The sequence below is a fragment of the Pteronotus mesoamericanus genome, unplaced genomic scaffold (assembly GCF_021234165.1).
Source record: "Pteronotus mesoamericanus isolate MK-2021 breed Mesoamerican mustached bat unplaced genomic scaffold, CSHL_Meso_final contig_78, whole genome shotgun sequence".
Taxonomy (NCBI): Eukaryota; Metazoa; Chordata; class Mammalia; order Chiroptera; family Mormoopidae; genus Pteronotus; species Pteronotus mesoamericanus.
In genome coordinates this window covers 13346914-13491092 of record NW_026555258.1, presented here as the reverse complement: position 1 = coordinate 13491092, position 144179 = coordinate 13346914, and positions in this window count along the sequence as shown.

Sequence of the window (144179 nt, the reverse complement as noted above, 5' to 3'; positions counted from 1 at the left end):
TTCCAATTCCCAAAGTAGGTGATTGCATTAGACCTAGCACTGAGAGATGCTCTTGCGTATTACTTTAGATCACAAACTCTGGAACCAGGTCCCTGAGTTAAAATGCAAGCTCCGCCTCTTATGATCTGCATGGATAGGCAAGTAAATACTTTTCTTCTCAATTTCCTCATTTGTAAAATGGGAATGATAATACCTCTTGTGTAGGTGTGTTATGAAGACAGTATTAGACATTCTAATCCATCTTTCTGAAAAATATGGCCTGTTCAGCTTTTCTGAGAATCATTCCCCTCCACATCAATGAAAGAGGACTTTCCCATTAACCTCAACTACCAGTGTTTACCATTTGACCAGTACAGATACATATCAGTAGCAGGTATCGTCTGCTGCCTTGTGTACATAAAATTTCTTCTTTGAGGATGACTATATACCTAGGACCATGCTGACCAATTCAGGTGGACTTGGATCTTAAATATTGACTAACATGCCTTCATTGGCTGCATTTTGTCCTCAAATAATTAAAATAAATAAGGTTGTTTTAAAGTAGAGTAAGAGGGCAATCATGAATGATATACAAATAAGATAGGGTAATGGCCAAATATGTCTATGTCTATCTGTATCTATATCTGTTTCTGTATCTATCCATTCACCTGTTTTTCTGCCACTACAGCTTAAATTGGAACGAGTCATCAAAATCTGCTAAAAGCAATTGAAAATGCCATTATACAGGAGTGCAAGAGTTGTGTAGAGGCCCTTGTACATAATTGATTCTAAAGTGGGTCCCACTCATTCCCTTCCTTTTCAGCAGCTTGTTCTGTTGGTCCAGATCACCAGACTGGGAGGAGATACCCTGAAGATCCATTGACTGCAATCAGCCATGGAGAAAGCAGTCACCTATTAAATTTAGATTTCTTGAATCTGCCAAGAGTCTGACACAATGATAAACAGCCACCATTTCTAGTAAAGGTTGGGGAAGCTCACTCATTCACTGTTAATTGCTTTGCGGTACTGAGCCATAAAAATGGCAGCAACTCTATCCACAGCAATACCCAATCATGGAGAGATGGCCACCCATCTTGATGACATTAAGGTCATTTCATCCATTTTCACCATTGGATAATTGGCCACTACCAGTGTTAGGATACAGCGTTTTGAGTAACTGAGGGTCTGTGGGAACTTCTTGGAAAATCATTTACAAGGAGAATTTATTGTCTTCCTCACTATTGTTGGAGATCTATAGGGGGGAAGACACAAAGGTTCTTTCTTTTTCTTTCAGATTTTTTATTTTTACCCTATCTGTGCTCTTCTCAAGGAGAAGAAATACCAGTGTATTTAATCAGATGTCAAGTCACTGAATGGGCCATATTCGCTAGCGGGTATGAAGGCTAAATGCCATTAAAATCTCCCCAAATGTGTATTCTCTCTCCATCTCTGCCTTCTCCCTCTCTCTCTGTCTGTATTTCTTGTCTATGTCTTTCTCTCTGTTTCTCTCTTCTCCCTATCTCTCCAGGCCTAGAAGAGCATTGGTAAGATAAAAGATTCCAGACTGGGTTTTGGAGGGCAAAATAGAGGAACCGTAAGTGTTGGCCTGAAAACAGTGTTCAACTGTTTTCAGTGTTTCAAACATATGTTCAAATCTTGCCTATTAGAAATTGTGTGGTCAGAGAGCTGGCTAAAAATAAAGTGTTATATTGCTTACCATTTGAAAATGTTTCATACATAGATATTTTCTTAAGAACTTCATTATAAAGGATTTCTGTGGTATCAGAAAATACTGAGCTATTTGCAAGTTCTTTGGCATAAAACCATTTAATGGCACCACTGCCACCTCATATTCTCACCATTTTACTCTTATCTCTAAAACTACCCTCTTGAGAAATGCCACTAGAACACTTTACAGTGAGAGATTTTGTAATCTTCTTTGATATGAGTTTTAAAAGCTTGTGCCAGAAGAAAATATGAATGTAGTCAAATATAATTCAATAATACAATGAAAAAAAAAGCACTGAGCATCTATGTTGTGCTGGTCATTGCTCTAGAAACTAGGATAATACTAGTGAACAAAACTGGTAATCTCTCCCTTCAAAGCGCCTAAATTTTGGTCATGTAGACAGCCAAGTAAATAAAGTAAATAGCATGTTAGATGACGTTAAAGGCTATGGAGAGAAGTTAACTGGGGGAAGGGGCTAGGACCTTTGGGGTTAAGGAGGAAATTGGACATTCTGGGCAAGATTTTAAGGGAAGGCTTCAATCAGAAGATAACATTTAAATAAAGTCCTAAAGGGAGCAAAAAGAGATATCTCACGGTATCTGTGGCGGAGGTGCTGCCAAATGAAAAGGCCCTCAGGCGAGAGTGATCCTGGCCTGTCTGAGAAATTTTAAGCTGATGTGGCCAGAATGGAGAAGAGCAGAGGATGGAGTTAGAGAGAAAACAGGAGATTCAATTGTAAATGGCAGCAGAGGCGCTATCCAATTCAAATGTTTTTCAGTCAACTTTATTGAAGCCTATCTTACCTACAATGAATGCACCTCGTTTAAATTCACAGTTCTCTGGGTTTTGACACATTCCACATTCATGTGACCTCCAGCATGACGCGACATGAAACATTTCCATCATCCCCAAAGCATCTCCTCTGTACACTCTCCCAGTAGCAGGACATCTGATGTGCTTTCTCTCATAATAGTTTTGCCTTCTCTAGAATGTATCCTTCCGTATATAGTCTTTTGTGCAGGCACTTTTCACTTAGCATAAAAAGCAAGGAACACACAGCAATGTAGACAAATATCAAATGTGCCATCTTGAGTGGTTCTTTATGAGAAACTATGCCGAAATTTGTGTATCCATTCACCTTTTGGTGGACACTTGGACTGTTTCTACTTTGGGGCTATGAGGAATAAAAATGCCATGAACACTTGCATACAATTTTAGTGGAGACATAATACCAATCTTCTCTGGTAAATACCTAGAATTGGTGCTGCATAAAGTGTTATGTATGTGTTTAACTGTGTAGGAAAGTGCCACACTATTTTCCAAAATGGATATGCCATTTTGAATTCCCACTAGCAACGTATAAAAATTCCAGTTGCTCCACATCCTTAGAGATATTTGATGTTGGCAGTGTTTTATAATATAGCTATTCTAGTGAGTGTCTTTCTCATTGTGTTTTTAATGCACATTTCTATGATGACTAACAATGTTAAAACTATTTTCATATATATATGGATGTATTTATTTTTGAAGGGAATGATCAAATCCATCTTTTAAAGTTTTTAATGGGTTACATTTTTATTTTATAAAATTGTAAGAAATATATATATATTTATATATTCTGGATATTAGTCATTTGTCAATCTGTGTTCCACATTTTTATGTCCTTAATGGTGTCTTTTGAAGAAAAGAAGTTTTTCATTTTGGTGAAGTTCAATTTATCAATTTTTTTTTATGTTTTTTTTGTGCATTTTGTTTTATCTATAAGATTTTTACTACTATATGTTGGAAAGATTTTCTTCTAAAACTTCATAATATTAATGATAATATTTATGTCTAAAATCAACTTCAAGTTTTTTATTTTTGTTTTGTTTTGTTTTGCTTTGTATATGATGTGAGGTAAAAGTTAAGATTTGTTTTTTCCATAGGAACATCCACTAGTTTGAGCAGTATTTGTTACAAAAAAATATATACTCTTTTTATTTAAATACTTCAGAAATTTTTGGAAAATCACTTGACAATATACGTGTATGTCTGTTCTGTTCCAATATCTATATCTGTGGTGATGGGAATGTTACGCAATTATATTATAATTTATGTATAAATCTTAAAATCAGGTATTGTTAAGCCTTGAAGTTTTGTTCATTTTTTATTACTTTAGCTATCTTTGTATTCAATTTCTAATATAAAAAGTTAAATTAGCTTGTCAACTTCTACAAAAAGCTCTGCTAAGACTTTAATTGAGATTGCATGAAAAGTACAGATAAATTTGGGATTAACATCTTAGCAGTATTGAGTTTTTTCACCAATTAACATTGTATATCTCTATTTAAAATACTTCAGTTCTTTCAGAAATGTTTTACAGTTTTTGTTTTATGGGTCTTACACATGTTTAATTAAATGAATTCCAAATTATTAAAATTTTACATGTTATTGAAAAATGTTTTTTTTCAATTTCAAGAAATTTTCCACGAGTGTATAGAGATACTCCTGGTGTTAGAGCTGACTTAGTATCCTGCTGTTTGATCAAATCCCTTAATAGTTCTAGTAGCTTTTAAAACACACTTCTTTTATTGCATGGATTAAGACCGGTGACACAATGCTGAATGGAAGTGGTATGAACACACAGTTTATACATGTTATAAACCTCATAAAATATTATTATTTTTGCTTTAAAATTAATTATATTTAAAATTAAGTTAATACATATAATTTTTATTTAACATTTCTGTGTTTTTCTCTCCTTTTTGTAGTTATATTTTCCCATCAGAAACTACCTTTAACAATTCTTGCAGGGCGTGTTTGCTGGTAGCAAATCTTCTCAGCTTTTATTGAAAGAGTCTTTGTTTTTTCATAAGATACAGAATTCTAAGTTAATTTCTGTTTTCTTTCAGGACTTTAAAGATATCATTGTCTTTAAAGCCAACTGTCCTCTGGCTTCCATAATTTTGTAGGCATTCTTATTTTTTTCCTTCTATTAGTAATGTGTCTTTTTGACTTTGTCATTTTTAATTTTTTTCTTCATCACTGGTTTTTAACTGCTTGATGGTGATATGCCTTGGTGTGGTCCTGTTTGGTTTTTATTTCCTCCTCCCCTCATTTTTCTTGACTTACAGATTTATTCTTTTCACCAAATTTGAAATAAGTAATTATTTCTTACATCATTTTTGCTCTCCTTCCTCTTTCCTTTACATTACTGAATTTTCACTGCCATGCTTGATATTTTTCTGTGGATTACAGATGCTCTGTTTATTTATTTTTTTCTCTTTTTGCTTTTTATGCTTTGGTTTAGACAGTTTCTCTTATTCTGTCTTTTAATTCACTGATTTATCTTCTGGTATTAAGTCAAACTGATGAATATTTTATTTCGGGTAATGATTCTTTATTGTGTCTACATATTTTTTAAATTCATTGAGCGTATTTATAAAATTTGCACTAGCTAATTAAGAATTCTTGTCTTCTACTTTCATCTTACCATTCTTTGTTGTTGTTGTTGTTGACCATTTTTTTGGCTGGTCACATGTCACTTTTTCCTGATTATCTTCATATCTACTAAGTTTTAATTGCCTGCCAAACATGGTGAATTTTCTTGTTGCTGAGGGCTGAATCCTGTTGCTTTCCTTAAAGAATGTTGACTGTAGTTTGATACAGAGGTTAATTTATTTGTGAATCAACAAATTTTGAAGTTTTTAGAGTAATCATTAATCTAGAGCTAAGAGTAATCTTCTTAGGTGTCTTTGTATTCACTGAATACTCTCCACTCAACCTGGTGGGATATTGAATGATCCCTACTTTATATGAGCTTATAAAATTTTTAAGCTCACAGCTCTTAGGATCTGTCCTGGCAGTTGTTTATGTCACATGGCTTTATGGAATTTCATCCTATACCTGGGCAGGTACTATTCAATCAAGACCCCAAGAGTTTTCTAGACTGATTTTTGGAATTCTTGCTTTGTTTAGCTCTCTCCTCTCCAAATACTTTCCTGAAAATTCTTGCCATCTCAGTCTCCCTGAATTGTGACCTCCTTCTCCATAATTCACTGGATTCACTAGACTTAGTTTGCATATTGGCCTGAAAATCTCCTCCAGAAGATAGTCTGGATAATCATAGACCACACCTTATTGGCTTTCCTTCTCAGGTGTCATAATCTATAGTGCTTGTGTGTCCAGTATCTGAAAAAAAGTGTTTCATGTATTTTGTCTGGTTTTCTGGTAGTTTAGAGCGGGGGTAGGGGGTGGGAAGGAATCCTGTAGCAGTTACTTCCTCATAGGTCAGAGTAGGAATCCCTCAATCTAGTTCAGATTTTATTTCAAGGTAGTCATTTGAACCCACTAGGATTTAGCATTGACACTTGTAGAATATGATTTATGGCTTTAATGTTCCCATCCTGTCCTGACATGCTGTCTTTATAACTCCTTCCCATGGCTCAATGCACAAACAGAATAGAAACGTGATGAGTAATGTAGTAGAGTTACTATCAACTTGATTTTGGAATAGAGATATTCCACATTGTGTAGGAGTGGGGGGAGGCTGCTAGAGAAAGTGGGAGACCACAAGGCAGTTAGTTCCTGCATGTGAATAAGTAGAGGCATTGCTGAAGTTTTTGACAATTTGGAGAGGAATCCATTGTAATTCATAGGCATAAACTTAATGACATTCAAATGCTGGTTATGTTTACCAAACTCATTACCCTAAGATATCCCCCAAAATATTAAGGAAGTCCTTGGGACTATGCTTTTTTTATGCTCTATTCTCAACTGGACAGAGAACATCACTTCACGTTATACATCATCCTTGGCATATACAATAGCAATCAGAATGTGGACAGAGTATGAGGAAGAATGAAAGCTACTCTTAGTTTTGCTTAAAACTAGCTATTACTATAGACAAGCCAGTTCACTTTTTAACACTCAGTTTCTCCATCTTTGTAAAATACATAAAATTGTTTTCCTTAACTAACTTTAAATTGTTTAATTTAATAAATGGCAAGAATACATTATTCTTATAAGTTATAAAGAAATATGTAAAATGCAATTTTAGAAATATGATAATATCAGTATATGGTGCTTTAAAATCTGTATGCCTAATCTGTTAATAATTATTCCAGTTTTGAATGTTTCTCTTGGTCTCCAGGTATGTATCTACAAACTCAGGATATATAGCTGTGTTTCCTGAAAATATCATATTGAGATGTTGAGTATAAAACTTGACAGTGTAACTGGAACACAAAAGTGTACATGCATGTGCCTGTGTATATGTGTGTATTGCATGTGTGTAGTGTGTATATATGTGTGTATTTCCTGAATCAGACTAGTTTGAGTTGCCAAGGGAAAAAAACTTTATAAAAATCAGCAAATTCTAATAGTAAAATTATTAGGTAAAAAATAAAGTTAAAATATACTTATAGCTAATCTAAAAGTAGAGCTACTTGCTGAGAAAGAGACCTGTTCCAACAGAAATATCCTGGGGAAATAAGTTGATTTTGAACTATCTTGATTTCCCATGAGTTTTGTAGGGAGGAAAAAAGTGAAACTTTGACTATCAGTATTCACTTAAGATTTGGAGCACAAATGTGGCTATTTTTCCAATACACGAATATATTATAGTGGGGACAAGGGAGACTATCTCCCACCAGGGCTCTTGGTGTATGGCCACTGGATTGTGAAGAGTATGGTCAGCACATGGTGGAGGGAAAAGGTAATGCAATTGTCAGTAGAGCTGAATCAGATGCCAGTTCTGCCATTTAATCTAGTGATTGTGCTCAGGATAGCCCCTGCTTCTGGATTAATTTTGTTGTCTGGAAATTAGAAAATATGTTCTAGATGGTTCAAGCACTGATCCTGTTTAAAATTCTGCTATATCCAAGCCAAACCTTATAAGGAAGTCCTAGGAAAGCATCCAAGAATCTCCCCCAGGACACCCAGCATTCGGAGATACTGGTTTTTTGTTTGTTTGTTTGTTTGTTTGTTTTTTGTCTGGATTTAACACCAATGATTCAGGCTCCGTTGGAATGTAGATATACCAGAAATGCCCAAGCAGTGCTACTTACACCTCAGTACACATGTGTTAATCAAACCCCTTTACTTCATAAGAAAGAATACAGAATGACACAGATACAGTGGGAACTCCAGGTTATCAAAAATTTGCAATATTCTGGCTCTCTACATATAGACCCTAAAATCCTAGGTTTATATGTCACCGGAATTGCATTCACAGAGTTGGTTTTAATTGACTCGCATAAAATTCTTGAGGAGATACTCTCACTGGGGAGAATGTGATATGGACAGGAGGTGCCCTTGGCAGAGGAGCTGTCAGGAAACAGGGGGGGTCTACAGGTCAATTGTCAAGACAGAACAAGGTAAAGCTGCTTCTGGGATTGAATCAGGTAGGGCTTTGCAATGTTTAGGGAAGCACTAATCTTATGATGCTTTACTAAATGGTAAGGAAGACTCAATGTAACCTGGGTCCTGAGCAGTTATGTGTAGATATCAGTTCCATATGGTATTTCATTAAACTTATCTTATAAATTTCTTGCCATTACATAGACTCTGATTCATGTGTCTAAATCATGGTAGGTTATTAAAATAAATAAATATATAAAATATATATATATATACACACACACATATATACACATATATATAATCTGTTGAGTTAAAAAAATAGCAGGCTTGCTATTAGTCTAAAAACCATAATCCATAGGTATACCTACTTCACCTAAGAAAAGGAGAATTTCCTGCTGACGTTTACATCTTGAACACTTGGTAGTTTGTAACGTCTAGTGTAGCTGAGTGACTGAAGGAAGTCAAGCTCTCTAACTAATAACAGGTAAAAGGAAAATCTTCAAAATATATCCCAAACCTGCCTGTCTCACGTCACCCCCACAGCCACCACCCTGGTCTATGCCGTCCCTGTGGCTAGTCTGGATGATGGCGATGCACTGCTGTGGCCCCCGAGGGTCTCTCTGATCTTTGTGACAGCAGCCAGAATAATCCAATTAAAACAAAAATCAGATTATATAACACCCCTTCCCAAAGCTCCCTGAAGGCGTCCCTCTCCACTCCAAGAAAGAGCTAGCAGCCGAACAGCGGTGCATAGTCCGGCTGTCAGTTCCTCTGACCCCCCTGCCGCTTCCCTCTGCTTGCCCACTCTGTTCAGGCACGAGTGCGCCCTGCTTGCTGACCCTTAGGCATGCCAGACACACGCCGTCACTTAACCTGGCCTTACCTCTGCCCGAATGCTCTTCTCCAAATCACCTCACGTTTCATTCACCTCTGTGGGGTCCTCATTTGCCCCACCAAGGCCTCCTCTGACCACCCATTCCGAATTGCCATGTTCCCAACACTCTGGATCCCCTTTCCTGCTTAATGTTTTCCTGTAGCACTAATTGCCTTCTAAAACATATATTTTACTCAGTTTTCTAAATTGTTGCCCCCCCCCCACCCCATAGGCTGTAAACTGCATAAGAACACGATTTTTTTTTTTTTTTTTTTTGTACTTGGTGGAAGCCCTAATACTAGCAGCGTGGCTAGCCTATGAATGATACATGATGCCTATATATTGAATAAATAGATCAATGGAAGAAAAAAAGGAAGGGGCAGCAGGAGAGAGAAATGAAGAACAGCAATTGCCTGGAAGTAGCATTTTGAATTACTCTAAGAGGAGTAAGCTTTGCCTGGGAACATAAATTGAAACTCTTATTGGGCCAGCGCCCTGCGAAGGCAGAGCCAGTTCCTCAAGTCAGAGGTTAAGTACTTGCTGGAGATCGCGCCGTGATTTAGTGGGAACTGGGCCTAGAGCCAGCACGCATGCTCTTTAACCGCCGTGCCTCCCCGCGCGGCCACCCCCACTGGTACATTGGCTTAATCATGAATAATCTTTAGCCAGCTTCTGGATTTTTTTTCCCCCTTGATCCTGAGTGTGCATTTTGGAGGTAAAAAGTTATAGAAATTTAGGTTTCAGAAGCGAATGAGTAAAAATAACAGTTAAGACAAAATCTTCTATGCACACATTTAACTGTTGGTTTCTTATGACTGAAGGCGTGTTTTGATGCCCCCTGTCTATTAGTAACTGCATTCAATAGTGACTTAACAGACAATTCAGCTACGGCAGATCATGTGCTCACAACTCTAAGGCACTAAGAAGGATACAAATTGAGTCTGTGACACATTTCTTGGCCTTACTGTCTCACTGATGAGGTAAAAATAAAAAATGGAAAACTTGAAAAAAATGCCTTCATTATTTTATACCCCTCCTTGCAAAATATTCTAGCATATAATACATATTTTCTCAAAAATATTTTTAGGATGAATACTATTCTGAAGGATGGGGTGGTAAACTCCCTTTTCATGTTCTCTAGAGGGAAAGTTGGGGAAGAAAGTAAAAATAAAATAAGATCTTTTTAAAAACCATCAATTATTAACTATGAAAGGGACCATGGATACCCCCTCCTCCCACCCGCCAGCACTCCATTTTAGAAATGCAGGAACACAAACATGGAACAACAACTCATCTATTGTGACACATTCTATGAGCAAAGCGGGGCAGAAACCCAAATCATGGGAGTCTCAATTTGGAACCATTTTTTCTGTTTTGTGCTATTTTCACACACTAAGCTGCATTTATCAAAGAATCAACTTTCAATGTCCCTATTCAAATACAATCTGGAAGTGCCACAGAAAAGAGCTAAAAAAAAGTCAACTTGTAAAAGAGGGAACATTAGTCCAGAGAATATATCCAGGGTGTTTGAGTACAGGAACTCTCCTTTTCTCATTGGCCATATTGCCTCCAAACCTAGAAGTTACAATAATCACAAACAGTGATATTTCACTGGGGATAATTTGAATTAAACATCTCCATGAAGGTGAGGTTGAGTGGGTATGAAATTAAGTGGGAACATTGGTCCTTCCAAGAAGCAATACTGCATCACTGGCATTTTACCATAGGAAATTAAGCCTCACCATATTCCAGAACTACAAAGGGGTGGACCTGGGTGTGAATCCCGATATGTCTGACTCCAAAGCTCAGCCCCTACAGAGAGGATGCACTGAAGAATGGGGAAACTTCTACAAAAGCCAAGAAGGCTAGAAGCACCAAAAGCATCCTTCACCATTTGGCTGAGGTCCTACTTTATAGAGGCTTCCACAGGCTGGCAGGTAATTGGAGTACCCAGCACACACTGAATACTAAGTTCTCAATGAATGTTTTTTAAATTAAATTATAATTATGGTATAATTAACTACCATCATAATTGTTTATAACATTATAATAAATTATAATATTAAATAACTTTCACGTGATCTTAGAATATTATCTCTAGAACCTAAAATGTGCTATTAGTGTTACTTATTTGCGTAGTTATCTCTTCTACTAAACTTCAAGACTCTTGAGGGGAGACAGAAGGTCTTATTTCTTTCTAAACCTGGTACTTGTATATTCACTCATGTAGCAAACATTTCAGGGACAAATGAGCTCATATCTCCAAGAGAGATTCAGGGCAAATATTCATTTTAGAAAACCGAGACTCAGAGTATTTAGTTTTCTGCCAAGCTAGTAAGTGATGAAGCTGGTATTTGAATTGGAGTTTTCATTAATTAATATAAGCTCCTATTGTTTACATTCCATATTCCAGGGTGCCTTATATTACCTCTCTAATAGAAATGAGAGCATTTCTCTCTCTTTTTCTTACCTGGCCATTCCAACTTCAAGTCACCTGGATAATTTTTAAAATATGCCTGGACACTCTGTAGCATTTAATTCCTTTTCTGTTCTCTTTCCAAGTCTCTCAGGTCAAAGATTTCGCAAAGCCCCTATAATTGTCAGATAAGTAAAATCACATTGCTCATAATTACCAGGGACAATTCTGTGTAATTAGATGTTAACTGTAGTGTCCCCTCTCCTTTATGACTCCAAATAAATACCTGTTCCTCTCTCAGTCTGGGGGAAAAAGCTTGGTGGGAAAAGTAACTGCTTTGTTGCTCTCTATGTAATTAACTACCATTAAAAGCCACTAATTAGATCGTAAGTTTTAAATAAGTTGCCCTAATTACCTTTGGTACATGGTGCATTGAGTCGGGAGGGCAAGTCCTTCAGAGCCAAGAAAACTTGGCTCTGTCACTAAGAAAATTAACAGGGCTATTGGGTTTCTTTCTTTCTTTCCCCATTCATAAATGGAAAAATAAGAACATAGGGCATGTGATGGATAGAGGCATGGGGAAGGATTGTGGGTGAAATATGTGTGCCTGGGCAAAATCAACCAGGGAAAAGCTCATGCTGTCTCTCCAAAAACTGCTCACTTGTGTGCAAGAGGGAAAGACAACAAGCTTTGTCTTAGGGCAGATCCTGCCACATACTAGACGCTTAGGAGATATTGAATAAATGATGGGCTGAATAAATGGGTGAATGGAAAAATAGATTAGAGTCAACATGGCATGATAGTTAAGGCCCTCAGTTTTGAAATAAAAACAATGTATAGGTTGAAATTCCAGCTCAGATTATTACTAGCTTCGTTAGGGAAACTTTCCGATAGTATAATTTCCCTTTTTCAGTCGGGGCCAGTGGGATAATGATCCCTACAACCTAAGTTGTTATTAATTAGTAATAATTTCCGTATACTGAGCTCTCAGTAAATCTTAGCAGTGATGGTGATTATGATCATGATGATAAAGAGGATGAAATAAAATGTGCAGTTCAGAAGTTTTCCAGTGAGCCCCATTACTGAAGCTATTATGTGCTTCATTTTCACTTTTTCTCCCAACACACCATTAGACCTGTCCTAACACAATCACAATGTTAGCATTCATTCATTCATAAGCAGAAAAGGCCCTTGATTAGTCCTGGAGTAATTAAAGAAGAAAATGGAGTCCTTACTCTAAGAAGTGCACCATCTGAGGAAGCTATAGGTATCTAAAAATAATGCCACTTGCTCCATAACAAAAGCCTTTACAAAGTATGAGGGAGGAAGATCTTCACAGAATAGGTAACATCAATGAGCCATTCATTGAATCATTTCTATCTTAATCAAAGTATTTAATATACAGCCACGGTCACAAGGGGCTATAATAACAATAATGAGAATAGTAAGAACAATAGCTGACATTAATTGAGTGTTATTTTCCAGAATCTAAATGCTTATGTATATTAGTTGTTTAATTATTCTAACAAACCTGCAAATAGAGACAAGAAAATGGAGGTTCGAAGTGATTTTTTTCATGTCCCTTGTTTGCATATGAAAGTTGGCAAATGGCAAAGCCAACATTCAAACCTGAGATTCTCCTTACAAAACTGGAGTTCTTAAAACCTGCACAATGACTGCCATGTTAGTAAGGGAAAGAACTAGGGTTTCTTTTATTTTTTATCAGAACATCGAGTCCCATGTCCCTGTGCCTATTTCCCCCTCGGTTTCTCCCTCTAGGCAGCAGCTTCTTAGACCCATGAAAGTCAGTGATCAGTGAAGGACTAGATGGCCTCTCAGGAGCCTTCTAGCTGCACATTTTTCTTCTTGGCTTCTCCTACTGCGCTAAGTATCGTGTGAGTACACCAAGCCTTCCCATGCGTTTCAGGTTTCCTTGAAGCCAAGACAAATCTTACCGCTTCAAACACACCTGGCATAGAGCCAAATGGAAAGCTCTCTTTCTATCTCTGTCCATCTGTTGGCCTTTATCTATCTAGCTACCTATGCACACATGTAGAAGATATATGTACGCATGTACATATGTATACTTATACACATGTATATAAATACACACACATGTACATATAAGAAAGTTTTAATATATAATTTAGAAAAATTTTATATACACACACACACATATACACACACACATATACACACACACACACACATTTGTAAATATCGAGTTGACCACAAAGTTCATTTGGTTTTTTCCATAAGATGGTTCTATTAGCACTTTAACATCATTCAAAACAATTTTGTTAGATTGTATTGTGACAACTGTCATATCAGTGTGCATTTAAAAAAACTTATCAAAATTGGTGAATTTTTGTGTATCCCCTTTCATATTGAAGATGGAAGAAAATGTGCAACATTTTCAATGTATTGTGCTTTATTATTTCAAGGAAGGTAAAAACACAACGGAAATGGAAACAAAAAATTTGTGCAACATATGAAGAAGGTGCTGTGACTGATCAAATGTGTCAAAAGTGGTATGTGAAGTTTTGTGCTGCAGATTTCTCATTGGACAGTTTTCCACAGTCGAGTGTAGACCAGTGGAAATTGATAGGTATCAAATCGAGATGTTAATTGAGCGCAATCAACATTATACCACACGGGAGATAGCTGATATACTCAAAAAATCCAGATCAATAACGTTATTGGTGAAAATGAAAAATGTGTCTCTTATTTTATGGGAAAAAAATATACAAACTTTTTAGCCAACTCAATATATATTAGAAAACTGTATCTTCATCGATATCAAAATCAATCACAGCACACAACATACATAAGGTTTTCCTTTCTAAACTCTCAAACTAAATGTTATCTTCCTCTGAGCCCTCAGGATTTCCTCTGCTAACTATGCAAATTTTTTGTCACAAATACCATGCAATTGTTTTAAGTTTACTCAACATTGACAAGGGAAGGTCTATAGAGCCCCAGTTGTTTTTAGAGACAAGTGTGCATTGTCCTTGACATTGTTCTCTGTCCTTTTGACTGTAGCTGAAAGCCAGGTTTATGTGCACAGCCCCTAGGTCATTGCCCAGGATTAAATGAGTTTGCGTCTCCTCCGGCCATACAGAGATGAAAGGGTGTGTTCTGTTCTCTCCGCTGACTGGCACGCTAATATTCTAAACAGATGGAGAGCGTCGGACACTTGGGATCATCAAACTTGGCTGTTAGCTGAGCTCCATCTCAATGTTCTTTCCACTTACATCCAGTGTGATAATGGCTGCCTCAGCTTGGGTGCTATCTTATTGTTCAATTCAAATATTCAGTAGAGACTGGGTAGGATCTCTGGGACTCTATTTGCATTTCCCATGGGACATAATATAATTGCCTCAGATGGGTTCGGATGTCCACTCCCAGACTTGTGACATTTATGTGCTTTTCTAATTCCTTACCCTTGAGTGTAAGCTAGGCCTAGTTCCTGCTTCTGATAAATAGCCCAATGGCCAGGTATTATAGTGCACCTGAACATCGCTAATGTGGCAGGTATTGGCTCTTTGCAAAGGAATCCTAGGAAAGATAAGGGATTTTTCCAGCAGATTAGTTTTAAAATCTAGTTATAGATTTAATTTTTGTTTACTCACTTATTCAACAAATATGTAAAGAGCTTATACTATGAGTAAGGCAATAAGCTAAGTGCCAATGATTTACAGATGAAAGGCTCAGCTTCTACTTTTAATATATAATTAGAGTGCACTGCATTAACTTGTGTTTGGTGCGTGCCCAGGTTTCCAGTATAGGAGGTTCAGGAAACGCAATCTGATCAAGTGTGTGGCATGGGCAAGAAAGGTTTTATGAAAGAAATAAATATTAAGCTAATCCTTAAATGACAAAAAGAAAAGAACCAGCTATTCAGACAGAAAACTGCAGGGAAGAAATTTCAGACAGTGGGAGAAGCAAGTGTAAAAGACATTAGCTGATTGTTGGTTTTAAAAATATTGGCATCACCAGGAAAAACATAGGAAACTATTTGAAATAGAGTCTAGTATCAGCATTTCTGGTACCTGTATCTATTAAATTCTTAGTGTCCTTCTTAAAGTTTTAAGTGAGCAGGAAATTAGCTTTGTCCTTGGTATGCAGTCACCTAACGATAGAGGACGAATTCTGAAATGAGATGGAGGTTTTGGATTGCTTTCCTTTTGGTTTGGAGTAAACATATAAAATTGCTTAAAACCTTAAACACGAGAGGATATAGATGACTTATAATAATGCAAATAACTAATATATCTAAAAGAGTCTTTGCTGAAAAAAATCCTAAGGCCTTTGTTGGGGAACTACCCATTCCTGTCCAAAGATCACTCTGTTATTTCTGTCTGACAAGGCAGAGAGTTGTTTCTGTTTCCCCATTTTTCCCGCCCCTTAGGGACTTGGAACACAAGCATGAGGATATTTGCAATGGTCTATGTCTCTCTATTCTTTTCGAAGTTTGAATGACAAGCCAAGCGAAGAAATTGAATTTTTCACTTCTCTAAATGCTTTTGGCCCCTAGGAATACTGGAAAAGGTCAAGAATTCTGAAGCACGTTCTTCCCCAGGATACAAGATCAAAACTTCTTTTTTTAAAAGGTTGTTTGAGGCCCAATGAGACAGTGAGTCGTGATGGAGAATATAAACAGCAGTTTGTGTCCTGCGTGGTGGCCTGTGTTCCCCCTGGCATGTTACTCTGAAGACACTTTCTCCGAAGAGACTTTTTTCTCATTAGGACAACTGCAAGAGGGAACAGAAGGTTTAACATAAACTGGGAAGTGTGTGGGCGGAGATTCTTGCTTTTCATAGTTCCCTTCCCATTTTTAATTTTTACTTCACTATCTTTTTTTTCTTTTTCTTTTCTTTTAGTTGTTTCTTTCCACCAGCTCCTTTTTTTTTTCTTCTCTTTTAATTTTTGTAACCGATCTCACTTTCTCACTTTCCTTTGCTGACCCACATGGTAGGCATCCTCTAAAATAGCACAACACAGGGAGCCTGGCCTCTGGTCTTGCATATTCCCCTCCCCTTGAGGGTGTGCAGGGCCTAATGACTCACTTCTTGTAAGTAGATTATGATAAAAGTCATGGGGTGTCACTCCTAACTTGAGGCTATGACTAGACTGTGACTTCTCTCTTGCTTGCCCTCAACTCCCTTTCTGCCTATGAAGATGTCCATGCATCATGGAACTGATATCTCTAGCCTGCCACTGGAGGGAGACCCGAGACCCCCAACAGCCACGTGAGTGAGCTTGGAAGAAGTTCCTCCTCCACCAGTCTTGAAATAACTGATGCTTTCTCTTTGAAGTGTGATTGCAGCCCCATGAGAAGCCTTTGTGCCAGAGGACCTAGCTAAGCCCACCTGGATTCCTGATCCACAGAATCTATGAGATACTATTTATTATTTTAAGCCAGTAAGTTTTGGGGTAATTTGTTATAGAGCAACAGATAATGAATGCAACCTATATCCTTCATGTTCCTCCTCTTTATTGACTCCTTTTATCGAACCTCTTTCTATTTTTAATTCATTTTTTCTTAGTTCTTAAGTACACAGATTTCAAATTTGTATGTGATATTGAAAACTATAGGAATCAGAATGCTTTACTCTTAGTAGCCATCAAACCAAATCATTTATCTGCAAACATCATCTGCATAATGGAAAGCTCAGCATCCCTTGCCTTTCATTAATTGTAATCTTTGGTAAATTTTTATCCATTTATTTCAGTAAAAGTAGTTAATGGGTAGCTATTCTCTTTTAATACATTGTATCAGCTGTCCTGTGGAACAGACAAGTGAATATGACTCCTGCCATCAAAAATATTATCATTTAGAATAAAACAAAAATGTCGATAATGAAGCATGCCACAAAATGGATACTCTTAGGGATCTTTATGTATTAAGAGAAGAAAGGCCACTTTTTATTTGGAGAATCAGGAAAGGGCGCACTTTGTGCTGAATGTTGAAACATAAACTGGATTTGCATACGCCCATTCAATCTTCTGTGAACTTTCCCCCCTGTTGAGAGCCCATCTGCCTTATACTGCTCCTAGGATCCGCTCCTCCTTAACATGCAGGAACCACTCTGAATTCTACTTTCTGTGGGCCACTCTCCACAATCTGTCTAGGTAGTTGATTGTTTACCTTTTCATTGTTTCCCCAGGCCTCCCTAACCCTGTCTACTCCAGCGTTTCTCAAATCACTGCTTATTTGGCTCTTCTATTCATTACAGGAAGAAGTGTAGTTTGAGAGGAAAGGAACAATTTACTGTTTTTCAGGCTAAGATGGTTGGAGGTCAGAATGGGGTAGGACTTAATGCGATGTTAGACCATCAAAAATTATTTGTTCCAAAAAAATCTGGTTGTTGAGAAAAAGTAATTCCTGACCATAAACCACCTCCGCCATTTATTTCCAACATGGGGCAGCAGGATGGTTTTCATTTCTCATTATTTTTCTTTCTTGGGGACTTGGAGCAAAATTATGGGGATATTTGAAATGCAGAATTGTGCCAAGTCCTGATTCTTCACTGAACTGGTAATATTTATGTTTCTTTGGAAAATTATGGAAGTGGGAATGAAGGCTTGGAGATACCTTCTCATTTTGTCTGGGAAACAAACATTTCTAGAAAATAGAAAGAGTGCTTTATTCATGCTTTTTGGCTTTATTTTCCCAAGTTGAATTTTTAGTGAGAAACACAAGAGTTAAATAAACTTGAGTCATGGCATTACTGGACATTACTTTTATTGTTATTTTTTACACAGTACACCTAGTGATTTTTATTTTTATTTTAAAGCTTTGTTCCAGCTTTCTTGAGATGTCACCAACATATAACAGTGTGTAAATTTAAGGTGTACATGTTGATTTGACATATTTACATAGCGTAAAATACTTCTAAGTGCCGTTGGTCAAGTAATTTAAAAGATATCTCAGTTTTCAATATTAACTATGAAAAATCGTTGGAGAGCTGAAGCCTTAAAAATGTTCATATTGTTCACAGAGTAATTTACATCCTTGAAAATTTATTATAACAAATCACTTACATAAGCGGATGTGTTGGAAACAACCTAAATGATCCTCACTAAGATAATGGTTCTCTATATTGTGGTACAACAACCCAATAGGTTCTTTCACAGCCATTAAAATGGTAATTAGAAAGACTTAAACATAAATGTTAAAATGTTTATAATGTGATATTAATAAAAAGAAGAGAATGCTAAATTACATATAAACGATGAATATAATACACAATTCATATTTGTTTATGAAAAAACAAAAAAGGGATCACAGAAAATAAAATCAACTGTTATGTTAGAAAAAATACATATATGGTTTATAACGCTAATGCACAGTTTTTCAATTTGGGAGGGGGTGTCTTGTGCATTATAGAATGGTTAGTAGCATCCCTGACTTCTCTCCACCAGGAGCAAGTACAATTTTCCCAGTTCTGACGACCAAATATGTCTCCATTGCCAAATGCCCCCTGTCGGGGGAGGGGTGAAGCAAAATCACCGCTGGTTGAGAACTCGTTTTTGAATAAAATGTTCTATTATTTTAAAAGCATTTTTTGAAAGAAACAATATCCATAAGTAAAAAATGAGAATAATCTTTACCCTTGACCTAGCATTCTCTTCAGCAACTTACCCAGAGAATAGTTGAAATCAGCAATGTTCTGGTGGTAACAGACAAAGGAGTCAAGCATTAATGCATGATGACCTGCCTGGGAATGTCAGCGAAGCACACCACTCCTCTGAGTTCTTGCTAAATGGGGGAAGGAAATCAGTGTGTGTTATATAAGATTATCTTCTACTGACAGTGCAGAGTATTTTTATCCTGGTGAAAGTTGCCTCTGGGCTCTGAAACCTTCTGTCAGGGAGTAAAGAAAACTAATTGCAGTGAAATATCTTTTCAGGCAACCTGCCCATCACTGAATTCTAGACATAAGGGGAATGTATACTTCCTTTAGAAGCTATTTCGACGGAACTCAAACCCCACAGGAATTTTTTTAGGGCCAGGGAAACTTCTCCGCACCTTAGGAATTTAGTTCAGTTCAGAAAATGTTACAAGTTCAAGGCACTATTAAGGAATCCTCCATCACCTGGCTTGACCCCTTATTTTGTATTCAGGATAACTGGAAACCAGAGAAGTTAAGTCACATGCCAGTTCAACACCTAATTATTTGCACAGCATAATATTAACTTCAAGTCAGCTTGAAGTTTCACATCCTTTAGGCAAATTATGTCTTTAAAAGAACATTTCCCATCTCTGCGACCGTAAATCATTGAAAAAGAATTTATCTCTTGATGATGTCTTCCATGGTGTTTGACATATGTGCTGGTCTTCAAATAGAATTTAAAATTCAAACATTCCGTGAATAATCATTTATCAGGTTCTACGTGCCCAGTCCTATGCCACGCAGCGAGTTTGTATGATTAGAATAAACATGTTTCATGCTTTCTGTCCTATTGTCATATCCCTACATGTTCTGCGGGGCACATGAAAGACACCCAGTCAGTGCTGGCCAGGGATCTAGAACAGAGTTAGCTTCGATCTGGATTCCTGAGGCTTTCCATCTGTACTGCTAGGAACATGTCCTCCATTCCTCCTCTCCAGTCAACCTTTCCAGCTTCCAACATTGTCATGGGTGAATGTGTGTGTGTTAGTGTATATGCAATAACCCTGTTACCAAAAAAAAAATATAGCAGGAGGATTTGAACTTAAGACAAAGGAGACTCCAGCAGCTTATCTAAGAAGTGTAACAAAGGGCACTACCCCAACTCTGTGCAACAGAGAAAAGCGTGAACCTAGCAATGTCTATATACCAGCAATTCTTGAATATTATTGGTGTTTTCATTGGATAAAGATTTGGTCACAGGATTTCCATGGGTTTTTTCCCCCCCTTAGGTTAAAGGCCATTGGCATTGTGAAATTTGCTCATAGGAAGCAGGCTTTTGAGGGTATCCTGCCAGTAGGATCTGTCCATAATGCATCTGGGGTGGATATATTTAAGTATTTAAGTATCTGATTTGTTGGTATAGCCAAGTAGGGATCAAAATTCCTTCTTATTGGAAAGACATGATACCAAAATAGAGAACAATGAAACAGGTGGCATCTACAGGGATGTATGGGGTTGAGAATCAGGAAATGCTAATGTTAATTCTGGTTCTACGACTCTGTGTTGCAAGACTTGGCCTCTAAATGTCCCCAGTTTCCTCATCTGTTTATTAGGAATGGGAGCATTGTGTCCAGTGATTGTAAGTTAATATGCTATGCTCCTTACTGGAATGAGTAGCCATAGAACATTGTAAATCATTAGTATCAGATACTTTTAAAGGAAAATATGTGTGTGTGTATGTGTGTGTGTGTGTATACATATACATATGTATATATATATATATACACACACACACATATATTCATATTCTTTTTTTCTTTAAGATAGATGCAACCAAATCAAATAATTGTTGTGTCAGCATGATGAAGATGCTATGATGTATACATCCTAGGCAAATGGGCCTTTATTTTAATCAGAACACACAAACTAATTTTTAGAGCTGGGGAAAATAATTGGACTTGAGAAAGAAAATAGTCAAAATAAGTGAGGGAGATAAATAATTTCTTAGTTTGAATTTCTTAGAAGCAGAGCCTTAATTGAGGATGGTTGTTCAAGTGACTTATTGAAGGATCTCTCACAGGAAAAACCTATAAGGGAGTGGACAAAGCAGACAAAGGCATGAGATGCAGCCAAGCAAAGCTGTGGTTTCAGAGTCTAACTTCAACCTGATCCCAGGAGATCTCTGGGATAGAAATTGCATCACAGAAGTAGTTCCATGTTGTGGTGAGAGTGCTGGCTTTTATTCCTATATCTATCAACCAGTCCTTGTCTTTAGACCATCATTGAGAAGGCTTCTTCAGACAAACTGATTTTCATTTGCTGAGGGGAGTAAATTGGTGAGTCATTGGCAGTCAATACATACTTGCAGCATCTCAGGAACAGGTTCACCTGCCAAGTAATAGGGCACCATTGCATTTACCACATATAATAAAGCAGGCTTCCTAGGGATACTAATTGATTTAAAACTAACTGTGGCTCTGCAAAATATACATTTGTGAAAGCCAAGGGATTTCTCTGTTTTGCTCCCTGTTCTATCCCTAATACTTAGAAAATTGTCTGGCTCATAGAATATGCTCAGCAAATGTGTGTTGAACGAATGAAAGAATTCCTGACAAATATTTTCCTCCTATTCTAGCCCCTATCTTTTGGTGCTTTTTTCTGCTGGTTCTTCTACTGACTGGAATGTCCTCCTGTCTCCTCTGAATTTTATATTTCCAAAGTTTTTCAGGTAATCAGAGTGGTTCTAGGAAACATTCTTTGACTACTCCAGCCCACAGGAAGTGGTGTGTGTCTGTGTGTGTGTGTGTGTGTGTATGAGAGTGAGAAAGACACAGAGAGATTACATGTGTACATATAATATTGCATTGTGGACACATGCCTCCACCTGTCCTGACTAGTTATGAACTCTAACTAAACATGCCTTTTCCTGGTTCTACAACCAACACCTAATCCCCATTTTCTGAAGTATCTCCGTAATAATGCACATATTACTCAGATTATCACTCAATACCTAGTTCACCATCATCTACATTTAATAAGAAGAGTAAGAGTAACAATAAATAATATTTATTGACTACTTATTACATGCCAAGCACTATACTAAACACATGATATACCTGTTTCATTAGGTGTGATAATCTCATAACACAGGAACTTTTATTATTTATATTTTCTGGATGAAGGGACATGAGCTTAGCAAGTTTAAGTAGCCTTCCCAAAGCCACTCAGCTAGCAAGAGAAGAACTAGGATTTAAACCTAATCAGCAGATGCTACAACCTTGTCTTAGCCTCAAAGTTACAATATCTTACCACCTCGAGTATTTCAACAGCTTGCTAAAAAAAATCTCTCCTTTTTCAATCCATTCCACACGTGGCAGCCAGGATGATCTTTACAAAACATCAATCTGGTGATATCATTCCTCTGCTGAAAACTCATTAGTGAATGTCCATTAATTTCACAGTAAAGCCCAAAGCCTCTCAAATAGTTTTATAAAACCCACCCTGATTCAACTCTTTAATACAACTCTATCCGCTTTGTCCTCTCTTACCTTGCTCAGATAATTAAATTTCCTTCAGATTCTTAAAGACACTCTTTCCCTCCCTTTTGGACCACAATATGGGCTTAATGTGAAAAGGTTCTCTTCCGCTCCTATACTCCTCAGTTGAATAGGTATACTTCAAGAAATAGCTCTTGACCTCGCAAGCCTGTTATAGCTGTTCTTTCTCTTTGAGACTGGTGCTTGAGTTATTCATTGTTTCACCCCTACAAATTAGAGAACAGCTTGGAATCTAGTTGACAGTAAATGACATTTGCCTTAAGGTGGAAAGAAAGAGTGAAGTCTAATGATGTAAAAATACTCTCTCCCATCTACCCCCACTGTAAACTCTGAGGACAGTCACTATGCCTAATGAGACTTTCTATCTTCCATAATACCTAAGACACTGTCTACTACCTATAGAGTCTTAGTGACTATTTATTAATTATTATTATTTTTACCTTGACTTCAGCTACAGTCTACACTTTTCAGCCAAGAAAGCTAATGGTGTGATTAATGGCTCTTACTTTAACCCAGATAGAAAATGATGGAGTTGTAGGGTTGAAGGTCATCAGCTTAGGGCTTCTCCTAAAGGGACAATTTCCACTGTAGTTTATCTTGAGTGTTGTTGTACAATGTCTATTTGAACCCCTCTAGCTTTGGAGGACTCACTCTTACCTAGGAGAGGCTTCTCTGTCATGAGTTTTAGTGTATTTTTTCTCATATTTAATCAATATCTCCCCCCATCATAGGGAGCTTGTTGGACAGGAAACCTAGAATGCCATTAGTAATTCAGTGAATGGCAAGCTGGCCTTTTCCTTCTTGTACCAGTCTGGGCTCCCTTCCCTGGGATTCTAACTGAGGGGCCATTTGAAAAGCCCTGAACTGGGGAGTGGGAAGCGGGCACGGAGAGTCTTCATGCCTGGCGTGAAATTTCTCCCTCAGAGTAATCATTGCCCGGTGTTCTTGGCTTTGGCCCAACCTGCCTACGTGACACTCCATTCTCCCTGACTCAGCCTTCTGTATCGAGACAAACGATTCACTCCCAGTGCATTTTTCTGCTTCTACTAAATAGGCCCTCTAACCATCACTGTATCTTTCAATTCCAGCTAACAGCTTGGACAGCATTTTTTTTTCCAATGTTACTAAGCAGGCATGCTTGGCCAGTGAAATCATGTGGAATCCTCTGTGAACTCTCCCCATATTCGCTGGGCTCACAGGAATTTGCTGCCTTTTCTAAACTCAGGACAAAGTCCATTCTACATATTGTAGTAACTTCCCATTGACAAATGGTTTACTAACCTCTGCCGTTTCTTAAATCGTAGCTAAAACTTATCATGTAGTAACTATAAGCCAAACACTGTGCTAAATGCTTTGCACAAATGATCTCATTTCATTTTCACTCAAAGCCCTTTGAGGTTGGTACTATTAGTATTCTCGTCTTACAGAGGGGAAAAATGAGCTACAAAGAATTTAAATGGCTTACCCAAAAGCACATGCAAGTAAGTGGAAGAGAAGGATTTGACCCCAGAAATATTATCTCAGGGTCAAACAGCTGTCTTAACCCTACATTCCTATGCTAGGGTGTAATGCATAGTATACGCTGTTGTTGGCCTTTAGTTTATTTTGTGACCTTGGTATATCACCTCAGCTCTCTGGATCTTATTTCTTCATAGTAATAAGCACATGGCTAAACTGAGTGTTTCTACAATTAATTACATAAAGCAACTGTATTCTTTATTAAAGTCATATTAGGCAGGAAGAGAAAGAGATAGGCTGTGAACAGATAACTCCCTCCAATGGAGGACAGGAAGGAATCAAAAGGCCCATTGACGGCACAAGCTGTGCTCTTTTTGTACGTCTATAATTAGAAAGCCAAGGAGTACTAACTCAGAAAGCTGCTTCTCACCTACCTGGTAGGTATCACCTATCTCAGTGGTGAAATTTTTTTTTTTTCAGTTTAGACTCTTTCACACTCTAGATTTAGAAATCAAACGAGTACATTCCAAATTCTTAAATGTATGTGGAAAGTGAGAGAAGGTGAAAAGACAGCAAACAGTGCTAGTGTGTGCGTCTGTTACAGCTTAAAAGACAACCGCAAAACCTGGCTGGGATGAAGACTCGTGGTTGTCTCCCCCAGCAATCACGTCACTCTTTTTCATTATTGTCTCCTGAAGCAGGGATACGATGTTAGGACTCCAGCAGTCCTCCAGGTCCCCGAGGGTGTGGGCTTGCCCGCGTCACCACAGACCAGGCAGGGCGGAGTGTGCACGGGAGGAGGCTGAGCCCCTGATGTCCTGTGCTCCTCCCGGGTCCGCTGTCCCTTCTGACATCGCATCCATGAGAGGGTGAACTTTTAATCCATTTAAATCTCTAAGACTTGTGAGTTAAACTCCGCTTGTCATTCAGGATGCTAAACTGGCTAAGAAAAGGGAGACGAAGGAAACCTAAAACTCAGCTTTGAGTTTCCTACTAGAGAAAGGAAAGAGAAACCCATAGAGCCATCAGAGGACAAATCTGGGATTAGAAGAAATCTGGGATTGATTCAAATTGATACATTTTCTTTCTTACATGAAACATGTTAATGAGGGACTGTATTAAGAGCCACCAAAGAAGATCCCAAATAATCGGTGATGCCCAAGTATGGCATCCTGTGTTTCTGTCACCGGAGACTTTCATACTTAACTGCAATGATGACATGCTGGGTCACACAAGGCAATTAATTGTTAGAAAAAAGGGGCTTGCTAACCCTTAAAATCTTTCATAATTATGCCTTTATTTATGATTTATCTCAGGGGCTACCATATTTCTCTCCAATGACCAGCACAACCACAGGCTATCTGTCCTCTTTGCCACTCTCAATTAGTTATTCTTTCAACTAGAAATCATGTCCTTAGGTGGAAAGTAGATGGACATTTAGAAATCAGAAAGACAGGCTCCCCAAAGGGGATGTTAAGTCAGAGGTTGTGGCTGCAGCCACGCATGGCCAAAGTCTGAACTGCCCTTCAGAAATCCATGGGAACATTCTTATAACTGAAGAAGAAAATGATTATGTATATGACAATAACAAAATGTTTATCTTACTTATCCAAGACACTCCTCTTTCTTCTCAGAAGAAAAAAATTGTTTTTCTACTTCTAGAAACATGTAATCACAGAATTCTAAAACTCCAGAGCTGCAAGGACACTTGAGGTGATCTGAGTCATACCCTACATTTAAAAGTGCAGAAATCAGGAACTGGAAAAGGGAAGAGCAGGGTTCTAGGAAATATGTAAATTAATTATAGAATCAAAATGAGGAACCAGGTCTCCTGAATCCTAACTTTGAACGGGCTAATGTGAAAGGGTCTTCCTATAACATAAATTTTTCCTTCCTGCCACTTTGCCTAATGATCCTCACTGAATTTCATTTGGGTTTTTCCTTCACTTGATCTTCTCTTCTTGTAAAATTTTGGAAAATTAAAAAAAAAAATGTGAATACAGCATGGAGCAACATTAGGTTTAAAGTTGTGAGTGAGCAACTTCTTAATTATTATATTATTTTCCATACAAACAACTGTAAACCTCCTTTTGCTCCACCCTGTGTATCTCTTTGGTGATCTTTGGTGATCACGCTAGAAAACTTAGAGGGGGTTAGTTCTATAGGTAGTCATAGACAATGCCTCCCATGAGGAAAAATGATGCTCTCTTTTAGAAAATAAGATATTGAAAATTAAGACAGGATCATGCTTGGAACCAGGCTCTGCAGTTAACAAGATCTAAATTTAAATTCTGGTTTTCCTATTTATCACTTACAAACTAAAGAATCTGGGTCATAATACTAAATTCTTTCAAGTGTCAGTTCTCCAATATGTTAAAGAAGGAGTAAAAAATTACCTATGAGATTTCTTAGAAGACCTGTTGAATGTTCCCAACAAAAGCTTATGATTTTTTGGGTTTTTTTTTAAACAAAGCACAGTTTTAACATGTCTAGGTAACTGATGCATGAGTTAGATTAAGCTTGGCATTGAATAATCTTTTTGACCTGAGCCAAGGACACTTTCTATAGATCTTTTGTCCTCCATTACTATACTCATTGTAAAATGTTTATCCAATTGACTGTTTCTCCACCCACCCCCTCTACATTAACCTTATGGATTACCCTTTGATGTGCATTGTATCAAAAGCTACTAGAAGTCCAAGTGAATTATATCAATGGTGACTGTTACCTTTTTTTGAAAAAGTAATCAAGTTTGCTAAGCATGAGTTCCCTTTGGACATCTATTGTTCCAGGTCTCTGAGAACTAAGAAAGTGAGAGGAAGCAGACTGCTATTGTGAAAAGACCTCTGGCCTGAGAATACAAATTCCTGTATTCTAGTTTCAGTTCAATCTTAGCCAGAGCCATGACCTTGAGCTACCTGCTCAGAATCTCAGTGTAGTGAGAAAAAGTGCATGTTTTGAAATCACAAAGAACAACCTATTAGATAGATGCAAGACTTCAGCAGGCTATTTATTTTTCCCAAACCTCAAGATGTTTATTAGTAAAACAGGGAAGATAATAGTAACTCTCTATATTACTTTTAGGGTACATGCGGAATTTCTTTCTAAAGAAACTCATAAAATACCATGACTTCCTCTCTGCATTATTCTTTAGGAGTTACATGTTATGTATTGAATTGTGACTTTCAGGAAAGATGCTGAAGTCCTAACCCCAAGTACCTATGAATGTGACCATCTTTGATAGTAGGGCCTTTGCAGATTATCAAATTAAGATGAAGTCATTAGGGTAGACCCTAAACCAATAAAAAGGCCCTTTTTATGATTATAAAAAGAAAGCTTTGGGTACAGAGAGAGACCTTTTCAGAGGAAAGACGATGGCATAAAGACACAGGGGAATGCCATCTGCAAGTCAAGGAAGGAACAGCTCAGACTACCTGAAGCTGGAGAAGGCAAGAAGAGATCCTTCCCCTACCTTGATTTCTGATGTTGAGTCTCCAAAACAAAACACAAGACAGAACATTTATGCTGTGGTAAACCACCCAGTTGTTGCTAAGCTAATTAATTCATTGTGCTAAAGATTGCCGTATACATTCTTAAACTGTCACTTTTAAAGTTGTTAACTTAGAAAGTTATGATACTACAAAAAATATAAGAAACTTGAAACAGTATACATCTGTTTATGATATACTTCTTATGTATATTATATAGGGTAAGGCAAAAATAGGTTTACAGATGTTCATATGAAAAATAATATATTTAATAAATAATACAAGAATAAACTGTTTTTCATACTCACAACTGTAAATCTACTTCTTCTTTACCCTGTAGTTAACACACATAAATCCCTCATGAAAATGTTAATTTTGCATTAAACAAACATTTTTTTTTAATTAAGAGGAAATGGGATTTTTGTAATTATTTCCATCTACACACCATTTGAATGGCTTTTCTTTCTTCCTAAAGGTTCATATTTCCATCTGGTATTATTTCCTTTCAGTCTGGAGAACTTTCTTTAGGGTTCCTTAGCCTTCTTCTACATTATTAATTCTTTGTTTCACTTTTATTTTTGACAGTTTTATTGGATATATAATTCCAGATTTCAGCAATTTTTTTCTTTCAGTACTATGTAAGTATCATTTCATTGTTTCTAATGAGAAGGCAGAGACCCTACAAATTGCTGTTTTTCTATATGCTTTGTGTCCCCTTTTTTTCTTCTTTTTTGGCTTTTGTTTACTTTTTATTTTAATCATAATCACTATGTTATGTTTAGGCATGAGTTTTTTAATGTTTATTCTTTCTGGCATTCACTGGATTCCTTAACTTTTAACTGTATCTCTTTAATTGATTTGAAAAATAAACTGTGATTTCTTCAGTCTTCAGATACTTTTGTTAATTCAATTCCTCTCCTCCTCTTATGGACTTCAATTATGTGTGTGTTGGACCATTAGAGATTCCCCAAAATGACCTAGAGATTCTGTCTATTTCCTTAATCTTTTTATCCACACTGGACAATTTCTCTTAATCTTCTATTTCATTGACTCCTTCTTTGGCTATCTCAAATCTGTTCTTTTGTCTAACCTTTCATTTTAAATTTTATTTCAGATTTTACCATTTTTAGTTATACAATTTCAACCTGGACGTTTTTATAGTTTCTATTTCTTTGTTGAAATTGTCCATTTTTTAAATTCATTATTAAAATATTTTATCTTATGCCCTTGAGCATAGTTATAATAGCTGCTCAAGGTTAGTTTATTAATTGCCTTTTCCTTTAACACAAGTCACACTTTCCTGTTTTTTCATATGGCTGGTGACTTTAGATAGGATCCTAAACATTTTCAATAATATGTTGTATAGACTGAATTATTTTACATTTATTTAAAAGGTCCTGCATTTTGTAATTGGTGTTTTTACATTGTAGGAGGCAATTGATTTGTCTAAACTGAAACTCCAGATTCTAAAATCCCAGTTTACATTTTTTATCTTTAATTGGGATGCAAGAATTCTGGTCAACAACACATTCATAGTTCAGGTGTCAGCTCGTTGTTTTGGAAGATTTTCTACCCAGAATTGTAGCTCTCCCTTCCCAGTGCTTTCATGTCTAGGTTTTCTCTCCCCACTTTCCAACTCTTGGCTGCTCTAAACTCTGCTCTGTGGTTCTTTAAACCAGTAAACTTGTGGGTTTCTATACAAGTCTTAGCCTTTCTGTGTGATGACCCCTGGCAACAGTCTGTAAACTAAAGGCCCTAATAACAAGAAAATCACCTACTCACTCATCTTTACTTTCTCCCAAGGTCCAATTCCCCTCTAATATCATCTGCTTTGTCTCATTTGGCAGTGTCTTTATGCAGTTGATTTTTATAATTTTTCTAGTGTTTATAGTTGTCACCTGTAGGAGGACGGGTATACTAGGAATGATAGTTTACCAGACTCTAACTTCTGTTGTTTCCCAGTGGTTTAAATCAGATAAAGTTTATTTCTTTCTGACTTAATAGTCAAGAGATTTCCAGGTGGTTCTGCCTTATGAGGTTATTTAGAATTTGGATGGGTTTATTGGGTTTGCTCTTCTCAAAATAAATTTAATCTCTGAATCCCAGGATCAAATCATTCTCATTTTTTTTTGACAGAAAGTTAGGGAGAGTCAGGGCAAACAGCTTCATTTTTAAGAAAGGGAATTGGAAATTCTAACAGTCACTTCCAGTGGCATTCGATTAATTTGAACTTACTCACATGGTGACACCCAGCTATAAATGAGTTTAGGAAATGAGGTAAGGACAGTCAACTAAAACCATGACAAAGAGAGGAAATCTGGTATTAACAGTAATTGTATTCTGAGGGGAAATTTGTATTCTATGCTATGATCCACTCCTCTAGCCACTCAGGTATCCATGTATACTGTACACATTCACTTTTTGCTGATGGGAGAACTTATTTCAGTCACATACAGTCCAAAGTCAGGGTCCTTTTATATCTGTTTCGGTGGCTTCTGCCAGTATAAGGACCTGTTATTAAGCACAGAGTATCTACCATCCCCTGTTCCTAATCCCTCACCTGTCCAATATACGATGAAGGAACAGGGTTCTAGAACTGGACTTCAAGACAAATTCTGAAAATAAAAAATAAAAAGTAAAACATGAAACAGTCATTATTCTGTAGCAATTGAAATAATATTTGCCAAGAATTGCAAATATACTTTCTTCTGGCTGTAAAGTGACTTTTTTTGAACCTTGATTTGCTCTCTAAAAAACACTCATTTGTCCCATGTTCTCTGTGGGCCATGGCTTTACCTTCTGGATCATACTTCCTCATTGATATTCCTTGTTTTCATATGTGACAATAAAATTGGAGGGTATGTCCTTGCATGCCGGTGGTGGTTGCCATTTTCTTCATCCTGGTTCCAGTGCAGGGCCTCAGAGGTTGATTTGGAAGTGAATAGTTAGCTTTTGCTTGCCATCGTTGGTTTCTTTGGTAATAAAATACAAGAAGGGGGGAACAACTATAAAGTAGACATCTAATCCAATCTATGCTTTGCAGTGAGTTATATGCTTATATTTCCACAACCAAATAGTCCTTATGTTCATATTTCTTAGTCCTGTGCATGGTCTTCTATTATTTACTAGATTCTGTTACTATGTAATGCCCACTTCCCTGAACTTAATAGACTCCTATCTTGAAGTCACTGAAATAGGTGAGTGTACAGAAATGTGCAGGCATCACCTTTAATCTGATTTTTTGCTAATGGAAATGTTCTTAGTGACAATCTCATCTTAGGTTATTTAGGATACAGATACAGTTCACTTTTCTGACACCAAGGTCTCCAAGTTTCTAGACTGTCAATTTATATTGCAGATTGTAGATAATGTAAGTGGACCTTATTCAATCACTTGAAAGGCCTTAAGAGCAGAGTTGAGGCTTTGCTAAAGATGAAAAACATCCTCTTATGGACAGCAGCTTCAGCTCATTCCCAGGGCTTTCTGCCTGCCTTCCTGATAGCTCTGACCTTCCAAGAAGCTGCCCTACAGAAGTTTTTTACTTTCCTAACTAGCCCCACAATCATGTAAGTTGCTTCTTTGCAATGAATCTCTTAATATATTTTTGCATAATTTTCAGGGCCTAGTAAAAAACAAAAGTGTGGGCGCTCTTGTTCAAAAAGTCTTAGAAGTTTCAAGAAGGGAATAAGCAGAGCATCAAACCAAGCCCCAGGCTCTTCTAAGCACAGTGTAACTTCACAGTTTGTACACCCATGATGCTGGCAACAAGGAATAAGAATGGGTGGTAAAGTGCCTAACAATATACTCTTTAAAAAGATTTTATTTATTTATTTTTAGAGAGAGGGGAAGGGAGGGGGAAAGAAGGACAGAAACATCAATGTGCAGTTGCCTATTGTGTGCCCTCTACTGGGGACCTGGCCCACAACCCAAGCATGTGCCCTGACTGGGGATTGAACCAGCAACCCTTTGCTTCACAGTCCGGCACTCAATCCACTGAGCCACACCAGCCAGGGCATGAATGTATACTTTAAAAGAACCTGTGGAAAAAGGAAGATAAGGGGGGATTGGCTTTGGAGTGGGAGACAGTAGGACTTATCCACATCCAATAATCCCTGTCAGAGAAAGTACCTGTGGGAGAAAGAAGAGACTATATTTGAGGGGAAGAAATTGTACCAAGGATTAATTAGAAAAGAAGGTGAAAAGAACATTCAAAAGGAATATGAGGATGAAGAGAAGCTGCCGATGAGACACCATGAAGTCCAGAGAGATTACTGAAAAGATGTGTAGGGTAGAGAGGAATGGAAAATTGATAAGATCAATGATGCAAAGAACACAGAATGTCCATGTGATATGGACATGTGCTTGTACTGATGCTGAACAAACATAATTTTTAAAAAGTGCAGAGAGTAGACATTGAGGCCTTACAAAAAGGTAGGTGTTATGGGTGAATGTATGTGTCTCCCCACCCCACCCAAAATTTATTTGTTAAAGCTCTAATTCCCAGTGTTAAGTCATAAGGATGGGGGCCTGACCTGATAGGATTAATGTCTTAAAAAGCGACACCAGAGTTCTTTCACTCTCTCTCCTCGTACTACCCCCCAACCCCACACACCTCCCCTGCACACATATCAAGTACATTGCAAGAAGGCAGTTAACAGAAACCAGACAGGCTGGCACCTTGATGCTGGACTTCTGGCCTCCAGAACTGAGAGAAATTTCTGTTGTGTCTGCCACCCAGCCTGTGGCACCCTGTTACAGAAGCCTGAGCAGACTGGGACAGTAGGTAATCATTTTACACCCATATTATTTATCAGAGAGCCTGGGAAAATCATCAGTCTTAAAGGTGAAACTAGTGTGAAGACCTGGAGGTTGGGCCAGGAGAGCCTCTTCAATCATGACTTTCTAAAACAGCTTAGTGAGCAGTAATAATTTAGGGATAGACACCAGAGTGTTTGCTGTCTCCCACAGCTGGAGGTGTTTGAGGTCTCGGACAGGGAGGGAAGAGAAGATTTCTAGGCCCTTCCATGCTTACTTTTGGCGGAGGGGCTGCTTTCTTCACTCCAAGGCAGCTGTTTGTGCCTCTGGTTAGACGTGCTCTTGCAGCCACAGGGCTACTGAAGATCTGTGATGTCTGGTTGTTGTGCAGGAAGTTGTTATGCCAGCTGAGAGCAATGCAAAGGCAGGATACAAGGTGGCCTCTGGAAGACTGGCCAGGTGAAGGGATCCTTTGCTTTGCTCACTAGAAAGATGCTCTCATTTCTTCCCAGTGGCCCTGATTGTACTTCTTGGGTGCGACAGAAATACCCCCACCTCTTAGAGTCAGTCACATACATTTAAAGAGGTCCTTGGAGACCCTTTGAGATTTTTACTTTTCCAAGCTAGTTTCCTAATCCTCTCCAGGAGACATCTTTGAAATTGTATCAAGTACCCTTTACGTTGCCCCAGAGACCTTTGATCATCCAACCCACTCCTGCTCTATACCTGCGTGTAGCCACAAGGATGGTTTGCAGAACAAATATGGTCACATCCCTCTATCTACAGTGCTTCAATGGCCTCTTTTGCCCTCTGACTGAAATAGAGACTTGTTTTGTCCTTCTCTGAACCCTACTTACCTCTTTAGCCTCATTTTTGGACTTGAACCTGCCTGACCCATAAGAAAGATGCCAGGCTCAGCCTTACTGTACATTTTGAAAATCATCGTGGCACTTTTCTATTTCCTCTTCCATTTCCAAAATTTTGTATGTGTTTTTTCTATCTAGCAGATAGATCCTTACACTCCCACATCCGACCCACAGTCAGATACGCACACAGAGTATTTATTCAGCTACCATTTAACCTTTAGGTCCCAACTTACTTTAAGTAATATTTAAGTGCTTTTCCATGTACTATCATGTGTATTTTAACTTCTTGCTTAACTGACCACCTCTACTAGCAGAACATAAACTCAGTGAAGGCAGAATTCATGTCTTTATTGCAGATCATTTAACAGTTCAAAAGATTTAATACCGTGCTTGGTACAGGTGGTTAAGGAATAACTGAAGGTGGAAGAGAGGGATGAAGGAAGGACAGAAGAAAGAAAAAATATACTCAGAACTTTACACATAGAGTCAGATTAATGGGAAAAACTATTCTGTGACCTGGAAATCACACCCTATAAGGATGCACAGGTACCTGACAATAGTCCTATGTATAAGGCTGAAATGGTTTGGTTTCCTACAGATATTGTTGTCCATATCATTCTAAAGTGCTAGCATGATGCCAGCAACCCCCCTTTTACTTTGTATGCCTGTTTTTATTTATCTCTTGTGTCCTGGCTTAGGTACCTGAACCACTGGGCCAGTCCAATTGCATTAAGCTTGTATTCCCTGGCAGGAGAAAAATGTAGCTATTGTTTAGATGGTTTAAAATTAATAATTTGCATATTTTCATTATGCTAATGGAGTCTTATTGAGACAGACATGTTTAATAATATTTTTAATCCATTAAACTCCTCATCATTTAAAATGATACAGCCAGAAGCCTAGAGACGGAGGCCATGAGGGATGGTGGTGAGCTAGGGTTCACATCTGAGTGTCACCCTGAAGAGGAGTCAAGGTCAAGTGACTTGACCTTGCTGACTCTCATGATTCTCACCTCTGAATGCTGAAGAATATGCTGAATGCTAAGTATATACAATAATTAAAAATAGTAAGGCATAATACATCATAATAGACAACCAATAAAGAAAGATATGATGATGATGTTAAGTTCTTCTTCCATGTTACTCTGTCTACAGGCAGAAAACATTGTACTATGTAATCAAATCATCTAACCTAGTCAATATTTGATAAAATTATGGCAGAAGTCTATGTGAAGTAGGCTTCTTTTATATGATTTTATATTTTCCCACCATTCCTAGTATTATCCCTCTACTAGGACCCAGTTCAAATCTGTAGCTCCTATAGATTATCTTTAAATCACTGTATCCAAGAGATTTTTATTTTCTTCCCTCCTTTCCAGTGTAGCTTTGAGTCTGTACCTCCCATTTAAACCTACTTTTACTGAGGATGATGTGTGCCTTTTCCAACCTGCAAGTTTTGAACCACATGCTCGTTATTGGCATCTTAGTGTTGAAAATATTATTAAAATGTCAGACGGCCTACTCTTTGGAGAACGATCAGTTTTATTTTCCAATTTACTATATGAGGAAAACTTATTTCCAACAAAGTTAAGTCAATTTTCAAAGTGGGGAGGGAAGGGAACATTGTCTGCGGACCTACTATGTGTGGGGTGCCACAAATTTACGTAACAATGCAAGCCCATTTATTTAGAACTTTTTATGTAGTAGACATTGCTCTACAGGATTTACATTTAAGAGGCCATATGAAACTCATAGGCCTATGAGGTACTACTATGCAAATTTTCCCTATGAAGAACCTGAGGCATAGAGGCAGTAAATACTTTGCCTCATGTCCTGCAGGTCAGAACTGACATCTAAACTTGGCGTGTTATGTTCGAGAGCCTAGATTTTTAACCACAATTCTTTATTGCTTCATGGAAGTTTTCCTATTATATAATAGAGTGAAGTGCCTATAGATGAAGATACTGAAAACAAGAAAAGTCAATAACTTTGTTTAAGGTCGTATAACTACAAATTGTCAGAGTCCAGATATTGGCAAGGCTCTCGATCACATTCAGTGTTTGTTCTAAAACACCATGCTTTATCCTCATACAAGCACTCTGTTTTTACTTAATATAATGATGCTGGTTTCTTCCAACCATGTTGCCTACAAGGTAAGAACACAACAATAGATTTACACAATTGAATGCTCAGGGATTTGTTTGTTGATTCAGTTATTCAAGGAATAGAGAACCCTGACTATGCACAACTCTAGGCACCTGGGAAATGCCAACCCAAACAATCTTTCTACCTCTTTAGAACTTTCCAGTTTGTATCCTTAAACAACGATTGAAGACTGCTGAGACTCAGTTTCCTCATCTATAACATAGGGTAGCAATAGCAGTCTAGTGCCTAATTAAAACAATGTAAGGATATGACATTTGATACCCGCCTGACATAGGGTCAGTGCTTAATAAGTGGTAGCTACTGAAGTGATATGAGTGTTCTAAATAATTAACATTATAGGTGTTCTGTGAAAGGGTAAACCCTATCTGGCTTGGAAATCAGGGAAGTCTTCACTCAGTATGATGTATTAGGTAAAAGAAGGCTTTAGATAGACAAGAGAAAAGTGGAAGGGAGTTTCCAAAAAGTAAATGATATGAAACCAAAATTCTGACTATGTGCTTATGGGACAATTTTCCCCCAATCCATTAGAATTAAACACTATATACAATGGTTCTGAAAGCAACCGAGACTGTTACAGCATTGGTGTGGGTAGAGGTGTGTTGGCTGTCAGAAGTAAGAATTCACAATTTATCTTACAATAATGACAAATTTCAGTTAACTTGAAGAGGACTGTTTTGGAGCAAACTGATGTTAGACCTAAACAAATTAAGATTTTTTTGTCCCCCAAATACACAGGTCTGTCCCATCCAAATGTATGTGTGTTTTTTGGGGGTTCTAATGTCACTTTTCCAAAGTCACTTGTGGCCACCCTGGTTCAGTTGTCAGATGACTTAGTTCCAGTTGAGCTCCTCCGCTTAAGCCGTTAAACAAATGAAAAGCAGAATTGTCACATTTAAAATACAGTCTGCACATAATCACATTTTGAAATGGTCCTCCTCTGGCTGAGGAGAAGTTGTGTGCATTATAATATTGAATTTTAAATAATATATTACACAAAATAGCTTCCAATTTGATTTGGGAGGATATATTTTCATGAATTATTGAATATCTGATTATTGTAGAAAGCTTTAGCCATTATGCACTGAAACTGTCATTCTCTCAGCTGTGTGATATATGAGGCCGGTTATCAGTATTTAAAGTTACAGTGAGCTCAGTGTGAAGCAGCCGAAAGCTGAGACAGGGATTAATCAGCAGTGACGCAGGCACAACTCCTTTCACGCCCGCAACAAGGTGGAGAGGAAGACACTCCGAGACACTTATGCACGTAGTCTGCATACTATTTCAGGGATCAGGAGTCTGTTTAATATGAATCCCAGGCTGATTTCACTCTTCTTGCCTACAGCCCTGAGTTCTAAAACACAGTTTTTTCTGTGGATACCTACCGCTCTGGTTTACGTGACAAAAATCAATGCATTTCAAGGCATATTTGAAGAGCATCTCATTTGCTATAAATTTTCAATTTCTAACCAACGTATCATTTTAAAAAATATATTAAAATATATTCTTTTCTAAAACTATATATTCTTAATCTGTGCCTCCAAACCCTGGCCTGTTTTCCTTATCTGACTTATTTCCCTTCGTGACTTGATTCCAGGGAAGCCTAGTTATGTTGAGATGCCTTTCTGGGCCCAAGATGGAACCATTCCTGTCTGGGTGCCATGTCAGCAAACTGGGCCTTAGATAACTTCTTGTGTTCCTATCCACGCTCTGCTCCACCAAAAACAATCTTACCCAGTGATCCAGTCCCTGAACACCAAGCCGTCTGTGCTCTTCTCAGTCCAAACAGGGCTGACTCTGGCCCCAGTCCATCAGTTATTTTCCACTTGCCTCCTTCTTATTCTTTATTCTTTGTCCTATAAAAGCTTCTGGCCTCCTGCCTTATTTTTCCATTCTGTGCAAGAGACTGCCTGCCTCATAAAATGTTAAATAATGTTTGCTTATGCACCTAAATTTCTTCTTTGATCTCTTTTTTAACAGATATGAATACAGTTCTTGAGGACACTATTTTCTGGCCTCCTATATAATCTTTGCATGTCTGCTTTTCATTTTTTATGAATTTTAGATGCATGCATTGCTTCAGAAATAGTCTCCAAACTCACCTCTTCCAAAGCCAACTTTCTATCACTTGCAACCCCTTTATACTTTGAAAATATGTGTGTTATTTCTTGTCCACTTAGGTATCTGTAGTCCTTAGGTATCTTTGGAGCATCTTCTAATGGAGAATTTATTTTTAAAATTTAATTGACATTTAATTAATATTTATGTCAATATCTAATTGATATTTAAGTGATAGCTTGTCTGGATTTAGCATAGTAGTTGGAAAGTTTCTTCATATATATGAAGGCATTTCTTTTTTTTTTTACTTTTTCCACTTTTTCATTTTTTTACTTTTGCCATTTTAGTTTCTGGTTCTATAACTGTAACTTCCTTGATTTTTTTTCCCCACTGAGGAAGCTTTTAAGATTTTATTATTATACCTGGAATTGTAAAAATTTCTACTAATGTTCAAGGGCATGGAGCTTTTAAATTTGTTGTGCTGGGTAATTGCTCGGCTCTTTCAGTCTGGGTAAATATATTCTCCATTTCTGCAAAATGTTCTTAAATTTATCTTTGATAATTTCATACTCTCCATTTCCTCTGTGCTCTCCTTCTGATCCCTAATAGTCAGATTTCAGTTCTCTGACACTAAGTCCCTAATTTTCATCTGCTTTACCTCTTACTGTCTTTTTCTCATAGTTGCATTATTCTTCTTTCAGATTTCCTCAAATGTGTCTTCCAGGCTTCCATTTCTACTAATTGTTTTTCTTTTTAAAATGTTTACTGCATATTTAATGTTCAGGAGTGCTTTATTGTTTTATTTTTTTTGTATCTTTAATATTTTTTCTTATATATCTAGTGATATTGATTACAATAATTATAACATGGTGGTTTGGGAATTCTCTCTGTTTCCCCCTCAATTCCTTTTGTTAGTTTGTTTTTGTCTATTTTTGGATAGAGATTCTTCTTAAATTTCTGGTGGTCCCTAGGGTATTACTTATACTTAAATGAAGTATTTAAATTAATCTACATATTCCTGATGAGACTTGTCTGCTACTGTGCTTACTTTAGGGTAATTGGTCAGAGCTTAGAGATTGGCACTAAATATTCTAATTTGTAAGTAGGATCAGTTTATTTTTAGGAATCCTCCAGTCTCCAATGTGGGGGATGCCTCTGGCTACTAACTATCCTGAGCGGAGTTGGAGAAAAAGGGCTGTGGGCGTCATGGTTAATTATGTAGATTTCCTCTTAATCTAATTCTTTTCACATCTGTTCTCTGCAGTTTCAGGTATCACAGAGTCCCATGCTTCTCTGGTTCAATTTCACTATTAAACTATTTTTCCATCTAAAGAGATGGGGGTCGGTGGCGGTTTTCTGTCTCTGTGTGATAAGAGGGAGAATTTGGGAATTGTTTGTTTATTCATACTTTCATCTAGTCCTTCTCATTTTAGCCAAAACTTTATTTCTGCCTTCTGAGAAAACTCATGTCTCTAATTTTGAGCCTTTTTCCAGTTCTGCAGAATCGATGCATTTTGTTTATTTCCTCTTGCCACCAGCAATTGCAGGCACTTAGATTTCAATTTCCTCTGCTTTTTTAGTTTAGTTTTTAAGTCAGCTACTACTTCTCCACCATTATGGCTAAGAAAAACTTACTGTCTTTTTGAGGGTCTATCACTCTTTAAAACCCCTACACAATGAGGTTTAAAGAGAAAAATAGAGGTAAATGCATTTATTCAATCTGCATTTTTCACCAGATACCCCTCAGACCGTTTGACCTCAGTGCTTTTAAAATAATATTTTTAGTAAATTCCATGCATTGATACAATCAATTAATACATTGTCACAATCAATGAATATGATTTACTAAAAATATGTAATTCCTCTATTACTATATACCCTCTTTTCAGAAGATAAGAGTTCAAAAAGTCAATACTACAACCCTAGCAAAGTGTCAGACTTTGCCTCCAAAACGTAAATTGTCAGATTAGGATTAGTACTGTGCATTTTTTCCAATGTTCTTTTCTTGCAAGATTTCATTGGTTTCCTGTGATGCCTTCCTATTCTTCAGAATCACTTGAGTCAGTGTGTGTCCTAGATTTTCTTAAACATCAAAATTAGCCCAGAGTTTAAAATAATAGATCTAAAGTAAATGACACTTGCAAGTATGCCTGAAAAATATAATCTTTGAAGTGCTCTTATTCATTTGATACAATGTTTTGCACTCTTGACCCTTGCCATAGATATTTACTAAAAAACTTTATATATATTTCTATCATATTTAATTTAAAAACTCATTTAAAAATTATGTGATATCTAATCCTTTATATATTTGAGATGAAAAATAAATTTTGAGTTTCTTTACATACATAATTTATTCTTAATAAACACTTAAGTAGCACACTTTGGGCAACTTTTCACATTATAATTTTAAAAATTCATTCATCGTGTCCTCCCTTTCATCTTTTACCTATTATCTGGGGTTCATTTTTCAAAATTATATTCCATCATTTTTCTTCTGTTTAAGTTTTAGATTATTAATTTTTAGTTCTTAAGAGTCATCTTTAGGATCTGAAATGTGCAAATGTCTGTAATTTAGCTGATAAATTTTCAATATTCTTTATATAAGCTCTATTTATAGAAAAAGAACCTAAGTTTCCTACTAAGGGAAATATATGTGTGTGTATGTATGTATGTATGTATGTATACACACACACATACAAGGTCTGTCCAGAAGGTACCCAGCCATGTAGTATGAAAAATAGAGATATTTATTCAAGATACAAGATACAAGAAACATTGTGCATAGGACAATGACGTCTCAGTCCCCTTCAAAGTAGGCACCTTGAGACCTCATACAGTTCTTAAATCACCATCAGCTGCCCCGTTGTATTTTCCTGAATTTCACTGATGATCTGAAATCCCTTTTCAAAAGTGATTTTAGTTTTGGGAAAAGTCAGAAGTCACAGGGTGCTCAATCTAGGCTGTAGGTGGGGTGATTGCCCATGGCTGCGGCCTTCTGAATCAGCCAAGTAGTTGCCATGGAGAAATGTTCAAGCTTAACGCAAAATTTGATGCAGATTTATCACTCTACTCATTCAGTCATTTTGAATACGATGGCCACACAGTACACCTGCTCATTCAATGGCGTCTACCGCCCCCACTGACTAGTAGAGTGAAGTTGTCCTTGTTCACACATGCATATTCCAGTCCACTTTCCTTGACTGCCAGGTTACACAGATGTCGTGCAAACCATTCTGGTTATATTAACAATGGCTGGACACTTTCCTGACAGGGTATATATGTGTGTGTGTATAGACACACACATACACACACACACATACACACACATACACATATTCTCATTTAGAAAATAAGCAAACTGCTGCTATGGTTTTTAGTTGTTCTCTCATGCTATGAACCTGAAGAAACTGACATGGTTGCTTCAATAACTGAGGCTGTAACAGTAGCCACATCAAATTTTTAGACATGGCATTCAGTACAAAGAAGAGAAATGAGCTATAAAAATGTCAGGACTGAGACAAAAGTCTGTCTAATTTTTAAAAATATGCTTTTTTTGAGGATTGTGATATTCCCAATCACCCCTTAAGAATAGCTTCTCTAAGTATTTTTTCCTAATATAACTGTCATACAGTGATAATAATGAGCTGAATCTGATAACTTTATGTTTCTGGCATACCCTATATATTTTGAGCAGTTTTTGCTTTATGTATTATGATGATGTTTTATTTCATCTTTCTAAGATTGTCAGTTCTGGATATTATCACCAAATGTACCTGTTATCTCATAGTACAATGGCCTTCTGTATATTTTATCAATTTTGAATGTACTTGTTCACCACACTGGCTTTCATATTGTAAGAATTTATTTGCCTATATGTTTATCATTTCTGTGACTTGGGATAAGATGAATTTCTTGTTAGAAACTATTATTGAACTATTATGTCCTATTCAAATCCTTTGTACCCATTACATCTTTGATGGGTGACCTTAGATCGGCTTTGTAGAATATTGTGACATTATGTCATTCATTATCCTTGTCATTGAGTTAAAAACTGCATTTTTTTTGTTTATTTTTTGCCTTTGGATATATAGATTTTTGTGTGTTTTATATTACAAAATGATTTATAGCCGCTAAGCATTTTATTTCAGAATTATTCATCATTATCTAAAAATGGTTAATAAATATTCTTAATACAACATAAACATACTGATGACACATAACCATTAGTGACTTTGAAAAATATTTTATGTTTTTGCCTTTTTTCTTTTCCACATTTGTATAACTTATTAATATAACTTGAGAGCTTATAATTCTATATTTTCAAACAATTATTTCATTGGAATTTAAAGCTCTATTTTGTTTTCATTATATACTTCCTTTTCATATATTTTCGTATATTTTTTCACATATTTTGTTTTCATTAATACTTCCTTTTTACCCCATCCTATCTATGGTTTTCTTGTCTTTCAACATGCGTAGTATTTTTGGATAGCAATGCACTAATGGTTCAATTTAAGAGAACATACTAACAAGCCAAAGTATAGGAAGAACAATAAAATGCATAGGCATGTATCCATGTATCCCCAAGGCCAATTAATAAACTCAAAAAGAAATATCTCTTTAAATCACAGCCTTAAAAATAGGTAGAGGGATTGAGCAAAAAGGAAAACAAAAGAGAGAGAAAACTCATGGACATGGACAACAGTGTGGCAATTGCTGGGCAGAGGGGGATGGGAAGATGGAGGAAGGTACAGGGGAGTAAATGGTGGTGGAAGGAGACTTGACTTGGGCTGGTGAACACACGATATGCAGATGATCTATTGTAGAATTATATACCTGAAACTTATATAATGTTATTAACCAATACTTTCAATAAAAAGAATAAACTGTTCAAAAAATAAATAAATAAAAATTGGAATATAAAGTAAATAAATAAAGATAGAAATATAAGTATTAGAAAATTTTCAGAAGCAATTCGTCAGTGTTTTGTCAAATAAAAATGTACATATCTATTTTCCCATCTGTTAAACCTCTAGATTTTTCTATTTGAATCATTTACACATGCAAATAAATGATATATGCATGAATGTTTACTGCATCATTATTTGTAATAATGAAAAAATGGAAATCTCTAAATATCCTCTTATAAAGAGGGATATGATTAAATAAATTGCCATATGCTGCTGTGGCTTACTATGCAGCTACCATCAAGTATTATGCATCAACTAAAAATGTGTAGATTTATTTGTACAAAAATTGGAAGGTTAGAAAAAGTAAATTGTCAAGCAAAACAAACCCTTTAAATTGTGTGTTTGTTGTCTATGAGTATATATACCACTAAATTTTAATAGAAGAATTTTATAAGAAGGAAAAAAAGATGAAGTCAATGTTGAAGCACAAGTTTTACCTTTTCTTTTTTACCTTTTTTGTTATTGTTTGAAGTTTTAACACATTCATGTACCTCTGAAGAAGTAAGGAAGGAGAAAGGCAGAAATGAAAGAAGGGGCAGGGGAAAATAATCACTCTTAAAATAACAAACGTGGTCATTCTAAAACCAAATGGCATGAACATAATTACCATCAATGAAGAAAAGCTATAGATATTCCAATTACATTTATAAATAAAATACCATGTTCACTAATATTATTGTTGTTATTTTTAATTTTATACCTTCTCACAAGTGGACATTAACATAGAAAAGTTTAAGGGGGAAATATGTATGTGTGTTTATATATACAGGATGAAGCAAAAGTAGGTTTACAGTTCTTCATATGCAAAATAATATAATAATAATAATATAAGCATAAGCTCTGTGTTTTGTATATGAACAACTGTAAACCTACTTTTGTCCCACCCTGTATATATTTAGAGAGAGACAGAGGCTTAAAAACATCAATCCCAGGTCAGCTTTCAAAAAGCAATCAAAATAATGAGATGGATAACATCAACAATAACAAGAGTAACAACGGTAAGTGATAATAGCTAAGATTTATCAAGGGCTTTCTCGGTGGCAGGTACTATCGTGCTTCCCGTGTATTAACTCATTTAATATTCACAGCATCCCTATGAAGAATATCTTGTTTTCATATGGGAGTTCTAAGGCGCCCAGGGGTAAGAAAATTGTCCTGGGACGACAAAGCAGTTAGTGGCTGATCCAAGATTAATCCCAACGGTCTGCTTCCAAGACACCGTACTTCTGAAAACTACTCTAAACTGCCAAGAAGAATATTAGTATAATAACAATTACCATTTGGAAAACATGCTTAAACATCCTTTCATAACTACAATAAAATGTGAAATATTGAGGCATAAATTGAATGGGCAATATGTAGTCATAAATAAATCTATAAAATCATATTAGAGAGAATTTAAAAGAATATTTGATTTAATGGTTGGATAAACTAGGTTCTTAAATGGAAAGCGAAAGTATTGAAAAATTGTCTATTAACCTTGCTGTTTAGATTTAATTTAACTCAAGTCAAAATCCAACCTGCCTCATCTCTGAAACTTCAATGGATTTGTGTTTATTTGAAAATGTAAGTAGGTGAAAGGTCCAATATTCAATGAAATATCAATAACAGGAGTCAAGTCTTATCAGATAATAAAAAACAATGATATTGTTGCAAATATAGAAACATTAAATGATAAAATTGAATGGAAAGTATATTATTACAAAGGTAATGAGTATATTATTTAGCTTGCTTTCTGGTAGCTTGTCACTTGTGATTATCTTAAATGATAAAAAGTAATTGATTATGTAATTGAAAGCCAGAAATACATGAGCCCGGGTACAGTTTGGTCAAGGGTTTAGTCTTCACTTCTTGGTGGGTCTCCCGGCTCTGTCTTCTTCGTGGTGTCAGGCTGGTTTTCTTCACGATTGCGAAACGGGTGCCACCTGCGGTCAGGCCTTCAGGCTTCCCCTTCCTATTAAGGGAATAGGCCGGGCAGGTTTCCACATTATCAAGCAAGTGATCTTGTTTTAGCTCTCACTGGGCCTTTTCTGAACTAACATCGTGGCAAGGAGAATGCCACGCATTGAGCTAGTTTGTACTTGATCAGGGCTAAAGTCAACCGTACTTCTTGTCTGGCTGTTGCTCCGTACAAGAGCATATCTTTCCAAGGAAAAATCTGTGGGATCAGAATGGTGAGGTAGAAAAGATGTTGAATAGGCAAGGAAAAAAAAACAAGGGGTTTATGCGTATATAATAGAAAATAAAGAGACAGATAGGTAGACAGAGATATATGGATAGATAGACATATACTTGTTTCTTTATTTAAAATTAGATAAGTGAAAGAAAATAATTATAAAGTTGCAACTTCTGTGTTAGAGTAGTATTTTGTGAATACTTAATAAGTAATATAATAATCAGTTTTATTTTATTTTAATCACAAGGATTACTTGCTGAGGATGGCAAGTGTAGAAGCCTAGATCAAATGAACAGAAAGGATGGTTCTGGAATAGAGAAAGCCATATGTTAATAGATGAGTTAATAACAGCGAGTTATTCATCAAGCTTTTCATGGCAAGCAAAGAACAAACCACTTCAAATTGGCTTAAACAATGACGTGATTTATTATTTCATGTACCTCAAAATCCAAAAGCATTATTATTCTCATTTGACAGATAGGGTAATGGAATGTTAGAGATTTGAAACAACTTACTTGCCATCCCATAGGCTGTAGATTCAAGATTTACACCCAGATATATATGCCTGCCTAGCTGTTGCTTTGAAGTCTTCTATATGATTCCATTATCACTCTCTGTTTCCACCTGTTTATTTTCCAATTTATTTTTTTAAAGAGGAGATAACAATAAGATGAAAACAGTAAGCGCCGTCTTACCACCTGACATGATTTCTCTTGAAAAGGAAACTATCTTTGAAGAAATAAACCCAAATAGTATTCAGAGTGGGGCAGATTCATTTCTGGAATGTCAAAGCAGTGAAAAAAGGGAAATTCTTCTGTTGAACAATAGGAGCTCCTGAGTCATTTTGGTCTTCATTAGAAGAGCACTGGAAGCTATTAAAAATGTAAAGCCCACCAAAGGAGGGAGAAGAAGGGGTCCAGGGGTATGCACGACGTGAACATAGATGTATTTTCGAAAGAGTCATTCAGGATGATCATTGTTCTTCAGTTCTTTGCCTTAGACCAGAAGCAACGCCTAACCTGTCCCCATTAGGGGACAGAAAATTGGACCATTTTAAAATTTAAATCTAAACAGGAAGAAGTCAAAATGAACACTCAGCCTTCGTCTGTGTTTTCCCACGCCTCCAAAGGTTCTAAGAAAGGGAAAGGGTGAGCGAGCTTCACCAGAGGAGAGAAAGTGGAGAATTTCAGGAAGGGGACCGTGTTAAAGCCTGCCTGAAATCGCGCCAACTGGCACAAATGACAAACCTTGAATCCCTCTGCCATGGATGCCACAGGACAACCATGCACAGAGCTGTTACCCTCACCCGCCACCATCCTCTGCACCCCCGCCCCCCAAAACCCTCTGGTGCCGCCTTAACACATTTCCTTTGAGGCACGTTTTAATTTTCTCTCACTGGTGATTGTGGGTGAGTTGGGGAAAGTTGCATGCACGAAATTGGGAGACTTAATGATTCAGAAAAGTCTAGAATTCTGTCTTAGTTGGTTAGACTGCGATAAGAGAATACCACAGACTGGGGGGCTTAAACAACATTTGTTTCTCACCGTTCTGCAGGCTGAGAAGCCCAAGATCGAGCTAAGGGCTCTCTTCTTGTTTGCAAATGTTGTCTTCTACCTGTTCCCTCACATGAAAGGAAGAGGGAGAGGGAGAGAAGAGGGCTTCACCATGTCATTGCCTCCCAAACACCCGACTCTAAATACCATCACACTGAAGATTTATATGTCATCATATGAATTCTGGAGGACACAGGGCGTGTTACACAATCGTTTGGACCACAGCAGATGAGATCTGGGGAAGCATTATAGTTTGTCTGGTTAATTGATTTACTTTCTTTCCACTGGCCTTTTTCTTTAGTTCATTTTCTTTTTCTTTTTCCCAGGCTCCTCTTTAGAGGAAGGATCATATAGTCCTTAAACAGAGTTAAATTCTTTTTAATAAAAGTGAGTTGAGAGACATGAAAGAACACCTCAGGATGACATAAACATCTATCCTTCCCATCCAAAGAAGCCAGGAATTTCTACAGGGGGCATAGATGTCTTATACCGTCAGAGAGCAGGCTCACACTATTCATTCTCACTGACATGTGAGAGAGATACAGCTCACTTGGACTTCCTGACTTCAGGGTCTTTGAATATTCATTTTCATCAGTTATTATAAATTAAATATTTGGTTTCCTTCCTCCCTCCCTCTCTCCTTCCCTCCCTCCCTTTCTTCCTTCCTCCCTTCCCTTCCTCCCTGCATTCCTCCCTCCCTTTCTCCCTTCCTTCTTTCCTTCTCTCTCCTTCCCTTTCTCTCCCTTTCCTTCTAATTGTCCCCAAATTCAGTTTCCTGCTCCAATACCTAGGTCATATCTATCCATGCCATAGCACAGAGTGACTTCAGAAAAGCAGTATATCTCTCAAATATTTCAAATGACTCTAGGGCAGTGGAGGAGAGAGCAGGGTTCCAGAACTTTTGTAAGACGTGGAATTCAAATTAATAGTAGACTATGGAGAGAAAGCCAGAAAGGTGGAAGTTCAGAGGATGCAAGGGACCTTGATTCATTCCATTTTAACCAGTGCTTTCTTACATCTGAACAATGACAACACCTGGGGAGAGAGAGTGATGTTTGTTAAAAAAATGCAACTCCTCCGTTGCACCCCAAACATACTAAATCGGAAATTTTATGGAAGTTCTTGCCAGGACTTCCTTTGTTTCATAAAGCTGCTGAGGTGATGTTCATGTACACATATGTTTGGAGACCAGTGGCCTACAGTACTTCCCAAAATAAGCTGATTATAGTAATCACCTGTACTGCTTGTGAAATGTACACAGATTCTTTGACTCAAGATTCAGGTTCACACGTCAGGTATTGCATCTTGGAGTCTGGATACTTGTCAAGTCCCCACGAGATCCTGGATGGTTCTTAAAATACTGGAAGCTTTGGGAAACAATGTTAGACGTTGTGATGGTGGTGTGAGGAGGGAGCTGCGGCAATGAGACTGGGTGGCACCTTCCTCATCCCAGGGGCAATTGGGAGCTAACTGTGGTTTGTCCGCAGGTGTGGGGTCAGGGCTATTTTTAAGACTCCAACTTGGTAAACTCTTCTGAAAGTGGTTTAACCGATTGAATTCTTATCCCATTGAGTGAGAGGCATGGATCGCCTTTTCCTGTAGGAGGTTTCTGCTGTTCATAATCTCTTAGGTTTGTGTAGCACAGACTAAGGCACCTTTGCATAAGCTGCCCTACTGATCTTTAGACACCGCTCCAAGTTTAAGAAGGCAGATTTGAATGTTTAAGCTCAGAGAGATGAATTTCCTAAAGATACCAGCTGGTAAGTGTCACAGAGAGGTCTTACAATTTGACTCCTCAATCCTTGGGTCCGTACTAAGATTCCTGACTTTCAAACCTCACCTAAGAGGAGAATGTATCAACTTCTATGGTAGAAAAGCACAAGGATCCTTCATGGTGGATACAGAGGCTTACATTGTATCATCAGGACTTGTCCTTTTGGACAGAAGACTGCATTTCACCTCTCAGTTTCCTGATCAAGTACCCACCTTTTCATCTACCCACCTGAATTTTTACCACTCCTGAGAAAGTTCCTTTATGAAACTTAAAACTGGGTTCATTTGCATGTTGGCTTGTTCTCTGCTCCCCAACACAAGATTTTTACCTTCCGTGTTGTGAGTGGCCATGAAGTGAATTTCCCTCACAGACCTAAAACTCTATATATGCCTGTGTTTCCTTGTTTGCTTTTTATGGTCTTTTCTCCCTCTTAAATTACAACTTTCCTGTTGTATTCTCCAGCATATGCTCAGGAATTAGCAAATAGGACGCAATTAAAAACTTGTCAAATGAGTGAATGGAAAGTCACTGATCTCTGTAAGCTTCAATTTACTTAAATTTAAAATGAAATTATTAACCCTAACTATAAGGGTTGAAATGTTACATGAGATAATGCATGTGTGTAAAATGTCTAGGGCATGTCCTAGGACATGTGGATGCTCTGTGTGTGATGAACCCTTTACCCCATGGATGTCAGAGTGAGAGTGTTTCAGGCTTCACGTAGATGCGCCAAGCTCACCTCCAGGGAACTTTGTGTTGGCTGCTTTGCACAAACTGGTAGAAGTGAAGAGGGTGGTAGAGGAATTAAGTTCTTAGTAGCAGCAAGTATTAATTTAGCTGATAGCTGATGCTGGCTGTTTTGGATGGCAGTCTTCCAGCTGCTGAATGGGAAATACACGATTCTTGATGTTTAAAAATACCCAGAGACAGATTAATAGTCAGTTGCTGACAGACGGAGGGGCGTGTATGCCACTTTACACCCTGACCCTGCACTCATAACAAAATAACGCACCGATTGATTTCCTCCCCCTCCCAACTAACAGTTTTGCAGATGTTGTGATTGTATTAATGAGCATTTTTATAACACTTTAGACTTTAGAAAGCACTTTCATAGATTCTCTCATTTAAGCCTCCCAATCCTTCAGCAGTTGGAGTGAGACTCAGCGGTCAGGTGAGCAAATAAATGGTTATGCATTGATTGAACACCCTCTGTAATAAAGTAGGATGACCATAATTTCCCCATTAGTATTATCATTTTATACGTAGGGAAATAGTTTCAGAAAACTAAGGTTGCTTTCCCAAGGGCTCATAGCTCATCAGGGTTAAAGCCAGTCCCTAGTCAAAGGTGTGGGACTCTAGGCTGGGCTCACCCAGCTTCCTGCATGGGGCAGGAGGTTGAAATGGGCTATTTCCCACCTAAGTCTCCACTGGGACACTGTACAAGTTTGCTCAGGCTGCCATAACAAAGTACCACAGCCTAGGTGGCTTCAGCCACAGAAATTTGTTTTCTCAGTTTTGAAGGCTGGGGGTCCAAGATGAAGGTTCAGACCATTTGGTTTCCTCTGAGGCTTGTCTCCTTGACTTGGGGGTGGCCTCTGTCTTGCTCCCTCCTCACATGGTCGTCACTCCATGTGCATGTGCCTCTAGTGTCCTCTTGTGTGTCCTATTTCCTCCTCTTTTAAGGACACTGGTCAGATCGGATTAAGGCCCTCATTTTAACTTCATTGCCTCTTTAAAGGCCCTGTCTCCAAATACAGTGACATTCTAAGGAACTGCAGGTTTGAATTTAACATATAAATTATGAGGGAATATGATTCAACTCAAAACAGGGACCAATAATAAAGTGAGTGTGCAAAAAAAAAAACACAAAACCCAAACAAGCCATATCATCATTATGTTCCAATATACCCTTGCTGGTGGGGTTGTAAAATGGTTTAACCACCATGGAAAAGAATTTGGTGTTTCCTCAAAAAGTTAAACTTAAAATTATCATGTGACCCAGAAACTCTGCTTCTAGATAAATAACCAAAAGAATTGAAAACAAGTGTTTTTTTTTAAAAAAAAATCCAAGAATGTTCATAGCAAGACTAATTATAGTAGCCAAATGGTAGAAACAGCCCCTAAATGTGTATGAACGAATGAATGGCTAAATAAAATGTGATATATCCATATAATGGACTATTACTCAGCCATAAAAAAGAAAGAAGTTTCATACATGTACAGCACAAGGGAACCTTGAAAGCATGATGCTGAGTGAAATATGCCAAATACACAAGGTCATCAGTGATCCCATTTCTATGAAGTATCAGAACTGACAAATTCACGGAGACAGAAAGCATTGCTGGGAGGAGTGGGGAGTGGGGAATGGCTGCTGGTTGAGGGTGTGGTTTCCTTCTGAGGTGATAGAAAGTTCTGGGGTTGGGGTGATGGTTGCACAATACTGTAAATGTCCTTAGTGCCACTGAACTGTACTCTTTAAAATGGTTAAAATGGTGAGCTCTAGCTATGTGTATTTTACCACATTTTTTAATTAAAGAAAAAGGTCTTGAACTCATCAGACCAAATTCAAAATTGGCTTTTCTATGCAACATAGGATAATGCTCCAAATATTTTCTAAGAATTAGCAGAAAAGGCATGAACTTGCTGGAATTTTCCTTGAGGGGAGTTGCTGACTATTTTCACTGAAGAACACTGCTAGAGAAACTGCGTTTGTTTCTAATGCCAGAGATAGATACATAGATACATGGATATATAGATACACAGACAGATGGGTAAATTTAGATGCATTTTCAAAACAAGGTGAAACATTAATATAGATAGAAAGCTATATAAGCATGACCTTCAATAAATGTTTGATTGAATGAATGAATGAGGCAGTTTATCACTCTAAACAGAGCTAGCTCCAAGCATACTTGAAACATTTATCTGACACAATCTAAATGCATGTACCTGGATATGTATTTTTTGGGAATTGTGACTCAGAGACATAAATTAGCTAATTTATGTATATATGTATGTTATCAAACTCTCCTACTCATTTGTTGTGTGACCTTGGATAAGTTAAAGGACATCCAGAAGTCTCAGTTTTCCTTTCTTAAAAAACAATATGGGGCAATAGTACCTATGAAATGGGTCACATTGAGGATTTGATAATCACTACTACTGGTGTTGTCCCTGGACCAGCAGCAACAATGTCACTTGGAAGCTTATTAGAAATGCAAAATCTCAGTCCCCACCCCATATCTGAACATAATCTGCATTTTAACAAGATCTCAGGAGATGCATGTGCGTATTAAAGACACACCTGACCAAATGGCATGATGTGTATTATATCGTTCAGCACAGTGCCTGGAATATTTCAAAAAGCTCAGCGAAAGGTGTGCATTTATCTAACAAGTATCTATTGATCACCCAGCAGGGGCCAAGAACTGTTCTAAGCATTGGGAATACTTCAGTAAATAAAACTGTCAAGGACCCAAGACTCATGGTGTATATATTCTAGGGAAGGAGACAGACAATAATCAGACAGGCAAATAAATATATAATTTAATAGCAAATATTATGTTATTATTAATAGAGTCACAGTCAAGCTCAATCCAATTAAACAAATATGTATTAAGTGTTATGTACATGGTACCTCACAGGTATCTGCAGAGGATTGAAAGAGGCCAGATCTCCTTCCTGTTACAAGAGAGCTCTTTCCAAAGCACCATGCTGACTTCTTATTTAAATTGAGAAGTAAATATCTCATTAGGGTCAGAAACAATGAAAAGTCACCATGTCATTTTATAAACAACATTACTGTAAGGACACATTTGGGGTCCCTGCTAAAGAACCACAGGCTTATATTCCAGCTGTCATTGTGCACACTATTAATTACACATATTGAGTCCTGCAAGCAAGAGGGAGCTTGGCGGAATTAGTAAGGTCTATTTCCTGAGGGTTAATGATTGGCAGGGTGTATTCATGGCCTAGGAGTCCTGCTCACACCACTAATTTCAGCTGACCCTTTTTCAATAGGCCCTTTTAATTGGTCCCAGGTTATTGAAGAAATTGGGTCCAAGGAAGATAATGACAAGAACCTATGCTCTTTTGAGTACACATAGGTACATACACATGTACACATTGTAAATGTGCAAAAGCAAACACATGCTTTAGATTTGATGGTTTAGGGTGGGTATACAATGCAACAAGTTAAAGAGAGCAAAGATGATTGTTGAAGAGCACTGGCTTCAGCAAGTGTTCTAGGTACATGTGTTGATCTGGGAGGTGGGGCTCTCTGTGCACTCTACCCATTTCCTGATGCCACAGCATAAGAATCTCTGATGCCTTTACTTCCTTTCTGATACTGCAGCATAAGACTAACTGTCTTTTTTACCCATATTTCTGATCCTGTAACACGTGCAATTTTTTTCTGCTCCAGCCTTTTTCAACCAGCGTTCTGAAAGAAAATTAAACCCCAATGCCACCAAGAAAACCCTGTTATGTAATAAAAAATAACTTCTCTCCCATGTACCTAGAATGCCCTACTCACCTACCACCCTTGGAAGAATTTGGTAAATCACTACTCAAATCATCTTTAATCTGTAGGTCAGTTGAAGAATCCAGGTAGAGAGACTACATGGCAGGAGTTCAAACAGGGTTATTTTTGGTCCTTAGTTGTCACTTCCTACCTGTGCTTGTGGGACATACAAAAAAATAACCTTCCTCCCACCTTCAAAATTCTTCTCACTGGACTATTAATTAAATTAATGAGATAGATCAACAGGAGAAAATGTCCAAAGTTTATTAAGGACATGTATATGCCAGGATGCAATAAGATATGAGTCTGAAGACACATTGGGCAATTAAGGTTTATATGCCATTATAGACAAAGGGAAAGGGAGTCAGGGGTCAGGGATGTCAAAGGAAAAGTAGGCAATTCACAGGTAGATGACATGTGGTAAGTAAAAATTCTTGCTGTGTAACCCAGAAACGATGAAACACAGAAGGAAGTTCAACAACCAGGCTCTGCTGGGTTTCGTCCTGTCTGCTACATTTAATTCTTATGTTCTAAGGTGGACATGCTAAGATTCTCTTCCTGAAGCAGGTTTTTCTACCTCAGTCCCTTTAGGCAAGTGGGGAGAGGGGGTCAAAGGTTCTTTCTGAGCCTTTTGTTTCTTAATAACAAGTTTAAAATCAGTATCCCAAAAGGTATATTTCAGGGTGACAAAACTTTCGTCCCCCTCATGTTCCTGAGTACACATCTTGCCCATTGCAATGGTTCTCACCAGATCACAAATCTAGGTTGAAGGAGGCCCATCCCTACCTTGTTAGCATGAAATGTAACTGCACCGTGAGCCTACTTCCTCCCCCGCCAAGTCTGGAGCACATGGTTGAGCTAATTCCCCTAGAGCTTGGTTTCTCTAGTTCTAGTTTTTGGAGCTACATGGACCAGGATTATCAGGTCTATGTTTTTAAGAGGGTTCCAAGTCTCCTTGACAAAATCATTCAAGTCAAGCCCATGAGTCTATATTTTACAAGCCTGCAAACGATTTTCAGTCTAGCCATTTGAGTCCCAGGTACGTTAATTTAGTTCTCTTTCCTCCTGCCTCCCACTCAAGGTTAAATTTTTTTCCGTAGGGCTGTGCTTTGTGTGGCTATAATGAAGGTGAGCACTCGGAGGACGTGTAGTTACAATGGAGTTGTTAATTCCCGTGTTTTATCCAGTATAGCCTAGCTGACTTGGTATAGCCATTCCCACTCAGCCTCTGCCTATCCACACCGTAGTCAGTTAGGCAAAGCGCTGCCATGTTCCCCCAAAGTCCTCACCCTCCAGCCCCGAGAAACAACTGATCTGTACTTTTGTTCTTTTTCTCTAGAGGTCATAAAACTGGAATCATATAATACAGGATGGGGTAAAAGTAGGTTTAGAGTTATTTCTATGGAAAATAATACAATACTTAATAAATAACAATACAAGAATAAGTTCTGTGTTTCATGTATCACAACTGTAAGCTTACACTTTCCTGACCTTGTATGGAACCCACTATATCTAGCACTTTTCACTTAGCACAATGCTTTTGAAATCCATCCATGATGTTGCATATATCAGTAGTTACATCCTTTTTGTTCTTAAATAGTTTCACGGTATAGATTTATTAAATGTACTTAACACTGATCAGTTGATGAAAATTTGAATTGTTTTAAGGTTTTTGGTTATTACAAAAAAAGCTGCTGGAACCAGGTCCTTATATAAATATGTGCTTTCATTTTTTTATTGGTTAAATATCAAGGAATGGGTCATTGGGTGTGCACTTAATTTTTTTTTAAAGTGACTATACCATTTTACATTCTCAACGCCAGTTCCAGTACCTCCACCTCAAGGCAAGCACCCTATGTCATCTGTCATAGTCCCCATCCTAGCAGGTGTATGGGGCTATCTTATTTAGGTTTTAATTTGTATTTCCCTGATGACTAACAATATTGAACATATTTCTGTGTTCTTATTAAGGACAGAAAATTCTGTTTGTTTTGTTCATGTACGTACATAGGACAGTGTCTGTACATAGTAAATGTTCTGTAAAATATTTGTTGAATAAATGAATCAATGAATGACCTGTAATTCACCTTGCGGAATTTACAGCCTCATCAAGGAGGCAGAACATGAAGTGCTAATAAATTAAATTAAGACTTTGGAGACAGATCTGGGTTCAAATACAGGCTCTTTTCAAATTACTACTTATAGGACTTTGACAAAATACCTTAAGCTTTTCAACCTCATTTTTTTTCTATATCTGTGTACTGGAAAAGATATCGATAACTATTTTGATGGGTCATTATGGAAGTTTAATAAAATAAATATAAATCATTTTTTCCTATATATATAGTACATGATTAATGAAACAGTAGTTGCTGTGATTATTTTGTTAATAATAACATTAATTGCAAATGACTAAATGATAAATCGTTACAAAAAATAAAAGTGCGATAGGACTTAAAGAAGAGAGAGCTTTGTGTGTGCTGAAATACTAAGAAAGATTTTCAGAGAATGTGACATTCATGGTGTGATTTCTAGTAAAGAGAGAAGTAATATGTTTCAGAACTTGCTAGGTGCTCAGTACTGAGCTGCTTACCTCATTAATTTCCCTACATTCCTGGTAGATTCCTATTATTGCCATTTTGAGGATGAAAAAACAGAGGCTCAGAAAGCTGGAGCAGTTTGCCTAGTATTTCTTGGACTATGTTTGGCTAAGCCAGTCCAAAGAGATTTTCAAACTCCAGTATCTGATTGCATGGGTTTCATGGGTGTGTCAACTTAGGGGGTCAAGAAGTGAGGAAAGGGGACTGGATCTGAGCCTCCACCTTTTGTCTGAACACAGTAGATCTGCTCTAATGTGTTTTATATTTGGACTTCCAGACAAGTTTTCAAAAACAAAAGGCTCCAGATGTTTTATTAAAGGTGAAAAACCCACCACCCAAAGTCAAATCACCATCTCCCATCTATATAATATTATTAACCAATGTCACCCCAATACACTTAATAAAAAAAGATATTAAAAGAGAGAAAACACTATGTAAAAAATGAGAAAAACCTTAAACTACATTATCCTGTTTTGCTCCATGGAAACAGAAGAACAGTACTTAATATACCTAAAGTATCTCTCCCATCCCTTTACAAACAATAGGGTTTCTAATCAACAGGTCTATCTCTTTTCTTGGTGCTATTTCTATTTGGTGTGTGTGATGAGTTTTGTATGTTTACTACCCTTCCTTGAATGCAGTTGATTTTTTTCTACAAGTATCCTATTCAAACCTCCAAAAGGCCCCAGTTCTCCTGTGGCAGGATGGGCTGTACACTCCTTCACCCCCTCCCCTCTGCCTCCCTCTCTTCATCCCTTTTGTGATTTTATAGAAGCTAACGTGGGTCCTGACAAGCATCTGGTTCTCCTTTCCTGGGCTTTGTATTTTCCTATCAGTGAAAGACAGCCTGCAGGAGAAAGACCTTCTTCCCTCATCAAACTGCCTCTTCTTCAGCATTCAGACATAATAGCCACCCCCGCCCCATCTTTGGTAGCACTTTCCTCAGAATGTTTAGGGCTATTATAATAGACTGCCACCAGAGAGTCTGAATGGGGAACTCATTAGCTTTGTGATCCTACATATGTCCAAAGAGAGTTTATGTGTAATCCCAACAATTTTCTTTTGTTTGTTCTTTACGTTGCATTCTCTTTGAGTGGGGTTGATTACACTGGAATCATCAACTCACTGCAGAACTGGAAATAACCCTCTAGGGTGTCATCCCAGCCCAGACCCCAGGGAGGAGCAACGTAATAGCTCCTCTCCATCTCCAGTGGTGCTGTCTCTAATTGGTGATAGTGTTGACGCTGTTTTTAGAGATTCTTCTTCACTTACGACATCAGTTTCTCAAGGAAACAGCTACTTAAAACCTTCTTCATGAGTTTAAGTTTCTGGGATTTCTTTGCAGCTTTCTATTGAATTTTGGACTGGCTCATACTCTGTGAATTACCATCAGAAATTCTGTCTAAAAGTGCCACACCTTTTTTATTCACCTTGACTCCACACAATAGTCCCATGCTCAGAATGTCACATTAAAGATTTCCTTATTTGTTCTTAGATTTTTTTCCTGAGTCAAGAATTTAAATTATAATTTAAAATTTTCTAGTGCAAAAGTGGTAGCAATAGCCTAGTACATAGTAAGTACTCAATAATTGGAAACACCTTTTCTCTTTCTGTTGTAGCTCTGAGATGTTCTTATTCTGTTATTTGAATTGAATTAATGGTAAGGAATCACTGTAGACATTAAAATGAACCAAATACAGTGCAAAAAAAAACATGTCAGGGTGACTCAGACATAAAACCATAAGACTTGGATCCAGGGGAAAAAAAATGATTTGAATGGTGATTTGCACTCACAGTCTAATGCTAATGTTATTATTTCTATCACTATTACTTCTGTTGTTTCTACCACTGCTTCGGTGATGCTTATCATTGGCAATAACTAAATGCTTACTGTTTACCATGCACACTGCCAGCTCTTAATGTGCATCATTTCATTCATTTCTCTAACAACCCCCATTAACTTCACTTTAAAAATGAGGAAAATTAGCCTTAGTAAGGTTAAGTAAATTAACCAAGATCACAAGAGAGTAATAAAGCCAGGATTTGAACCAGGATAGTCTAACTTCAGGACCATTAGTGTGCCTCATCCCACCAGACCACCCAATGCTCTCCCTTCCCCCAAACTCCCTCTTACCCTTGCTTTAAATTCCCCTTAGAGCCCCATTATGCCGGGGTTTAAATTTGAATGGTTTGTGGGAATGAAAAAGATGATGATAATAGAAAAATATTGGAGGTTTTCATTGAGCAGAGAAGGGTTAAGTGGCTGTGTAAGATGTTTGAGGCAAGAACCTAGGAACTTGGATGCTAGTTTTTCTGGTCACTTATTATCTTCTAGTCACTACAACAAGTTATGAGTGTGGAACAGTAAGCAAAGCTTTATCTCTGTCCTCGAGAATCTTATAGTTTAGCTGGGAAAAGAGTCAGTAAAATGATGATCATTAAAAAAGACTTGCTATGATTGGGTTCATGGGAAATAGGGAGCCCAGAGGGCCCAACCGAATTGTAGACATCATGGGACACTTTCCATAGGAAATTAAATCTGGGCTGATTACCTGAAGAATTAGCGTGGGACAGACAGGCTCAGCTCAGAGGATGGTGCACGTGAAGACGTCAATCCAGGGAACACTATAGGTAGTGTTCAGAGTAAATGTGGTCATCTGTAAAATGAGGTCCAGAATGGAAAGGTCTAATGTCCCTAAAGCGAGACACATAGTACACTCTAGCAAATTGTAGGTGCTCTGTAAATGTCACTATCTCCTTCTTGTGATAATGACTAATAAACGAGCCCTGGAGGAATGTGGATTTCTGTTAAAACCAACAGTAGGATTGGGGGAAGCGTATTCTGATTAGCTATTGCTGCATAATAAATAATCCTAAATATTGTAGTATAAAATATCAGTCATTTTATAATATTTATGGATTCTATTGGCCAAGAATTCAGCCAGATGCTCATACAGATTGATAGATTGACTGTTGGTTTAAATAACTTCGAGTGTCAGCATAGAGACAGGCAACCATATTTGGGTTTCAGCCTCAGCTCGTTTTTACCAGTGATATCACATCACATTATAAGCCCCTGTTTCATCATCTGTAAAATAGGAATAAGTAGAGTAACCATTTTTACAAGGCCATTTTAAGGGTTAAATGAATAGTGAGTTAATTATATAATCCCTTAGTATAGTGCCTGATAAGTATTAAAAGTCCAATAAGTATTCCTTATTACTATTTTTTAAAAATTCAGCCAGAATATAGTAGAAATAGCTAGTCTTTGCCCTGTGAGTTTGGGAAGCTTCTCTGGGAAGATTTGAATGGTTGGGGACTAGAAGCATCTAGAATTTTTTTTTCTTGGTATGCTTAGGACCTAGGCAGAAATATCTTCAAGGTCTTGGTTTAACTGGAATTATGGGCCAGATGACATGTATGTGGGCCTTACCACATGGTTTGGGCCATTCAGAATACGACTGTTAAATTTCAAAAGAGAGTGTTCCAAAATGGAGCACACAAGGAGCATGTGAGATGGAAGATATTTGGTAGGACTTTTGCAAATTAAAATATGTTACAAAACCATCCCAGATTTTTTAAAAAATTTCTCTTTTAAAATAAAGGCACAAAGTCTGAATAGTTTTACATCCCTTAGTCTAGCGTGTATGTGTGTGTGTGTATGTGTATGTATGTGTGTGTATATATATTTTATATATATTTATATATGTGTGTGTATATATGTGTGTATACATATGTGTGTGTATATATATATATTTGTGTGTATATATATCTATATATATGCACAGGATCAGACTACTATGCTAACTAGGATGTTTTGAGAGCAGGATTTGTGCTTTAGATGCCATTCTATTTCTAGTATGTATTGCAGTGGTCGGTACATAACAGGTACCCTATAGACATTTGTTGAATAAAACAATTCACTCAAGCTCTATTAAAAGAATGTTTATTAAAAGAATATATAGTATATGTATGTATCTATAGTATATAACAACTTTATGTTATAATTATGTGGGCTGTTTTTGAATAAACTAATTAACAATTCAAACCCTAAATGAATACAAAAGAAATAAATATCACATAGTAAAAACATGTATGAAATTACTTAATATTTTCTTGCCCAGGAATTCTAAAACAAATGTGGCCTGACATGGGTAAAGTTTTTCTCTTCAAAAGGAGTCACTAATGGTGGTATTTTAAATATTATGGCATCAGGGTGGAAAAAATATATTTATGAACAAGACTTTTTCAATCTTCCTCTCCCTTGAGATACATCATTTTTCCTAAGAGGGCTTACTCTGGTACAGAAAAGCAATATAATTTTCATCTAAACAATTAGATACTTCTGTTGTTTTGTGGAGTTGTTTTGTTTTGGGAGGCTAACTATACTTAATAATGTAGAGTACTTAACTAAAAACTATTTTGGTCAATGACTCATTATGTGACCTTGAACCCATGATATGGTTTTTACAGAAGATTCCTCATAACTTAGCACAGCTTACAGCTAGAAGACATGGCTACAAATAAGCAAAATTTTCTTCCAAAGTAACAACACAGGGAGTTGCACAAAAATAACGTATGATGATCCTAAATACCTTCTCCCTGTGTCTAAACACTCCCTTGACCATAAGTCAGGTCTCCCTGGAAGATGCATTTTCTCTCTCAGACATTATCAGAATATACATATAGTAATTTGCGCCTTCAATGCGTAGCAGCTGGGAGAATTTGGTGCCAATAACTTTTTTTTTATTTGCTAATATCATTTGGCTTTCTCCTCAAATGAAATTTAAAATGAAACATTTTGGCAGTCCACATTAGCACCATCTAGCAGTGGTCCCATGTTAGTTCCACTACAGTTTGATAATTTACGGACTCACTGGGCTGAAAGGGACTTGGCAAGCTTATCTAATTCAATGGTTCCTAAACTTGGCTGAGCACCAACATTTAATGGGAAACTTTAAAAAATACAGATCCCTGAGCATAAAGCCCTACTGATCAGTAGGTTAGAACTTGCACAAGTGGGACCTAGATATTTTAATCTTCACAACACTTCCCAAATGATTCTGATAATAAGCTAGGATTTGAAATCATTGCTTTATTCTATATCTCACCTTCAGCTAAAACTGCAAGAATAGTTTTGTTTGCATTGTTGTATTTATATTCATTCATTCATCCTTTCTTTCTTTCTTTCATCTGAGTAAAGAATATGCCACCACAAAATCCTCCAGTTCTCCACTGGCAATTTTCAGATCTCTCACAAGTTAACAGCCAGTATGTGCAGGGATCAGTTTTAGAGACAAAAGGCTAGAGGAGAATCTCCAAAGCACAGGTGCTTCCAGGAGCTTACCATCAGCAACATTTGCTCCTCAGTAAATCCCTGTCGGTGAGGTCACTCTGCCTCTTTTCTCAGCTCTAACCTGGTTTTCAATTTGTTGATTCTATTGGACTTTGGTCCTTCCTCTAAACTAAGAATTTTATCAAACTTTGCTAATGTCCATCTCTCTTAACATAACCACTTTTTTAAAAACCTCAGACATCATAGACTAAAAGAAAGTGTATGAGATTATAATAGCTTTTCATTTAAAACTCTTCAAATCATCTTCAATGATTTCTCATTTAATTAAGAAAGACCAGACTTCTTACCGTGTTCCTGTGCCCCTGCATAATTCTGTTCCTGCTGGCCTTTGACTATATCCCACTCCATTCTTCTTCTTGTCCTCTGGCTTCAAAACCTCCATTCCATTTTGTGAATATAAAGCTTTCTGCCTCTAAACTTTGATTTGTATTTTTTTACTCTGCCTTGGATATTTTCATATATACATGTATTTCTAATATATCTCATAGCTTACTCTTAAGACCAGATCTAGCTTAACTATCACCTCCTCAAAGGGGACTTCTCTGCCAGTCTATTTTATTTCTTTTTCAATTTATCACCCAATATATTTCCTTTACAGCAACAATCAGTTGCTGTTATGCCTTGTTAATTAATGTCTCCATTGTCTATGGTCAATCACCCTATTAGAATATATGCTTCCTGAAGGCAGAGATTTTACCACTCTTCCTTACAGCAGAATCCATGGTTCAAAGCATTCAATACATATTTGTTAAATGAATAACCTAGTGTTGTGGGTTTCCCCAATGGTCAGGCTCTGCTGAAATTAAAAGTAGTTTCTTGTCCTGTTTGCAATGTCGTAAGAAACTCTACTTTCTTGATATATCTGGTCAACTTAAGTGTTACAATCATAAGTAATCACAAAAGATCCCAACATTGAAATCATCTTAGTAACTAACTTGAATACTTCTTTCTACATCATGGAACCACATTCTTTTTTGTACTGACTTCAGAAAAAAAAATTCAGTGACACACATGCAGTGTATTATGAATAACTTACTTTTAGTAAATACCATGCTTGGCTTTGAGCATCAAAGTCACCCCAGCAACTGGATGAACCACCTAATGAAGATGTATTATCATTTCATTATTTGTACACAGCAAACATATATTTTTAATGAACTACCAAGTCTGGCTGCATTTAGAAAGTTTTTAACCTTTTCATATTGAAGTTTATATGATTATAAACTTGAAATATGACATTGTGGAAAAAACACTGGGTAAAGTCGTGGCTTGGAGTAATTATTTCCCTCTGTGAGATCTTGGAAATGTCATGTCATGTATATGAGTCTAAATTTCTTCCCCAATAAAATGGAGATAAAACCTAACTCACAGAGTTATTGTGGCATTAAACATCCAAATAAAATTCTGTATGTGAATATATTTCATAAGTACCAAAACTTTATTCAGACTTAAGAAAACATTATATGAGTAGTCGCTACTAGTCATCCATGTGAAAGGACTTATCAAACACCTAGTATGTGTGATCTTTATGCTAAGTACAAGAGACACAGTGAACAAAGTAAGCCTGGCCCATGTCCTCATGGAGTGGGGAATCTAAGAGAGATATAAATGTTAAATATTCCTATAAATAGATCATCGTTACTTTTGAGAAGCATTATGAAAGAATATTGTATAAGGTTGTTAAAAGAGGTATAATGATTTATTTATCAATAAATAATACAGTTATAAAATTAACATTGCCTAAGATAATCCTCTAATATGCCAAAATTACTTTATTAAATTTCTCATTGTCCAAGGAGATGAAGAGAAGTAATTGACATCTAAAAAAAAAGAGTATAGCAGTGCACATTGAACATAAGCTAATATGTTAGAACTGTTTCCAAGTTATGATTATTTAATTCATGGAAAACTAGAAGACAAAAGAATTTCTGTGGAGAAAGTACATACATCAACTCCCGGTTCTACCTGTATATTAAACTTGGAATTTCAGCCTTATTAATTTCCATTCACCATTGTTCTTCCTTAGCAAATCTATTTTTCTAAAGAAGCATATATTCATTTTTCTCCATTTATTTACCATTACCATACCTTGAACAAGAAATTGTAATATTTTTCTAATTCATGCCTGTGTTTTTTTAATATTTCCTTTTCCAACCTAAGTGGTATCTCCTTTTAGTTAGCATATGATCAATGTACATAAATTATAAAAGCAATTGGAATTTTGACTCCATGGTGCTTGACAAAAGGATAAGAATGCCTACACAAAATCAGAAGACAAAATATAAATGAAGAAATTGTTTACAGCATATCATGGAAAGAAATAGCTGACTTTGTTAATATGCAAAGAACTCTTAAAAATCAATAAGAAAAAGATAAATGACCTAATAGAAAAATGGGCAAAGAAGATGGACAGGCAGTTCACAGAAGGAAGTATATGGATAGCCAATAAACATGAAAAAGAGCACAATCTCACACATAATTAAGGGAAAGCCAATTAAAATTTTAATGAGATGCCATTTGTCACCTACTAGAATGGTATAGATCAGAGTTTGAGATTACTACATATTGACAATGTGGTTGAGAACACCAATCTCACTTTAACTATTGATGAGATGCAAAAATTTGTTTAAAAAATGATATGTAAAAAAATAGAGGTCAGTCTGGTTTTATCAAAACATAAAAAATGCATGCCCTTTCACAGAGTAATTTTATTTGTCAGGTTATACCTTACAGATATGTTCACATTTGCTTATTTATGAAAGTATGTTGCAGCATTGTGTATAATTTTTTAAAAATCTATAAATAACGTAAATGTCCATTAACAGAAATGCAGTTAACTAAATTTTCTACAATAAAATGCTTTGAATTCTTTGAGGGAATATCCAGCAAGTAGCATATCTTTTTCCTGCCTGGGTCCAGAATCAATTGAGAAATAAGATGAGGTATAGCATATGTGCATACCAAAATATCTCCTTTAAAAACCAATAAAGGCCGTTTAGAGAATGCGGTTTATACCTATAGGCAGATTGGCTTCCTAGACAACCCACTGTATCCCCTAATCATCACTGGTTCTGTAAGGACACTTCCCAGTACATGCCCCCGGGGTAGGACTCTCTGAGGAGAAGAAAGGAAGCTGCCACAAGCATGTGCAATTCATTCTTCTCAAGTTGACCAACCAGGTAAGTGATTCCATTTGGGGGGGAGTGGGAGACCAACCACCTAAGCCCACAAAGCTTACTTGAGTAATTCAAATTCTTCTGGAAAGATGACCAACTACTATTAATTGGTTATACCTGTAGAAAGCAACTAGACTTGAGGCAACTGTTTTTATTCATTTTATATCTGCTTTGGTCTTCAGATTTGTTTTTATGTGTATATATATTACAAGAATAATAAAACTAATATAAACTGTTTGTTAGTGCTTGATTATTACTGCTGATTAAAAAAGCAAATTCATTTTTACTCACTTGCTCCAAACCTCCTTATCAACCTTGCCTCAAACTAGACATGAAACCGGAATACTACCAATTATTTAGGTTACTACCCCTGACACAGCTATTTGATCAGCTGACAAAACACTCCCCATCAACTCTACCTGTCAAAAAAGCTAAGAACTCACAATCCTATGATATTGTTGGGTAAGAAGACTGAAAGGCCACTTCCCAAAAATGACATAGCTTTATCTATCAATAACTTTAAAAATGCCTCTTACATGGCAATTCCAATTTTAGGAATTTATTCTAAAGCAATCATCATAGATGTTTCTAGGATGTTCATTGGAATACTGTTTTTATCCACAATGACATTGTTAATACTAAATTACTAAAAATACTAAATTACTAAAAATACTAAATTAATACTAAATGTCCAATATTAGGAAACTGGTTAACTAAGGTCTGAGACACGCCTACAGAAGAAGACTTGCAGTCATTACAATGATGGAGAAGAATGTACCATGACCTAAAAAGATGTTCACAACATTCTTAAGTGGAAAACACAGAAGTACAAATATCAGGTAGAATATATATATATATATAGTATATATATTCTTTCTATATAGTATAGAAAATCTAAGTAAGAAAATGTGTAAAATATACACTAAGCAATAAGTTGCAGTTATCTCTGTACGATAATGACCTAGTTTTCATTTTTTAAAATTTTCTACATAGCTGTATTGTTTCAAATTTTTCAATAAACATGTATTATTCTCTTACTAAAAAGAATTAGGCCTGTTTTGGTAAAAAAAAACAAACAAACGTATTTTACCAAAAAATATATAGCAGAAGGCGACTCTGCCAATTTCAAGACCCAGCTAAGGAGTCATCTATTTCATCTGTTGTGGGAAGACTTTCCATGCCTCCCTGTTGTAACTATTTCTCACTGCCCTAGACTTTTCCTCTACATGTATTAAGACCTCCTTACTATGTGTATGCCTCTTGCCCTAGGCTGCAAACTCACTGATGGCAGGGCCATGTCTTATATAACAGGGAAACCCCCATAGCTCCCAAGAGCAGTGCAGTGCAAGGAACATGTGTGTATAATGACTGCTTGGTGACCTGAATGCAATTACCTGTGTTGGGTTTATGTAAAAAAAAGAAGGTTATAAAATTACTGATGGCAAAACAATAGATATGGGCCATGTTAGCTGCTGAAATAACTCACTGGGGGGGAAAAGAAAAACCTTACTTTGAAGAGCGGTTCAGTGTCTGCTGAATGTGATTGCGTTTGAATGGACACTTGAATGGGTACTTGAGGACCAGACAAATGCAAGTGGAAGACGGCACCCAGAAAGGCTCTCCATGCCTTCAGGAAGTGGCATGGCACAGAGAAGTCAGGTATCAATAAGGAAAGCCTCACTGTGAAGAAAGTTCTGAGTGATCCATCAGTCCAACTCTTGTACAAGTCTGAAGTTATTAGTAAAGAGCCCAGTAATCTAGTGCCTGCTCTCATCTGTACTTTTGGGGGGAGTAAATGGCTCAAGATGAGGCTTGGCAGCTTTGTGCCTCTCTAGGACTTGTTAAATTTCTCTCTCCCTCTTCTCCTACCTTCTGAAATCTTCAGCACTGATGCTTTATGTTCTGGCTTGTAAATGAAGCCTGTTATTATCATTGAGATAGTGTTTTTATGGCATAAATAATGAGCTCAAACAGGGGAAGCAGCGTTGGGTGGAATTACTGCCTAAGCTGAGATGGAAATAATCAATATGTCCTCACTTACAAATCTCATCTGCATGTCAGCTCCATCCTGCTGGCTGTCTCCCCACAGATTCATTTCACAGGAGGCCCAATAAAACATGCGGGTGGCATTGATCTGTTTTATTCATAGCCAGAGATAGAAATGCATCATTTGAAATTAATAGGAGGGCTTGTGTTTATAACCCAAGTGGGAATGAGTAGCCTGCAATTCAGACCATTAAGAATGGACTCATCCACCGAGAGGGAGAGATGACCCCAGGGTCCAGGGATCAGGAACCCTTGTGTGAAATTTTTTGTGATGTCATGCCTACTGTCATTCTTCCTGCTTTGGGATTTTGCAACCTGAATTCTGCATTTACTCATTAGAACAGTTCCTTAAATCAACCAAAGAGGCAATGATCCCTTTCCAGATATTTTCCCCAATTCTGCCTGCCTTTTTTCTTTAATTCTGTGCAAAATGAACACTAAGATATGATCTCAAAGAAATGCAAGGGAAACTTAGAAATTGCCTACTTCAATCTTGTTCTTAATCATTATGTATGTCCAACATTACAATGGTCAGCCACTCTGATTGAATATTTTCAGATGAGGGAGATTCACTACTTTATAACACAGCCCCATCTGGGAAAACAAAAAACAAACCCAGCTTAGAAAGCTTTGGTTTTTAGGAAGTTGTCATATAAATCATCGCCTTGGTATTTCTAGCCTCATTATTCGCTCAGGTGGCAATACTCATCCTAGACCTTAGATCCAATGTCCTCTCTTCAGGAGATATTTTAATGGTTCCCCCTGGCTAGATCAAATCCTTCTGTCATATACCTGGATCCTATCAAATATATTCCTTTATAGCTCATATTGCATTTTTAACTATTTTGAGTTCATTCATATGCAGTTATAAGAAACAATACATTGAGATCCTTTGTATCCTGTACCGAGTTTCCCCCCAAAATAATGAGGATATTGCTGTTGATACACTCTACCAATCAATCTTATTTCCCCAATTTTGCATATACACATGTGTGTATTTCATCCTGTGCCATGTTTACCACATACGTAGGTTCATGTATCTACCACCGGAGTCAAGAGACAAAAGAGTCTGTCACTAGAAGAATACCAGGTTCTGGCCTTTTATAGTCACCCCCCGCCCCTTCTCACACACAACCCTGAGCCATCCCTTGCCCCTAGCAACCACTAATTTGTTCTCCATTTCTATCATTTTGTCATTTCAAAGTGCTATAGAACTGAAATAATTATATGTGACCTTTTGTGATTTGCTTTTTCAACTCAGAACAATTCCCTTGATATTTTACTGTGTTTTTCACATATAAATTGTTCATCCCTTTTTATTGATAAGTATTATTTCATGGTATGGACATGCCACAGGTTGCTTAACCATTCACCCCCATTGAGTAACAACCTAAAGTGTTTCTTTAAGGCTTCTATGAACATTCATGCATGAACAAGTGTTTTCATTTTTCTGAACAACAACAAAAAAAACCCAAGAAAGTAATTGCTGGATTGTATTCCTATTGCATTTTACCATTATACATTTGCACAGTTTAATTCACTTACAACTTTGTTAGTCCCTTGACTATGGGCTTTACAATAACAAATGGCTAATTTTTTTTTTTAATCTCTGTCATCTAGCACAATGCCTGGCACCTAGCAATTATTAAATAAATGCATATAAATACAGTGTAGTGGGTCTCTAGTTCAGCACTCTCCTAATTGATGTAGGGGATTGATCTTGAACCAATGCTTTTCATCCCCACAAACCCCAGTGTATTTACTGGCTTGCACCTTATTTGAAAACTGGGCCTCCGAGTGTCCTAAGATTTTGCAGCTCAGAATTCAGAGAGAGGAAGTCTTGTCTGTATGATTCCAGTGGTGGTATTCTTCTAAGCTGTTTATCTTCTCTGCATTGTCTCCCAGTGAAATAATGGTGTTGTGTCCTCTCAACTTGAGGAAGTTTACTCTGTAGAACTTAAAACAGGAAGGGGAAATAATAAATAAAAAGAAACACCGGAGACCCATTTTGATAATAGTAACAGTTTATCTGCAAGCTGGCAGAAAATGACCTGAAAAATCTAACCATGAACTAAAAACAAGAAAAATATTTTTAAAAACAAAAAATGTTTCTCATTATTTTTCTCTATATGCCTGTCAGAAGGAGCATTCCTGAAGTAGGCTTTCTGGAGAAGTTCACTACCTGGGGAAACCTGAGCTTCTTACATAATTTTGTGTTACCTTGGCTGTGTAAATCCATATCCTAGAGCCTTAGTTTTCACAACAAAATAAATGATAATAATCATTACTAAAAAGGTCACATGACACAATGCATGGAAAGTTAATGTTGCAATCATAAAGCACTGTATAAATGTGTATACATATATTTTGACCTATAGAGACTAAAATCAGGGTCCTACTGCATTTCCATGGTAATTTAGTTCAACAGACTCAAAATGGGCATCTACTATGTTCTAGGAGCCTAAGGATAATTGTTTGCGTGTGTTTGGGATGGGGGTTGGTATGAAGGTAGATGCCCTGTGTTATCCTGTCACAGTAAAAATAAATAATTATCACAGTGTAAAAGAAAGTGCAACAGAAAACTGGAGGGGTATTTAATTCAACTCGAGAAATGAGGGAAAATTCTGGGCAAAAGGGAAGGCTATTTGAAGAAGGCAATCTACAAGTAGGTCTTGAAAAGAGGTAGCATATGGACCTTTGAATATGGAGGAAGGGGATTTGAGAAAAGAGGCATTAGAAGATCAAAGGCATAAAAAATGAAAAGGAATCAAGAATAATTGGATTTAACAGAAGAGTATGATGAGTGGACAGAAGTGATTAGGCAAGGTATGGAAAGGTAGATTTGGGCCACATGATGAAAGGGCAATGCATTTAGATGTAAAATGTTGGCTTTAACCTTTTGTTAGAAAGAGACATTGAAGAGTTTGAGCAAGGCCACCGCATGAGGAGTTGTGCTGAGGAAGGCGATTCCAGCAGCAGAAAGGGTTGGAGGTAAAAAGGCTGGGTGAATACCTGTTGGCCAAGGAGTGAAAAGGAGGGTGAGTGAGCAAGATCAGGAGTCAGCAATGTAAGCAGGGTAGAATTTTCAGGAAGAAAGTAGAGGGAGTAAGGCAGAGAAGTTAGGCAGGAGCACTCTGTGAAGTGTCCAACAGGCAAAATCAGGTCATGAGCATGAACTCCACAGACAGATCCAACTCACCCTAAATTCTGTGTCTTCCACTTACTTGCTCTGTAACCTTAGGCAAGTGAGATATCCTATCAATGCCACAGTGCCCTCATATGTAAAGTGTGGTCAAAGATACAGGCTCCAAAACAGATTGTTATTTATCATTAAATAGAATAAATATAGTCACTAGCACATAATAGCTCATAAGATGTTAGCTTTATTATTATTACTATTTATTTTTTTCTTATTTATCCAGGAACTTAAATTTTATCTTGTGTGCCAAAAAGGACATGAAGGGTATCTCTTATACTTTCAAAAATATGGAGAGAATTCTTGAAGGAGGTAAGACTGACAACAAAGAGACCAATTCAGAAGCTGTTTTAATAACCCAGGAAAGGGTTATTAAAACACCATGACAGCCCTTTTGACTGGTGTGAGGTGATATCTCCTTGTGGTTTTAATGTGCATCTCTCTGATGTTAGTGACATTAAGAATCTTTCCATACAGAAACATGGACTACAGGCAGAGTCTTATAGTGAACCTCACGGATTACTCACAATAGCAAACTTATTGCATAGAAATGTATCAAGTATAATAGTGGATTCTTAAAATAAGGAAAGAAAGAAGAGAGGAAGGGAGGGAGGGAGGGAGGGAGGGCAGGAAGGAGGGGAATATCTGAAAAACTTCCAGAGAATAAACTTTTAAAATTGAGGTAGAATAGGCACCCAGAATTGATCATGTATCATAAACATCGGGTTTCATGAATTTTCACAAACAGAAAAAACCCACTCAAGCAACTGCCAGATCAAGAAACAGAAAATTATCTCCACCCCTCAGTCTCTCCCTTGTGCTCTCTGTCGCTACCACCCCGCAGGGAACCATTGTCCTGACTTTTAACAGCATACATTAGATGTGCCTTTTTTTTTTATCTTGGTATAAATGGACTCCTATAAGTGTATACTCATTTGTGTTTACTTTATTTCCTTTGCTCAATATTATAATATTAATGAGATTGATTCAAACTTCTGTGTGGAACACTTCATCTTTTTTCTTTCTGCTGTATAATAGTCCTTTGTGTTACTATACTAGCATTATTTATTCTGATGCTGGTCACTTGAATAGTTTCCAATTTGGAGCCGTGATTGATGATGTACTTTTTAAATTTTTATTTTATTTTAGACAGAGGGGAAAGGAGGGATAAAGAGAGTGAGAAAAACATCAGTATGACAGGCTGCCTTCCGCAAAGGCCCCGACTGGGGACGGCGTATGGCACCTGCAACCCAGGCATGTGCCTGGACTGGGAATCCAACCAGCGACCTCTCAGGTTGAGGATCATGCTCACCAACTGAGCCATGCCAGCCAGGGCTGATTGATAACATTTAGATGAGCATTCTACGACTTGTCTTATGGTGAACATATGAATGTATTTCTTGTTGAGTGTGTATAAGAGTTCAATTATGGGGTTCAGCTTTGTAGATAACTGACAATATCCTAAAGTCTCTGGTCTAATTTGTATTCCCACTAACAGTGCATGAGTATTTTCATCGTTCCACATTGTTAAGAATACTTGGTATATTTTTTGGATTATTTTGTTTGTGTTTAATCATTATGATGTTTATGATGCACTATATGTTAATTAATATTTCTCTGATTATTAGTGAAATTGATCCATTTTTCTTGTTTAGCAGCCAGATAGATATCTTCTTCTGTAAAATACCAATTCAAATCTTTTGCACCTTATTATTGCATGATTCCTCTCTTTTTTTCTCTTATTTATTTGCAGATGTTCTTATGTTTTTGTAAGACACTGTATGAAATTCTTTATTATATATGGATATATGCATACTGAATGTGGTCTCCCACATTGGTATTGAGCTTGTATTTTTTTATTGCTCACTTCTGGTGAACAGAAGTACTTGATTTTACTAAAGATCAATCTATATTTTTTTTCTTTAATAGTTGTTTTATCTTTCTATTTAAAAACTCTTTGCCTTGCCCTGACCAGTGTGGCTCAGATGGTTGAGCATTTTCCTGCGAAGTGAAAGGTTGCAGTTTGATTCCTGGCCAGAGCACATGCCTGGGTTACAGGCTGATTTCTGGTTGGGGCGTGTGAGAGAGGCAACCAGTTAATGTTTCTCTCCCACACTGATGTTTCTCTCCCTCTCTTTCTCCCTCCCTGCCCTTGTAAAAATGAATAAATAAAAAAAAATCTTTTAAAAAAATTTAAAAATAAAAAAATCTTTGCCTCTTCCACTGATTAAAATATATTCTCCTATGATTTCATTGAAAATCTTTATTGTTTACTCTTTACTTTCGGGTCAATAATCTATGTGGAATTTAATTTTGTAGAAGGTATGGGGTAGGAGTTGAAGAATTTTTTTTCCATAATATCCAATTGATCGTCTATCCTTTATTGACAAGATCACATTTCCCACTACACTGATGTCACCAATATAGCGAATTAGATCATTGTATTAATGAAAATGTTCTCATCTATTGGCCAGTTATTTAAAAATCACCATTATTTTTCATGTTTGAGGAAGCCAAGTCTTTGGGAAGGGGACTTGGTGATATTTGCTCATTTCCCCAGGAAAGACCTCACTTTGCTACAAACCCTGAAGACTGGCTTTGAACACAATTAGAGTCAGTTGCCACTTCCGTTATCTTATCATTCTTGGAATGACATCTATGTGAAAGCTGCAGTTTCATTTACAAATGGCTGCAGTTTCATTTGTAAAATGTGTGAAAAATATGTATCTTTGAGTTTCTCTGAGAACACACAGGTTAGGCTCATTGTTTTCATGCATCATTAGGCTTACTGTGTTTGTTCTGATGCTTCTTGGAAATCAATGCTCAGGCTGGTCATAGAGAACAATGGTCAAAGCCATGGTTCTTTCAGAGAGTAGGGTTCTAACCTCCGTGCTGCCCTGGTCCAGTGTGGGATAAGTGCCAGGTGCATCTAAGAGCTGGGTCCCCAAGGTCCTTAGAGCAAAATCAAAGTAATAAAAAACTAATTGTGTGTGTGTGTGTGTGTGTGTGTGCATGCGTGCGCACATTTCCAAGCGAACTAAAAACCTGATCAATAATTTCCTCAACTAATTATAATTGTAAAAATAAAAAGATGCATGTGACAGAACATCAAACTGTTAAAAAGCATGGACATATTATTCCAGTGTGCTGCTCCCCACCTAGGTCATATTTTGTTCTGGGTCGATAAAGTCTTTAACTAAAGATGACGTGCTTTTTTATTGAATTTATTGCGGTGATATTGGTTAAAAAAACCATAGAGGTTTCAAGTATACAACTCAATAAAACATCATCTGCATATTGCCTCATGTGCTCATTGCCCAAAGTCAAGTTTATCTCTACCCTTATTTATCCCTCTTTGGCCCACTTCCACCTCTTCCCACCCGCCTTTCCCTCTGGTTATCACTGTACTATTGTCCTTGTCTATGTGTCATCCATATCTGTTAAGCATATATGAATGCTTAACAGCTTAACAGCTCCAACTTTTTTCACCCAGGCCTCCAAATCCCCTCCCCTCTGACAGCTGTCAGTCTGTTCTATGTATCTGTGCTTCTGTTTCTATTTTGTTTGTTAAATTGTTTTGTTCATTAGATTCCACATATAAGTGAGAGCCTACGGTGTCTGTCTTTCTCTGAGTGGCTTATTTCACTTAGCATAACGTTAAACAGATCCATCCATGCTTTTGCAAAGGGTAAAATTTCCTTCTTTTTAATGACCAAGTAGTATTCCATTGTGTAAATGTACCAGACCTGTGTCATCCACTCATCCACTGATGGACATGGGCGGTTTCCAGATCTTGGGTATTGTAAATAATGCTGCAATGAACATAGGGTTGTATATATTATTTCAAATTAGTGTTTCAGTAGTCTTTGTGTATATTCCCAGAAGCAGGACTGCTGGGTCAAAAGGCAGTTTTGTTTTTAATTATTTTTTGAGGAACTTTATGTTGTTTTCTACAATGGCTGCACCAGTCTGCATTCCCACTAACAGTGCACAAAGGCTCCTTTTTCTTTACATCCTCACCAGTACCTGTTGTTTGTTGTTGCTTTTTGATTTATTGTTGACAGCCCTTTTGACTGGTGTGAGGTGATATTTCCTTGTGGTTTTAATGTGCATCTCTCTGATGTTAGTGACATTAAGAATCTTTCCATATATCTATTTGTAATCTGTATGTCCTCTTTGGAGAAGTGTCTATTCAGATCCTTTGCCCATATTTCAAATGCGTTGTTTTTCTTGTTGGTGCTGAGTTGTATAATTTTTTTATATATTTTGGAAATTAACCCACTATCAGAGGTATCTTTGGTGAATATATTTTCCTGTTCAGTGGTTGCCTTTTCATTTTGTTGATGGTTTCTTTTGCTCTGCAAAAGTTTTTTTATTTTGATGTAGTCCCCTTTGTTTATTTTTCCTTTGCTTCTCCTCCTATATGTCTATCAGGATTTGCTTTATATATTTAGGGGCTCCTGTGGTGCATAAATGTTTACAAGCATTGTAAACATACATGTCTTACTATAGCCTTTGTTTTAAAGTCTATTTTGTGTGATATGAGTATTGCAACCCCAGCTCTTGTTTTTCATTTCCATTTGCATGGAATACTTTTGCCCATCCCTTCACTTTCAGTCTGTGTACAGTTTTTGTTCGGAGGTGGGTCTCTGGTAGACTGCATATGTAGACATCATGTTTTCTTAACTATTCAGCTTTCCTATGTCTTTTGATTGGAGTATTTAATCCACTTACATTTAAGGTTATTATTAATAGGTACTCATTTATTGCCATTTTATTCTTTATGCCTGTGTTCCTCTCTCGTATAAATTTTATATATATATATAAAGAATTCTTCTTCTTAAAGGAGGCCCTTTAACATTTCTTGCAATACTGTTGGTGATAATAAGTTCCTTTATTTGTTTGTGTGTATGTGTGTGTGTATGGTGTGTGTGGGTCTAGGTAGCTCTTTATTTTACCTTTCATTTTAAATCATAGCCATACTGGATAGAATAGTTTTGGTTGTAGGTCTTTGCTTTTTATCACTTTGAATATTTCATGTCAATCCCTTCTGGCCTGACATGTTTCTATTGAAAAATCAATTGAAAGCTTTATGGGAGCTCCCTTGTAGGTGACTTACTGTCTTTATCTTGCTGCTGTTTTCTTTGTCTTTAACCTTTGCCATTTTAATTATGATGTGTCTTGTGTAGAACTCTTTTGGTTCATCTTGATTGGGACTCTCTGAGCTTCCTGAACTTGTATGGCCTTTTCCTTCAAGGTGATATGCTGTTAAAGAGAATGATAATTGTGATGCAGAGACATTGACAGTTGCCTCTACCTCATTCATAAGTTTCAGAGAAATTCATTTAAAATTTTCCAAACATGACCTCCCTGTATACACAGATGCCTCCTGAGTTCAGGCTGCTCTCCTGTCAGTTGTACCACACTTGAAGACTGATTAAAATAATTATTTTTACATTTGAATCTTTTCTTCTGTTTGTAATATGTTTACTTCTCTCTCCCCAGAGTCAAATTTTTGAATTAGTGAAGTGGAATTTTGCTAATGTATTAACAGAGGAAAATAGGCATGAGTTTCCGTATGGACACTCAACCTCTGGTCTTTCCCCATTGCAATTCATCTTAATGCTTGAAGTTTCCATGTCCTGAAGCTTTAACGTTCAATTGAGAAGGGAGGAGGTTATTTCTCTTTTCTTGCCTCTCTCTCAACTTTTTATTTTGAAACAGAGATTCAAAAGGAGTTACAAAAATGGTAGAGAGAATCCCGGGAATTCACCTTGCTGCCCCCAGTGGTGACAACTTGTATAACTCCAGTACTCTGTCAAACCAGGAAATCACCATTGGCATAATCTTATTAACTAAACTACAAAATTTGGTCAATTTTCACCAGTTTTCAGGTACGTGTGTGTGTGTGTGTGTGTGTGTAGTTCCATGTGATTTAATCCCATGTCTAGTGTATGGAATCATCACTACAATCAAGATACAGTACTGTTTCCTTATCACAAAGAAACTCGCTTGCGCTGACCCTTTATTGTGGTTGGCATATGGTCATGATAGCTCTCTTTTTACTGCAGAGATAAAGCTCAGATTTCTTAGCCTATTGCTTAAAGTCCTTCAAAAGGAAGAAGGTACGTTGAATTGGCAGTGCCTAAGGTGTTCACTGGGACCCGGTTTTCCTATAGGCAGAGCCACTGTGAGTTCAAATATTAATTCCCAGGTTAATCTCCTCTTAAACTTTCTCCACCGATGTAAGTCAGCTTCTGGATGTACGCACCCTCTCCGTCTCCATGTTGGTGGTATGGCAAAAATATTTTCTAAGAATCTCGAAAATCGGCACAAATCGGCAATGTTCACTTTTTTTTTTTTCAGTTTTTACCTGCAATTGGATAAGTAAACTGGGCTGGTATTCTCCCCAGAGCAATCATCTTCGATTCACAGCATGGAAGTGGAATTCCCGTTCTCCCACTCAGTGTGTTTCAGAACTTTGCATTGATCATTATTTGATGCTTCCCTGTGTATTTATCAAAGAGCACTTTATAAAAATTCAGCTATTTTTCCTCATATGCATTGCTTGTTCAGATGGGATCATGAAGTGGTTTTATTTTTGTCTCCACCAAAGGAGAGACAAATGGTGGGATCACCAAACTGCACCTAAATTCTCATACATACACCAGCCATACACCAGACATGTTGCTGGGCTCTGGAGACTTAATAGTGGACAAAATAGCCACAGTGCCTGCGTTCAGAGGACCGACAGAGACCAACAGACTGTGAAGGGCAGCAATCACATCAGATTATCTCAACACAGCAGTGTCTATTTCAATGTATTCTACATAGTATGTATTCATTATTCATGGTGGGGCAAAAGTAGGTTTACAGTTGTTTGTATGGAAAATATTACAATAATTAATAAATAATGATACAAAAATAAACTCTGCTTCTTGTATTCACAACTGTAAACCTACTTTTGCCCCACATATTGAATAGATGGATTCACCAACCTAGGAGTGATTGAAGAAACAAATGCCAAATTATGTATAATAACAAAAGGTTCTATTCTGTTTTCCCCCTAAATTCCATATTGTAAGATTTGGAAATAAGTTTAGGTTCTATTAGAAAATGCCTTTGGCGGGGCGGGGTAGGGGGGCATTTAAGATGGAATCGTGAAGGCAAAGGCTGAAATTTCTCAGCAGTTTTTTAAAGCAGCTTTGCAACCCGCCTTGTCTCTGAGGCTGCATCCAGCTGCAGATACTCAGCACTGCTCTCTTCCCCATTCTAATTTACAGTGCAACCAATTCAAATAACATGCAAAAAGCAGTATTACTAAAAAATAAGTACTGTCAATTAGCATACAAAAGTGGCACTGCAGACACTGTTTCTGGGTAAGAGGTCCTGAGAGAGCTGAGCAGCCCTGAGGCAGGAACACTGCTAAACATCCAAGTTTACAGCCCCTTTGGGGTGCTTGAGCAAAGAAAGTCAACTCCCTATTAGTGGTCCTAAAGCAAACCAATATTATTTCCTGGTAAATTCATTTGGAAAACAGCACGCTATGGTGGAAATCTCTATGGGTGTTAAGAGAAAACTGTTACCCATCGAACATTCTTTAGGTTGACCTCTAGTGTTGACCCTGACCAAATGTTAATGTGGACAGGTCATTTGCTCAAAGTTGACTGAATGCTCTATTTAAGCAAATGGAATTTAGTTACCTTAGGAGAAATGCTTATGTAACCCAGCCTCCTATGTGTGTACTTGGGGGGCACCTGAGCAACAGGGAGGGAATATGCTATTATAGCTGGTCCTTTTTTGTATATTTAATTTACATTATGCTAACTTGAGAATGCTGTCTCCTTCTTTTGTGTGGTATTCACAGATCCCCATTGTCATCATGCATTCTTGTCTTCTGAGCTTCCTGCATGTATTTTAATACATTTGATAGCCCCTTATCACAGTCTATAATGGCCCCTGAAATCAGAATCCTGTGTCTAACACCAACTTCATCTCTCACTATATCCCTTTTACTCTTTATATTTTAACTAACTCAAATGAGTTGGAATTCCCTCAATATGTCATTCCAAATTAAGCCACTTGTCTTTGCTTATGCTACTTCCCTCTGCCTGGAATATCTTACCTCACCACATTGAACCAATAAACTTTCCACTTACAAACTCATTTCACTTTTTTACTGCTCCTATAGAATTGACCCCTGTCCCTCTTGTGGCCTCCACATTCCTATGGATATATTTTGATTGCTGTATCTAGGTCGTCTGTTACATTTTTAAAAAATATCTCTGTATTCCCATTGCCTAAAGTAATGCATGCCTAACAGCAGGTAGCATTGAAAATACATGAAATAAAGGAATGAAACTTTTGTTAGCTTTAAAACCTTGGGCAAGGAACATAAATGCACCAAACCTCAGTTTCCTCACGTGGGAAACACTGAGAATGAGAAGAGTGAGATATAAAGGAGCTGGCGCATATAGGTATTCAATACTTGTTAGTTCCTTTCCTTTTCCCTTCACTTTGAGTTGTGATGACTAAAGCAGAAACTGCATTAAGTAAAGCCAAGTGGAATTATTGACCAGGAAGAAATAGAAAGCAGTATCGAAGGGGTACAAAGCTGAGCACTGCGTGTGCAAGTGTGCGCGCACGTGTGTGTGGTCTAGAGACAATCGTCCACCTATAGAAAGGGAGACAAAAACCAATGTCTTTTAGAAGAAGCATTCTTGGTATTGGTATGTGTTGACTTCACTGTTGAAGAATGAAAATATCCAGATACTTAAAAAGTTGTCTTGTGGGGTTATACAAATCATTAGGCTATGCCTTTTGAAAATAATGATACAGATATATTTGGACGTGTGTGCCAAGGCCATTCTGTTGTTAAGAACATCCCCCAACTCAAAGGCTCTGTCTGAGAAGTTATGTTTGAATAATGTGACCCACTGCTGTGGATTTACTGGATTGGACTGATTGCAAGCCAATCTCAATTACAATACATGACACATTATTAGACCTGGGTTGAGACATTCAACTCACTTTGTACCGGGAGCTTGAAAGAAGGAGACATAAAGTACAGAGTGCTAGAGTGGTCCTCTCTTCAGGTTTGCTTAGAGAAATGGAGAAATTCAATCTGAATTTCATAGGCCATTACTTCCATGGGATGCAAATGAGTACTACAAGAAAGGGAAAAGAGGGCTTGGTGGTGATATGTATGCTAAATTCTAGTTTAAACAACATCAAGTTTATCCAGTTACCTTGCCAGAGGATTTTTCAAAGCCTATAAATTGGTAATGTGTTTTGTGATTTTTCCAAGGTTTTTTTAGTATATATACTCTCTTCCATCTTTTAGACTATGGCAAAGCCATGAGGCCAGTGGTCCATGGAGCATACTTGGGGACTGTGTGGGATGTACCTTCTGAAGAAAATGGGTTTTAATGCTGGTTCCACCAATGATTCCCTTTGTGACCTTGAGTCACAAAGCTTCCCGAACTTCTAAGCTTCATATGTAAATTCAAATCTACTTATATATGACATCCATACCTTTACTATCTTCATCTGAATGAGTTGTCCTTACCCTTGTATTTATTGGTGAGGTTACTGATAGTGGTACACTCAAGTGGTACGCCAAGTGGTATTTAAGGAGAGCCAAATACAGGTACTATTACAATCAGTTTAGTAGGGTTAAGGGGCACAAAAGAGAATGGAGAAGTTACCCCAGTACTAGCAAGAGCAGAGCATTATCAACACCCTTGGGTCTGAAGAGACAAGGTAATTCAGCAGCTACAGGAACCTACAGAGATTAGTTATTAGAAATAGGAGGGGCTACCTAACAGAAGCAATAGCATCTATAAAGGAATGCAGGTAGGCCATGGTGATCTGTAAAGAGACCTGAGGAATAACTACCCCAACCTTATTTTCTCCTGCCCTCCAGATCTGTTGTCAATACCACCTGTTGGCTAAGCCCACCAGAAGCAATATGGCATGGGAGCTCTTTAATAATCAATAACAGTCAGCCTCCTCAGGGCACAGAGCAGAGTAGAAGAGGATAGGGAGTAAGTCTGTAGGTCAAACTGTTGGCAAGTTGTCATCCAAACAGGTTCATAGATAAATCAAAAGAAAAGGAATCAAGATGATGACAATTCTTTGGAGAAACTGGGATGTTGTGTCACTGAACATGACATCAAATTAAGTCCCCCCGTGTCTCTCAAAGTGTGCCCCACATTGCTAAATGTTTTAGAGGGTTTTTTTTATAACTTGGGGACATCAAATGTATAAAAGCACACCCACTTTGAAATCTCCCAGCAAGCAGCAAATCTGGAACTTGATAGATCTAGTTATTAAGAGTCAGTCCATCTGAGCAATCTGTTGGCCTGCCTTTCTTGCTGTGTTGGTAATTTTCCAAAAACTGCTGAATTTGCTTTTCTTCTCACAGCAGATTGTAAACAAAGTAAAGAATGTCTGTTGGTTGTCTATCATCCTTTAGGAAGAATCCCTGCACCTTCTTTCAACTACTCCCAACCTTCTCTCTGTGTACATTTAAAGGAGGGAATACAGGGACAATTACTATTAAGTAAGTAATTGTGGTGTTTAGAGTTCATGTTGATGCATGCAGAAATAATGCCCTTCTTCCTGATTTTGTTACCGCACACTGAGACAGGCTCTAGCTAGTCTTTGGTTTGTTGTTCCAGATTCAGAACTTCAGTCAGTGGCCTATAGGATAAAGAAAGAGAAGAAGACCCCAAAGACTGACTGAAAAAAAGGAAAAAGAAAAGAGGGAGAGAGAGACAGAGTTAAAAAGCCAAGGGAAGAAGAGGGAGGAACACAGACAAAGAGAGGAGAAGATTAAAAAATACAGCACAGTTCCCAAAAGTAAAACTTAGTTTTTGGCTATTTGTTGCCAATGCAGTCCCAGGAACTACTAGTGCTTTTGCATTTCTCTTTCCATCTGAATTATTATTGAACTATTGGGCACAATTAATTGTGAATTACACCCAACAAGCCCCTACCATCAATAGCACTGACGAGAATATTTACCATATGCCAGATCATAAATGTCTCTTTCCCACAGGAGTGACTTACCTCCTCAGCAAGAATCTATTCATCCTATTCTTAATGATGCTTGTTCCCATTTTTTTAAGGCATTATTTGAAGCAGAGAATGTGGAAAACTACTGCCGTAGTTTTGGGAAGACATATGAGACTTGCAAGCAACCTTGACCAATTTGAAAGACAAATTTGTTCTGTTATAAAAACATTGAAAAATAAAGACAATTGCAGAGTCTTTTGTACTGGGCGATTTACAAAATCCCCCAAACCTCATGCTGGAGCCTGACTATATGCAAAACTCCAACAGAGAAAAAGCTCAGCTTCTAGGTAAATATCACAACATTTTAACAATTGAAAAGAAAGAATTGGTACTGTGAATGTAAACAGGATACAGGTGTGTTAAAAAGAAAGGAAAGGGGAAGCCAGTGCCTTTTGAGTCCAACACTGATTTATAGATCACATTAAAGACTGTGTTTAATTCAGAGCTGAACAACTTACATATGTAGTTAAAATTTTTGAACACTAAAAGTTCTTTAGAAAGATATGAACCCCAACAGAATATTTTTCCAGCAAATTTTACTTTTCATTGAATTCATTGGAGTGACATTGGTTCACAAAATGATACAGGTTTCAAGTGTACAGCTCAACAAAACATGTGCATACTGCCTTGTGCTTCCACTGCCCCAAGCAAAGTCTCTTTCCATTCCCATTTTTCACCCCTTTGCCCACTTCCACCTTCCCATCCCCCCGTCCTCCTTTCCTTCTGACCATTACCACACTGTTTTCTGTGTCTATGTGCTGTAGGTATATGTTTTTTGGTTAATCCCCTCACTTTCTTTCATTCAGTCCCCTAATGCCCTCCCCTCTGACAGCTGTCAGTCTACTCCATGTAGCCATGCCTCTGTTCCTATTTTGTTCATTAGTTTATTCTGTTCACTAGATTCCACATATAAGAGAAATACAAGTAGAGCATTGAGTGAATTGTTTTAGTCCAGGAAAAAGATACCCAACCTTGCTCACTTCTCTTATCTCACTATCTCGCTTTGTCTAAACTGACCTCTCGGACTCAATGCCATTACCTGCTTAAACTTGTGGCCTCTACCAGGCACATTCTGTTCTACTGCCCTTGTCAAAACTCCGTTGCTGTCTAAAAATTCAATTGGTAATCAATCCCAGTAATTATATATAGAAAAGAAAGATGAAATCTTACCACTAGTTTAATTCAGTCACAGTTTACCTTGGAGCCTAAAATAGGTAAGGCCAGGACTTGAACTAATGCAGAGAGAGTAGGAAGAGATGCAAAGAATTAGAGGATAATAACTCTTGATAAAAACTATTCTTTCAAATGCCAAAGAATGTGTTTTGCCAAACTCATTTGTTTCAATTAAAGGGAAGACTTTTTTTTTTTTTTTAAAGAAAGCACTTGTCATAAGAAAACACAGAAAAGAATGAGGTTAATTGATTCCTTGACCAATACTTCTACAAGTATCCCTAGGATGCATGCATGAGTTCTCGGCCAACGATGTGTCATTCTTTAATGACTGTGCTCTTTAGTCCTAGCCCTGATTCCTCTTGAAGTATTCCATAATCAAAAGTCCTCAATTACCTTTACACTTAGCACAGTGCCTGATGCCTTGCATGTGCTTAATAAATGCTTGATTAATGAAGTCATATCTTCTACTAAAGGCAGATATTTCAATGGAGAATAATCCTACCAGTTTTTATTCTTTCTTAGCATATTATCATAGCAATTATCTCATAGCATTATTGCAAGAGTTAATTAAGGCTATGCTTGGAAAACTGCGTATAACAATAACTATGTGTTTCAAAGTATTTTATTTCAAGGATTTATTTTCTACTCAATCCTTTCTAAATCCCCTTTCAAGATCACTACTTCCTTTTTAAGAGTTGACATTGTCCTTTGTTTTGGGTTACAGATGGTACCTTTTCTGCAATATGGGGATACTTGCAATAACTGGACCATTTCCATTGACAGAGAGACTATGGTGACCAAAGACTGATAAAAGCTAAGGTTTCCATGATATAGACTGGATGTGCCACCACTCCATTCATATGTTAAAGTCCTATGCCCAGCACTTCAGAATGTGACTGGAGACAGGGTCTTCAAAGAGGGAAGTTAAAGTGAGGTCATTAGTGTGTGCCCTAATTCAGTATGGCTGGTGTCCCTATAAAAAGAAATGGGGACACAGACATATATGGAGGGAAGGCCATGTGAAGGCACAGGGAGAAGATGGCCATAATCTACAAGTCAAGGGGAGAGGCCTCAGAAGAAACCAATGTGGCTGACCCTTGATCGTGGACTTTTAACCTCCAGAATCATGACAAACTAAATTTCTGTTGTATAAGCCATCTCATCTGTGGCATTTTGTTATGGCAACCTAGCAAACTAATATACTCTCAAACTCATTGGATGTCTAAGCAGAAAGAGTGGGGAAACAGCCTCAAAACATGGCATTGCTACTAGGTTACTGAATAAGTTGGAAAACAAAGTCTAAGGACTGGGGATCTAGAACTCCACACAGACTTTAAACTTGATTCCAGCTTTACCCTTACCATCAGCAAGTTGGTTAATGTCTGGGAACTTTAGAATCTTCTGTAAAGGGGAAATAAGCAACCTGATATTTCACAGAGTTTATGTGAGAGTCCATTGTAAAAATATACTTTAAGTAAATTGTGCCATATCGAACATATAATAAATACTATTAAAGAGTGGCTGCTATTATATTATTATCATTTCTAGTAATAATGATATCATTTTCATTACATTATGTTTCAGTGCCTCAGTTTTAATATTTATAAAATAGGATACCCCTACCTAACTAGCCAGATTAGTGTGAAAAGCCAATGATAATGTTGATGTAAAAATATTTCCACAGTGTGCCAAGGGTGGTGGGGGGAGTGGGTTTTTTATACAAGAAATAGCTGGTATGTCCTTTATAGAGAATCTAAAGGCAATGATACAACTGAATAAAATGTGGTTTCCTTTAACAATGCCAGTGATGAAATGCAGTTGTGATGTATCTTTCCCAACTTTCAGTGTCGTGTTGGAAACTAAAATGAACCAAATCAAAGTGAGATTTAAAAATATTGTTATAATAATATGCTCTTTACATCTTCTGAATACTCAAATAAGTAGTAAGCTAATCACTTTACAAATTATCTTGTTCAACCTGTAAGTTCATTCTATAAAGTAGGTTCAAAATGTAAAGGTAAGATGTCTAAGGTCACAAAGCCCAAAACAAGGCATGCATTTGAAACCAAGAATTGCAACTGTGGAGCCAAACTGATTTTATAATCATCTTCCAGGACAATGTGCGAATGAGGAGGAAGTTTTGTACATGCTTAGCTGGACTCCATACGTAGCCTGCAAATCTCCAGCCTGATTTTGGTGGCTGTCATTCTTGATGTGTCTTATTTGCACTGGCCCACTGTCTGGATCTCACTCATTAGGTGACTTATGGACCACATCAGTGTAATTTAGTGTCTTAATGCTCCTAGTCAAGGACCATCAAATGTCTTCTAAAGCTTCTATGTCCTTCAGGAAGAAAGAAGTAGAACTCAAGTGTTAGCGACTTTTGTAATCTTTAGATGAAAGCAAAACTGTATTGTGCAAATAATGAACAGACCTGGGTCCTGGCTCTGCAAATTATGAGCTGTGTGACTCTGCATATGTCAGTTCCTTCACATCTGTACCACAATAGCTGCCACTCTGGCTTTTGACTTGTATACAGATTTGTCTTTTTCTCTGGGTTGTGAGCCTCTACAGAAATAAAATGCAATAATATATAATAATTGTTTATTTGAGACATTTAGAATCTAGATTGCTGTGGGCAATTGATGGATAGTCCACAAATATTTGATGAATGAATGCACTAATGCATGGAGTTAGACCAAGGTCTTTTAAGGCAGGGACATGAATGGACTTACTGGGGCCTGAAGGAGCATGCCAATCTGAGTGTGTATATGGATTGTCTTGGGAAACAGGCTCAAAATTCGATCTTATTTTGAGAACTACTGACTAAAAGTATGAATGTGAGTATATTTTGGAATAAGGAGAATGATATCATAAAGTAAAGGCAGATCCTGTGGGATTGAAATGAGCTTAACACAAAACATAGTTTCAAAAGTAAAGAATAAGATGAAAATTTCCCCTAAGAAGGGATACACTAGAAGAGAAGTAGGTATATTTTTTATTTTGCATTCCTGTAGCTTTCAAGATATGTATCAGAATCTTGAATCTCAAAGGAACCCTAGAGTTTATATATTTTGGTTCCTCAATGTTCATTTGAGGAAGTAGTAGATCAGAGAGGAGATGGGATCTAAAGATCAAACAATCAGTTAAGCTCAAGTTTTTGGATTCTTGCCCCAACCCATACTGATTTTTTCTAGGACTTTCCCCCATATAGTGGAACTGTTTCTTTAATGAAATACATATATTGAGTTCTAATGAATATAGAACTCAATATTAAAACTGAAATAATGAAATTTTTCTCATCAACACAAGTCTTGAGGCTCTGAAACTGAAACAGTCCCTAAAGCCTGGGATCTGAAAATACTAGTTGGAAAAGCTAGCTAATCCATGCTAGCTTTTATAATACTTTCAATGCAAAATAGAAATGCAAATCAGTTAAGAAAAGTCTTGCACAATTATTAAATAAGTGAATCCTTGCAAAAAAAAAAAATTGAAGGATGTTCCCAATCCAAAGCTCACCTTTAAGGACACAGAGGCACAGGATGTACTCCCCTACCCCCTAAAGATTTCCAGCAATATATCCTTGGTCCTTGCATAAACTGTCAGAGCAGACAATTGCCTGGATGGATGATAGATGATACATCTTAGATTTTTACTTACCCTCAGCGGTCTTTGCCATGATATATAAAATGTCTGTTTCATGGTTCCTGCTTCAGTCTTTTCTTGCTTGCTTATGTGAGGGATGGCATATCTCATGAGGATTATTACTGTTAGAGACTCTATTTACTTGGTCTTCTGACATTACTAACGTGGTCTTCCCAGTTTTGTTACTGGAGTGGTGATAGGGAAGCTGTACGGGATCCAGATTCACTGTTCTTTTAACATCGTCCAAGGAGGAGACAGAGTGGGCTGCCCTTCAACATAAACCAGCTGCCTGTTTGAATGTATTTCAATATTGCTAGTTGCAGGATAAGCACAAAAGAAAAAAAGAAGCCTTTTTTTCTTGTTTACCACAAAAATTATTTTTCAAATGATTTTACTTACCATCTTACCTGACCCTGCTAAAACCCTTGAAATAAAGTTTAAATTCCTTAGCATGGATTTCAGGCTCTTTCAGATCTGTTTCCTGTTGACACCTTCTCAGCCAGTTTTCTATTTGAACCTTTTCCCAAACCATAGTTTCCTTCTCTACTTTTAAGATACTGGCTCCCCTTCACCTCCTGGCCTGAATATATTCCCTTTTCTCTACTTGAACATGTATTTCTTCTTTCCCCATCTCCTCCTATCCTCTAGTTTTAGATTAAGCTTCACCTGCCTCAGGAGTCCTTTTCTGACTTCAACAGAGCATGTCAAAGTTGCCTCCTTTGCATACTTCCTACCACATTGCTTACAGACTAATGGAATGGGTTACTTCATTTTCTGTCTTTCCTATTAGACTGTAAGTTTCATGGGGGCAGACAATATGGTAATCACCCGAGTGCCCTTCCAAGACCCTGAGGAGTCAACAAATACTCATATGTTAAAGAGTGAATTAATGAATTCTTGAGTATAAAGCCTAACCGAAATGGAGGCAGGGACATTCACGATCACAACCAAATGTATATATCTAGGTAGTAGCTGCAGACCATAATCTGAAAAGCCAGGTGTTGGAAGCAGCCAGGTGAAGCTATCAGATCAGAAAAAGTCACAAACAATTTAGACCAAGGAAGTAACAAAGGTTCTGATTGAAAATGGGACCCTAGACTAAGGAGCCAGGGTAGACAATGAAGTTATGGGGACAAGAGCTACGAGTAACAGCTTCACCCAGTATCTGGCTTACTCTACCACACTGCATCCTTGTTACCTGGAATTTCTTTTATGGGTTCATGCAAGGTGAATGTTTTCCAGTATGGTTTAAAGGCTTCCCTTGATAGCTAATAATAACTTTTAGGTCTTTGGTCAAGGACTGTGTGATGAAGATAAATCAAGAGCGATAATGGTACAATCCATTTGGGCTCAACTTAAGTCTCCCCATGCATGGTCTACCTTTCTAAATGTAATTGTCTGGGAATGATGAAAACAATGTGCTGGCACTGAATTATGATAAAATGAAAGCTCCTCTTCTTCTGCCAGAAGTCTAATGGCCACCAAATTCATATCAAAGATTGCATTAAATTTGAAATAAATTTTTGAGAGTATCATCAATTTAACCTCAATTATTAATCACAGTATTAAACTTACATCTGCATTTTGGAGACATAAAAAGGAAAAGATTATATGTATAATTGTATATAACGTGCTATTATAGTAATTATATTATGTTGTATATTTTTTATATTGTACTGAGATATGAAATGAGAATTTTACAGAAATGATCTGATTAAATTTTGCCTTATGTATCTAGGATACAGTGAGGATTTTACTTTAATAATTGTGATATTTCACCTAATAGTTTTTCTCTAGAATTTATACTCAATACTTCCATGATTCTGAACTATATACTTTTCCCCCTAATAGAAAGTTTATCAAATGACTGATTTCCTTAGTATTGTGTCTGCAAAACCCTTAGTAACTATTAATCCAAGACTTCTCCGTTTTCATTTTAAAAACTCATGTTCCTCCAAGGAAAATTCAATCCACTTAATCCTCATTGATTGGCATTTAGTGCAGCAAGATGATGTTTTGTGAGAACTCTGGGTGTTTAAACAGCAGTTTGATCAATTTGTTATGCTTCTTGTCATGCTAATCATATTTTGCACCTGAAAACTATGTTTCCCCTGAAGTCTTCTAACTTCATTTAAAGCCATTGTCATTTCTAATTTAACAATGGAGAAACTGAGGCATGAGCTATTGACTCTCCTTGTTTAGTCAATGTTATTCACAGCTCTGTGCTACTGGAATTCCTACACAGATAAATTTCACTCTTTCCATTTATAAGAAAATGTGTCTTTTTTTTCCTTTATAAATCCCATACTTTCCTCTGATCTTGCAATACTTACTTATTTAAATTTCAAGATCCCTGAGCCTTGATTTCCTTTCCTGTAAAATGGGAGAAATAATATTTACCACAAAGGAATTTTCATAAAAATTTATTAAATTGATTTATGAGAAATGTCCTTTCTCATAAACGTTCAGGAAATGAAGCCCAAAAGTGAGACTAAAGAAGGAGAAGTAAAAGTAGTGAAGACACACTCTGAGAGCTTCCTGAGACAGATTTTTCCCAGTCTAGTGCAGGTTCCTATTGAATCAGTGTTTTGTGAAGTGAATATATCTATATGTAGATAGAGAGATAGACAAATGAGAGAGAGCAAGAGAGAGAGAGATGATAGATAGACTGTCCAAAAAAAGTCAAGCCATTGTTAATGTAACAAGGAGAGTTTGCACAACATCGATGTAACCCGGCAGCCAAGGAGAGTGGGCTGGAATGTGCATGTGTGAACAATGACAACTTCACTGTACTAGTCAGCTGGAGCAGTAGTCGCCATTGAGTGAGCATGTTTACTGTGTGGCCATCACATTCAAAGTGACTGAGGTAGTAGAGCAATAAATCTGCATCAAATCTAATGTTAAACTTGAACATTGCTCCCTGGAAACTATTCAGATGATTTAGAAGGCTGCAGCTATTGGTGACTGGTGATAGGCAGCTTCATCATGATAATGCACCTGCTCACGTATCACGTGTTGTGCAGAGTTTTTTGGCAAAACATCAAATCACTCAGGTGACTCATCCCACATATAGCCCATATTTGACACCCTGAAACTTCTGCCTTTTCCCAAAACTAAAATCACCTTTAAAAGGGAAGAGATTTCGCACCATGGATGAGATTCAGGAAAATATGACATGGCAGCTGATGGCAATAGGAACTGTGTGAGGTCTCAGGGTGCCTACTGCAAAGGGGACTGAGGCGTCATTGTCCTATGTACAATGTTTCTTGTATTTTGTATCTTCTTCAATAAATGTCACTATATTACACGAGGTATGGCTGGATACTTTCTGGACAGACTACAACATATCCCATTTATGACCAAACGAATCAAATTCCTGGAGGTGTGACCCAAGAATCTGCATTGTAACATTCTTTCTCACACTTGATGCCTAAACATACTCAGACGACTAGTTTTTAGAAGTCTGTAGGTGATACTGTTATTTTTTCATTGAGGATTTAAAAAGTCTAGGGATGTCCTAAGCAGAAGAATTGAATTGTGTAGACAGGACATTTTAAGAGAGCTGGAACTTACTAGAGAGTGAGGCATTCAGCTAAAGGACCAGCGGGTACGCTGGAGGTTCTACCTAGAGGGACATTAAGAGGCAGTCCCAGGGGGTGGGTAACACAGACAGTTGCAGGCACTTGTGAGTGAGTAGGTTTCAGGACTTGCTTGGGTGGTTGCTCCCAGAGCCATGGTTTTCTACTCAATGAGAGAGAAGAGCGTTTGTTCTGGCAAAATGTTGGATCTGTCCTTTTCTTAGAAAAGGGAATGATTGAATAAGGTTGGAGCCCTCTTTTGTCCCTTTGGTTTGATTCAGCATAATATGCCTTTCTACTATTCCGGTTTAATATTATATCTTATCCATTGTGTTTGGTTTTCTTCCATGCGTCATGGACCATGTTCCCAATTCATCACCTCTTTTTAATAAGGACCTAAGGAAGAAATTTGTGCATGCTTTTTATACCAAGAACATCCGTAGTCCTAGATAGTTGCTTTTGTCACATATAAATTCAATCTGGTAACTAAACTAGTTACCCTTTTTTATTTGACTACCAGGAAACTGAAAAATATTCATGGAACCCCACTAACAGATGTCTGGTTTATTAGGATCTAATATTTATCCATGTTTCTTACCCTATTATGCATGCTATATTATAATGTTTTATATTCCTTTGAATGAAAACTTTAAGGGTATTTTTTTGCAATTATAGTGTATAACTAAAGACTCAGATGAATAGGTAAATTCCAATTTTGTACACTAGTTTATACAGTTGGACCCCAGTCTAGTTACCATTGTTGGTAAACTACATAATTCCTAAATCCTAATTTAGATAGTCTTGTTTGCATTTATTTTCAGTGAAAGAAGTAAATTTGCAGAGCATAAGCAAAATCAGAGAATTTGCTAAAAGGATAATAGAATGGCTTATATAGCACACAGTCAGCTCTATACATGGACTCTCAGAAAGAATTAGAAGTGTGGCTCCAAGCATAGCTGTTCACTGAAATCACTCAGAGAGATTTAACAATACCAACGCCCATGTTCCATATCCATAGATTGTGATTTTAATGAAATTAATTAAAATGATCATAGTAAGCTTTATTCAGTGCTTATTAAAAACCAGGAGATGCACTAAATATTTTAAGTAGCTATTACTTTCAATCCTCACAAGACTCCTATGGAATTGCACTATAATCTCCATTTTATGGATGAGGAAATTAAGTTATAGAGAAGTTAATACCTGATCAAAGATATTTGGAATAAAAATGGCAGTGCCAATTGACTGAGGCTATCATACACTAGAGCTGTGGTTGTTAACTATTAGTTAACTGCTTACAGTACTGTGGAAGAAATTTCTCCCTCCTCAGAGAGAGCTCCAGAAAATCCCAACCACATACCAGTGGTAAATGAGTTCCCCTAAACATCGCAGTCTATGATGCCCCTGAGAGCTCAGGCCAGAGTTCCACAGCAGTATGTTGGACCAGATCTTTGGTCCAGTCTGTAATAGCCAACTGATTCACTCATTTTGAAACATCAAAAGTTGAAAAGAATATAGACTAAATATTAAAGCGTGATATATTTGAAAGCACCTGGGGTAAATTCCCACCCCCTCTACCTATGCTACCTCCTCTATAATCATTTTGCAAAATGAAGGTCCAGAGACTCATCAAAGCTCAGTGCTTTACCCACAGTCAGTGAGTAAGTGACTGAAGGATTCTTAACTTTAGCAAAAAGGCTGCATGAGATAAAGTTAGTTCTAGTTGAAAAATTATTTTAAGTATAGCTTTGGCACTGATCTATGAAAATAGATTTTGCCTGCAGATTAACATAAACAGAATTTCCTCCTTTGTTATTTATGAGAACGTATCCCCAAACAGTGCCATGTGGTCAGTGCTCATCCCTGGAAGAGCTCACAGTCAACTCTGCCTCCACTGCCTTGTTTCACGGCAGCTCAGAGTTTAGGTGCCTCTTGCAGTGTTTGGTAATTAAATGCTAATTTGTTGGTGTACTCCTTCATTTACTTTATAATTTTCCTATAAATATTTTTATTACTTGTGTTAATTATTAAAATTTGCCAAGCAGATTCCAAAAAAAACATGACTTTGCAGGAAATAAACAAGAAATACCAAGTAATTTTTACCGCTGTATGATACAGAGATGCTCTCATTTTCTGTCTACTTGATTGTGTTTCTAAGATTTATTGAAAGAACCCCTCACATCTCTGTGGTATCAGCCCCATATCTTGGCTTAGTTTTTTTTTTTTAAGTCTCGTTCTACATATATGAGGTTACCATGAGATTGTCCCATAAATCCTTCTGTCCCTAGCCAGAGGAGGACATTATGCATCTTTTAGTGGGGAAGTATTAGTATCTCTCAGTACCTTGGATTAGGAAGCTCCCCTCGGCAGCTCACTAAATTGCTTTTAATTTTTTCTCCCCAGTAATGAAGGCCATGTGAGTGAGAGCTGTACTGGTCATTTAATATGGAATCAAGCAACAGTGGGCATTTCTCATCTCCTGAAGATTACTAAAGGTACAGTGTGAAAACCCTGTGGTATCATCTGCATTGATTGTAGACAATAAGCTAAAGCTGTGCTTTCTCACTGAGCATTTAACTAAGATCTGTTCCAAGATACCCACAATTAGCATATCCAAATAGCCTGATTTTCTCTCCAAACCATTTAACCTCATTACACATACTGAACTGTACTAAAATGTTTGCTATGTTCTTCTGCCTACATAAAACCTGTCTGCCAGGTCTACATTGAGTCTTCGTGTCTTAACAGTTATTGGTGCTTACAATACCATCTCATTTTTTCTTTACTTCTTTGGCCAAAACTGGTTATTTTCTACCCCGATCCATTATCTCTCTCTTTTTAATAGTTTAATTCACGTTGAGCCTGTGGCTGCCCAGCTAGAGGGTCCATTTTATAGTGACTTACAGCTGGTATGGCCATAAAAACTAAGTTTTTGACAATGGTATATAAGCAAAAGTGATGTATGTTACTTCTGTCTCACTTGGCTTAAATGAATCTTGACAAATTAATTGATCTTGACTTTACAACTACCTTTTCCTGTCAGCTGGAATATGGATGAGCCTGTGACCCAGCTCTAAATGTACAGACAAGGACAGCAATAATGAAGGGGCAAAAAGATGCAAAGAACCTAGGTCCCTGTATGACCTCATGGAATAGAGTTGCTCTCAAACCAAAATGCTTGTCTGACATCACATAAGAGTGTCCATACTGTTTTTAAATTTTTTTTTTCATTTACTGTTTACATTCAATACTATTTTGTATTAGTTTCAGGTGTAGAGCTTAGTGGTTAGACAGTCATAGACTTTACAAAGTGTTCCCCTGATATTTCCAGTACCCACCTGGCATCATACATAGACATTACATTATTATTGATTATAATTCCTAAGTTGTACTTTACATCCTCAAGACTATTTTGTAACTACCAATCCATACTTCTCAATCCCCTTCACCTTTTTAACCCAGTCCCCCAACCTTCCTCCCCTTAGTCTGTTCTCTGTATCTTTGAGTTTCTGTTTTGATTATTTATTTATAGGGTTCTTTACATTACACATATACGTGAAATCATGTGATAGTTGATTTTTGATAATTTTCTTTTTCTGACTGACTTATTTCACTTGCCATTTTATTTGGGGGTCCCTTTCTTGTAGCAGCCAAACATTTCTCTTAAATTATGCACTCTGTCAAACCTGACAAAAACACAGTATTGTTACCTATTCAACTAACCTGATTCTCACACAGGTTAGGTTTTGTTTTTTTTAGAGTTTATTTATTTATTTTTAGAGAGAGGGGAAGGGAGGGAGAAAAAGAGGGAGAGAAATACCAATGTGCGGTTGCTCCTCATCTGGCCCCAACTGCAACCCAGGCATGTGCCCTGACTGGGAATCAAACCCTGCAACCCTTTGGTTCATAGGCCAGCGCTCAATCCATTGAGCCACACTAGCCAGAGCAACAGATGAGGTTTGGGATCCTGCTTCTGTGGGATACTGGCTATGTGACTTTGAGTAAGTTGTTTTGCTTCTCTCAGAATCTCTGTTGCTTCTTCTGCAAAATAGGGTCATTGAAAGTTACTTGGGAAAAAAAGAAGATAAAAGAAATCTACTTAGAAAAAAAATTCTGTGCTAAAATGTCTTGGCTCATTTGAAAAAACCTTTATTATTATGCCTTCTGCCAGTTGTCCCTGCATTAGCATGGGTCAGCTTTGTGAAGGCCTGTCTCCAAACTCCGGTAGGAGTGCCCGCTTGCCCATGCACTCACTTAGAATTGTTTATAAAGGTAACACATGCACAGAATCTACTTTGGTAGAAGTTAAGGATTCTAGAATTTTTTTTAATAAATAAGGAAGTGAATAAATACAAATAAAGAAATATGTTTGGTGATATTTCAAACTCAACTTTCTATATTATCATTCTCATTTGTGCATTTTTATATATACATCCCCAAATAATTTATTGTTTCATTCATTTTTATCTTAGCAGGGTCTCTGCATGCATACATTGATTACAATTATTATGTTGTTATTATTATTATTATGTCTTTTCTCCGAGTAAACCCTAGGAAATGTTTTCCCCATCCTCATGCTGTGCATTACACTCTGAAGTAAAAAAAGATCATGTCCTCCTCTCTGCAAGCTGGGTTTGAAGAGGATTCAGCCATCCTCTTGATTTGCACGGTCACTGTTACCACCATTACTTTTCTCCTGTCTGCTGTTTTGTTTTGTGTTACAGTTGGAACCCTCTTTAGAAGAGTGATAACCAGGTATAATCTTTGTTTCCTGTAATACATGCAGCCAGGAGTGATGTCACAGAGTGGCAGGTTTATAGTAGATCTGACACCAGATGGCCCAGGTGCGTAAGCAGTCAGAGGGAGGAGGCGTGGGGTAGTGGAACCACTTGCAATTAACTGCAGGATCAGCAACAACCTGTGTGTGTACGTGTGCACGCGCGCGTGTGTGTCTATGTTGATTTTAGTATTACTGCAGTATTTCTAGAAAATAAATCTTTCCTAGTCAGCAGACTGAAGGAAAGAGTAAAGGGTTATTTATTTTATTTTAGTTTGTTTCCTTCCCAGATTTCTCCTCCCATTATGGCTTTTAAATGAGTCAATGAAAACAATGATGTCTAAACGCAATTTACTTGCCTCTCTTGAGCACTTCTTGGAAAAACTCATAACCATGGTTCTTAAAATATTTGATTCATGGGTTTCATTGAGAAGTGAGTTTCTAAAATACAGTGCAAATAATTTTAAGGTGTTCATTGATTTCCTTTCCTAAAAGAACCCAGCCCCTGTTGAACTCATCTACCAACAGTGAGCCATGTGACCTTGGCTTATTTCCTAATTTTCCATCTTTAAACTAAATTGTGTTTACTGGTAAAGTGGAGAATTTGAGCTAGATGATTTCTAAGGCTTGTTTTAGAATGGTATTCTATGAAGCAAGAGAAGATAAACTACATGTATATGGGGACTGGGCAGGTGGCAGATAAATGCACCGTGAATCTCAGAAGCTTAGGGAAATTAAATGACATGCCAGGTTAGACTAGAACCTGAGTATTTAAGCTGGTTTTCTTTTTCTTTCTCAGTGATGGTAATCTAGATAATGTCTTGTGTTTGAGAGAACAGTGCTTGAATCTTTCTGCAGTCTTTAGCCTGGTCTTCAAAAATTCCGTAAAGTGAATCTCTCACATTTCATTTTTTACATTATTTTTCATAGGGATTGCCTCAACTGCTCACATTCATGACCCATCAGAAGGGCACAGTCATACCTCCATTCTGTTTTGCACTCTCCTGTCTCCAAACCATTGTCCATGCCATTCAATTTGCCTGTAACCGCTTACCTGTCAAGTGCCAAGAGTGAACGTTTATTCATTTGCTATATCCTCTGATTCTGCAGGTTCCCCACTCCCTTTGCTTTTGTTTTTTGCATAGTTTGATCAGCAAAGAAGGCATGGCTTGAGCTGGAGGGCTGGGTCAAACTTGTGACAATGAGAAATTTGACCAGGCCTACAGTTGGTTGGGGTATTTGTATACAGAATAATAGAAGGAGAGCTACTGTGGCCAAAGACTAGATAAGAAGTTAGAAAGCGGAGGAGGTGTTGGGTGTGGAAAGCCAGGACTGATAAGAGCACAGATGGAATTTACTATTTTTAGTGATAATGATATTACCGTTTCTTGCATTTTTAATAAACAAAATAGCTAGCTTAATATTTTACATAAATTATTAACTCTCTGGAGCCAATGTGCCTCTTTGTATCTCAGCCATGCTATTGCTAGCTGTCTGATCTTTGACAAGTTACCTCAGCTTTCTGTGCCTCATATTTTTATTTTTTGTAAATGAGAATAATAAAAACATAAGGCATAGGGTTATAGGCAAAAGAAGTGGAGCTGGAGCAACCCTTTGTCCTGGACTTTTTGGTCTTCAGAAATGTTGAAGAGTGAGAACATAGAAAAGTGCTCAATTAATCATCATCATCCCATTCTTCTCCCCCGACTCTCCTCCCCCTCTCCTTCCTCTCCCCCACTCTTCCTTCTCCCCTTTGCCTCTCCCATCTCATCTTCCTCTGTGTGTCACCCTTATGGAGATAAGCTGCCTATTTTTAAAAAAAACAAAAGTCTCCAAAAGAAACTCTTTTGACTGTCCCCCTAACTGTCTAAAAAATATAGATAGAGGCCCTGCTCCAGGAAGGGAGTTATCATAGATAACTATAACTACGATCACTGTAACTATAGTATAATGTGAACTAGGTATAGGGAGGAATCTTCCCAGGCTCCTTCAGACTCCTCTTTCTGTCCCATTGTTACAGCTGGCCCAGAAGACATTTGTTTACTAAACATTTGCTTCTGCATCTCCTTGTGCATTGCCTTCCTCCCCTTTGAAGTCCAAATCAGTGCAACCCTTCCCCACCGGCCTCCAGGCCCAGCCTTTCATCTGAACTCCAGGCGGCTTAGAAGCCTCAGCAGCCAAGGCGGTCCTTGGGCCTCTGTATCCCTATGGAACCCCATATGTAAAAATGTAAATAAATTTGGTTATTTTTCTCCTGTTGATCTGTCTTGTGTCAGTTGAATGCCTGGGCCAGCCAGAAAACCTTAAAAGAGGGAAAAAAGGAAATTTCCTCCTCTCCCACAGAGGCATATTCAAAATTATAAGTGTTTATTTGAGCAAAAATTGAATGGAATCAGGCAAGACCAAACTGAAAGTGGTTAGGAGCACTGCACAGACAGGAGCTCCAAGAGAGGCTTTCACAAAGAAGGTGGGAATGTAACAGGGCACAGCTAGGGCTCCCCAAAAGGGCAGATGTGTAACGGGGTCCAGAATATGGGGTGTCCAAGAAAAATACAGGATATTCTCATCCCCCTCACAAGTCAGACAGCCACAGGGGACGGGAGACAGGGAGCAGGGCCACCGAGGGTCATTTTGCATGTCAGTAACAGCAGGATAGCTTCCACCTCATATGCAGAGATGGTTGTTTTGCATCTCAGTGAGGCTAAGCAGGAAGCTTTGCAGAACTTCGAGGCAGGATATAACTGGGGAGGAGGTACAGGGCCTGCCGGAGAGAGGATGGGACGCAAACACCAGGGAACAGTGTGAAGATCCTGCAGGAAGGAAAGAGGAGCAAGGACTCTTGCTCGTGGGCCAGGAGAAGGTGCTGCATGGTTTTGGATTAAAAACTGGAGATTCCGGTGACACAGCTGATGGTGCTGGGAACCGCGAGAGGCCTGCCCAGCCGAGCCCCGGACTTCTGTTCTTTTTCTTCTGAAGGGCGGTACCCCTGGCTGGGCTGACTGGGCAAAGTGGGGGGAAAGACAGGACTGTGTGTGTTGGTGGGTGTTTTAAAGGGACTTTGAGATTTAATGGCGGCATTTAGCCATTATTCAAAACCTGTATAACTTTTGAATAAACAGTTCCTTTTTTTTTTCTCGCCAAACTCTGCCATTTGCCATTGAGAGCTGTAATTTCTAAGGGTGGCAGGCAAAGAACCTAGAACAGAGGGACCCCGGGGAAGGTGGGGCGAGCGGTGGTTTTGGTAACAGTATCTGGGCCTCCACCCCACAATGGGTCCAATATTCGGTAACAGAAACAAAATAGTAAAGAAATTATTGACTGTAGCTAAAGCCTAGTTGGCTGTTTGGAATTGGTTTCAATTTTGTAGCCTTTAGGCATTTATAGGTTTAAGTTTGGGTTTGCTTACCTAGACAGACAGCGCTTTAGAGCCACCTTCATCTAATGTCCTCCTTGTCTAACTAACACTGTCCACATTTTACAAATAATTAAATCCCAACTACTAATTACACTAATTGGGGGGAGTGGTTAATAAATGATCTGTTTGAGCTTGGTAAAGATGAGTAGGTTTAGACACACAATTTTCTAGAAAAGTTGGAGAATCCATGGTTGAGATTTTGTTTCCTGCTTTTCCCAGCAGATCATGGAAGGGGAAGGCAGCTGTAACATAGCACCCCAGAAAGTAGGACCCCCCCAGACACGACTGCCCAACCCAGCCCTGGCCCTGCCTTCTGGAGTGAGTCTAGGAGATTCGCTTCCTCCGGGCTTCAAGCTGAAACCAGCCTCCCAGGTTGAAAGCTTGGAACTCAACTGACCACTTAAGCACTGAGCCTCTTTTCCTGCTGTTCAATTCTGACCTTCGGTTTCGAAGTTTGAAAGCCTCCAAATCCTCCTGGGCATCAAAAAGCTCTTACCAAATGCCATTTGGGCAATTTAAATGCAAATGAATCGGCAATATTTGGGCTGCTTCCATTTAACTTGCTTGTGCTTTCCCAAACAAAAGAGAAAGCTTGCTGGAGCAGCGCTTTGTTCTGGATTGTGTGGTGTCAAATTGCCAGGACATTGGTGAAATACAGCATTAAAAATTTTATTCAGCCTACTGTTGTAGGTGGAAGGGACTCCAGGGCAGGACTGAGCTCAACTCTCCTGAGACAAATGGCAGGGGTTTTTTGTTTTTTTTAAAGGACTGGAGTAAGTGGAAAATTACTGGAGGGTATTGTGAGGAGGTTGGTCAAGGTGCTTAGGCCATATGCGCATGTTTTGCGTGTCCCTTAATGAAGAAGGTCTCTACCCAGCCACAGGGACTGTGGGGGATCCTGATACTATCTTCCTTGGCAATTGCACTTCAAAGCAATGACTCCCAGGCAGGCCCTTGAGGAAGACGTTCCTGGGTTGCAAAATGGCAAGAAGATGTACAGCTTGAAGGGGCACAGACAAAATTAACACTTGCCAGTTTTCTAAAGTAAATACTCTAAGGAAAGGGAAGTCAGGGGTCTGTGGTCAGAAAGAAACCTGTCAACATTTAGTGAACTGAAGAGAATGTTAAGGTTGTCTTGGTCAGTGGTCTTTAAATGCCTTAAAAAATTAATTCAAGATGGTGGACATTCATGCTCTGAATGTAGCCTGCTTTCATTTCAGAATAAGAAGGCGTCTTTTCATCCTGGAAGAGGGTATCCCAAAGGCACCAAGTCAGAAAGAAACATGAGTCTGAAGGAAGGGGACAGAACTCAGATTTTTAGTTTTTGTATTTGCTATTAATTTCATGGGTGGCGTTGACGAATTACAGTCATGTTTCTGGGCTTCAGTCTCCTCATCTTCAAAATACAGCCACTGACCTCTGAATGTCTAAAGGACATTTCTGATCTCTTATTTTACTTTCTATGATTATATGACTCTGTAGAACTCTGGTGAGGAGAACACTTAATGAAGATAGCTATATTTCTTTTTGGGATAAAACTCTTTCTTTTTGATACCTCTTCAACAGGCCTTATGAAAGGGAAGGACTGCTACCACCTGACGGGGAGAGGTTAAAACTGAGGCAGCCACATCCCTCTAAGTACAAAAATTCCTGTAACAGAGTTTTGGCTTTTCTGTGTTAGGGCCCAGGAATTTGCTAAAAGTGGTACTGTTAATAGCTAATGGTCTCCTGGAGTTTTTTGGAAATGTTCCAGGCACAGCATGTCTTACCTGTACAAACTCATTTAATCCTTAGCATATCTTATTGCAGTGGGTACTATTATCTCCATTATAGGATGAAGAAACCCCAGTTTCTCCCAAGTAGAAAGGGATGGCCCTGCCATAACACCCCAGATAGCCTGGCTCTAGGCAGTGTGCCATGACATGTGCGTCACAGACCGTGAGATCAATTCCCAGGCCAGGAGCCACTGAGCCAGAAGCCAGTAAGAGATGCCTGTGGAGAAAAAGGGGAAGGAGCTGTTCATTAATTTTAGCTGCAATGATTACTGGTGTCGAGTTTTAAGTTCCTTTTGGTGTTATCTTTCCTGTCTTTTATCTCTAAACTTTCAGGAAACATCCCATAGGCCTCCTCAGGGGCACTGGGTTAGAGGCGTGGGGGGCGGGGGGCACTGAAGCATTGGAGGCCCAGCCTATGCCTAGGACGGAGCTGAACCTGGAGAAGAGGGGAGTGAAGTTGAGGAAGGAGAGAGAGAGGCTGCCAGGATGGTGGTGGGAGAATGGCAGTCAGTGTGACGTGGGGCACAGAGGCCATCCAGAGTAGAAGAAAGGACAGTAGAGAACAGGAGTGTTAATTGAAAGGTGACAAGCAGCCCACAGGATCGGTGGAGTGCCACCGCCACCACCACTATTCTGGGAATTCTAGAATTGATAGTTCTATTCCCTTCAACTGCGTGATGTGGAGTCCACCCCTCCCCACCCAAGAAAGAAGGGGTGACTTCAGGCTGCTCTGGATTTTGGAATATTTAGGCTATAGGCACCTCCCCCACCTCCCACCGACCCCACACGGCCACCACCAACCACCATCGTCCCTGGAACTGTATTCTCAAATTGCATTTCTGAATACTCTCTGGTCTTCAAAGATCAGTGCAAATCTATCACTCATCATAAAAATTTTCTTATCATTCTAGTCAACATTGATCTCTGCCTTCTTTAAATTCCGAGAATCGTTTAGAGACTATACCACCCAGTCTAGGACTTGCTCTAACTTTGCATTGTAAATTAACTGACTTATGTAAGGCTGTGATTTCTCCGAGACTGAAACAGAGAACTAGGCTTGATCTCCTTTCCCTTTTACAAATTGTCTAGCACCAGACTGGGCACATGGTGGGTGTACCAACTTACCTCCTCATGCACTTATCTCTCTAACATTTTAACAGAACTTGCAAGGCACTTTTGAAAAGGCTTTCATAAACTGCTGTTGAATTAGATAGTTGCCACAATCTTCTCCTTAATCCCATAAAGGATCTGAGGTACATTTTTTTCCTACATCTGCCAGCTTCTCTCTCTCTCTCTCTCTCTGTCTGTCCCTCTCGCCTTTTCTTTCTTTCTCCCTGCAAAATAGTTTATGACATCAAGGATAATTTAACATAAAGAGCATGGATATGAAATACATGTCCTGATGGCAGATCTGCCAACATTTTGAAGTTGAGCGCAAGGGAAACATTGAAACAGAATCTTTTCTCTATGCAAAGTGTGCTTTGGTTTTGCATAATGCATCGTGCTTCAGGTGCCAAGTTCCAGACACTAGGAGAATTAATGGAATAACATCGGTAAAGGGCTTCAGACTCCTCAGAGGAAGATCCCCAGCCTCATTAAAGGCGGTATTATTCCAGTTATAGAGTTTAGTTAAAAATAACAAAATAATATTTTCCTGCCTTTACTGCTGATTTCTCCAGGCTGGGCAAAGCCAGCCGCGCTCTGCATGCACAAACTCTGTCACTCTTGTGGATCACAGTACTGCAGTTTAGAGTGGCCAGCAACAGCGTCCCCATGAGTGTGAATGGTGGGGACATCTAGGAGCAAGTATTTTTCTGAATATTTTTGTGTGTCTAGCTCTCATCAGTGCACTTCATTACCTGTGAATATGTTTGTATTTCCTACTGAATTGTCAATGTCTTAGGCATAAGGGATCTTATTGTCATATCCACTGATGAGTTCCCAGGGGCTAGCACAATGCCTAGCACATAATAGGCGTGCCATAAATAATGAATGAACAAATGCATGTTTACCCATAAAAATTAATACAGAGAGACTTAAGGAATCGAGAGGGTCCAGCCGAGCTCTACAATAACATTGTGATGGAACGATCCTCTATGCTTACAGGAAAGATTTTCAGGATGTTGAGGTCTTCCACCTTCTACCCCAGGCAATCTAAATTCACCACAATACCCACATTTCAATGGTGGGCACCAAAGACCATGTGTTGATCTGTAAAGCCCAAGATGATCTGGCTTCTCATTATTTCTTTGGGCTTATCTCCTACCACTCTCCCCTCATAGGCTTTTCTCCAGCTATAATGATCTCCTTGTGTTTCTCAATCATACCAAGCACCCTCCCTCCTCAGGACTTTGTCCTCGCCATGATTTCTCTATGGAGTGTTCTTCCCAAGATGTTCTTCCTCTTCATCATGTGAACGGACTCCACAGAAAGACCTTCAGGGAGCACCCTACCTAAAATACCATCCCTCTTCACTCTCTCCCTCACAGAGATAATTTATTTGTCTTCACACCACATCACCACCCAACATTTGTTACATATTTGGTTCTTCATTGTTAATGTGCTAACTCTGCCATTCATTGCTACAATGTTTGCTCCATGAGAACACAGGCAGTTTTTTGTTTATTGCTGCTTCTCCATAACAATGCCTGTACATAGTAGGTATTTAATGCATAGTCGCCGAGTGGATAGATGGATAATTACATAAATGAATTAACTTTACCATGTCCTATAGATAGAACACTGGACCAGGAGTCAAAATAACCTCTGGTTTTAGGTTACTTCTCTGTTATTTATAATCTAGGTCTCAGTCAGTTTATTTCAATTCTCTCAGTCCTAAGTCCAGAAAATACAGTTAATACTATCTACCATATCTAGGTTGCAGGATTCTTTTGATACTAAAATATTTTTTAATATTATCAACAATAAAACTAAAATTTATTGAGCATTTAATATGTGCTCAGCATACTGTTTAGTGTTTGCTTGAATGTTCTCATTCAATCCTTTCAAAAATTCTATTATCTTCATTAAGCTTTTCTTTGTAAAATAAGGATAAAATTAATCTTTATTTTATAAATAGAAGATAAATATAAAATGGTTGATAAAACCCTTTATGAATGATAGGTATTCTCATCAACAAAGCTTTCTCCCCGATGTCAGTGAAGGGCCTCTGAATTAGGCTTTACTCCTGCTGTGTGTAGACACGAAACACAGGGTGGGGCAAAAGTGGGTTTACAGTTGTTCGTATGGAAAATAACACAATAATTAATAAATAATAGTACAAGAATAAACTGTGTTTTGCGTACTCATAACTGTAAATCTACTTTGGCCCTGCCCTGTATACACTTGCTGCTGAGTGTGGTGTGCTGATAAATATTTAACAGTGGCTTCTCTCAGGGGGGAAAGCTTTTGCAGCATTTGCCAAATTCCATGGTAGAAATGCTCCCACCATGCCGATTACATGCTACCAAATCGAAGTCACGGAACTCGTAATTGGATATAGATGATGACAATCATCTCTCTTCAGCCCTAAGGAGGGCCCAGTGTTCCAATGGGTGCATTTCCCTACACCCTCGGCTCCTCTTCTTTCTCCACGGTACAGCCCACATGGTCTTTCTAAATACAAAATGCACTACTCGGTTTGCCTCCTTTCTTACCTCACAGCTCTTCTCATCCCCCAGTTAAAGATCCAATGCCTTCATAGTCTTGTCTTACAAGACTCTTATGAGTTCGCCTTTGCATCTTCTCTAAGTTTAACTCTTATTTCCAAACATAATACTTTGTTTCCAACACTCTTGAAGGACCAAAAGCACAGGGACTATGTCTGTTGTGCTCACCATTGTTTTCTTATTCTGAGCACAGTGCCTCATGCTTGTTGGATGAATCTATGAATTTAGGATGTTACACTCTACAAAGTCTTTGGCCTGTTTATACCATGTGACTGTATTTGCCCAGTGTATGCACACATTTCCAACTTAGGGGATTTTACTTGGCAGAGAGCATTATGAAAGTTGCTTTATGTATGGTGCATTATTATTCAATTGCATTTCCCCTGGTGGGAAGCTGGCAGGCTGCTCCTCTGTGACAGATGTGCTTGCTTTGGTTGAGTCACCACCACAAGGCGTATTATCAGTTTTACTAATGTTTGCTCTTTTACACTCTAACAGGTAGTGTGATTCATCCAGTCGGTGTAAGTCAGGAGACTGACGCACACATAAATCTGTATTGTGTGGTGCAGTGCACACACAATTGCATTCACGGTGCAAAAACCTGGAAAACATGACTACTGCATGCATGGGTGATACATGCACATATGAACAAAGATAAAATGAGCTTCTATATCCATGGGCACACATACCCTTTTGTTCTTGATCATTTGATTTCAAAACAGTCATAAAGACAAAGAACTGGGATAGATTTTTTAATTTGGTGCTAAATACCAGTTTGGTAATCTGTACTAGACTCAGCTCATTTGAGTCACTGGGAGATAGTTTTTCTGTACAGATTCCTGGGTTCAGAATATATATATTTTTAGGAGAGCAGGGGTGGAGCCCAAGAATCTGCAGTGTTTAAAAGCTCCAACACCTCCGCAGGTGTCTCTGATGGGCAGCTAGGCTTTGGAACCCCTGGTTTACACCATCTCTACCTACTATGGGCAGTGAGTGCAGTGTTGGACAAAAATCGGAAGAAGCATTGTGAAAAATTCCATGGCTGATTAGTGATGCCTTTAATAAGCTTGCATGAGAGGACAGCAGTATGTATGCCTTGTAGTTGATGACTCCAATATATCCAATCATATAAATTAAATCCCCTTTACAGTGATTTAAATTGTGGCTTCTTAGTGTCCCCAGGGACATTAGTGCTCTAAAGGAAGACTATCCCATCTTCCCATGAGATATCCCATCTTCCCTCCTTCTCATTCAAACTGAAGCTCTCTTTCTGAGGACTCAATTCAGATCAAATTTTACTTCTTACAAACAGGCAAAACATGACCATACCTCCTGCCCATGACAGCCCTTTAGCTGCAGTATAGCTATGACCATAACACCTCATTTCACATCTGCTCTACTTCAGGACAAACAGCAGCATTATTTTTACGAAAAGTCATTGACGCCTTCCCAATAGTAGTCATTTTCTTCTAGACATGTTTCAGTTTGATAATGTCCAACAACATTTGTGCCTCCCAGAACTAGACATTATTCTCCAACCCTGGTCTGAGCATCTTTTTTAAAAAGGTAGGATAAGCATTACCATTAATTAATAATAATTACTAATTAATATTACTTAATTAATGATTTAATTATTGCAGCCTTTTTGGCAGGTGTATTGTATTGCTGGCTCAAATTTTGCTTACTTTTGATAAAATTTGTTTTATTTTTTCAGTGTTGTTTTCTGTCATTCCTCTATTTTCTGCATCAGAGTATTGTGGTGTGAAGACAGAAAGTGTGTATTTTCATCTCTTTAAATTTTACCTTGTTGTAGTGGGTCATTCTATATAACTCAAGCAAATTCGGTATATTGCTAAAGCTCTTGAAACATGAAGTTCAGCAGGTATGAGTTTGAATCTTAACTTTGCTTCTAACTAGTTGTATGACCTGGTAAAACTCCTTTAAATCTTTTTGTTTTAATCTTTTAATTTTTATAATATCTAAAATGTGAAGAAAAGAAAAAACAACCCTGCCCTCTAACATTATTGGGATACAATATCTCCAAAGTCTGGAATATTGTTAAGACCAAAAAGTGGCGGTTATTACTTTCCTGTCATCCAATTTATTTGCTGATTTTTAAAGCTTTCTATCAAATGTAAAGCCAAGAAAATGTGTCATTTACACTTTTAATAATGCAGCAGTATAACCAAAGCTTATTCATTGTCCGCTTTATGCCAGACACTGTGCTAAACACAGGGGCGCATTGATAAATGGGATGGGCAAAATTCTTACAGTCTCAGAACTCACAGTCCAGTGGGGATGGATGGGATGAAATCAACATAATCAAGTGTGCTAAAGGCTGAGCTAAAAGACTCATAGGGTCTCATGAGAGACTTGTGTATCTCCACCTAAGATCTGTTAAACTAAAACTTGCATTGGAGTGGGGTAGACCATTTCTCCTGTCTTTCTTTCCTCTGTATCTTCCTACGTCTCACATCTAGGAGGCTGATGTTTATGTCCGTGTTTGAAAGCAGCACAAAAATCCATGAAGAGGAATGTCTCCCTTTTTCTTCTTTGTATCTCCGGTGCTAAGCACAGTGACTGGCATGTAACATGTCCTCAATAAATATTTGTTGAATGAATCAATACATCCAGCTGTGTGTTTCACATTCATGAAAGCATGAAAATGGACATGCACTGACCTAAAGGTTATTCTCAAAGGACAACGTTGACTGAGACAGAAAAGGAATTCATTGTCAGCCTTGTTCTCCTTGCCTGACCCATTAAGTTCTATTTCAATATTCTCCAGTCTCCTGTGAATAATAATTAAGGAGGGAACAGCTGAGATGTAACAGTTTAAACTTTAGCGTTTGGAGCAGTTTTCAATCTAGATGTTTAAAGTGAAATGAGAAGGTGTGTGTGTGTGTTCCTAATCAGACTCCAAGCTGCTCCGTTAGAGCAACGGTGCAGGTACCCCTGCAGGTCTCGAAGCTCACGGCACCTTGTCGGTCAGTGAGGCCGGCACAGGCAGGGAGCTCGGCAGAAATGTCCTGCTACAACCGAGCTGCCGTTCGGTGCAACGGGATGTAGTTTGGTTCATTACAACCTGATTCTCAATCTCTCTATCACTGCACTTACTTTGCTGGTTCCGACGAAGAGGTGAGTCGACTAAATTCCTGGGCACAAACAGATACACCACCTACCTTGTTTTTCCCCAGGCCTCACCACCTCGGCCATCCCAGAGACTGAAAGAAATGAAGGGACTCAGCAGGCCTGACGCCCTGGAAACTTACTAAAAGCTCATCTATGAATATGGAATTATTCAAAAGTTGAGAGCTAATTATTGAATGAGCATTAGCTTGTATGGGGCATTAAGTACAGGTATTTGGGATATAGCCACTGCCCCTAAAATTTTTGAACAAGTCACTTGGGTGACTTGGTCCAGTTATACCTAGAGTATGGGCATCAGCAGGCAAAGGATCTGAACTTGGGACTTCAGTCAGCTAATGTGAAGACAGCCAGTGAGGGAATAAACCCAGTCTCAGGGAGCAGGAGGAAGCCAACACATCTGGTTAACACAGTATCTAAGGAGGCAAGCACACCAAAATCTGAAGTTGTCACTTCAGTGTGTGAGTACGTGTTCAACATGATGAAGCAGTTCGCTGACACCAGCTGAGTATCCTATAATTCAATTCAATTCTGACTTTTTCTACTGGAAAGAGCATCAGATACTGTAGACCGAGAGTTCGGTTCTACAAGGCTGCCCACCACCCCCCGCCCCCCCAACTTCTAACCGCAGTTGCGAGTCCGGGTTGCCGCCTGTGCTTCTGACCGGTGGGCTTTTGTTGGGGGCTTCCCATGACCCCCACCTTGTGTTTGATTAATTTGCTAGAGTGGATCCCAGCACTCAGAGAAACATTTTACTAACTAGATTAATGCTTTATTATAAAAGGATACATCTCAAGAAAAGCCAGATAAAAAAAGATGCCTAGGCAAGGATGGAGAAAGGGGAGTGGCACTTCCTGGCCTCCACAGGCACACCGCTCCCCCAGCGCCTCCGCGTGTTCACCAGCCCAGGAGCCAGAAGTGCTCCCCAGTCCCTTTCTCTGGGCTTTTTATGAAGGTTTCATGACATAGGCCCAGTTGATTAAATCATTGGGCACTGGAGATGAATTCAACCTCCAGCCCCTCTCTCCTCATGGAAGATAAGCATGGGGGTGGGTCTGAAATTTCAACTCTCCAATCACATAGTGGTTTCTCCTGTGCAAGCATGTGCTCGTCCACAGGTGCTTTCCAGAACTCACCTCATTGACATAGCTCAGGTGTCGTTGAAAGGAGTTTGCTATAAATATCAAGACACTGATTTTGCCACTCAGGAAATTTTAAGGGATTTAGTAGCTCCGTGCTGGGGAAAATACAGAATATATATTTATAATGATAAATTACAATATCAGAGTCACCAAACACACTTGTGATTCTAAGTGGATCAGAGAAGTTACCGTGTGCTGATAGAGGACAAGGAAAAGGTGCCACTGAAGACAATCCATGTAACCTAGAGACAGCTAAACAGTTTTGGTGAAAAACTAGCAGATTACAGAACCCATAAACACCTGTAGTCTTGGGGACAGAAGACAAGGAAATTGATATATTCAGGGTGCTAATACAACAAGATTATTTAAAAAATGAATGATACTTAGAAATGCAATTTTCTGCATACATATCAAAGATAATTCAGTGTTGTCATGAGCTTATTTGTAACTTAAAAATTAGGTAGTACTTCTGTAAACCTGACAAGTGCTTAATTATTAATAATTAGTAAAAGTCCTGATGTAAGCCATTATTTTTAATATACCTTATACAAAGTTGATATTTAAAGCACATTTAGTTATAATAATGTTACATTGTAAAATGTCATAGTTGATTATGTCATCATTTTCGTAGTTCTTGCTCTGGCGAAGAATTTATTTTTTTCATTTAGAGCACCAACTTTCTCATTGGAAAAATGAAAGTTGTCTTGCTTATTTTTCAGCTAGAAAGACCCAAGGTGAAATCATGAGAAGTCCCAAAAAGTTCCCCCAAGGAATAAAAGGGAAACTCATTGAGACAAAACTTTTGGTCCTTTATGTCCACTTGTAGTAGGATGGTTCAACTTTTATATGTTTCATATGTTAGATTCCATATAAAACCTCACAAAAAATATTTAATACTTTTGAAAGTTTATAAAACCTCAAGTTTCAATGACCCTATTCCTACTCTGTTTAAGACTGACACTTTTTAAAAGATAGAAATAGTCATAGTCAGGTTTGCAAAGCATAATTTGAGAGGTCACCTATTAAAAATCTTCACATAAAGCTAATGAGATAAAGTGGGAGGGAAGAGAGTTAGGAAACAGAGCAAACCACAAATGATAGTTCTGGAATTTCTACATAATAATTGCTAACATTCATGTGGAGTTTATTATGTGTCCAACACTATTTAAAGGACCTAAAATAAACTCATGTAATCATCGCAACAGATGTAGAGTAAATATAATTATCATAGTAGATATTATTATTTTCTATTTTATAAATATGAGAATACACAGCAGTCACATGGCTAATAAGATGCAGAACTGGTGATTCCACTTCAGCAGGCTGCCTTCAGAAGCTATGCCTTTAATCATTATGTTATCCTGCCTTGCGTCTCTACTTCAGGAGCATGAAATTTGTCTTGTACCAGCAGCTGTATGAGTCCTCATTCAATTTCCTCTGCTGTGCACACTGTTTGCTCATTCATCCATTCATTTGGCAATTATTTACTGAAGACTTGCTATGTGCTATGCCACACCACCTAGATATATTTCCCTACTCCTAGATATTTATATAAATAAATTTTATAAAACCATTTAATTTCAGTGGAAACATAGTCTCTCATGGTTTTAATTTCCTAAGCCAGGTACAAAGCACTGTGTAGTCTACACCACTGTGAGCCCACATCTTCCATGACTTTACTTAGGGATGAACAAATGGGAACCCGCTTTGGTGAAACCCAAATCCACATTGTCACCCCAGGCTACTCTCCCAGAGTTTTCTTGTGTCCACTGCAGCCTCATCTACGGATGTGAGTGGCCTTGGAAATCATCTAGACTCAACGAAAAGACATATAAGCCTTTCAATTTCTTGAGGAAAAACAAGTAATTTTTATTTGTAACAATAAAAGTGTGTTTGGGGGACGGACAACTCAAAATGTGACTACTCAAACAACTCTCTTCCTCAAAGTTAAATTCACAAAAGGGTAGTTTATATCCTTGAAGAAGTCAATTAATCCACTTTCCTCAATATGGGTGTCTTTCTGGCTTTCATATGGGGGACAATCTCATTTTATTATTATATTAAACCAATAAAAGTATTCCAGGCATTCTCTTGGCAGCGAGCAATAAAAAAGGGCAGCATTCTGTGTTAGATAAAATCTTTCATTATATACAACCAAAATGCCATGTATTTTTGCAATGGTGATATGTATTTGTGCAATTTACACATGTGACGTGAATCATTTTAAAAGCCATAATCACACCACAGCAGATGCTAATAAATTTTCAATCTGTTAGGCTTTGTTTTCTGGAGAATGAATTTGATTTGTGATACAAGTGTTACAGGGGTGACTGTGTTTAGCCATGGAGATTATGGGAGGTCTGGCGTGCTAACCTCTGGGGTACCGTTTTACTATTCGATAATGTTTGCAGAAAATCCACTTCCTGAGGCATCATGCTTCACTATGATGGGCTGAATTACCTGTCTTAAGCCCTTTTAGGAGTCCCTTTCCAGCTTTGTGATATGTGTTAGGACCTATTTATCAGGAAACTGAGTCCTCTGGAGAACATCGAACAATCAACAGTCTTAGGCCTGAGCTATCTGCTTTCCTCTCCATTGCTTCATTCCTAACAGTCGACTCTTGGCTAATCCCTACATTGCCCCCTCTTTGATCAACTTCTGCTCTGGTAGCTAGTCAAGTAATTCCTGCTACTCACTTTTCACTCTGAGCTCAAGATTTTGACCTTGACTCACATGCCAGTAATGGCCGGTAACTCCGCAAATCCCAGTACTAGCTTCCGTATGCATGCTGAAAACAGGTTGGCTCTGAAAGAAGATCAGCAGAAAGAATCCTTCAGAACCAATGGCTAAAATTGGAAGTCAGTGAGTTGGGGGTACCTCTGGATGTTTGATTCCAGGGAGAGTGAGCCCAAGATAGAAACTAAAGTGTGGATAAATTCAGAATCCAGAATCTACATGCTTACCACAGAATAGAGTGGGACCCAGAAGCTGCAAGTGAAAGAAATATGGGCCAACTGAAACAGAATGTACTGTAGCAAAACACAGAAAATTGGAAAACTAAAACCATTCAATATCTAGATACCATCCCAAATTGTCTCTGAAAAACTCTGCGGGAAGACTTAATGTAACACCAATAAACCTGTATCTCCTCTCCTCCACATAGCATAGTTTTCACTCTAGGAAGATCTTAAATGCACTAATTGATTTTCAACAATGAGTTCTATTTAATGGTAAGAAAACATCTTTGAAAATGGCAAGTGGAAAATGTATTTTTTTTATGTAAGGTACACTTATTGAGGAGCATTAACATATTTCCCATCTGTAAAGATTCTTAGAAAGTTTGAAAAAACATACTTGAATTTTATGTACCCACATCCAAAATTGATATACAAGCTTACATATTTTTACACCTCACAATTTCTATACTTACGCTATTATGCCCTAAACATATTCCAGATTACAAGGCAGACTTTTATAACACAATTCTTCAAGTCTGTATCACATTTCATTAATATTTAAGTTAACAACTTTCCATGTAGGAGTGATTTATATCATATTTAAGTTTCCTTTATTGTAAACAGTGATGAAGTGAACATCTTTTCACAAATGCAGAGTTTAATAATTGACTCTTTTCTTTGTATACAGTACCCAAAGCTGGATTGCAAACAATCCATAGCAATGGTTTTATTGTTTTTATTTATTTTTTTAAATAATTTTTTTTCTGATAACAAAGAGATGCAGACGCAGGCAGTCTCTGGCTAGTATGGTAGCCCTCCAAATGTATTGGAGTTCAGCTCTCCCATCCCAAATCTTTTATGTGTGATTCTGGTCCTCATGGAGCAAAAAGCCCTTGGTGATCCACCTGTCACTTCTGTGTTCCCAGTAGTAAAAGCAATGAAGGAACAAAGAAGGATTCACCTCCTCCTTAAGAAGACTTCACAGAAGTCTCACATCAGACTTCCACTTGTATATCATTGGCTAAGCCTAGTCACTCCCACTCTTACACCTAAATCTTTGTCAAAGCCTGTATCCCATCAAGGCTGACCCATGGCAATAGTTAACTCTGATGCCAGTCTCTTTCTCTTCTAATTTTTATCTTGTACTGTTGCATATCAATGATTTTATAGTTTTGGATTAATAGTGCAAAATTGTTTCCCAATGATATGTAAAAATTTGCACTAGTATCAGAATTGTGCAGGTATCAACTTCACTGTAACCTTTCTGGCAGTAGCTATTTATATATGTATGTAATTTAATTTAATAGGTGAAACACAGAGCATCCCACATTTAAGTTTTATAACATAAGTGCTTTACAGCATTATGTGGTGTTGGAGTTGGAAAGATTCTTAGAGATAATTTAGCCCAATTCTCTTATTTTAAAGTTCAAGAAACAGTCCCAGAGAAAGCCAGTGATTTATTCAAGGTTAGAGAGGGCATTATTATTGGAGCAGAGAATTGAATCCAGGTTACCTAATTCCTTGTTCAGTGGTCCATTACACTACCACCAGTCTCTAGGGTTTTGCCTTGGTTAAATAACCGTGCATACCAATCCAAGAGCAGTACTTACTAGCCCTTCTTCTTATTATTGTTGTAAAATACATATCTGCATGTTTGTTCCTACACATCAATCAAAAACATATTGTCCTTTTAAAAATGAAGTTTAGATATGGTAGTGGATATTAATATCTTTAATTGCTTGTTTGTTTTTGTTTTGTCAGTTCAGGAAATCTTCCTTTCTAATAGGACCCCAATATTCTCCGTCAGCATTTTCTCTTCACCATTGTACCTATTTGGGGTAGAAGGGCATGGTAGGCAGCATTCTAGATGACCCCCTGGTGCTATTGTAACAATTGTATTACCTTACATGGCATTAGGACTTCTGCTGATACAATTAAGGTATGAATCTATTGCTTTTAAATGGGAGATCATCTGGGTGGGATTCATCTAATCACAGGATTACATTAAGAGCTATCTTTGGCTACCTTCTTCAGTGGGCCAAAGAGTCAAAGAGATTGAAAGTGTGAGAGAATTGAGAGCATCATCACGGGCCTGAAAATGGAGAACTTGTATAAGCACTGGAGAGTGATCTCTCAGAGCTGAAATTGACCCCTAACTGAAAGCCAGCAAGAAAATGGTGACATCAGTCGTTCAACTTCAAGGGACAGAAATATTCCAACAACCTGCATAAGCTCAGGAGCAGTGTTCTCCTCCGGAAACTCCAGATAAGAGCCCAGTCTGGCAATAGGTTGATTTTGGCCTTGAGAGTGTCTATGTAGAAAATCTAATGAGCTTGCTGAGATTTCTGACCTGCAGAACTGGGTGTTGTTTTAAGTCACTGAATTGTAGTAATTTTTTTTTTACATGGCAATAGACAATTAATACAGAGTATAATTCAGAGTGATTATATTCCTCTGCAGAAGCTCAAGAGGCTAGATAGCTTTTCCCACACCCCAGTATACCCAGGGGTGCACATACAATTGAAACTCAACCAACTAGGCATTAATCTCTTAGGATTCTATATTTGAGCACATGACTTCAGGATGGTAGGAAGACTCAGAAGCCAGAAATTATAGATGTACAACTCTCATGAGACCATTGCTGCTGCTAGACAACTGCTGTATTCCAGCTGGCTAGCTATCTGCAGCAGACTTTGTTCCTGAATTTTCAACCTGTACCTTCAGATAGCCACAAGGATGATAACTTCCTTGGTATACTTCCCAGTATTTCTATTTTGCTTAGCTTACCAAATGTTCTTTCCTTGGTAAGCTACAGGAAACAAGTCAATTAATAGAAATGCTAAATAAAATATAAACCAATTATTTTCTAAATCTTTGAATCACATTCAGCAACCAAACCATCTCCTTTCCAACCTCATTTTCTTCATGGCATATTCCATGACCTCATAGTGCCAGCAGAAATTTCTGTCAGCCCCATCTGCTTAGTTTCTCCCTGCTAATTTATTGGGCCAAGGCCTGGTGAAATAAGTTGGGTAAAATGGGCATTTTGGGAAGTTAGGGATGATGATTTAGTCAATATTTGTCATTTTGTTCATTAGGTAGCATCTGAGAAGAGCATCCTTCTTATTTTAAAGAACTGCCTCCTATTTCAATAATATAGTTCTACTTAATGTTGCCAACTCCAGTACCTCTCTATATCAGTCTCACTGGAGGCATGTGACCGAGGTTGAACCAATCCTATACAGCAATTATCTAGGCATAGGATTTGATTCAGAGATGGACACATGACCCAAAGTGAGCCAATCAAAATCATTCCCAGAGATTTTTCCAGTGGAGCATTTTTAAACCTAAGTATTTCATTTACTTTGGAATGATTGCAAATGATATTGTATTTTAAATTTTGGTTTCCATACATTCGTGCTTATATGTAACAATGTGATTTATTTTTGTGTATTGCTCTGTGGCTCTGTGTTGAGCTCACTTATTAGTTCTAGAAGTTTTTCGTAGGTTCCTTGGGTTTTCAACATAGACAACCAGCTTCAAATAAGGGTAGTTTTATTTCTTCCTTTTAAATATGTAGACTTTTTATTTCATTTTCTTGTCTGATTGCATTAACTAGAATTTTCAGTACCATGTTGAGTAGCAGTAGTGAGTGGCCCTTGATTCTAGTCTGAGAGGGGAAGGACTCAGTCCTTCATCAAAATTTATGATATTAGCTGTAGAATGTTTATAAATGCTGTTTATCAAATTCAGGTAGTTCCCTCTTATTTCTAACTTGCTAAGAGATTTTTTTTTTCTTTTAATCGTGAACAGGTATTGGCATTAATTGGTTTTTAAACCCAATTCTAAATTTTTGCTAGAGCTAACATCTTTCCTGGAGTTTCAGGAACACTAATCTCTGCTGGCCCATTTTCCTGGACTAGAGGCTGGACTATGCTTCTAGTACCCATCAAGCCTTCAAAAATCAATTATTTGTTTATCTTCCAGGACCTTGGGATACAAACATGGATAAGACATGGGGTATTTTTTCAAGTGACTGATATTTCAAACAAACAAGAATGACATTAGAGGATACAATGTAGATAGATTAGTGTCATTAGAAAGTGTGCAGTGGTGGACACAGAGCATTCCTATGGCTCTGAAAGATTCGAATAGGTTTTTGGAGACATTGGCATGTATATTGAGTATCAAACATAAGCGTGATCTAGCCATAAAAATAAAATAAGAATGGGAGGAAGATGGCAGGAAGCAAGGGAAGGTATTTTACAAACACATAACTGGTTCCAAGCCTTGCAGAACTAAGATCCAGATTTCAGAAGGGGCATGTAAATGTCTAGCTTGCAGCAAAAATAGGATAAAGTAAAAGTGAGGAAGTGTTTGATGGCAAAGAATATTCCATAATGAAATCTTGCTATTATTGGAGTCAGAATTAAATAGTTCCTGGAGACCTTTAAAAAGGAAAGAGATACCTGTTAAATGCTTTAACTCTATGCCTATACTAAAAGTAAAGACAGAAATATAATAATAATATTTTAAACAGCTTAAAGCACTTTCATGGACATTATTAGACTGAAGTTATCCAAAATTACTGAGCTCTTTCCAGTCTATACCCTTTCCCTCTCCAAATTCCAACCCTACCATAACTATGAACTCACTCTCAAGAGAAACAAACATGTCTTTAGGCAGCAGGTATGCAACGTGAAAGATTACACTTAGCTAAGGTAAATGAGAGATGATAATTTCAACAAAATTGTGTAACTCAACCTACTGGGAGCTATTTGGCCATTACTGCTTAGGTTATTGGAATTTATATCCTCAACATAAATACAGGCATGTAAAAAAAATTTGTTTGTTTGTTTGTTTTTTAAAGCTTAGTAACTACTAGCAATAAAGACAGAAAAGAATGAAGCCCTCATTGCCAAACCTAATCTGGGTAGTTCTACTAAAGACAGTCTTCAAAATAGCAAGTAAATATGAGACCATGAAAAGATTATTATTTGGCTAATATAGTAATTGATTGTCTACTGTATGGCAATCTCTGCGCTGAGAATTGTAGGGAGTACAGGTAAGGCTGACCCTATGTACTTCCCACAAGAAAGCTGAGGCGAGAAATTGATATTATGTTTGAAATAGCCAGGTACAATACTAGGGGAGAGACGAGGGCATAGAGAGGCGAGAAGTATTGTATCAGGAAGTAAGGACATGATGGAAGGCTATTTTATTGCTGAGCAGAGAAGCTTGGTTAAATGCATGGGGTTGGGGGCACATAATATGCTTAGAGATTTCAGTTCGTCTAGAATGTAATGTTTCAGAGATGAGCAGGGAGGAAAATATTTTTAGTGTTGTTATTACAATACATATAAACTACTCTGACACTCTAGAGCACGTATTAGTACCCTGTCAATGAAACTGCTGAAGGCAAGGCATTCTCCTCTCCTGTTGCTGAGTCATCGCATCTTCAGCCTCGTGCCTTGGTTATTCCTTATGCAGATGCCTGCATGCCCAACTGATGAATAGTAAAGTTCTTTTTTTTTAATCGCATCATGCAAATACTTTGAAAATAGGTGGTTTGTAAGATATATTTTACCTTGCAATGCTAACAACCTGTATTATCTCCAAGATCTTTGATACTGGTGAGTCAAAGTTCCAAAAATGGAATAAGCTTCAAAGCCACTTTCTGTTGTGTTGAGGTGATGTTTAACAGGCATCTTAGTGGGATGTCATTTATCGGTCTACTAGCTTCCTTCAGCGTGTTTCATATACATACCAACAACTATGCAGTCATGGTCTGAGTGATTCACTCATTTTGTACTTTCTCCTTTGTTTACAATTAATTTATCAGCCTAGGTTAAAGTAATAACTCAATGTCATTTTTGTATTTAAATTATAAGTATGTCTTTCTTAGATGTGTTCGGAGGCAGTAGAGAAATTGAGATAAGTGAACCAATTTGATTTCCTCCCAGATATTTTAAAATATGTGACCCAAGGAGAGTTACACGTTTGGGGAGAAGGCTGAATATATCTCTATGTCAGGAAACATTAAAAGCCTTAAAAAACAAAGGGGCAGGGGGTAGGGATTTTAAAAAGCCTTAGAAAAGTAAAAGCCCTGAGTGAGTCAAAGCCCCATGAGTAGGCCTGATGAAGTGTCTGCATATCTTCCAGAGCCTAAACTCTGTTTCCTTGTTCCTAAGAAGCTTTTGCTCAGTGGTTATGTCCTCATTTTCGTAAGTATTCTTCCCATAAAACATTGTTCCTTGAAGAAAAACTTAGCTAACACAATTAGACTTCATGTCACAAGGTAGGGATGGGAACTTGCATCCTGGAGATGAGAGAATTTTGTCCTCCAGGTGAGGCACTGGAGCAGGCTGGGATGGAGAACATGGTGTCCTGGGAGAGGACATAGCTTATGCAAAAAGGAAGGTGCCACGAATGGGAGAGTAATTCGGCGGCATGTGGGCTGCAGAAAGGAATGACTGTTGGTGATTGACTCTCAAGCTGGAAGGCTACAGAGCTCCAGGATCAGGGTGGATTTAATTCTTAGTGGCCAGAGGAGTCTGAGAAGAATAATGGAGAAACAGAAGCAGCCAGAGGAAAGGGAGCAAAATGGATCAACATCAAAATGAATAAATAAATTCATCTGAGAAGAACAAGAATGACTTCGAGAAAGACAAGAGACAAGATCTTGAATTCCAAAAGTTTGCCCTCCCTGCCCATGATATTCTGTCCTTGGATAACTAGGACTAGGCTTAAAAGTCTGCCACCTCCAATCCTCCGCTCCTGCTGACATTCTCACACACATGTTAATTGTGCGACTTTGAACAAATGGCTGTTTCTTCTCACAACAGCAATATGACCGCCTGAATAAACTGTATTAGTTTGTTGAGGGTCACGCGTCATGCTAAGAGTTTTGGACTTTAACCTGCAAGCAGACTTCTAGGTCAATGCTCCCCCCTTTTTTTTTTTTCCAACATATGATGAAAAATTTTAAGCATACAGTAAATGTCAAAGAATTTTAAGTGAACACAATATATACTTACCACTGAGATTGTACCATTGATATTTTATCTTACTTGCTTTATCTAGTATATATCCATCCTTTTACCCATCCATAAATCTGTCTTATTTTTGGTTCGTTTATCACAGCCAATTGCAGATATCCATGTACTTCCTTCTAAATTCCTCAGCATGCATTTTATTATCTAGAGTTTAATATTTATATAGCTTTTTATGTAAAATTCACATGCAAAGAAATGCATCCATTTATATGCCTATAATCTAAAAACTTATCAAGATTAAAGTGCAGTGTTGTCACTCCAGAAAGCACCCTCCTGCCTTTTAAAATGTAACGCTGCCCCGACCCTGCAGAAGCAACTGCTGTCTTCATTGTGTTTCATTCTCTCCTTGGTTGCCTGTTTGGGAATTTTGAAAAATAAAGTCACACAGTAGGTGCTCTTTTGTGTAAAGCTTTTGTCACTCAGAAAGATGTTTTTGAGGGGGGAAGGCAGAGACAAATGTATTTAAAAAGTAAATAAATTAATTAAAAAAAAATAAATAAATAAAATAAAAATTGCAATATATTGCTGTTACTAAATGTAAAAAAAAAAAAAAGAAAGATGTTTTTGAGATTCATCCATGTTGTTACACCCTAATTCATTCCCGTCTAGTCCTGAGTGAATACACTATAATGTATCCGTTCTCCTACCGATGGACACTTGAGTGGTTTCCAGTCTGGGTGTACTAGAAATAAAGCTCTTGGGGATATTTTTGTAGAAGTCTTTTGTGGACACATTTTCAATTTTCTTAGGTAAATACCTAAGAATGGAATTGCTGAGCCAGAGGGTAGATAGAGGAATGTTTATTTTTATAAGAAAATGCTAGGCTTTTTTTTCAAAGTGACAGTACCATTTACATTTCTACAAAAATGTTTGAGAGCATCATCTTGCTCTACAATATCATCAAACTTCTGTATTGTCATCCTTTCTAAGTCTAGCTCTTTTAGTGGATGTGTATTATCTCATTGTGTTTTTAATTTTCAGTCCCTGATTACTAATGATGTTGATAACTTTTTCTGTGTCTATTGGCCAGTTATATGTTTTCTTTTGTAAAATATCTGTTTATTACTTTTGCTGATTTTTACTAGGTTGTCTATTCATTTTTAAAATGGGGTCTTGTAATATACAGAAGTTTTAAATTTTGATAAGTTTAATTATTATTTTTTATGGTTATTTCCTTCTGTGACTTGTCTTTATAAAGCTTTTGATCACCTGCAAGTTGTGAAGATATTTTCTTATGTTTCCCTGTAAAAGCTTTATTTTATTTTTGCTCCCATGTTTAGGTCTGCAATTCATGGGTTAAGTTCTGTGTATGATGTAAAGAAGGAACTGAGGTTTGGCTTTCTTTTAATGAATCACTTATATCAGCATTGCTCCTTGAAATACTCATATATATGTATATTTGTATACATTGTATTTTTCTGCTGACTTTGTTGAAAAGATTTGGGTTCTTTACTTTTTTCCTACTGAATCATTTACTGTTCCTAATTCTACCGCTGCACTATATGATTACTACAGCATTATGGTAAGTTTCAAAATCAGATAGTGTGTACCTTCCCACTTCATTCTTTTTCAAGGTTGCTTTGTATATTCCTGGTCATTTTCACATGCATATACATTTTAGAACCAACCTGTCAATTTCTACAAAACAATCTGCTGGAAGTATTTGGGGAGAATTGGCACCTTAAAAATATTGAGTTTTCCAACATATGAACATGTTACAGCTTCCCATTTATTCAGGTGTTCTTCAATTTCTTTCAGCAATGTTATGTAGGTTTCAATGTATAGATCTTACATAACTCTTATTAAAATACTCCTAGACCTGGCAGGGCGGCTCAGGTGGTTGGAAAATTATCCCTTACACCAAAAGGCTGAGGGTTCGATCCCCAGTCAGGACATGTACATGAGGCAACCGTTCAACTGTTTGATCTCTCTCTCTCTCTCTCTCTCTCTTTTTCTCTCTCTCTCCTTTCCTGTCTCTCTAAAATCAATGAACATATCCTCAGGTGAGGAAAAAAAATACTCCTCATATTCCTTTAAATGATGGTATTATAAATATAATTGTTCTATTTTAATTTTCAATATTTTGCGTCCAGTATATAAAAATACAATTGATTTTTGTATTATTCTTTTATCCTGAAACTTTGCTAATTTCACTTATTAATTTTCATAGTGATTTTTCAATTACTTCGGACTTTCCATGTAAATAATCACATCATCTTTCTCTGCTCATTTGAGGTAATGAAGCACCATCTTCCTCTGCCCTTAATAAAAATACATCACTGGAAAGAGAAGAAAGTAGGGAGGAATGTAAGAATATGGGAAGAAATGAGATTTAGAATCATTGGATAGGTATTTACTTTTAGTCTCTTTCTCTTTTATTTAGTTATGGATTGGATAATAGTGAGAAAGTCCAGAATTAGATGGACAGAAATTCAACCATCTATTTCCTCTTCATCTAAAGAATCAGATTTCTCCTTCACATCCTACAATTTAATAAATGGAGAAGTAGCACATTTCAAAGCTCCCTTTTACCTTTCATTTCTGAACTCCTGAAAGCCAGTCGTGTTCCTCTATTTCCCTTTCCTGAACAGAACTGACTACATAATCTTGGGTAAATAGCTTTATTTCACATTGAATGAAATTTCTCCCTGATATGACAGTAAGAAAAAGTGAACTATAGACAGGGAACGTGTAACAACCACCCATTAGGTGCTGTGGAGTGTTAAAGTAAAGACCTCAGAGGGTCTCAGTTGGCAAAGGCCTGTTCCCTGGTCATCCATGTCCTCATGGGGTGCCATCGCCTTTGTAGATCCAAATCAATTCAGGGACTATCCCTTGGTTTGCCTATCTTAGATACTCATTGTTAAGAGTGTTTCAGAGTTTCTCAGACTCAGGAATTCTGGTTCACACTGACAAAGCTCACAAGAGGCTGATGAAGAAAACCAGAATAGCAATGTACTAATTTACACCTAGAAATATAAATCTAACATAGATTGAGTTTTATGTCAACCTGGGCAGTACATTCTCTCCCTATAGACCAGATAAGTGGAAAGATAAATTAGCAGAAAGTATGCCTGATCAGCACAGGATTGAAACAAAGAGTTTATATGACACAAATACTTAATTGCTTCAATTTAATAGACCCTGATGTATCCATCTCCACAACAGGCATACTCCTGCAGCTAGAACCGGACAGATGATATTTTTAGCCTAGAGAATGTTCTTTCCTAGGCAGAGAAAGTCTAATGACTGCTCTGTACTTTCATGGAAAAAAGCTTCCAACCTATTTTTACACATCCTTTCTGTAGTTAGGTTTTTACCTTCCATTAAATAACTGATTTTGAACAATTCTGTATTTTTAAGTTACTTGGCATTTTCTTGCTCATATCCTTCATGGCTTGATTTCATGGCCTATACATTAATAAGCAATTTCATCTATCTTATTTCAAAGTTCTTATTTTCTTTGGAGTATTTTGATTTGTGTCTAACTGAAAGCAAATCACGGTTCTTGGCATGTCTTATAGATTCTTAATGAAACTTCCGATGCTGTGAGGAGTAGACATTGTTTCCCTATTTTCTTTTCATAGACTTGAAAACTGAGGCTCAGAGTATTTAGGTGATACTTCCATTGTCAGTTGACAAATTATATCTTGAGTTTGTACCATGTGCCAGGCATGGCAGGAGATGGTAGAGTAATTAATGACCTAACTTTTTTGTCTGTCTTAGGATAACATAGTGAGACAAACAGTAACATTGTGGAAGTTTAACATTTTGCAAACTCCATTATGCTATGTTAATGCTAAGGAGCTTTGTTCCATTTGAGGCTCATTTTATTTAATTATTTAGTGAATGAGTGAGTGAATGAATATGCATTTTTTTAGCATTGTTTCTTCGTATAAATAAAGGAAAAGCAAAGTTAAGTGCGTTCAAATATTTAAAGATTTCAAACAACCAGAGTCCCGATTGTTGCAACTTTTAATGAATCCCAGCAGTGTTTCTGGCATTGTGTAGAATACAGAGGAGACATGACCCAGACTGAGAGACACACCATCAAAGTAGGACAAAGGCCATCAAGAAAACAGAAGAAGAAGGTGAATAACTTGTTCTAAGAGGAAACAGCTGGAGCTGGTTTCTGAATGCTAAACAGTTTTGAGTTTCTCTTTGATTCAAGAAAGCCAAATCCTCACAACTTAAACTTTGAGATGTGTTCTGAACATCTACAGACGCCCAAACTGAGTTGGAAATCTCCTGTGGAGAGGTTTCCTTGGGTTATTTTCTTCACTTCTCTCTTCTGCATGGGTTCAGTGATATAAGAGAAATGGCTTTCGTCTGATATTTTCTTCTCTGTTCCTAGTACAATGCTGGAGGGGCAAAGGTCCTGCAACAAATAAAGGAGAAATATAAGATAAACTCACTGGTAAGATGTTTCAGTTTAAAACAACATAATAGGTTCCATTTCATTGGTTCTTAAGATATAGTAGATACTGTAATAAGCCCTTAATGGAATTTCTTATTTAAACATTAAATGAACTTGGGTGGGTGAGGCTACCAAAATCTTCATCTTATAGGTCCAGAGAGGAAAAGCGACCTGCTCCAATCTCGTAGCTTCTGAGCAAAGACGTATACACACAGTCCTGGGCATTTTGCAAACTCCAAAGGCTGGAGCCCTCCGCACGCTGCCCCTCTCGGGGAAGGGCATGCAGGCTGCATTTGCCCCCAAAGCTTCCTTCCTGGCTCTGGCCTAATGTAATTGTCCCTTTTTAAAAATATATATTTCTTGGAATATTCCTTTTGACTCTTTTAGATCATTAAACATTTGGTGGTGTTTTAGGAGTCAAAAAATGCAATTTTGCACTAGGTTCCCCTCTCTCTGCAGGCAAGAAAAATGTTTGAATTTGTTCCTCCTACCAATATTGCATAAGACCTTTATTCAAAACCATTCTGAGCAAGCAATTTTTGAATTGAAGGTCATTTGCATGCCTGAAGGGGACTGAGTAGTACATAAGCTAACGTGAAAATGTCATAGGTTACCTGTTTCATGAATTTTGCTAAGATCGTGGACCAATCAGAGGCATATCCTAATTCATAAACAAGAAAACCTTGCCCGTCTCTATTGTGAACACCGAGCAAAAGCAATTTATTGAGCATCAGCTCTACCTTTATTGTTTCACTATGCACTATGGGAAGACATAATTTTTTTTTTTCTAAAAGAATTTATAGTCTTAAGGGAAAAGTGCAGAAAACCACACCTCTTGAGGAATAGAAATGTTTGTCTTTGTATCTTCAGGGCCTATGAAATCGTTGGTCCTGACAAATGTTCATTTTAAGTTTGTTAAATGAAAGTTAAAAACAGAGTAGAGGGATGTTAGCAAGATGGCCAAATGAGATGTCCCTCCCTGTTATGCCTGTCTTTGGCAACAATAATTTGGCATCCACTGACCGACAGTGGTGTCTTTGTGGGAGCTTTGAGATTGTGGGAAGAGATTCTGAAGCCTGCCTGTGGCCTAAGACCAAGGAAAGCAGGTTGAGAAGACAGTGTCACACCCAGGTGGCTGATTGGCTGACTGTGGTCCCAGCGACAGACCTGGACACGGCTCTATATGCCTGAAGTCTCAGCTACAGCTCCATTTGCCTTTGGCACTGTCACCAGCGCCATGCACCCAGGGACCCCAGAAGAGGCACGCCCACCTGCGCATCAGGTAATAGGCCAACAGGCCTCCATCCCTCCGCGTACCCTTGAGTGGCCTGTCGCCTGCCTCGCCTCCTCTCGGCCACGGTTCAGGAGCCCCTGGAGGTAAGTGCACCAACCTCGGTCAGGCTGGAGCTTCTGAAAGTGCAGGAACCACGCTCCAACCTGTCCCAGCTACAGTGTGCCAGCCGTCCTGGGAGCCTAGAGTCCCGGCAAGAGGTGCTCCGGCCTGTGCCCCAGAGATCCTGCAAGGGCCCTAGGCCCAGCTCCAGCCTCATTGCAGCTGCAGGTTGCCAGCAATACCAAGGCCCCAAGGTCCCAGAGAGAGACACTCATGTCTGCAGCCCCAGAAGTCCTGCAGTGTCCTGTGCATGGCTCCAGCCCAGTCAAAGCCATCAGCAGACCTGCCAGCCCAGGCACCAAGCAGGAGACACTCCTGCCTGCACCCCAGGAGGTCTGCAAATGTCCCTATGCTCAGCCACAGTCCATGATGGGTACCGCCAGGCCAAGAAACTAGTAGGAGATACTCCATCTACACCTGCATAGCTCTTGAAAGTGTCTTGCACTCTGTTCCAGCCTCTCCCAGCTGCAGTCTGAGCTGTCCTACTGGCACAGGGACCAGGACAGAGACACCCACATGTACACACCAGGACATCCTGAAACATCCCTGTGCTCAGCTCCAGCCCCTACAGCCATGCACAGGGATACCAGTCCAGCTCACCCAGGCCGTCAGGCCCACCCATGCATCCAGAGCCAGGCCCGCAGACTTCAGTCTTGGCTGTGGAACCTAAAACAGTCCTGGGGCCTCTGGTGCAACCCCTCACAGCTGCAGTCGGGGCTAGTCATGCACACCCAAGGACCGGAGGGAGTCACACCCTTCCGAGCACCTGGCAACAGGCTTGCTATCTGAGGACAGAAATGTGGATCCTGAGGCAGACACTTGTCCCAGCGCCACATTACTGAACAAAGCACCGGAGGCCGTCCCATCCACCTGGTACCAAGCAGCAGCCACACCCAGCTGAGCCCCTCCTAACAAGCCCACCAATGGCTGAGCCCACTGCAGATCTAGCCACAGCCTGGTAGCTGGTTCCAGTCCAGCACACTTGCAATTTCAGGCGTAATCCCATCAGCCCAGGGAGCAGATGGAAGAAGGTCTTTACCTTTTGAATCCAGTCTGTAAAGACTGGAAGAGGTATTTGAATATAGATGCAAAAAAAAAAAAAATTTTTGGAGCTGAAGAATACAATAACAGACCTGAAAAAATAAAAACCCAATACATATATATATATATGTGTGTGTGTGGGTGCATGTAAAATCATCATGTTGTACAACTTAAAATTTAAATATGTAAAATGTTGTATGTCAATTATATCTCAATAAAGCTATGGAAAAAAGAGTGGGAGTCATGAACTGTACACCACAGAGCTCAGTTCCCCATCTTTAAAAGAGCCTTTAAAAACTAGACTTCCATAGGTGGAAATGGACAGAAAACTTAGTTCTAAGTGTCCTTTTCTTCCTCCCAGTCCCATCTGAATTAACCTATTTTACATCTATCTAAATCCAGAGGGCTCATTTCTTTTGACTTGAAAGGTTCTGGCTTCCTAGAATCAGTTTTTGTTTTAGACCAGTGCCTTCTATGGAATTAACATGCAAGCTTTCTCTCTAGGAGAAAGTCAGCTGACATAAAAATGTCATTCCACAAAATGGGCTGATTAAGTAGTAAGAGGTCATTAATTCAGATTTTGTTAGAATGCGTTCTGAGCTACAGTGAAATTTACTTTCCCTTGCCTATGAAGACATGATTTGGTAAGAAAAATAATGTACTAATATATATTTTGAAAATTTGACAGCAAGATGTTTTCAATTACATTTTACTGCAATAATCATAATGTAACTAGAAATTCATTTATATACTTTTATTGAACCAGAGTCCATGAAAACCTTCAAAAGAGAGCACCTTATTTATCTAGTTGTTTGTTTATACACAGGTTTCAAAAGGAATTTTAAAGGACTAACATTATTTTTTTAATCCAACTAAATGGAATACCGTACATTTGTAGAGTTTATTACAGAGAACATTCATTTGTGTATCTCAATTCATACAGCTAAGTTATCTGAAATAGGTCAGAGAGAGTTTATAGAGCCCATATTGTAAGTGAAGAAATTGAGGCATATATACTCTTTTAAAAATGTATTTTATTTTTAATTTTTCTCAATTGTGGTTTCCATTCAATATTACTTTGGATCCGTTTCAGGTATAGAGTATGATGGTCAGGCAATCATGTATTTTTCACAGTATTCCCCCAGATGTTTCCAGTACCCACTGGCACCACATAATTATTACAATATTACTGACTGTATTTCCTATGCTGTACTTTAACATCCCCATGGCTATTTTATAACTACCAATCTGTACTCAATCCCTTCACTTTTTTCACCCAGCCTCCTAACCCTCCTGCCATCTGGCAACCATGGGTCTGTTCTCTGACTGACTTATTTCCTCTAGGAATATCCTCTAGGTCCATACATGGTGTCACAAACGGTAAGCTTTTGTTTTCTTTTAGGCTGAGTGTGTATATATACAGCCACTTTTTATCTACTCCTCTATTTATGGGCATTTGGGTTGCTGCCCTACCTTGACTATTGTAAATAACACCGCAATGAACATAGGAATGCATATATTCTTTCAAATTAGAGTCTTGGGTTTCTTCAGATGTATTCCCAGGAGTGGGATCACTGGATCAAAAGGCAGAGCCATGTTTAATTTTTGAGGAACCTCCGTAGTTGTCACAGTGGCTGCACCAATCTGCATTCCCATCAGCAATGCGCAAAGATTCGCTTTTCTCTACATCCTTGCCAACATTCGCTGATGGCTGTTTTATTGATCATAGCCATTCTGACAGGTGTGAGGTGATATCTCATTTTGGTTTTAATTTACATTTCTCTGATGATTACTGACATTGAGCATCTTTTCATGTCTATTGGCCATCTGTATGTCCTCTTTGGAGAAGTATCTATTCAAATCCTTTGCCTTTTTTTTTCCCTACTAACCATTGCTTATAATGCAGGTACATACTTTTTTTATACAATGCTGTGGCCAAATGGATTCAGAAAACAATTTGTTATTATCTTACATAGTTTTTTCCTTTTTATGTTTTTATTTATTTTTTTATTGATGTTCATGTACAGTTGTCTCCATTTTCGCCCACCCCTTCCCCTGCCCCTCCCATCCGCACCTCCCACCCTTGATCCTACCCCTTTTTGGCTTTGTCTCTGTGTCCTTTACACATGTTTATTGATGACCCTTCCCCTTTTTCCCCCTATTATCCCGTCCCCACCTCCTCTGGTTACTGTCAATCTGTTTTTTTATTTCAGTGTCTCTGGTTATATTTTTCTTGCTTGTTTGTTCTGTTGATTAGGTTCCATTTATAGGTGAGAGCATATGGTATTTGTCTTTCACAACCTGGCTTATTTTGCTTAGCATAATGCTCTCCGGGTCCATCCATGCTGTTGTGAAAGGTAAGAGCTCCTTCTTTATTTCTGCTGCATAGTATTCCATTGTGTAAATGTACCACAGTTTTTTGATCCACTTATCTACCAATGGGCACTTAGGCTGCTTCTAAGCAGGTTATTGTAAATAATGCTGCTATGAACATTGGGGTACATAGGTTCTTTTGAGTTGGTGTTTCAGGATTTTTAGGATATAATCCCAGCACTGGAATCGCTGAGTCAAAAGGCAGTTCCATTTTTAATTTTCTGAGGAAATTCCATAATGTTTTCCACAGTGGCTACACCAGCCTGCATTCCCACCAACAGTGCACTAGGGTTCCCTTTTCTCCACAACCTCACTAGCACTTGTTTTTTGTTGATTTGGTTATGATGGCCATTCTGACTAGTGTGAAGTGGTATCTCATTGTGGTTTTAATTCATCTCTCTGATGGCTAGTGATGCTGAGCATCCTTTCATATGTCTCTAGGCCCTGTGTATGTCCTCCTTGGAGAAGTGTCTGTTCAGGTCCTTTGCCCATTTTTTAATTGGGTTTTTTGTCTTCCTGGAGTGGAGCAGTGTGAGGTATCATTGGCAAATATATCTTCCCATATGGTTGGTTCCCTTTTCTTTTTGCTAATGTTTTCTTTAGCCGGCGGAAGCTTTGTATTTTGATGAAGCCCTATTTGTTTGTTCTTTCCTTTATGTGTCTTGCTCCTTTGCCCATTTTTTTAATTGAGTTGCTTATGTTCATAGTGCTGAGTTGTATGAATTCTTTATAAATTTTGGAGATTAACCCCTTATTAGATGTTTCATTGGCAAATATGTCCTCTCATTCAGGGGGACAGTCTTTTCATTTTGTTGATGCAAAATTCTTCTTAGGATTCTTTTGCTGTGCAAAAACTTTTTAGTCTGATGCAGTTCTGTTTGTTTATTTTTTCCTTTGTTACCCTTGCCCAAGGAGATATATCAGAAAAGAAAAATATTACTAAGAGAAATGTTTGAGATTTTACTGCTTATGTTTTCTTCTAGGAGTTTTATGGTTTTGAATGTTACATTTGAGTCTTTGTTCCATTCTTAGTTTATTCTTGTATATGGTGTAAGAAGACGGTCTGGTATCATTTCTTTTCAGGTATCTGTCCAATTTTCCCAACACCATTTATTGAATAGACCCTCTTTACCCCACTGCATGTGCCTGAAGCTCATATACTCTTGATGACTAAATGGCCTTGGAAGATGCTGGGCAAGGGCCTCATGAGGCTCATAGGCTGGAATCATCCCCATTGCACTGGCCACCTCCCAAAATGACTATATATGCTTGAAAATACACAAAGGTCTGCTTTCCAAACAAAAACAAAGAACCTGCATCCCTTTTTCAGGTGGTTTGCTAATCAGAGCAATTTCTTGGAAAATTAAGACCCCAGCTTTGTGTGGGAGTGGCACTGAGTCACAGCAATGGGGCAGGAATAGCCATTTCAGGGTGTTGAGACACGGGCATCAGTGACAGTTTAGGAACAGGTGTGGGACTGTCACAAACACCTCTCTCCCCCATTCCCACTCCCCACCTCCCCAGCACTGCTTTCGTCTAAGCTCTTCTGGTCTAAGATGGCGGCAGTTACAACCGCCTACCAAGCTGGACCTGCCCTGGACCCAGTGCAGCTAACCCTTTATATTTCTAATAATTTTTTTTCAGAAATAAAAATTTAATCCAATCACGTACTCATGCTGAAATATCTCATTGCATTGGGTTTATAGAACATCATTTAAAAAATCCTTAGCTTGGAATGTAAAATCCTGGAGAGTCTGGTCCGAAATGGAGTATATTTCCTATGTTGTACTGCTCTCCAGATTCCATATTCTTCTTTAATGTGAGTATTTCGTTATTCTTAGGTCATTGTACCTTCCATCCTCATCCCATACCTGTTCATACCGTGTTCCTTCTGAGCCATGAATCACGTGTATTCCCCTTATACCATTTTTCAAGTGCAAAATTTCTCTGTAATTATTAGGATACAGTTTAAATGATTCTCCTTCTAGAAAACTTTCCTGATTCTCCAGGCAACATTATAAATTCCTCATTGTGTTCACAGAACAAAAATGTAGTTCCATCAACAAAGCATCATTCACCAGATTTACCTCAATCTGTTTATAGGTATCTTTTATCAAGCAATTATGCATGAAGAAGATTGACCTAAGAAAACAGTCAGGCACATATCAAAATATATGTATGTTTTTATGTTCTTCATATTAGTGAAAACATTAAATGATATATCTAAAAATTGGATAGTAGTTTAATAAAATCCTTCTTTTTAACCATAACTCCATTCTTAATATTTTAATATTGTCTCCTACCTTGTAATTTATTTAAATGTTAGTGACTTTTTGTGCTTACCTCCAGCTTAGATCTTTCCTCTTAATTCAACTGCTTATTTGAGATCTCTCCTTGGATGTGTCACATGTATCTCAAACTTGACATGGTCAAAAGTGAATTCCTGACATTCCCTACCAAAGCAACCCCTCCAGTCTCCTTTCCTACGTCAGTGGCCCATGCCAAAGACCTCGGTAGCCTAGACCTCTCAATCTCTTACCTACCATGGCCAATCCTTTGGCAAACTGTATTGCAGAGACTCTCAAAATGCACAGAACTTGATTTTTTCTCACAACTTCCAAGGCTCTCACACTCATCCGAGAATTTTATCACCTAGATAACTGCAATAGCCTCTTAGAAATGGTTTTCCAAATTCTGCTACTGCACCTTTCCATCTATTTTCAACACATTGAGACATCCTTTAAAAATCAAATACAGATCTTTCTCCTCTCTGCTCCAAATATGAAAATACCTCATCTCATTTATAGTCAAATCCAGTCCTTCTGATGGCCTACCAGGCCCATGTAATCTGACCAGTAATGCCACCTCTGCTACACCTTTCTGTCCTCCTCTCTGGTTATTTGGCTCCAGACAGGCTGGCTTCCTTTGGGTTACTGAAACATTTTAGGTCTGTCCTTGTATAGTTTTCGCACTTGATATTCCTCTCCCCAGATGCTTGCATGGCCCACTCCCTCATTCCTTATCTCCAGACTTGACTCAGATGTACCTTCTGAGTGAGGGCCAGCCTGCATCCCTGACCATTTTCTCTACCTTTGCTGTCTCTGCCTGATATTCCCTATCCCTTTACATGATTCAGCCTCCACCTTATTGTGTAATGTATATAAAGTGCAGTTTTTAAATCTTGTTCATTGCCTTTCTTTCCACTAAAAACTCTTTTCTAAATTCAGGGATTTTTGTATGATTTCTCTCTACATTCCTAGCACTTAGAGCAGTTCTCAAAACAATAAATAATTGTCAAAAGAAGAAGAAAGGGAAGAGGAGAAAAAAGGAAGAGAAATCCATTTGTTATATTTATGGTTATGAGGCGATTCATAAGAATGAGGCTGATCTATATTAATGGCATGGAAATATTTCCAAAATGTATGAGAGAGAGAATCCAGATTTCAGAATGGCATGCCTAACAGTATTCCAGTTTTGTTAATAAATAATTTTATATAAGGGTGTATATATATAAAATGAGGGCTGAAAAGGGTATATACCAGTTAACAGTGGTTGTCTCTGAATGTATTATGAAATGGCATTTAGCATCTTTGGTCTGCATTTCTGTATAATTTACATTTAAAAATATGTAGAATTAAAGTTTTAAGAGAGAAAATTTGATACTCAGGGATGGTGTAGCTACATATTTTTTTTGCACATTGAAAGCTCTTTATACTATCCTCATCATGTCAAAGAGCAGTTTAGAGAATAGTACTAATGTAAGCATTAATGTCCAAGTTGGAAATCCAAACAGTCTGCAAATTAAATATTAAAATGTATTGTTTTCATATTTGTTGTCAAAACACATTTGGCCATGAAACCTGACCTGACCTGGCATGAGTTTATATATATACCTCAGTACCACATAATGTCAATATTCATAATTTTTGCTAATTCTACCTCCAAACCTACTGTGGATGATGTGTCATAGAATAAATATACTCCAAATTAACTTTCTAAGATCTAAACCAATTCTGAAACACATCCAACCCTTAGGTTTTATATATAAGACATTTCAGATATATTTTCTGTATCTTCACACTGAAACTATTATCTTTGGTTGGTATGATTTTGCTAAATTTTTTCCTCCTTTTGATTAGCTGAATTTGTACATTTTTGCTTTTTACAACAAGGTTCAGGTGCAATGTCTACAATAGACTTCTTGTGTAATAAATAAAAATGTATATGTTAAACTAAATTATATCAAATTTTAGGTAGGATCTTCAGGCATGAAAAAAAAAAGTTTTACAGTTGAGAGAGCTATTGCCTTAGCCAGGTGTAACCTTGTTATTCTGCCCCTTGAAACTAACCAACTCCAAGATTTTGTGGACTCAGAGTCTTCAGGTAAGAGGCAGTAGCCTATTAGATTAAAATATAGAAATGAGTAAATTTGGATGCATTAGGGATCGAGGGGAGGACAGATTCCAAGATTATTCTGGGACAGGTTCGACCCTGGGGACAATTTTAATGCTGCAATGTAGACAGGTGCCCAGTAATGGCTGGGTTTGTAGCAATTTAGCGCTGGACAGTAGCATTTCCCGTAGCCCAACATCTCAGACCAGTTTTCACTAAAGATAAGAGGGAGTGCTGATGGTATTAATAGAAGAAGCATGCTCTTTTCCTGTTCAGCTATTTAAAGAAATGTTCAACTGCAAGGTGTGTGATTTATGCAGCTTATCTTCTTCAACCCAGACAGAGCTCACAGCTGCCTCTTCCCATTATAGCCCCCACTTAATGGATCTGTAACTGACTTTCATTTTGTGATATAAAATTTACAAGAAAAAGGGTTTGTGGGGGTGGACACTGTTATTGTTTCCAGGTGCTGCTGATCACACTTGTATGGGGTAGGAACACCCTTAATTGGGTTCCTGGCTATAAATGCATTGTAAACAAATTTAGAAGACAGTCAGGCAATGTGAAAGGAGATGTGGGAAATTACTGTCACCAAATAAGTGACCTTAAAGCGCAGTACGAATAATTCTGTATGGGGAGAAGAAACAAAACCAGGTCTCCAGGAACAGCTTAGAGAAGGGACCAGCTAAAATGACATGGAATTAGTCCCCAGAAGAATGTAGTCTGGGTTTTTGATTTCTGCAGAAGGGTCCCACATCTGTTTCTTGACATCCTTCCCCAGCCATCACGGCCTGGCTCAGTAATTGTTTCCTCCTTCTAGCCTTCCCAATTCCTGCCCGTTGCAATTAATTCCTGCTTTCTCTCAGCAACTGCTGCTTGTGTTTCCTGCATCTATTATACTATTTATTATAATTTTCCCACTGTTTGACTTTGATATGATAACGTTTATTTTATGGAGATTCCCAAACTTCAGTTATCTGTACATGTGGTTGAGAGATTTTTGCCAAATCTGTGTACTGTGTTATTTTATTTACTTAATATTCTCCTTATGTTTACTAACTTTTAAAAACATTTCTTCTTTTAACTTCATCCTAACTAATAACAACTATGACATTAAAATTGTTGTAATTACATACGGGCATGTGTGTGCATGTGTGTGTGTGTGCGCGCGTGTGTATGCATTTGAAATTTCGACAAAGGAAATACATCACTGTTAAAAGTTGTGAATACTTTTTCTGCATCACCACACATTACTGGAATGTCATCAGTAGTCCATATGCCACATATTAAATTCAAACCAGCCTCCGCAAAACCCTGCCCTGTTTTGCGCTGTCAGGTCCTTGGCTACGGAAGCCATTTTTCACAATGCAGTGTTGTTCTTCAGAATGTTGGCTCAGCACTTACTCTATGAAAGACAGCCTGCTAGGGTACCAATATACAAAGATAAATAACTCTTTAATATTGTAATATTTTGATACAGTTTTAAAATATAAAATATCAAAATAAATGTGAAGATTCCACAGGGAACAAAGCATCCGCATTTCACATAAAGACAGTGTCAGTTACTTGTAAGCAGAAACAGTGATTCCGGGCTAGGGACTTGTTTAGGGAATTGTAGAAGGTAACGTATTAAGTGCCTAGACTGTTTTCCTCCAAAGTCCGTGCTTTCACATTTTACAGAGCAACCATGAAAACCTTATTTTTATATCTTCATGTTTTCCTGAGAGAACTTGGTTAGAGGAACAAACACTTCAGGTCCCTTCCCAGGCCAAAGGAGGAGGAGTCACACATGAGTGATGGGTTGGGGGAAGATCTCCAGGTAGGAGCCCTTTGGAACTTTATACCTTCAGGTACCCCTGTGAGTTAACTGCCGTGTCCCCTGCCCCTCTGCCTGTGCCAGGTAGGTAAGGGTAAATCTGGGGAGAAGCTACTTTCTAGTGAAGCTTGATGAGGGCCCCAGGCCTAACGCATGTTCTATAACACCACATTAACAATAATGAACTCATATTTTGATTTTCACCTGGCCAACTTTTGGAACTATTTCTCAGTTACTTCTGAACTTAAGGGAAGGAAAGTGTGTTATAGATTGGTCTTGTTAAACCACAACACCATAGTGCCTTCCTATCTCAAAATGCTTTGTAAACTCTAAACATTGGAATACGCACATTCACTGTTGTGTTTTGGTGGTTATTAGTAATATAAACTCATTGGTATCCTTATTAAGCTATTTTTTCAGTATAAAATATGTACAAATGCATAGCTTAGTTCCTGGGAAACAAAAGACACTCAAGACATATTATTTGTTTTCATTTTTCACGCCCTCCCTCCACCCCTATCTCTTAATTACCAGTCACATAATACATGAAGTTTTCTCTCCTTGACCTGTCCCTCTCCCTCCATCCCCTAGCCCTCAAGGAAAACATCAAGTTTAGCATGCTAATGTAATTAAGGTCATATTCTGCCTTCAGCCACCAATGTGCAAAAGCTGGCTGACTAATAAGATAGCTTTAACAGTCTCCTAAACTGTATACCCCCCAAAAGCCAAATAGACATAGTTTCCTCAGCTCCTTTTTGACATGAATGAAATTTGTCCTCTCCTTCAGGCTTTTGACAGATTTGGAAAATAAAAGAGAATCAGCCTTATAAGGATTTTCAAGAAACGTGTTCTAAGGAAAGTGAATTCCATCCCCCCCGTCTGTCTCTCTCCATAGCTACATCGTCACTTCCTTCCTAGAAGATGGACTGGGGTGTCAGGATGGGACTTCAGGTAGCCAGGCAGACTGTGGACTCAGAGGACACCGAAGCATGAACCAAGAGCTGATCCATTATAGAGCGTCTGGGTGGAGAGGGAACAACCAGAGCCAAATGGCCAGGTTATAGCTCAGCTGTCGTTTGGGGGTTTAATTCACTCCATCTCCTGAAGCCTGTCCCTAGTTGTGCCTGCTATCCACAGGGTATTTTTAAATCTTTTGGTTTTTTTCTTTCATAATCTGGAGATTATAGTAATGACTACTTAATAAGGTTCATATAAAATTAAGTAAGACCAACTCTTTGGGTGCTTCACAAGCACAGCATATAATGTAAGGCCCGAGTATGTAGTAAACAAATATTAGTTCTTTTCAATATTTTAGAATCATGGCCTTCATCCTTTTGTGACTAATCCTGGGAATTAACTTTCCTATTAATTTTTACTCTTAAGCCACATCATTGGTCTAATCATAACAAAAATATAACCTCATTATTTCTCCCTCATAATAATGGAGAACAAACTTAAAGCAGTTTTTTGCTGCTTCCTCATTTTCCTTTCCCTAGTATTACCTCCATTATACTGTGAGAGTGATCTTATAAAAAATGAATATCTGACTGTGACTCTCCTGCTTATATTATTTCAATGTTCTCCCACTGTTATTAGAATAAAAAGCAAGACCTTCAATCAGCGTAAAGATGTCTTACATGACCCAGCTCCTCAACCCATGCCACCTTCTTGTCCCTTCTTCTTTGGGTTCTAGCTATGCTTGCCTTTCTTTCTTAAGTCACCTTCCTGTCTCAGGGCCTTTGCACACGCTGTTCACTAACCTTCTTTTCCTAGCTAATGTCTATGTTGCTTCACATCCATTTAAACATCAATTGTCAGGAAGACTTTCTCAACATTCCTCCCCCACTCTGCCCCAGCTCACCTCCTTCCTTACTACACGTTTTCCTTTCACTGCACTTATGTAAGTTTGGGTACACTGCCTCCATTTTAAATATTCTGAAAATCGAAATTAAAATTTGTTAAATGTGTGGTCAAGGTCCTCCAGCCATTCAATGCTGGGATGTTAAGTTAGTAACAGTGTAAAAAAAATATTTAAAAGGAGAATAAATGAGAACTAAAAATGAGAATGCGATCAGGTTGGAGATGGTAGAGTTGTCAGGAGTTCTCCACACCATTCTTTTTCCTACTGCAGGCATTTTTACTCAAAGAAATATTCTTTCTCACTAAGCACAAATTAGTTCTTCTCAATACAGTTTTCCAACAACTAGTTGAAACCTATTTGCCTATCCTAGCAAATATTTGAACTAGAAGTTTATATTTTTTAATGGTGAATGATGATGAATATTATACAACCTCTGTGTCAGTGGTAGCAGAAAGGGACGTTTTAGCTCTTTTCAGGTGTGTTTTGGATTCCTCTGGTTTTCTCGAAAGGGTCTCAAACTCATATTATCTAGTACCCCCCTGCACATATAACCAAAATTGGCTAAGTAATTGAATAAATTAATTTAAGAGTAAATAAATTAATGAATGAATAAATGAATATAATGGGGTCATATAGGAATAATAGACATTTCACCCTTAATTTAACATGAAGTCCAAAATGTCAGGTAGTGTCAGCATCTCTGCTCCTGTTTTATTCCATGGTTGCTTGAGGGTCTGACCACATTTGAAAGGCCATATGAATGAAATAAGGAAATAGAACATTCCAGCTTCCTGTGACCAGGTTGGAACTGTCTTCCAGGATCCAGTTTCAGGTCAGATTCCCTGAGTATTTTCTATGTCCTGGTGTTGACATTGAACATAAAGGAAATTAAATGATATGTACAGTTACCTGACCTTTCTAGCCTGCCCAGGCCACTGTGGCTCCAGACAAAGTGAACTATCTAGCCATTGGACTTTATTCCTATTCTATTGGGATTTGCCTCCGCCCATCAAATAGAAACACTTCTGAACCACAGCTGAGCTCTCACAATCTTTTTGACAGCTTATCCTCTACTCTGGTTTAATCTGCCCCGGGTAGATCAAAAGGAATTGATATGAATTTTTTGATTGGGTGCCTGCCTTTATTCTCTCCATCTCTTTACCTTTCAGCAGCTGAAGGGGATCCATCATGATAATTTCCCATTATTAGGTTTGAAGTGTTTTGAATGTGAAATGCCTTTTCACTTAGAGAGAATTGATGCCTATAACTTGTAATGTGTTAGCAGTTTGGTAGAGTACTTGACAGCCCAAACTGCATTACAGGTAGCTAATCCTCATGGCTGAGCTCCATTAAAGAATAGATCGTATCTGTTAATACAGCCATAGAGTGTGGGTCATTGTGCTGAAAGGCAGTCTAGCTGCTGGGAGAAAGATTATTATGTGACTTTATTCTATTTTAAACTTGGAGAATGTATGGTAGATATACTAGTCATGATTGATTAAAGATACCAGAGGGATTTTATGACTCTCCTGGTATGTGCCAGGGTTATAATTCCCACCAGGAAGAAAAATGTCCCCAATGGTTTAAATGAGACCAAAAGCAAATAGCAAACAGTGGGCAGCAACCTAGCTCCTGCGCATTTTTTTACTGTGACTTCCCCCGTATTTCACATTGTTCTTTGGAAGAAATGAAAGTATGAGGCCCTCTACTTCTTAATGCTTATTAAATGTGTCTCTTGAGAAAAAAGAATTTCTGGTTTGATATTGTTGCCCTGGACCAATTTGGGTTTCTTAATTTTTTTTCTACTATGCTAAGAAAGATCAGTATATCAGCTCTAGTCAATAGATGGTAAGAATCTTGTGGTTCTTCACTGAGGTCTAAGATCTGTGGTAATGAGTTATGTGCCATGACTCATACACAATGAGTCATGGAGAGAGGAGGCCAGTGTATCACATATTCGTCATCCCTGATTTGGACAAACTCAAGTATAGTTTAGTAACCACCCTCTTTGTAGGGATTAAGAATATAGTCAAGTTTATGACCCTTGCTGATTTATATAATCTATAGGGAGATGCTATAGACAAATGTTTGTTCCCTTCAAATTCATATGTTGAGAACACCCTTCTCGTTGCTTAGGTGGGATGCTGCTGAATTCATGAGTTGGTTAATAAAGCCAATTAGATCTTCAAAAAAATCGTATGTTGAAACCTAATCCCCGATGAGGTGCTATATGAAGATGGACCCTTTGGGAGGTGATTGGATCACAAAGAAATTAACCCCATGAATTGGATTAGTGCCTTTATCAAAGAGACCCCAGAGTGTTCTTTTGCTCCTTCCTCTATGTGAGGAGGACACAGAGAGAAGATCATTGTGGACCAGGACACGAGCCTTCACTAGCACGCCCTCTGGCAGAGCCTTGATCTTGGACCTCTCACCTCCAGAGCCATGAGAAATAAATGTTTGTAGTTTAAGACACCCAGTCTATGGTATTTTTGTTATAGCAGCACAGGCTAAAACAGAACAGTTAGAATATCTAAAGTCTGGATTATGTGATAGCACCCATTTCATTGTGTTACATGTAGTTTTGAGTACACAAAACATTATTAACAGAACCCCATAAAAACAGCCCATTGAGCAGCCAACATTTTATTGAACAGGCATTTGTGAATTTGCTCTGAAATTCCATCACAGAGAAGAGAAATACTGCCAAAATGCCCAGCCTTAAAGAATGTGCGAATCCTGGCAAGACACTAAATGCAGATATATGGAACAGGTCAATAACTGGTCAAATGGGATTCAAGTACAGAACATGAGTAATCTATGGTTCCATAAGTTGCTTTATTATGTGACCCACACAAAATAACTTCATAGTCAACTCAGAGTCCCTTCAGATAGACAGGATATTTCTCTAGTTCTATAAAGTATACTTATTTCTTGTGAACCACTGGTTGTACCTTAGAATTTATTTAGCCCACATCCTCATTTATAGGAAAACTGTGTAATCAGTGGAGATTATTATATTTATTAAAAAGTGCTCACCTTTGACAGCAGATTGTATATCTGGATTCCCAGTCAAGTACTAGTACTGGAAAATTCTAAAATTTTTATTAAATAGTTTTTTTAACCAAGTATATCTTATATTAAGATTTTTAGTTACTTAATAATGAAATTAATGAATAATTTCATTATTAAGTAACTAAATAATAATGAATAAGTAACTAAATAAGTAATAATGAATAATTTCATTATTAAGTAACTAAAAATCTTAATATTAGATATATTAATAATCTCATTATTAAGTAGTTTCTCATTTCAGAAAGCATTGACTAGCTAATAAAAGTCAAAATTGGTGTTAATATAAATTTGGAACTTCTGTTTATTAGCCAAGTAACTTTGAACTGATTCTCAGTGCCTGCGTTTTCCCACCTGTAAAATTGAGAAAATAATACCCACTGAATAAAGTAATTGTGTATGTGAAACCAATGCAATGAACATATGCTAAATGTCCTGCCATCTCCATGTGTGAACTTCTTATCAATCACAGCAGAGATGTAAAATCTCATCGTTTCATCTATTTTCTCTATATGGAGTTTCAATTGCTGAAATGATTAAAACTGCAATTAAGATACAGATTAGGAAGTGATTGTAATAAATCTTTATGTACATTAAGTCTAAAGAGCAGGTTGATATGAAAAGTCATTTGTTTTACATTTATTATTAATTAGCAAGTATTGAGTGACTACATTTTAAATAAAACTTAGGTATATTAGCTACAGATTTTCTCAGAAAACCTTGCCTATCCTCAATAACTCAAGATAATTGCGGTTTTGATCTTAGATACAAACATGACTCAAATGCTTATTTCTAAACCAAATATCACCTTTAAGATAATAACCAGGGTTTTTTTTTTTCTTTAAAGTTTATCTATTATATTTGGTGCTTGAGTTTGATGTGTAATTAGAACCCAGTCGATTCTCATCTCCTGGCTAAAATCTCTCTAATAGGAATATTTGGACTTGTGTCAGAGTTCTCCCTCTTCTCAGGGCTATTTCAGTCATCCTCGCTTACTAGCTTCCCTGCACAAACACAGACAAGCCAGTGATTGAGGGCCTCCCTGGGACCCCCTTTTTTTCCATGGGATGAACAACACAAGTAAACAGAACACAAAGAAAATGAACACACCTCATATGCAAACCATGCAATGAAGGTCCAGACATGGGCAGAATTCTAAGACTAGTCTTTCGCAAACTCAAATTACAGTCATTGCTTTGTATAGGAGCCCTCCAAATTGAAAGGAAACAAACACATCTACTAGGATGTGCTTGGTATATATTAAGACTGTGCTTATCACCCTCATAGTTTTTCTCTGTTTTTGTTTCCTACTTCGATTTTTTCCTGTATCTCACAGATGCCCAAAAATAGAACAATGACTTTTCTTTCATCACTTAAGCACATGACCAAATATATGGAGTAATTCCAAGAGTTAGACATTTTTATTGCCTTTTAATATTTGAGGTAATAATGCCTTTCCCTTGCTCACCGTCTAGCACTAGATCCATAGTTGTTACTTCCAGAGGAAGGTCATGTCTTCCTTTTGCAATTGCTGAATCCAGGCTCTGGAAACTTGAGGTCAAATACCTGCCCCCCACCCTGGAGTTCTGAGGCAGTCTCCAGACTCTCTAAAGCTGTGTCCATCTGCGCTCTTGCCTGGCTCTCCCCGCGGGGCTCCTTGATGTTAACACCTTTTCCAGATCACCCTCCTGTCTCCTGTCACTGTCCAAACTGGGGCTTATCTCCATTTGCCACCTGAGCCTTCCTTTCCTCATTTGTGCCCGAATCACCACTGAAGGGGCTTTCGGACACTGGAGGTCAGTGCCCCAGGCTATTTCAGTTAATCATTGTCATTATGTATGAGAAATAAAACACAATTCCTTCGACATTTTCCCTACTTTGTACTCCTTTCCCATTAACCACAATAAAGCTTAATTTTAACTTCCTTTTCAAAAAGAGAGAAAGTAAACACCCTCATCCCTTAAAGTTATACTGGAAGTTAGTGGTGCTAACCTTAATAACAAAAATTTATTGAGTACTTATCTTACGGAAAACACGGTACCAAGAGCCTTTTGACCCTTTCTCCTTTGATATTCACAGTAACGTTAGGAGGTAAGTACTTTGTTACCAATATCTTTCAAAGTAAAATAAAACCAATAAAACCTGAGGCTTGGTGATCTTAGATCAAATGCTCCAATGGATACTGGGAATAAACAGCTTAACCAGAACTGGAGCCCAATTCTGCTGACAGTAGACACTGGATGTCTACCTGCCGAAACGTCCCACCCCTTGACCAACTTAGGTAGAACACACATTGAAACACATGTTCACTTTGAACCATTGGGCCACAGTGGTTTGCAGAGCAAGAAAATGAGCAAAGAAAGAGGGGAGAAAAAAGGCCTTTTGTCTCCTGCAAGCAACAACTGGGCACCATCACTGATACAATAGTTTTAATGCATTCGAACTTTTCTTTCCCTTTGTTAGAAGTTACCAGATTTGAGGGGGGTTTTTGTTTTTGTTTTTGTTTTTTATAACCAACTTAGGAATTTACATGACATCTTTCCTTTTCTGCATGCGACTTAACTAACAGATGTGCACATCTGGCATCTAATATTCTGTCTCATGTGGTCGCTTAAGATCTGGAGACTTAGCAGCAGTTTTGGACGGGAAAGTTGTGAGGATGCTCCTGTGGGGAAGTGTGATGATTTCTTGGCCCATTTTGCTCCTGTACTGTTTCCTTGGCTCTTCTCATATCTTTTGTCTTTGCTGGGTCCTTGCTTCCAGGAGCTCCCTGACTATAAAGTTGGAATACTTACAATTTCACACCACATTTGTCATCATAGTAACAACAACAACCACACAAAGTACTACAAAGTGAAAAATTTGTTGACTCAGCCACCAGATTTGTATCTTGTTGGTGTTTAGTCAAACACACAGCTGGATCTTGGGTAATGTGTGCAATGAACTGGTATTTTTCCTAAGAGCTCAAACACTGACCTTCAATTCCCAGCTACCTCAATTCCTCCTCCTTCACTGCCCTATTTTCTTCTTACCCTGGCTTGGTAGTTGCAGGGGACAAGAAATCTCTTTTCTCCCCCCTTTCTTTGCTCATTTTCTTACTCTGTAAAACACCTCAAGTCCTGTTTTTAGTAGGCCTTCCTCTGGTTCACAACATAATCCTATGCTGACTTAACCCATGTTTAAGAAGTAGTGTTAAGAAGTAGAAGAAGAAGTAATATATAAAGAACTCATATGACTCAACACCAGGAAGACAAACAATCCAATTAAAAAATGGGCAAAGGACATAAACAGATGCTTCTCCAAGGAGGCCATACACACGGCCCAGAGACATATGAAAAGATGTTCAACATCGCTAGCCATCAGAGTGGTGAATTGAAACCACAATGAGATAATACCTCACACTGGTCAGAATGGCCACCATTAACAAATCAACAAACAACTAGTGCTGGTGAGGTTGTGGAGAAAAGGGAACCCTAGTGCACTGTTGGTGGGAATGCAGACTGGTACAGCCACTGTGGAAAACAGTATGGAATTTCCTCAAAAAACTAAAAATAGAACTGCCTTTGGACTCATCAATTCCACTGCTGGGGTTATATCCTAAAAATCCTGGAACACCAATTCAAAAGAACCTATGCACACCGATGTTCATAACAGCGTTATTTACAATAACCAAGTGCTGGAAACAGCCTAAGTGCCCATCAGTAAATGAGTGGATGAAAAAACTGTGGTGCATTTACTCAATGGAATATTATGCAGCAGAAAGGAAGAAGAAACTTCTACCTTTTGTGACAGAATGGCTGGAACTGGAGAGTATTATGCTAAGTGAAATAAGCCAGGCAGTGAAAGAAAAATACCATATGCTCTCACCTGTAAATGGAACCTAATCAACAAAACAAACGAATGAGCAAATGGAACCAGAGGCATAGAAACAAGGAACAGACTGACAGTGACCAGTGGGGAGAAGGGAGGGGGATAAGGAGGAAAAGGAGAGGAACAGTCTATTTAAGAAAAAGCTGTAAATGACCCATGGAGATGGACAGCAGGGTGCGGGTTGACTGTGGGAACCGGGAGAGCAATGGGGAGATATTGGGACAACTGTAATAGAACAATGATTAAAAAAAAAAAAGTAGTGTTTATCATAATGTTCTCTGTTGGCCAATCATGGAGATAGTGGCATCTACATCTGATTGCAGTAACTAAAGAGAGATTTACATATGAAGTCCAGTCAGGCAGGACCTGAGATTGGGTGTCAGGATCCAACTAGCTAAGAAAGAAGGTTAAAGAAGCATAGCAACTATAGACATATAGATTGCTCAAAATGTCAGATCACTTAGGGAAGGCTGGTGCTCACATTGGTACAGTGGTACAGGGTGGCAAACTCCAAAAATAGAGAAAACAGGCACTTATAGATGAATAAAGATATATATCCCAGTAAACTTCATTATTTCAGGCCAACTATGTGCCAGAGCATAGAAGAGCTATAGAAAATTAAAGTTGTTTTTTGCAAGTATCCTTTACATCCACAAAACTAGGTAGGTGACTCACTGCTCCCAAATTCTGCAATAATTTTCCCTCTTGCTCTGCTTCTAAATTCTCCTTTCTCCATAGAACTGCATATGCAGATCCTACCATTCTTAAAACAAACAAACAAACAAAACAAAAAACCAGCTAATGGGACATGTACTCTTTGAATTCATCCTTTACACCACTCCCCAAATTAAACAGAATGTCTCCCTCTTCTGAACACCTGCAATAGTCAGTTTCTATTTCTCTTACTATTTTGCATGCTTTATTGTTTGCGTTTGAATTGGTACTCTAGTTGATGTGTGTGGGTACACAAATTATATCATAAACTGTGTGAGAGTAAGGATTATATTCAGTTTGTTCTCATTCCAAGAATTAGCCCAGTTCTAGTTGATTTTAATTTGTATGTGCACCAATGAGAACACACGAGTTTCTACAAAGGTTTACAATGTACATTATCTGTTGTAAACCATGGGTGAGCAGGATTTATGTTTAATTTTCCTTTCTCTGGTGCCTAGTGTGCTGCTTTGAACACATTAGGGTCTTTATGGATCTTTACTAAAGGCTCTCAAATTTTTGAACTAAAAAGATTTCCCAGTGCATCTGAAAAGACCAGACAAGTTTCATGCTTATGTGTAGATCAGTGCAAAATAAGTTATGCAGATATAACTAAAAGGATTCAGGGAAGATGGAGCACTGCTAATAGAAATGACTCACTAATGTTACTTTCTCCCCACCACTACTGTTTCCCAGAATCCCTCACATAGCACATGCCCAGTTGAAGCCTCAGTCTTTCCAGCAACAAAGGTGATGGGATGATATGCTACCTCTGGACTCTCTGAGTCCCTCTTTCGAACTCCCTTCAGTGACTGTGACTGGAGGGACCCGTGTAGCCCCTAAATGGGGACGTGAGAGCCAAGTACCACTGACACTACTTCATTAGGAAGATGCATGGGTTGGCTGCTAGCTGACGAACGCTAGTGCTTGGAAGGATAAACTCGGCTTCTCCCTGATACAATTTAACATCATATTTCCCTAATTTGAGCCTGATTTAGTCGCTAGGGTATTTGGATGCCTCTTCTATGGAGCCGATAGTTAATTAAACAGATGTTGCAGAGGGAATCATTAATTTTAGTGCTGCAGATGGGAGCGGAATGACTTTTTGAAGTTAATGTTTCAGCAAAACAATGGGCTTCTGTCATCAGTTGGTATAAACTGAGTAAATTAAGAGAACAAGTAGAATAGTGTAGGTCGCTCTGAAGAAATATCAATTATTCATTGTAGGAGTTACACTGCCTTTTTGTCTTCGCACACACATAAGTGGAGAAAAGTGGAGGACTGCAGGGAGGGGCAGTGGTGGAAGAAGGAGGAAAGCAGTCTCTAAGAGCCTAGAGCTTTAGCTATGCAAAGGTTTTTAACTTTGCCAGGAGTTTAATTTGTATTAGGGATGAATGGATTAGGACTATGGACTGAGCCAGACGAACCAGAAAAATGAGTGACAAGATATATAGTTAGGAGAACATAACACTGGAAGACAGAGAAACATTCCTATCTATTTCACTAAGAATTATTCATTAGTTCAGCAAATATTTATTGTTGAGAGGCAGTTTGGGACTAGGAACGTGAAAGATAGAGTCCCTGTATTCACAGAGCTCACAGTCATCCAGGAAAAATATGTAGGTCCCAACTTTGTTTCAGAATAGTCCCTCACACAAACATAGGCAGGTCTATCGTGCACATATGTGGGGAAGAGAGATAACATTCATTGAGTTACCCCCATGTGCCAGGAATGTGCTTGTGCTTAATGTGTTATGAGAAAATGTGATAAATACATAGAGAAAATGAGACCCCAAAAGTATAATGTCTTTCCAAAAAAAAATCACACAGATATTGAGAAAATGGCATAGTGAAGCTGGTTCAGAAATGTATTTTGTCCTCAATAAACTTTTTCAAAGAGAAAAACCATATCATGCAAGCATAGCTATTCATCATAAAAGGTTTAAAGTGACTTGTTATAAAGAAATAAAACTTAATGTAAATTTAGGGGAGAAGGCGCAGGTGCCCACAAAGATAATCATGGAAGGACTCCTTGGGGAGGTGTCATTTAAGGTAACCCATGAAGAATGAGTGGGTTTTACTTCAACGTGCCAGGATGAGAAGAGGGCTTATGGAGGACACAGATTTCATCAAGCTTTCCTATGAGCAGGATAATTTCTTCTTATATGACAGTGTGGAATTTTTAATTATCAGTCTAATCGGCTGTGGTAGTCAGAATAATGGCCCTGCATTCCTGTTGTAATCTTCAGAATGTGTGAATATGTTACGTTGCATTTCGAGGGGAAGTGACTGTTACGGGTAAAATCAAAGTTGCCAGTCCGCAGACCCAAAAGCTAACAGGTGATGCTGCGTTATTCAGAGGCACTCAGTGTGACCACAAGGGTCCTTAAATGGGAAGAGTCAGAGGGTCGCAACCACAGAGACGGCCGCATGAGGAAGTCCTGAAGGGCTACGCAGGCTTCGACGAAGAAAGAAGGCCGCAGACAATGGACGAGGGCAGCTTCCAGAAGCAGGAATGCAAGAAAATTGATTCTTTCTTCGAGCATCCAGGAAAGAACGCAGCCCTGCACACCGTTCGCACTTAACCCACAGAAACTCCTTTCAGACTTCCAACCTTGAGAACGACAAAATAATAAATACATGTTGTTTTAGACCATGAAGTTTGTGGTAATTTGTTACAGTAACATAGGAAACTAATTATGTTGCCAGAGGAGGTTTATTTCTTCTTTGGTCTGAGTAATTTCTATCAGATAAAACCTAGATGTTTGTCTTTTCTGGTTCTCCTTTTCTTAATGAAATTACCTACTGAATGGAGCGGACGTTCATAGTCCATTAAATATATTTTGTATCCTGACTGTTCATTCATAGCCTAAATATTTCCTTAGCTCTAAGACAGATAATGAGGACAGCAGATGGAGTCCCTTGCGCCCTGAAGCTTATGTAGTAAAGAAAAAGGTGGACTTTAGAGTTCAAATAAGGTGGACAGGACTGTCACTTACCATCCCAGGGGTGTAGGAGCAAAACACCATGTACAGAACAGGATATTATTAGTTTAATTTTATTTATGTTGCATGCAAGGTCCCAGGAGTCTGTTGTAGATGCAGGTTTGGAAGTCGAAAGTGAGACATGGACTAGAAAAAGAAACCA